Source organism: Carcharodon carcharias, chromosome 18, assembly GCF_017639515.1.
Source record: "Carcharodon carcharias isolate sCarCar2 chromosome 18, sCarCar2.pri, whole genome shotgun sequence".
In the NCBI taxonomy this organism is placed as follows: Eukaryota; Metazoa; Chordata; class Chondrichthyes; order Lamniformes; family Lamnidae; genus Carcharodon; species Carcharodon carcharias.
This window is the reverse complement of record NC_054484.1, coordinates 96,811,100-96,924,969: the sequence shown is the minus strand read 5'-3', so window position 1 is coordinate 96,924,969 and position 113,870 is coordinate 96,811,100. Positions and strand designations below refer to the sequence as shown.

The 113,870-nt window shown below is 41.9% G+C and overlaps 3 protein-coding genes across 7 annotated transcripts; 1 reads left to right on the top strand and 2 right to left on the bottom strand.

Moving 5' to 3' along the window:
* Window positions 1–5,163: 5,163 nt before the first annotated feature.
* On the bottom strand, window positions 5,164–43,036 carry cdadc1 (cytidine and dCMP deaminase domain containing 1). 3 transcript variants are annotated; one of them, XM_041211735.1, is made up of 11 exons: window positions 42,826–43,036; window positions 40,874–41,009; window positions 38,078–38,169; window positions 32,133–32,310; window positions 30,904–31,485; window positions 26,036–26,085; window positions 23,160–23,332; window positions 21,705–21,894; window positions 10,051–10,105; window positions 8,852–8,926; window positions 5,164–8,664 (listed from the first exon to the last, which is right to left on the bottom strand). In XM_041211735.1, the coding sequence occupies exons 3-11, from the start codon at window positions 38,114–38,116 to the stop codon at window positions 7,832–7,834; spliced, it is 2,175 nt and encodes a 724-aa protein (XP_041067669.1). In that variant the 5' UTR covers window positions 38,117–38,169; window positions 40,874–41,009; window positions 42,826–43,036; the 3' UTR covers window positions 5,164–7,831. The 3 variants fall into 3 exon arrangements, with proteins under 3 accessions (XP_041067669.1, XP_041067664.1, XP_041067668.1); XM_041211730.1 differs by lacking the exon at window positions 40,874–41,009; XM_041211734.1 differs by lacking the exons at window positions 8,852–8,926; window positions 40,874–41,009.
* A 1,268-nt stretch (window positions 43,037–44,304) lies between these two features.
* Window positions 44,305–69,541, top strand: dnajc15 (DnaJ (Hsp40) homolog, subfamily C, member 15). 3 transcript variants are annotated; one of them, XM_041211822.1, is made up of 6 exons: window positions 44,305–44,394; window positions 50,009–50,060; window positions 56,267–56,340; window positions 60,483–60,559; window positions 64,002–64,072; window positions 69,310–69,539. In XM_041211822.1, exons 1-6 carry the CDS (start codon window positions 44,362–44,364, stop codon window positions 69,378–69,380), a joined length of 378 nt encoding a protein of 125 aa, XP_041067756.1. In that variant the 5' UTR covers window positions 44,305–44,361; the 3' UTR covers window positions 69,381–69,539. The 3 variants fall into 3 exon arrangements, with proteins under 3 accessions (XP_041067756.1, XP_041067757.1, XP_041067758.1); XM_041211823.1 differs by lacking the exon at window positions 44,305–44,394 and adding an exon at window positions 44,815–44,909; XM_041211824.1 differs by lacking the exons at window positions 44,305–44,394; window positions 50,009–50,060 and adding an exon at window positions 45,062–45,235 and having other exon boundaries at window positions 69,310–69,541.
* Window positions 69,542–81,529: 11,988 nt separating this feature from the next.
* Window positions 81,530–85,397, bottom strand: LOC121290485 (motilin receptor-like). The gene is made up of 2 exons (XM_041210923.1): window positions 84,653–85,397; window positions 81,530–81,840 (listed from the first exon to the last, which is right to left on the bottom strand). The coding sequence occupies exons 1-2, from the start codon at window positions 85,395–85,397 to the stop codon at window positions 81,530–81,532; spliced, it is 1,056 nt and encodes a 351-aa protein (XP_041066857.1).
* Window positions 85,398–113,870: the final 28,473 nt, after the last annotated feature.

Below are 113,870 nucleotides of genomic sequence, written 5' to 3'. Positions count from 1 at the left end.
AACCCATCACAAAGTTTAAATTGTCTATGATTACAACAGTGAAACATAGCGGACTGGCCATTAAAGTCTTTAAATAGGAGATGTCAGACTGGTGCTTGGGTGCGCTCCGGCAGCACTACACCCCTGATTGTGTCACGTTCACAATGTGGAAAGCCCATTCACTTCCCAACTGAAGATTTCTTTAGAATTAAAAAAATAGTAAGAACTGGGAAATAAGAGTACTGGTCCGAACTGTATTTTCCTTCAGTCTGAATCCTTACCCTGTCTTACCATTAATCTCATACATAGGCTTGCGCTTATGTGGGTGTCTGGTGCACTCCCTGTTGCAGCCAGTATGCTACACATACTTTTTGTTTGGTTGTACCCTATTGTAACCTCTGGTCACACCTTGGAACCAGATTTCCTACATAGGCGAGCCCCATGTCCTTATACACTACATACCTTGCAAAGATATTGGAATGGAGGGCAGCTTCGTGGTGGCTGCAGTAAACCACAATTAGCACATGACTTGCTTACTTTCCGCATCCTGACTACCCGCGCCAAGCTTTTAGCAGCGTGTCAACAGCGTGACCCTGCTTTCTCTACAAAAGGTCTTTTTGGAATCGGCATTGAAGCTATAACCAGCTCCATTATCCGTTCAGACGGCTCAGCTTCCAAAAAATTGCAGATTTTTGATCAGTTGATTCTTGTGGCTGCTGCTGGTAGGACATCAGCTCCAAACGGTGAATCCTGAAGTTCTCTTATACACAAAATTGATCCTCCAGCATGTTCCATAGTTTAACAGGATCTTTCTGAGTTCTGTTGAAGGGTCATGAGGACTCGAAACGTCAACTCTTTTCTTCTCCACCGATGCTGCCAGACCTGCTGAGTTTTTCCAGGTAATTCTGTTTTTGTTTTGGATTTCCAGCATCCGCAGTTTTTTGGTTTTATATCTTTCTGGTCCTCCTAGACAGGCCCGAAGTGTTGACTCTATGCAACGCCTTGTTTCCAATGGCTGTCTTTATTTTCACTATTTGGTTATCCAGTTCTGTGATGGAATAATCTAAAAAGTATACTTCCATCCTTTGTTTAAAAAGCCTAAATTCAGATAGGATATATGCTTTCCATTTCATGCTGAGGAATTTGGTGATGTTCTTCCTTTAAGTTCCCAGTCTTTTACAGATGCTTCTGATGTGTAGGGGATTTATAACCTCACCACCCTGTGGTGAGATTCACCAATGCAGCTGCTGTTTTTTTCTCTCTGTTCTCTTCCCTCCTTTTTTTCTTGTGGCTACAGTTCAGGTTTTTCCATTTCATGCACTTTTGTCTTGCATGGGAATGGCACCTGAGGTCATCTTGATGGCCTTGCGGCTTTTACTGCCCGGTTAAAAACCAACTTGTTGCACCCATTAACCACAATTATTCCACAAATCAAGTACTCACTGTTCTGCAAAGCACCATCCATAGAGGGAATCTGCCTTCTGGGGTTTCAATGTACCTGCAGCCTCTTGTCCTCAACGTCTCTTTTAACTCAATTTTTCCAAAATATAAAAATCTTTCATGTTTTCCTATTGCCTCTGCTTTTGGGTCAAATAAAATTCAATAGCCTTCCCTTGTTTACTTATGAAACATTCGTAAGTGGTAGAAGTCCCTTGAACTCCCCTTTGAAATGTAAAGCTGAAAAGCCAAGTCTGCACCTATCTCCTAATGCAAATGTTTAAAACCCAACCTATTTACTTGTAAACCCAACTTCACCATAGCCTCTCATTACAAATGCATACATTTAGCTCCTTTACCCTCTAATTGCACCAATATTGCCTATGTCTTGTCTTGCGGGCTTCAAAAGCCCACTGCTGCCACCATGTTGTGTTTCTATGTTTGCTTCACACAAACTCACCAATCTCAAACCAGGACTGGTAAACTATAACTAGGTTTGGATTATTTGGAGAAACAGTACAGGACAGCTCAGCAGACATATGTAGTTTATGGATTTAGCAACTATTACTCACAGATATGCTGCTTTACATCCTGGTAACTTGCATGTTCCCTTAAACTGATATCACAACAATGTGAAGCTCACCTATATTCTGGCTTCACAGAACAATCCACTATGGGTTGTGAAGATGGATTTTTAAAAATATTTTGGAAATATGGTGGCATTTTGTAAAAAAGGCCATGAGTCTGTGATTAATTAAACTGGGGTAAGGTTAATAGAGACAGCTTGTCTGTGAGAGTTGAGATAAGAGGGTAAAGGAGCTAAATGTATGCATTTGTAATGAGAGGCTATGGTGAAGTTGGATTTACAAGTAAATAGGCTGGGCTTTAAACATTTGCATTAGGAGATAGGTGCAGACTTGGCTTTTCAGCTGATAAATTTCAAAGGGGAGTTCAAGGACTCCTACTACTTATGAATGTTTCATAAGTAAACAAGGGAAGGTATTGAATTTTATTTGACCCAAAAGCAGAGGCAATAGGAAAACATGAAAGATTTTTATATTTTGGAAAAATTGAGTTAAAAGAGACGCTGAGGACAATGGAATCTGAGATGAAAGGGGAAAAGGATAAGGCAAGATGTCAAGCTGCTTTGTGTGGCTCTGTGGGGGAGATGTCATGAGACCAGGTCTGTGCTGGGAGGTGGTGTGAATTATCAAACAGCCATCCAGTCAAGCCAGAAAGGTCTTTGTTTCCAGAAAGCAGTTTGTTTCCGAACTTTCTTGGATTTCTGCAGCAGTGTGAAGTGTTTGAGGATTTGTGTGGTATACCTTTACTCCAGTAACAGCAGTTTTGCCTTTTGGTAATGTTACTGGATTTTTATAGTTAAAAAGCTATAAGGGAGTTGTTGCCAATTTGTTTACTTGTGTGTTCTGATGTTAGGGGGATGTTTTGTAAGGCTGTTTCAACTGTGTAACTTTAATCTTATGTGTTTAAGTATTTTTCTTCTTGTTAATACATTTTTTAACATTTTAAAATCCTATAGGTGTTACTTGTAGTTCAGGGCTCAGTGGCTTTTCCTCCTTGTTTTCAAAATATGAAAAAAATGTTATGATCCGCAAATAACATTAGTTGCGGTTGTTAATAAGGTGAGTAGTATAGTAGCTATGTCTCTGGACTAGAAATCACTGGTAAGCAGGAGAACAGGAGTTCCTCATCCCACTTCAGCAGTTTGAGAAATTTAATTTGGTTCTAAGAATTTGAAAGTAAAAAGTTGATACCAATTAAAACCACAATGAAACTGCTAAATTGTTGTAAAAACCCTGACTGGTTTCCTAATGTCCTTTAGGGAAGGTAACCTGGTGTGCTCACCTGGTCTGGCTTATATGTGACTCCAGTCCAACACCAATGGGGTTGACTCTTAAATGCCTGCTGAAGGGGCCTAGCAAGCCACTCAATTGTGGTGGTAGATGGGTAATAAATGCTGATCTTACTATTGGTGTCCAAAACCTGAGAAAGGAAGCCATTGGCTTCAGTAAATGTACTGGCTAGGAGAATCATGAAAAATAGAAGAGAATGACTTTCCAGCAGTTACCAGTAATCGGAGTGGTTTGACATTTTTATATGGGAAAATAATGATAGTTAGATGGGATATTTCCAGTGACATAAGGTCAGAAGTTGTCTTGTGGAAATACATCCAAGTTTTTATTAAAATCAGCTGCTTTTCTATTTCCATGTGACACTAACTCCTCTGCAATTCAGTCAGTTGGATAATACTTTTGCAATTATTTAAACTGACAAATCAAAAGAAACATACCCTTAACTGATTATTAGAGTCTGAGCTTTTTCCCCAGTTTATTTTTCATGCTTATGGTGGCTCTTAAACAAGTTGAATTTTTTATTAGCTGAAAACTATGTATGGTCTGCACTCTAGACCTGGCCTACCCTAACTAATAATAATTAATAACTGAACCTCATGCGTTGCTTACTGGAGAATATATTGGTTTCTCCCTAAGGTCAGTTCCAGAATGTGGGAAATTCTACACCTCTGAATTAAGACACACAAGTCCCATTTGTATCCTCTGGTTGATGTTAACACCATCTTTTGTTGTGCCCGTCCCATTTTGGATTGAAAACTTCCCTGCAGAAGTCACACCAGGTTTTCCACCTTCCCTGCCTGAGGTACGCCTGGAAATTTGTGTTATTTCATAGGAAAATCTTCTCAGCTGTGTCCATTCATACACAAAATACCCTCACAAGAGGCACGCCTGCCCTATTTCTGATCTATTTTCCGCTCTGAGGGTTACGCGTACATTCCTGCTAACTTTCTGCGCCTGTGTTGGAGCATTGCTGCTACAGGAACTCCCTCTAGTGGCTTGTCTAAGAACTAGAAAAATTCTGTATTGAATGGTGAATTATTGTAAGATTAGCTGCACCAAGATGTTCTTTCAATTTACTATACCAAAGAAAGGATTTGCATTTAAATACTACTTTCACCACCTCAAGATGTCCTACCATTTTCACAGTCAATGAAGTACCTGTTATAGTCACTGTCATAATGTAGTAAATGTGGCAGTGAAGTCGCAAACAGTAAGGTCCCACGGACAGGACTGTGATAATGCCCAGATAATCTATTTTAGTAGTGTTTGTTGAGGGATAAATAGTGGCCAGAATAACAGAGCAATCTCTCCCATGCTACTTCAAATGTGTGGCATGGGAATTTTTACGTCCACCTGAGAGGGAAGATGGGTTCTTAATTTAGCATCTCAACCAACCTCCGACAATGCAACACTCCCTCAATATTGCACAGCCTAGATTATGTGCTTAAGTCTCTGGAGTGGAACTCGTGGGTGAGAATGATACCATTCGATTACTATTAAGTAATTATATTGCAGTTGCATGTCTTTTGCATTCCACTCCCCTTCCCTGGAGGGAATGATTAATGCTGTAAACTATTTATCAGCACCCCCAGATCTTGCCAAAGAGATAATTTCTTATAAGGGAGTTTAGACTGTAAATGCTATCAGGGACTTAAAGGAAAAGCACCAAGCTTTACCCTGTCCTCGCTCAATATCCATAGGCACAGCTTCCACCAGGAAGTGGATAGTTCAGATGCACCGAGGCCTATTTTACTGTTTTGCTACCCTGTCTCCCCTTCATGGAGATCAGCAAAGACCATGAATAAAGTAGACCTGCATTTATATATCAATTTCACCACTCCAAGGCATCCCAAAGCACTTTACAGCCAATGAATTCCATTGAAGTGTCATCTTTATTGTAATGTAGGATGCGTGGCAGCCAATATATGCACAGCAAGGCACCACAACAGCATTGAGGTAATGACAAGACACAAATTGACTGTTGCATTTCCTATATTACAGCAATGCAGTTGCTTCACAGTAATGATGGTGTTGGTAAGATTAGTAAAGGAAACACTTAAAACAATGATGTTGAATAGCTGTACATATCTTTTTATTACCAATAGCTTCATTGCCTTGAAGAACCTAAATAGATCTCTTGCTGCTTTAGCCTTAACCTATCCTTGGTCTTCATCTCCAGTGAGATTTCTCCTTTATCTGCATTCAGCAAATACCACACGCTTGGGATTGAAAGAATGAAATGTACTTTATGCAGATTTCTGGAAGGCCTTCCTACACAAGGATCAATGCGTGAGCTGTCTGGTCCTTTTTAATCTGATTTATTAAAGGTCTGGTGCCTCTGGGTTGCAGTAGAAACCACATTCTACAGGAGTGGCTTGGTGTTGTAAATAGGTTATTTCTATAGATGACTTTGCTATAGCTTCATGAAATGTAAATATTTGGTTTGAATAGATTCTTATCTTCCAGTTACATATCCATCAGTGCTCATCATAAACACTTCCTGTTAAGTATGTGTTGTTCTGCTTATGAAATTATTAATTAAATTGCTAGTCACTTTTCCATTTAAGTTTCTTACGTTCTACTGTCATATTAATTTATTAACTTATTGATTCTTTAGAAATTTCTTAATTCTATAGTGTCTGCTGCTTCATTAATTCACTATTGTCTATATAGCTGTGCAGGTGTTCATCAGTATCTCTTTCCTGTCCCCAACTATGTGTGGTTTAAGTTTCCTAGTGTATTGTATATAAAAAAAACTGAAGAATATTTGAAACAAACTCCCTCGTTTATTACTTTTTAAATCTTCACAATAGTGCTGTCTGCTGGATATAGTCATCACATTCTTTGGGAACATTCATACATATCTTTCATTATTGTTCAAGTGTTGACTGCTTTCATCCTCTATTGCAATATCACATGAGATCATAGATACTGAACACTTTGGTATGTTATGACAAAGCCAAAGAAACTTCAGCAGAATATAAAGCATTTAGGAGGAAAAGGTGATTCGGTCTAATTTGCACAGGATAAATTAAAGAAACTAAAGCAGAGCTTGAAAGTGCAGCCCAATTTGTAGTGGAGAACATAACTTTTTTTTTTTCATAGCACAGATCCAGGAATTGTAACAAAGATAAAACAATTCTACACAAATCGGTCATATTGCTGGAAATGTTAGAGGCCCAAAATAATTTGATAACAGGAAAGGTTTGTTGTGCAATGTTTTATGTCCTGACATTGATCAACACAGAGGCGCGGCACTGAAACTGCCAATAAACTTTGGAAAATAGGAACAGAAAGAGGTCATTCGGCCTCTTGAACCAGGTCCGCACCATTCAATTAGATCAAGGCTGATCTGTACCTCAACTTCGTAGCACCATATCCTTTAATTACCATGCAAAGCAGAATCTATCAAACATAATTTAAAAATTTTCAACTGACTGAGCTTTTCTTTGGGGTTGGTTTGGGGGGGAGGAATAAGGAGTTCTAAATTTCCACTACTGTGTGTGAAGAAACCCAGAATGACATCACCCCTGAATGACCTAACTCTAATTTTAAGGTTATGCCCCCTTGCTCTGGATTCTGAGGAAATACTTTTTCTCTCTCTACCATATCAACTCATTTAACCAACTTATTCACCTCAGTTAGGTCTCCTATTCTTCAGAGAAAACATGTTTACAGGGATGTTTTAACTGGAAGTCATGAGGGAATGTGATATCAACAAAACTGCCCATTTTATGCTGGTTAACTACCCAATGTAGTAGTCAAAATACTGAAGCACAGCGATAATGTATGAAAGACACCAGAGAATCTTTTTGCCCTAAATAAAATTGGTGAAAGGTAGAAGACTCATGATCAATCCCCAGTTATCCTTTAGTTGAGTCAAACATGCATAGAAATGGCAACCTTTTTTTAAAAACACTCTTGCAGAAAGCTTCAAAAGGCTGCAGTTGATTGCTGCTTGGAAATTATCAGTAGAAGTAAAAGAAGCCAAGCACAGTTTGATATTCCAGTCATCCCATTCAAGGCCCACCATCAATATCCAGGTACAGAAGTGCTGCAGCAAAGAAGAACGTAAATCTTGTGGACAGATGTGATTGTTACGAAAGCTTGCAATGAGTGGCTAAAGAATCTGGCTGAGTACATTGCCAAGCCTGAACGTGCTTTTAGATTGGCGAAATGTGGAAGGGTCAAGTTATAGAAAAGGTTTCTTGTTCCACAAAAAAATCTCTGTGAAGGCTCAAAGTAACACAGTAGCTGGGAAAGCTAATGTTCTTGTTACATTACAATAATGAACTATAGTGTGAGCTTAGTCAATCATTTGAGCAGAAGTAAAATGTTGTTTTTGTTGGAACAGTGATGCCCCATGTAACTGGTGTGTAGCCTTTACCACAGAGTAGGGTAGTTTTCATCAGCATTACATGTCAGCTGCCTCATGCCCACATTATTTAGTTCAATAACATTCTCAGGTAGTTTATTCTGTACCTCACTTAGCCTTCACATAAAGGAAGTATTTTTAGACTTTTCTCCTTACTCTAACCTCCTTAGGTTTTTGTGTCTCCAGGTATTTGAGTCACCACAGAGGGAGTCCTGCTTTCCAGTGAGGAGCCAGGTGAAAGCTGGCCTGGGTGGTGCAATAAATGGGACAGGCTGGTGTTGAGAGTTCCAACCTCTTGTGATGAGTTATTCAGGCCCCCAGTGGTTGAGGCTCCTTCATTTCTGTTGCATAGGTTTTGGCAAGAAGTATATTCATTTATTAGACTGGCAAAACCCTCTCTCATGGTTGACTGTAGTTTTTCCCCAAGGCTTTCAAATCCCACTTGCAGGCTTTCTTGTACTTTCGAGCCCACATCAGATACAGCACCAGTCAGGGCATTTTGAAGTGATGCTCCCATGTTGCTCAGTCCCTGGGTAAAAGAGCTTTCCACCACAGATACTGTGTGAGATGACGCTCCCTCCCTGCTAGATTGCACAGCAGTGAATTGTTGGTCTAGCACACTTTGGACATCAGATATGGAGGTATTCAGCCTTGACATGGTCACCTTCATCCTATCCACCATATCATTCATCACAGCGTGCATTGAAGTCACAAGACTTTGCAGATAGCACTGTTGCTCCAACACCCTCTTTTTGAAAGCTGGTTCACTGATCCCCAAATTTAGCAGCTCTTCCCTTTGGGATTCAGATCTAGAAATCTCAAGTGGTCTTTTCAAATCACCTTTGGCCAAAGGAGACTGGGGGTCCTCCATACTTTCCATGCACCCCAGTAACAATGATTCACAAGATGGTGCAGATTCTGTGGTGGAGCCTTTTGCACACATGATTCCTGTGGACAGGGTGCTCTGGAGTGTGGAAGGTTTGTTTAGCCCTCGCTTTCCTGTGGAGAGAACACATGTCAAGATACAGTGTACTGGAAATTATTAGATGAGAGTCCACAGTATTGCACCAAGTGCCATGAGGCAGATAAACGTCCTCCAAGGAACAGCCACTAACACTTTCATTGGAGGCATCACATCCTATTCAGTGAGGTACATGGAAGACGACATAACATTTGACGTACTTACCAGAGTTGGTGACAATGTTGACAGCTTGGCTTGTATTCTCTTGAATTTGACAAAGGTGTGATCTGATCAAGTTGTCTAAAATAGGGTAGAAAGGGAGAAACTATTTCCTCTGAAGGGGAAATCAAAAACAAGGAGGGCATAACCTTAAAAATGAGAGCTAGGCCATTCAGGAGTGAAAGCAGGAATCAGACAAAGGGTAATAAAAATCAGGAATTCTCACTCTCAAAAGGCTGTGGTTTCTGGGGGTCAATTGGAGCCTTCAACAGTGAGATTGGTAGAATTTTATAAGGTAAGGATTTCAAGGGAAATGGAACAGAGAAAAGGTAAATGGAGCTGTGGCTGATCAGCCATGATGTAATTGAGTGGAGTTGACTCGGGGGGCTGAATAGCCTACTCCTATTCCTAAAGTTCCTACCAGGGGTTGAGGCATGAAAGAAATTATGTGCCAAAGCTCGGTATTGTTTCTGTTGTTCGGTATCCATGTCCTGTGCTCTTCTTGTAGATTCCACAGTAAAAACTGAGGAATCAGGTCAGCACAACAGTTGTGTTGAACATCTCTTTTCCCAAACTTGAACCCAAAAAATTATGCTGTTGAACGATAGCTTTCAGAGATTGTTAGACCTTTGGAAAAGAGTGGTAACTACAGCGCTGTTATGAGGAAACTGTAGGACTTGTGAATTCTTCACATTATAACCAATTGATCCAAAAGTAAGCTTAAGTTGCTAGCATATACTCCCCAGGAGTCACTAGATAGACTTTTGAAAAACCAAGAGATCCGAATTGGAATCCCAATTCTGACAGGTATACTTAACTTTCAACTACAGATGGCTTCTTTACCTGACTGAGACAGCTCTTTGATCGCTCCAAATCTACAAATGGAAGAATGGGAGGAGGGCCTGAAACAATATTCCACAAAGATTCTTTTTCGAGTCAGTGTTTTGTGGCCTCTTGAACAGCAGAAGCCAGAAAGATCAAATAAACAAACTGAGGATGGGGTACCAAAATGGGCAGGACAACACTCTTCCACAAAAAGTTATAAGAAGCAATGTAATTGTATCTTGGAAACAGCACACATAATCCACAACTGTTGTCTTGTTTGTCAATACACTGAGCCCTCTTAAAAGCGCAACCTTCTATCTAAACTACAGGTTTATTCAGTACAGAAAGTTTGTGGTTAACAGCAGTGATCAGATACTCACTGTGAGCAGCTCGGACGCTTGACGTTACAATATTGTTGGCTGGAGCTTTCTGCCACTGTTTAAAAAAAAGTCAAATTAGAAGCTTTATGTGAATAACTTGAGATAAATTTTTGAATGAATTTCTTCTAATAGATGCTTATAATCAATCAGTCATTTGCTCATGTATCTCACCTCACCGACTGGAAGACAGTGTGATAAAATTGCTCACAGGTTTTAGGTTATTAAAACTCACTTATTCCAAATATTGGTATTAGTATATTTAAATAATAGCATTTGTTTTAACCCTTTAATTAGGTTCTATAGGGGTCTCTGTGATGCTTTATCCTATTGTTGGGGCTCACTATAAGTTATGGGTCGGAGTTAGAGGTGTAACGTTCTACAGCTGACTCCACGGGTGAGATTTTAACCCATTCAAAATCCATCCATTTAAACAGAGTTAAAATTGAGTCCATGTATGAATCTCATTCCTGTCTGTGCAGGTTCCACACTGGGACTATGCCCTGGCAAAATATGAGCCTACAGTCTGGTTGTGAATATTCAGGATTAAGACTAAGTTGAAGCTCCCAACATCATAAAACATCAGGCGGCAACATGATGCGGCACATTAGGGTCTCAGATCACTGTCCTACAATAGTAGGAAGTAGCCCTCACATGCTCACTCCTCCACATGGTAAGTTTCTGATCTCATCTGTAAAAGATAGAGGTTAGGCACTTCTGCATGACGACTGAGCAGAAAGTCAGAACTCTAGGGACCCAAGCTGTTTTCATACACTTTCTAATGCCTGGTTTGACAGAAATTGACAGACGCACCTTACAGGGCTTTTGTTTCAAGAGTAAAATAGATCAAATAACAACTAGTATGAGCTATTACACTTACCAGTGGAATAAAAATTGTATTGAATATAATGATACTTTTACCTGTATTACCTGAATATTTTGTTTTTAAACGATCTTCCTTTTTTGGTTAGGGGTGTGTGTGTGGGGGAAACAAGTGTTAATGATATGGCAATGTGATTCTCTCTTCTAAATGAAGAGTAGGTTGGGTGTTATTACCAGGCCTACATAGACAAGAACATTATATTAACAGCATTGGGAAAACAAACTGCTTCCACTTGCACTGAATCAAAATAAGATAGTGTGCATACAGTGTAATAGAATGAGGAATGCTTTGTTTTGAGATCTTGTGATAGATAAATCTCCAATAAGTTGCAAGCTACATTAAGAATGGATTTTTTTCATAATATACTCCCTCATGCAATATTTTATTTAAACGATTAGCTATTACGACTGGGATGAAGGACTTATCCTATGAAGAAAGGTTGAGCAGGTTGAGCCATTACCCATTGGAGTTTAGAAGAATGAATGAAAGGTGATCTTATTGACACACAAGATCCTGAGGGGAATGACAGGGTGGATACCAGGAGGATGTTTCCACTTGTGGGAGAGGCTGGAACTAGCACTGTTTAAAAATAAGACATCTCCCTTTTAAGACTGAGAATAGGAGAATTTTTTTCTCTGAGGGTTGTTAGCCTGTGGAATTCTTTTCCCCAGCCATGAGCTTATTGAAAGGCGGAGTAGGCTCGAAGGGCCAAATGGCCTGCTCCTCTTACGTCCTATGTTCCTACTACTTAACTATTATTTAGCTAAAAATGTGGGGACAAAATATATTTTTTATATAACTAGGATATATAGCCAGCACTCAGGAAGAACGCAACATAATACAAGATATTAGGAAATTTGCAATCTTGGGCAACCGAGTGGCAAATGAACTTTAACATGGATAAATATGAGGTGATGCACTTTGTAGGAAAAGTACCTCATCTACACCTTAGAAAATTGTACCATCCATGGCTAACAAAGGAAGTTAAAGGTAGTATCAAATTGAGAGAAAAAGCGAATAATTCCACAAAGGTGATTGGCAGGTCAGAAGATTGGGCAGAATATAAAGAACAGCAAAGGCTAACTAAAAGATTAATAAGCAGGGAGAAATTAGAGTACGAGAGAAATCTAGCTAAAAATATAAAAACATGGTAAGAGTTTCTACAGGCACTTGAAAAGGAAAAGAGCGGGGTAAATTGAGTGTTAGTCCTCTAGAGTGAGAATGGGGAATTAATAATGGAAAATAAGGAAATGGCAGATGAATTGAACAGATATGTTGCGTCTATCTTCACTGTTGAGGATATAAATAAAATCCCAGAAATAACTGAATCAGGAGGTGAAAGGGAGGGAGAACTTAAACAATTACAATCACCAGGGAAAGGGTACTGAGAAAATTATTAAAACTAAAAGCTGACAAGTCCCCAGGTCCGGCTAGACTTCATTCCAGTCTTAAAAGAAATGGTTACTGAGATAGTAGATGCAATGATTTTACTTTTCCAAAATTCCCTAAACTCTGAAAAGTTCCCATCAGATTAGAAAATAGCTAATGTGACTCCTCCATTCAAAAAGGAGGGAGACAGAAAGCGGAAGATTCAGGTCCGTTAGCTTAACATCTGTCATATGAAAATGCTGGAATCTATTATTAAGGAGGTTATGGGGGCACTTTGAAAATCTCAATGCAATCAGGCAGAGTCAACATGGCTTTGCGAAAGGGAAATCACGTTTGCCTAATTTATTGGAGTTCTTTCAGGACGTAACAAACAACTTGGATAAAAGGAACCTGTGAATGTACTTGGATGTCTAGAAGGCATTTGACAAGGTGCCACATCAAATGCAAAACAAGAGCTCATGGTTTAGCGGGTAACAGGTTAGCATGGATAGAGGATTGGTTAACTAACATGAACAGAGAATAGGCATAAATGGGTCACTTTCAGGTTGGCAAGATATGACAAGGGATCAGTGCTGGGTCCACAACTATTTACAATTTATATCAATGACTTGGACGAAGGGACCGAAGGTATAGTTGCTAAATTTGCTGACGACACAAAGATAGGTAGGAAAGTAAGTTGTGAAGAGGACAGGAGGAGTCTGCAATAGGATATAGATAGACCAAGTGAGTGGGCAAAAATTGGAGTATAAGGTAGGTAAATGTGAACTTGTTCACTTTGGCAGGAAGAATAGAAAAGCAGCATATTATTTAAATGGAGAGAGAATTCTGTGCTACAGAGGGGGTGTGTGTGTCCTGATACATGAATCACACAAAGTCAGTATGCAGGTACAGCAAGTGATTAGGAAGGCAAATGGCATGTTTATTGCAAGGGGAATGGAATATGAAAGTAGAGAGGTTTTGCTACAGTTGTACAGGGTATTGGTGAGACCATATCTGGAGTACTGTGTACAGTTTTGGTCTCCTTATTTAAGGATATAAATGCGTTAGAAGCAGTTCAGAAAAGGTTCACTTGACTGATACCTGGGATGGGATGGGGTTCTTTTAAGAGAAAAGTTGGACAGGGACAGACTGGGTCTGTATCCATTGGAGCTTAGAAGAATGAGAGGTGATCTTAAAATACAAGATCCTAAAGGGACTTGAGAGAGTGGATGTTGGAAGGATGTTTCCCTTTGTGGAAGAGACTAGAACTAGGGGACAGAGTTTAAAAGTAAGGGGTCTCCCATTTAAGACGGAGATGGGGAGACATTTTCTTTCAGAGGGTTGTGAGTCTTTGGAATACTCTTCCCCAGAGAGCAGTGGACGCAGGGTCATTGAATATTTTTAAGGCAGATAGATTCTTGGCTAAGGGGAATGAAAGATTATCAGGAATAGGCGAATCAGCCATGATCTTATTAAATGGCAGAGCAGGCTTGAAGGGCCATATGGTCTACTCCTGCTCCTAATTTGTGTGCTTGTATGTAGATGGGGAAGATCCTCATAATTCCAATAACTTTATAAAACATTTCTCATTATTATAGATACTTACACATAGTGAAAGCCAATAATCTACAATATAAACAAGGTCATGTTTAGGGCAAGATTAGAATCAGTCAACAGATATTAATGGATCAATAATCCACAAGTACAAATAAGGACGTGGTCTAGGCACTGAGCCAGGCATACAATTACAGCAGACTAATAGAAAAAAGGCATTAAAAGATACAATAGGAATTAATAGGCTCTGATAAAGCAGAGTGTCAAGTGGATACTGTAAAGAGGTATAAGGTGATTTCATAGGTTATATTACATATTAAAGCTAATTAAAAATCATCAGAACTTTTTGTCATGTTATCATCACGCTTGCACGACATTACAACACACAAGTTCAGTGGAACTTGACCTTCCACCATTGACCAATATAAGCAGATTAGAACTCTGGGCTTTCATTCTCCCTCATGGGTCCCTACCACGATTATCTCTCTTTACCAATAACCTCATGGAGTAGGTTGGGTGTTAGCATTAAAATGCATTACAACATCATTTCATTGTTTCCTAGTTTTGAGCTGGTGTAAAGGGGATCTATACATGGATCATCCTTTAAAACCCAATAACCTCAAATTTCAATCCTGTAGCGCCCATTTTCTTGGTGCTAGGGATGTGGATTTGGGTACTTCTGTTGCAGCATGCACTGTACCCCATTTTGGTGATGGTGTAGCGGAGGCATAAGGAACATGTGCTGGAAGTATGCAGAGTAGGCAGATCATGGCAATGCTGATTTGACTCTAACGGTTCCATTTTTGACCACATCTCTCCAGCTAATGCGCTCTCTTAACCTCATATGTTCAAAACTCACCAAGGTTCCTTAGGCAGCACCTTCCAAAGCCATCTAGAAGGACAAGGGCAACAGATACATGGGAACACCACCACCTGGAAGTTCCCCTCCAAACCACTCACCATCCTGACTTGGAAATATATCGCCGTTCTTTCACTGTCGCTGGGTCAAAATCCTGGAACTCCCCCTTCCTTCACTAACATGTAATTTACTGTCCCTTGCTGCATAAGGCACTGACACTCTGCGTACCATGAGGTAGGAGGAGTACATTGCATTCTCTCTTGCCAAAGGGAAGCTGGCAGAGTCTGCACATGGCTTCACCAGGATAGCAAATTTCCCCATGGGGCAGGGTGCCATTGACAGCACACATGCTTTGCAGGCTAATCTAAATGCAGAGATGTACTTCCATTGTAAAGGGATCCACTCCCCGAATGTGCATGTGGCGTATACCCAGTACCTTGGCAGCAGCCAAGATGTCTTGAGTCATCAGTATCTGAGCCACCAGGTCAAACTATAAGATGGCTACAGGGTGACAAATGCTACCACTGACCACTTGAATCATGACCAATGTTCCATCTTTAATGACAGCCATGATGCCCCACAAAATATCGAGCAGACCACTGCGGGTGCTTACCAACACTTATGCTGCCTGGACTGCTTTGGAGTAGCCGATTTTACAGTTCACTCGGAGTCCTAGCTGCTGTGGCAACTTGCACTTTTACATGCATGTTGTAGTTTGAAGCTATGGATAGTAATGGTAGAGGAGGAGCCCTAGGACTCAGTAGAACGTGTGTCACAATTAGTTGTGGTTTGTTGCATCGTGCACAACTTTGCCTTCACGAGAGCATTGCCTTTACCACCTGGTATTCAGCAGCAGCTAAAAAAGGAACAGGAGGCGGCAATCAACGCATCTCCTGATCAGCAGGGTTACCCATGACTGACTCATTTGGCTGTGGTACCACTGAGCACAACCTCTATTCCCCATTCAACTAGTCTCAACTTTACAATCCCTATTGTCACTGACCATCACAGATTAGAGCACTGCGCTTTCATTCATCCTCTTGGCCCCAATGTAGAATTGAAAGGTACCAGAAAACAATCATTCTAACCATCTTTAGCAAACAAACCATCATTATCCCATACAAAAGTCAAATAGTCACCCCTATGTAATCCCTTAGTGCCTGTCTTCCATGTGCCTTTGCCTGGACAGAGCTCCTATTTCACATGCTGCAGAATTTCTGGTGGAAGGAAGGATGTTGACGTTCAGCAGGGGAGGCTGCAGATGGCCTTGCAGGATAACCTCGAATGGTTCTGGGCCCAGAAGATCCAGCTTTGGACTGCAGCACCTTGCCATGGCAGTAGCATTCTAGGCTGGCTAGCTGACAGGCAACAGTAGGGGCACTGATGGTGTGGAAGTGATGGGAGGACGAATATGGTCATCCTGAGGGTGCACAGCAGATTCGTGCTCCATGGAGGAAATGCCACCTCCCAGCATGGTGCCTCAGCAATCCTCACAAATCAACTGGAGGGCAGATTCCTGTACTGAGGTGGGACCCCACAAGTCCTTTTGAACACGGACATCCACGGCTATGAAGGCAGCAAACCGTGCTGACAACTTCAGTCTGAGCTTGCACAGCAGCACTCGAAGACATTAGTTGGTTTCTGCTTGTAGTCAAATGGAAACTGAGACATTGGCCGTCAGAAGCTACATCATGGTTGGTTCCAGAAGTGCTCATAAAGATGTCCACCACTTCCATTTTAGAAAGATGGGCTCAAAGCTCTGAGCAAAGTCCTGTCTCAATTTGGTGCCAGGCTCCTCCAGGCTGCTTGAAAGTTGCCACTGATTTACTTGCAAGCCTGCCAATGTGCTAAGAATTTCGTTGCTCATATCCATCAGCCTTTTCCAGTACGCCGGCTCATTGAAGTTCTCATCAGAGTGCCCTATAGCAGAACCTGTGTGTGACCTTGCCCTCCAGTGAGCTGGTACCTTTTCCTCCTGCCTGGAGGCAGGACACATGCCTGATCAATCGTCACTTGCAGATCCTGCCTCTATGCCACCCTCTAAAGTATGCACAGTGCCAGTACCTGATCTGTTGTCTGCAAGTGTGAGATTGAATGTGTCATTATCATCAGTCCCTTCTTTCTCCCGCACTACTACCAGGCCAGGTGGCAGTTCTTGTGTATCTGAAAGGAGAAAGACACCAAATGAGACTGATAATACTTTTGGCTAACAAAAATCTAAAGGGAAAAGGAGTAAAGGCAGTAAATGGAATTAGGTCACAGGTCAGCCATGATCTCATTGAATGGCAGAAAAGCCTAGAGGGGCTAAATGGTCTCCTCCTGTTCCTATGTTTTTATGAGTAGGTTCAGTGAGTGGAGTGGGGATGAAGCAAGATGCATGCTTACACAATGTACAGTGAGAGGGAACTGGGATTTGAGAAGGATCGTTAGGTATAAAAGTACTGCAATCTTTGACCCCTTCAGCCCCATCATTGATCATGGTCTGTCATGGCCGCTCTGAGGATGGCAACAAATATTTCCTCCATGGGGAAAGGACATGAAGCCATGTCTGGTCCCTGCTGGTTAGCTCCTAAAGCCTTCAGTTATGTGCCGCCTTCTGCAACAGAGAGGGAAGTGTGTCAGTGAGAGTGGTGCAATGTGCTTGGGTGATGTAATTGTCATGGTTGAACAGGTGACAGTGCCTGTAAGCTGTGAAATGTGGATGTGAGGCTTGCATCAGTGCTAACAGAGGGTGAGATTAAGCAATAGGAACATAGGACTTAGGAGCAGGAGTAAAACATTCAGCCCTTCGGACCTTCTCTGCCATTCAGTAAGATCATGGTTGATCTGGTTGTCGCCTCAACTCCAGTTTGCTGTCTGCCTCCCATAATCCTTATCTATCAAAATCTGTCTAACTCTGCCTTGAATAAATTCAATGATCCAGCCTCTGCTGCTTTCTGGGGAAGAGAATTCCACATACTAATAACCCTTTGCAAGAAAATATTTCTCCTCAATTCCGTCTTAAGCGGTAGACCTCTTATTCTTAAACTGTGTCCTTGGTTCTAATTTCTCTGGTGAATGGAAACATGGTCCTAGGATCTACCCCATCAAATCCCCTTAGGATCTTTTATGTTTCAATAAGATCACCTCTCATTCTTCTAATGACCAATGGGCTTAGGCCCAAATTGTTCAATCTTGCTTCATAGGATAAGCCCCTCATCCCAGAAATGAGTTGAGTGAACCTTCTCTGAACTGTTTCTAATGCAATTATATCTTTTTTCAAAACTGTACACAGTACTCCAGATGTGGTCTCATCAATGTCCTATATAGCTGCAGTAAAAACTTCCCTCCTTTTATATTTCAGTCCTCTTGCAATAAATGCCAACATTCCATTTGCCTTCCTAATCACTTGCTGTATCTGCATACTAACTTTTTGGGATTCATGTACCAGGACACCCAGCTCCCTCTGTACTACCGAGTTCTGCAATCTCTCTCCATTTAAACAGTATGCTGTTTTTCTATTCTTCCTGACAAAGTGGACAACTTCACATTTTCTCACGTTATAAGCCATCTGCCAACATTTTGCCCATTCACTTAACCTGTCCACATCCCTTTGCAGATTCTCTACCTCCTCTTGACAACGTATTTTCCTATTTTTGTGCTGTCAGCAAATTTAGTTGCCATATATTTGGTCCCTTCATCCAAGTCATTGAAATAAATTGTAAATAGTTGAGGCCCCAGCATTGATCCCTGCAGCACTCCACTTGATACAAGTTATCAACCCAAAACAGACCTATGCATCGCTACTCTCTACTTCCTGTTAGCTAACCAATTCTTTATCCATGCTAATATGTTACTCCTTACACAATGTAACCTTGTGTTGTAACCTTTGATGTGGCACAATATCAAATGCCTTCTGGAAATCCAACTACACCACATCTACAGGTTCCCCTTTATCCACATTGCTTGTTACTTCTTCAAAAAACTCTAATAAGTTAGTTAAATGTGATTTCCCTTTCACAAACCCATATTGACCCTGCCTGATCAAATTATGATTTTCTAAATATCCTTCTATAACCTCCTTGATAATGGAATCTAGCAATTTCCCTATGACAGATGTTAGGCTAACTGGCCTGTAGTTTTCTGCTTTCTAGAATAAAGATGTTACATTAGCCAGTTTCCATATGAATGGAAATTAGGTAGGAGATTGTTAGTAGGATTTTTAATTCTTTCACAGGGTTTGGGCATCACTGTCTATTCCTAATTGCTCGAGAAGGTGGTGGTGAGCAATTGAATGTCGTGCATTGATCAGTGTCTGACATTAGTGGTTCAGGAGTAAGAATGTGACATTCGAAGATGCATTCTCTAACTTCGATCATTAAGGCGAAATCAGTGAACTTCTTTCGGCACCGCACACAGATCCTCAGGTTAGAATACTGGCACTGAGTTGTAAGGTCAGCTCTCAGAGTTTGTCTGGAAGTTCTGGGCACATGTGAAGAACGATTCTTGCTTCTCGTTGACTTCCTGCATCAAGACCTCCAGGGATGCGACAGAGAAATTTGAAGCCCGCTCTCTGCCATATTGTACCATTCCTGTCTCTTTCCCCAAGGTCAAGGTGACTTGTGCAATAAATTCTGGCATCTGCTCCAGCCATAATGCACCTCTCCTTGACTAGATGGAGCTTGACCTAACATAAAAGGAAGATATTTGCAGTTGTTGGAGGCCAACCATCTCAGCCACAGCAGGAGTTCCTCAGAGTAGTATTGCAAACTCAACCATCCTCAGTTTCTTAATCAATGATTTTCCCTCCATTATCAGGTCAGAAGTGGGAATGTTTGCTGATTGCACAGTATTCAGTACCATTCACAACTCCTCAAATACTGAAGCAGATAGTATTCACATTCAGCAAGACAACAAACAAACAACATTCAGGCTTGAGCTGGCAAGTGACAAGTAACATTCGCACCACAAGTGCCAGCAATTGCCGTCTCCAACAAGACTGTATCTAACCATCGTCCCTTAACATTCAATTGCATTAACATCGATGAATCTCCAATCATTAACATCCTGGGGATTACCATTGACCAGAAACTGAACTGAACCAGCCATATAAATGCTGCGGCTTCACGAGCCAGTCAGAGGCTAGGAATTATGCGGCAAAGTGACTCACCTCCTGACTCCCCAAAGCCTGTTCACCATCTACAAGGGACATGTAAGGTTGGGGATGGGATGCTCTCTACTTGTGTGGATGAGTGCAGCTCCAGCAACACTCAAGATGATTGACATCATCCGGGACAAAACTGCCCACTTGATTGTTTAAGGTGGTGTATGGAGTGCCATTAACTCCCTCCACCACAGTAGCAGCAGTGTGTACCATCTACAAGATGAACTGCAGCAACTCACCCAGGATCTTTGACAGCAGCTGAGAAGAACAAGGGCTGCGGATACATGGGAACCTGTAAGTTCTCCTCCAAGTTAAATATCCCATGGCACTATTAGAAGCTGTTTTTGACGCCTAATAGGCTACATATACATTTGGCACAAAATTGGATAAGGCCTGAAAATGGGTGCGGGGATCATGAAGTGCAATTAACCCATGCCTGTGCGTTCCAATGCAGGCAGCACACAAACTTCATTCTGCTGCTCCATTCTGTCATTGCAATGTGCAGCCAGGGCAAAGAGCACTGAGTGCCTGAACGTCTTAGTAAGGGGTGAAAAATCAGGAGAGTTTCACATAAGCTCAAGGTAACTCGCACTACTTAAATCAGTCTTGCACCTTTTTTTTTTATATATATGCTCATGGGATGTGGGCATCGCTGGCAAGGCCAGCATTTATTGCCCAAACCTAACTTCCCTTGAGAAGGTGGTGGTGAGCTGCCTTCTTGAACTGCTGCATTCCCTGTGGTGTAGATACACCCACAGTGCAGACTTGGAAATATATCGCCATTCCTTCGCTGTCACTGGGTCAAAATCCTGGAACTCCCTCCCTAAGTTTGTGTGCTGCCTACATTGGAATGCACAGGCGTGGGTTAATTGAGTTTCTTGATCCCCACACCCATTTTCAGGCCTTATCCAATTTTGTGCCAAATGTACATGCAGCCTGTTAGGGGACAAAAACAACTTCCAATAGTGCCATGGGATCTTTTACAACCACCTGAGAGAGCAGACAGGGCCTCAGTTTAACTTCTCATTTGAACGACACTGCAGCATTCCTTCAGTAATGCATAGGTGCCTCAGCTTGGACTGTGTGCTTATGTCTCTGGATTAGGACTTGAATCCATAACCTTCTGACTTGGGGGCTATCAGTGAACAATAGTTAACATCTGCCCCAAAAGGCGATTGGCCAGCAGGTTAATCTCCCCTTATTAGCAAATAGCATTGTCCAATCTCATAATGTGAGTGTTATTGTCAGGACTGGCATTTATTCCCATCCTCAACAACAGAGCACCTTGCTAGGCTACTTCAGAGGGGAGGTTAAGAGTCAGTATTGGTTGGGATTCCTGTCACATATCAGACAGCCTGGGCAAGGACAGCAGGTTTCCTTTCCTAATGGACATAAGTAAAACAGTTGGGTTTTTAAGATAATCTGACTGCTTCACGGCCATTTACATTTCTAATTTCCAGATTTTTTAATCAATTCAAATGGTCATGCTTGAATTTGAAGTCATGCTCTCCATTTTAACAGTCTAGTAACAATGCATACTGTAGTTCAGTGGTACAACACAGTTCACTCATCCAAAGCAGAAGTGTAAAGATGTATGAATTGTTTAAGAAGCTGGCAAAAACACAAGGCGTTGGAAGGTAAAGGATTCCAAACTTGCGATCTCATAAACCAGGCTTGCAGTACCAAATTAGTGTCTCTGCAGCTGAAATAAATGCTGGAAAACATTGTGGTTACTCAAACTATGATTAGCTGCCATGATATAATAGTTGTGTCCATGGGATAAGGATCGATGGACCTTTCATGATCAAGGATTTTTCTCGTGCCCTTATGATTTGTAACGTTGTACTTACTGTAAATTTCCTCACTCCTTGTAGACCAGAGAATTTCCGATAGGATATGTCCGCTTTTACTTTGCCAGCATCAAGGTCACCTGTGTATATCTGTTTGATACCGGCATTGTTTATGAGAGGTACGCATTCATCACATGGACATTTGGTAACAAAAATCATTGTTTTTTCATCATCTTTAATATCCTGACACCTGCAAAAGAAACACATTGAACACCTATTAAATGAAGGTTGCACAAAGGATGGCCCATTCTATGCCCTGATAATTCACTAGGCATTGCCATCTATTGTCAAGTACATCCTTAGGGCTCAATTAAATTGTGCCCCATTGTGTTTCATTTATTCACATTATGAGAACATTTTTAAAAAAAAAATTAATTATTTTATTTTACAAATTTTGCATCTGGATCAGAAGAACTGATCACAAAGTTTTGAATTGCACTTGCCTGATAAGGCTGTTTGGCATCTTTATCTCAAAAACAGTCACGTCTTAATATCATAATAAAATTATGTAGCGTGTTTAACACCATTTTCAGGTATTTTAGTCCTGGTTGATTCTTATTTGAGCCCACTGAATATAGGTTAATCCCTACAGTATAATGCAAATAGGCATGAGCCAAGAGGATGCTTTGCATCATATGACACATATGATGTGTCCCCAGAAGTGTGTGCCCATTATCTCAAATCTTGCAAGACAGCAAAGTAGTATTAAAGTAATACAAATGGAAAATTCTGGAAACTCTCAGCAAGTTAGATTTAGCATTGCCTGAAATGTTGACTTCTTGCTTTTCTCCATAGATGCTGAGTCTGTTTTGCTGAGGGTTTCTGGCATTTGCTGCTTTTGTTTCATGTTTCCAGTAGCTACAGTACTTTTTTCCTGTTTTACAGAAACACAGCTTTAATGGAAACATGTGGAGATTTACCCTGCATAATTGTTGAAATGTTAGTTATAATTTTTTTTATTAGTTCATGGGATGTGAGCAACGCTAGCAAGGCCAGCATTTATTGCCCAACTCCAGTCATCCTTCAGAAGGTAGTGGTGATTCACCTTCTTGAAGTGCTGCCGCCCACATGGTATAGGTGCTATCTTTCAGATGAGACGTTAAACTGAGGCCCTGTTTTCTCAGGTGGATGCAAAAGGTTCCATAGCTCTATGAAGAAGAGCAAGGGAGTTCTTCTGCAGTCCTGACCAATACCTATTCCTCAACCAACATCACCAATAACAGACTATCTGGTTGGTCATTGTTGTTGGCAGTACCTTGCAGTTACCCTGTTTCACATGTTACAACAGTGACTGTACTTCAAAAAGTACTTCATTGGCTGAAAGCACTTTGGGTCATTGGAGGAAATGAAAGACACCATAGAAACATGCCTCTTTTCTTCTTCTTTTATGCATAGGCAATTTCAGAGAGATAAAGCCGGTAATGTGAATTGTTCCAAAGTGTTTACAGTACCTACCGGAAGGTTAAGGCATTCTGCTCAGCGTGTACAATATACCGAAACTTCCTTGCTTCTCTGTCTTTCTGCTGCTTCTCGTCCATCTGAGGGTAGTCTGCATATTCTGACCCCGTTGGGTAAGCATTATAACCACATCCAATCAAATACCTGGCTCCTGTTCCATCACAATTACTCTATAAATAAAGAGACTGATCATTTCAACAGAATTAAAAAATGACAACATCCTTCATGACTTCTGTGGGCTGTGCCTGATCCAATAATTCATGCCAAAGCTCTGACTGAATTCAGGTAGGTGTCCTCAGTGGGATTTAAATCTTATGGCACTTGGCTTCATAATCTGTTCTGCTTCAATGCATATTAAAAATCTATCAGCTGGTGATGGATGGAACATTTCATTATGCTCCTTTCCCAGAGAGAATTGGGTGGGTCGGGGGGCGGGGGGGGGGGGGGGGGGGGGGTGGGTGGGTGGGTGGTGGTGGTTTAGTCTCTTGTGTGATGGGGCCACAACTTTTCACTTTATACATTAATGATCTAGATGAAGGAACTGAGGCCATCCTGGCTAAGTTTGCAGATGATACAAAGATAGATGGAGGGACAGGTAGTATTGAGGAGGCGGGGAGGCTGCAGAAGGATTTGGACAGGTTAGGAGAATGGGCAAAGAAGTGGCAGATGGAATACAACGTGGGGAAATGTGAGGTCATGCACTTTGGTAGGAAGAATAGAGGCATAGACTATTTTCTAAATGGAGAGAGAATTCAGAAATCTGGAGTGCAAAGGGACTTGGGAGTCCTAGTCCAGGATTCTCTTAAGGTTAACTTAGAGGTTGAGTCGGTAGTTAGGAAGGCAAATGCAATGTTGGCATTTATTTCGAGAGGACTAGAATATAAAAGCAGGGATATGCTGCTGAGGCTTTATAAGGCTCTGGTCAGACCACATTTAGAATATTGTGAGCAATTTTGGGCCCCGTATCTCAGGAAGGATGTGCTGGCCCTGGAGAGGGTCCAGAGGAGGTTCACGAGAATGATCCCAAGAATGAAAGGCTTAACATATGAGGAACGTTTGAGGACTCTGGGTCTATACTCAATGGAATTTGAGGGGGGATTTGATTGAAACTTACAGAATACTGAAAGACCTGGATAGAGTGGACGTGGGGAGGATGTTTCCATTCGTAGGAGAGACGAGGACCCGAGGGCACAGCCTCAGAGTAAAGGGAAGACCTTTTAGAACAGAGATGAGGAGGAGCTTCTTTAGCCAGAGAGTGGTGAATCTATGGAATTCATTGCCACAGAAGGCTGTGGAGGCCAGGTCATTGAGTGTATTTAAGACCGAGATAGATAGGTTCTTGATTGGTAAGGGGATCAAAGGTTACGGGGAGAAGGCGGGAGAATGGGGTTGAGAAACTTATCAGCCATGATTGAATGGTGGAGCAGACTCGATGGGCCGAATAGCCTAATTTCTGCTCCTATGTCTTATGGTCTAACTGTTGCATTCTAAATAAAATACATTTACGAAAAGCATTCGTACACACACAAGGGAAGGTGGTGGCGGTGTGGCATTGTGACTGGACTGGTAATCCAGAGACCCAGGGCAATGCTCTGGGGTCTGGGATTCAAATCCCACCATGACATGGTGGAATTTGAATTCAACAAAAATCTGGAATTAAAAGTCTAATGGTAACCATGAAACCACTGTCGATTGTCAGAAAAACCTATCTGGTTCACTAAGGCCCTTAGGGGATCTGCTGTCCTCACTAGGCCTACATGTGACTCTTAAATGCCCCTTAAACAAGGATTGCCCACATGCTTGTTGTCATGGGCTTGAGTGGCTGAGCTAGCCTTAAATGTAAATGTCCTGCAACAAGAAAGGGCAGATGGCAGAGACAAATTCTTAAAATATCGCTTATCCTGTACAAAATATCTAAAAAAAAAACAAAGTATTGGTTGAATTTCAGTAGCATTTAGAGAGTACACATGCTAAAGTTTATCCATTGCTGTAATATAGGAAATTTACTGTAACATAGAAAATTTACAAGAAGCTATTGCATTATTTGAAGGTAATCAGGGAAGTTCTCCCTGGTGACCTGGCCAATATTTGTGATGTTGGTTGCAAGATAAAAACAGCTTATCTGGTCATTATCACAAAGCAGTTTGTGGGATCATGCTGCGTGCAACTTACTGCCCATTTCCTACAAGTGAGGACACTTCAAAAGTACTTCACAGGCTGTAAAGTGCTTTGTTTTCCTTCTTTTGCCCTACAGTCCTCATTAAAAAATTTAGCCAATCCTTAATTGAAAGAGTTAATGAATCACATTGGGTTCTTTTGCTGCCTCCTTCATTAGTTGGGAAGAAATATTTCATCTGCGGGATTCATTTTATGGGCAACTACATAATTAATTTAAATTCCAATATGCCATTAGTTGTTTTAAACTATAAAATTATCTTCATCCAATGGCTTAATTTATACTCAGCCACAAAAGATTTATGTGGTTAGAAGATTTTCTGTGTACAATTTTCAGTGGTTGACATTTATCAAATTCTTGTATGCACTATTTTAATAAAGCCTGAGCCCCTTTTCTCATTTAATGGGAGAGTTGAGGGGTGGGGAGGTGCAGGGTGGATAAGATGCTACAATTGGCTGAAAGATGGGGAAAAACAAAAATCAAAGTTTCCATGGATTTGCCAGTCATTAAGGGCAGAATTGATCTCTGCCCTGCCCACTTGAATACCTTTCTGGTGTTCACTGCTTAGACCTGCCCACAGATAGTTGCCGTCAAATGAAATGGTGACATCTGCTGTGGTGTCAAGCAAAGGGTCAAATGGCTTCAGCAGAAAACTAGTAGAATTTCCTTTTCAAAAAATAATGAAAAAAAAACTTACCATCTTTCCTTCCGCCCAGATTACTGCCCCAACACCAATTTTCTGATCCTCTGAAATATATTAATGCAAGATGTCGTGTAATGCAAAATCAGCTATGTAAGTATTTCAATCCACTCTTATGATTCAGTCAAAGGAATTCTTGCCAACCGCAGGCATGTATTAATTTTAAGAATCAAATAGAAAACAAAACAGGAAGTCTACAAGTTAAAATAAAAACAGGAAGCTCTGGAAAACCTCAGCAGGTATGGCAGCATCTGTGGGGTGTGGAGAGTGAAACAGAGTTAATGTTTTAAGTCCAATATGACTCTTTTTTAGAATCGAGAGTCTACAATTTAAAACCTTGAGCGCGGCACATCAAATAAAAGGTGGATGGGTGTACATTAGATGCGTTTGCTGCAGAAAAAATGTCAAGTGTTGGAGTCTTCCCAGATAAAAGTACCTCACCCTATCAAAAGTCTCTCAGATAATCAATTTAAATGCCCCAACTTGAATCAACCACAATTTTTCAGTGATTCCCGCAATCATCTGGATTATATTGCCATATAAAAACACACAAAAATTAAATAATACTCACCACAACTTGCATTTACATAATTGTCTTTAACATGGAAAAACATCCCAAGGTGCTTCACAGAGGTGTAATCAAATAAATGACAAAACAAAGGAGGAGATAGTAGGAAAGTTGACCAACATCTTGATTAAAGAAATGGGTTTTATAGAGAGTCTTAAAAGAGGCTGAAGATGATGTAAGCATGGTTGAGCGTTTCAGCAGATGAGTTAAGGCAGATTGGAGGCAAACCATGTTACCAAAGTAGGATGTGGTCTTTATGCTGGTGAGAGTATGGGGTCAGAAGGTCACCTCAGGGTTGAATGGACACACAGGTACAAACTGTCTGCTTCAGCCTGAGACACTGACCCAGTTGGGGAATGGAATCTGCTGCAAGGATTCAGAGTTTGTGGTGGAGGCCAAAGATAATGGCTTTAAGGTCTTCCAAACATTTAACTGGAATAAACTGGGACTCAACTGACCTGACACCGGATGTTATATAAGCAACCTGACAACATGGAGGCAGAGTGTCGGTGCAGACTTGAAGGGCTGAAGGACCTCTTCTGCACTGTGATTCTGTGAGGAGAGGTTGAGAGATTTAGCAGAGAAGTAGAGCTGAGTGTGTCAGCATACATGTGGAGACTGACTCCATGTCAGGGGTTAATTATTAAAATTTCTAGGAATCAATTAAAAAAAAAACTTATCAACAGAATGAGACATTTCATGTTTGATAACCCTGCAGAAGCTTAGTTATCTCTCTGTGGATTTGGTCCGCTGTTCTGCTTCATTTCCAAGATTTGGAAAATTTTACCTGAGGTTTGGATATATGGAACATGTCCAGCATCTGTGGCCAAATGCATTGTGGGGGTATTAGTTTTCACCTTTTTCTTCAAACCTACAATCCCCAGAATGCTGTGCAACTGAGGTAGAAAACGTACAGATGGTTGGTCACGTGGAGGTGTGCAGCATTGGCTGGGAAGACAGGGATGAGGCAGAAACAGACAGATAATAACAAAGAAATCATTTTAGTGGTTTATGCATTCAATGGTTAAGTCATTCAAAAAAAACGTTTTTGCTGTTATTTTGGGCAACCATGTTTCCATGTTGCTGAGGGAGACTGGAGGTTAGGCTGGGTCAGAGGGGATGTTATGGAGCACCTGTTACAAAGGTTAATTGCTGGACTACAAAACTAGTTCTTCAAAAATACGTTGACAGGATTATAGGCAGCTATTTCCTTCCCATTATAAAATTACACAAGACTCTTAATAGTCCGGGATTTAATTTCTTTGGGTATGTGAGCAACATGTCAAGACAAAATTTATTGCCTATCCCTAGTTTCTCTGAGGACATGAAGGGTCACTTAATGTGATAATGTGTAAATCACTTAATGAGTCACATGTAGGCCAGACAGGTTCCCTTCCCTGAAGAGTTAACAGTGAACTAAATGGTATTTTCAATGACAACCCAGCCACTTTCATAGTTATTTCTTTTTCTTGCCGTTAGCCCACATATTACCAGCTTTATTGAATTCAATTTCATTACCTTTCATGGCAAATTGTTGAGGGATTCAAACATATAACCTCAGATTATTTGCCTAGTACTACAACCACTACCACATAGTTCCCTGACGCTTACCATAATCTCACAGCCTATAACAATGGCTATTTGCCCATCATGGCAGTGCAGCAAACTTGCTGAAGCAATATTAAGACATGACTGACCCAAGCTAAAAATGTAGTATGTTATTGGTACTGAAAAATATAGGCTTCAGGAGGTACAGTTAAATAGAATTAGCTTTTACCTTTAAAAAAAAACTTATCAAATAACTACGCTCTCCCCTTGCCAAAACTAATTTACATATAATTTATTTTGCTAAACCACTGAAGCATTTAGTTAAAGTGTAATGACTTTTAGTTGATGTGTCCTTCTCCAGAATTATCCTCTCCATTCTTCAAAGGTATTTTCCCCTTCAGCTTTGCCTCTCACAATGGAGTTATAGTTCCTGCAGTAAACAAAGCAGTGTCCAGTGATGTTTGCCCACCATCAAGCCTCTAATGTCGAGAACCTGCAACACGTTCAACATGGTCTGGGCCCAACTTTGGTTGCAATCTTTGAGCTCAAAGCAACTCAAACATTTCCATCCAGCCCTAACAAAGATCAGTCTCTCTCAGTAACAAAAATCTAAACAGCACTTTACCTCAGAAATGTTACATTGCAACTCAAACTGTATAATTGCCAAAAATAAGTGCACATTTTTGATTTTCTTTCCCCTTGTTGCTTATGCGTCTGGATTATTTGCAAATTTTCCTTTCGACTGTAAGCAATGTATTACGAAACACTCTGGGTACTGAATTCTGCAGGATCTCTCCCATTTACAGAATTTAAGAGCTAGAGCTTACAATTTTTGGATCCTTTTCTGTCTGGTTGATGCGCAATGTGAGTTATCACAGTACACTCTAGACACGGTAGTTTCACAAGGGAGGGTGAACAACGTTACTCCCACAATTTTCTGCCTGGCTGCCAGGTTCTCTGGGAATTACAAGTCCACCACAGGATACCACTGAAAACAAAACTTCCTTAAGCATCCTAATACAGAATTTATAACTTTGCACTCAATTGCAGAATCCAAGCTTGAGGGACTAAGTAGAACTCCAGGTATCCAGGTGGAAAAAAAGGGTGAGAAGGGTGGAAGTTGAGTGGGACAAGAAAGAAAGGGTGGGAGTGAAAGGGATCAGAAATGAGATGGACAGAGGTGAGAGAAGGGATAAAGGGATAAGTCTGGGGGAGGAGCAGAAGATGGGTGGGAGAAAAGAATGCTGATAAAAATAAGTTCAGATCAGGGGGAGTGGGGAGCAGTGGTGGTGGTAATAGGTGAATTGAGGCATAGAAAAGCTCATCTGAAGGAGAGATACAGCCAGTAGGGTGTGGTGCTATGATGAGAAATGCTGGGGATGTGGATGTGGTGGTAGTGGGGGAGAATCTTAAAAAGGAAAAGGAACTGGACTGGAACAGTGCAGAGGAGATTCATCAGGATGTTGCCTGGGATGAAACATTTAAGTTATGAAGAGAGGCTGGATAAACTTGGGTTGTTTTCGTTGGAGCAGAGAAGACTAAGGGGCGACCTGATTGAGGTGTACAAGATTATGAGGGGCATAGACAGGGTGGATAGGGAGCAGCTGTTCCACTTAGTTGAAGGGTCAGTCACAAGGGGACATAAGTTCAAGGTGAGGGGCAGGAGGTTTAGGGCATAATGTGAGGAAAAACTTTTTTTACCCAGAGGGTGGTGAAGGTCTGGAATGCACTGCCTGGGCGGGTGATGGAGGGGGGTTGCCTCACATCCTTTAAAAAGTACCTGGATGAGCACTTGGCACATCATAACATTCAAGGCTATGGGCCAAGTGCTGGTAAATGGGATTAGGTAGGTGGGTCAGGTGTTTCGCATATGTCAGTGCAGACTCGATGGGCCGAAGGGCCTCTTCTGCTCCATGATTCAGTGGGGAGAAGAGGTCACAGTCTTGTTCAGTGAGAGGCAGAAGGCCTGGACAGTTGGTCAGTTTCAAATGTGAGCCAAGAAGGAACCTGGAGATATAGCCAGTGTTGCTATCCAGGATAACTGGTTTTATACAAGTCAGAAAATTTGGGGAACAAAAGCATCAGATAGTGATTGCTACCCTGTGAGGACAGAATTTATCAGCATAAAAGTTGTACCACTATTTTACCATTCACTTAATTATAACAACTAAAAAGAAAACAAAAATGACTTGCATTCATATAGCACCTTTCATGACCTCAGGGCATCCTAAAGTGCTCTACAACCACTGAAGCTTGTAGTTTCAAGCTCTACTGCAGAGATTGGATGGAGCACAAAATCCAGGCTGATACTTCAGTGCAGTACTGCACTGAAGAATATTGGATGTGCCATCATTTGAATGAGTCGTTAATCCAAGGCCACCCTCTCAGGTCGACCTTAAAGATCTGAGCACAATTTTTTTTTAAGAAAAACAGGGGAATTCTGCCTGGAGCCTTGATCAATATTTATCCCTCAGCCAACATCACTAAACAGAATATCTGATCATTATCACATTGCTGTTTATGGAACTTTGCTATGCATTAATTCACTGCTGTGCTTCCTGCTTTGGGGACAATTTAGAAGTACACCATTGCCTGTAAAGCACTTTGAGATGTCCCGACATTCTGCATGACACTTCTTAAATGCAAGTTCTTCATTAGCTAATGGATGTTAAAGATGACACTCGTTTGTGTACCAAAACACTAGGATCAGACCTACTTTCAGTATAAAAGACAAGATCGATCCTCTCACCTGTCCGATATGCCAATAACCTGGCTTGAACCATGCAGTGTCTTGCAAAGTCTTGGAATTCATCGTTTGTGTGCTCATCACATGCTCTGTCTGAATCATCACAATAAAATCTGAATGTACCGTACTTTGGAACACTACAGTCAATGGTTGCTAATAAAAAGACAAGGTCCTCCATTTTATGCCTCAAGTTAGTGAAATGAACATCGTCACACACATTTTCTAAGCCAACAGTTTTTAAAATTTCTTTGTGTGCTTCGCTGTTGGAAATCAAGAACAATTTCTCAAATTCCTGGAATCGATTTCTTCTGCACTCAGTAAAAAAGTCCTCAAGTCTAAAATCTGGGTCCAGAGCGACTATGCTTTGCAAAAACTCGCACTTTTTTGAGGTTTCTTCTACAAACTGAAGCATGTTGTAAGCCAGAGGCTGAAGCAAGGTGCAGACACGGGCACGACTATTGGACTTGAGTCTTTCCACAGCTTTAGCGTCAAGCTTTGCATCCGAGCAGCAATTATTCAGTACCATTTCCTCAGCTAGACTTATCTCGGGGTCACCAGGCCAATATGATATTCGATTGACTCCAGCTATTACAAAAAGAATGGTGAGTAGAAACAAAAAGAAGTGGACATTTGCTTGATGGCAATTATACAATTTTATTTCGTAGAATCACAACACACAAAGAAGCTATTCAGCACAATGCACCTGTACTGTCGCTTTGAAAGATATCCAATCAGTCCCAATCCCCTGCTCTTTAACAACAGCCCTGCAAACTGTGTTAAAATATAAATCCAATTCCCTTTTGAAAATTTACATCCACTCACTTTTGCTTCCAAAATGCATCACTTCACACTCCTCTACATTAAATTTAATCTATCATTGATCTGCCCATTTCATCAGTCTATGTCCTCCTGAAGTCTGCAACTATCCTCCTCACTATTTTAGACTTCCAAGATTTGTGTAATCTGAAAACCTTGAAATTATGCCCCCACGCCCAATTCAGGACTGTTAATATGTATCAAAAAAAAAAGGCAGTAGTACCAACACTGACCACAGGAAACAACACTATATTTACCTCCTATCCAAAATAGGACCGTTGATCATTACTCTCTGCTTTCTGTCTCTTAGCCAATTTCATGTCCACACTGCCATTGTTCCATGAATCCCCACGATGGTGCAATTTTGCTAATAATTCTATTGTGCGGTACTTTATCAAACATTTAACTATACTTACCATTCAAAACCATCTTTAAACAGGTTGAGCATGGTTTCCTTGAGAAATAGAGATCACAATCTTTCAGCTTGGACCCATGTTTGACAACAGCAATTTGGCCTGCGTGCAGCTCTGTGCTTGAACAGTGTAGGCCAATAATCTTTGAACTGTGCACAACAACCAGGCCACTTCTTCGCCGCTAAAAATGAAAAATACCCAGTGAATAGGAACTAAAAACAGCAAGTGTTGGAAATAAGGAAACCTAGATATCCAAATTGAAAGTTCAAAAACAATCAATAGCTAGGATTTAACAAACTGGACCAGCCACATAAGCGCCACGGGTACTACAGCAGGCAGAAGCTGAGCATCCTGTGGCGAGTAGCTCACCTTCTGACTCCCCAAAGCCTATCAACCACCTATAAGAATGTGATGGAATACTGTCCATGTATGAATGGATGCAGCTGCAACACCACCCAAGAACCTCAACACCATTTAGGACAAAGCAGCCCAAACTCAAGACCTCCACCACAAGGGCAGTATGTGCATCATCACTTCCAAGTGCCCCTCCAAGTCACGCACCATCCTGATTTGGACATATACTGCCGTTCCTTCATTGCCACTGGACTAAAATAATGGAGAGGAACTCCCTCTCCCTAACAACACTGAGTCTACCTACACTACATAGACTACAGCAGTTCAAGAAGCTCACCACCTTCTCAGAGCAACTAGGGACGGGCAACAAATACTAGTCTTGCCTATTATGCCAATATCTGAGAATTAATTTTTTTAAAAACTGAGGTACCAACTAATAATATTTGCATTTTTCCCTTATGCTACATTAATCTTCAATGCTGAGATACACCATTAATAAGATGCAGAAAAATAATAATTGTAGCAATCATCTGAAAATTGGATGTAGGTGATGGTGAGAGACAATGATTTTGAAAGGATATCTCACCCACTCACTTGGAGATGCATGCTGAGGATGTGCAGCTTACATTATTTCAATTTTTGCAAAGTCATGTGTAGATACTTAATACGGAATGATTCATTCCTTATTGCAATCCTGTCATTTTTTTTACCTGCTTCTTTATTATTAAAAAGATGGCTACACCAAATGGATGGTTAATGCTGTAGTTGAATTTGATTGAAACGTAGTGCTGCTTCTTCAAGAGGCTGTGGCAATTTTGTGTGGGTACAAAAATAATGGGGCTGAATTTATTGGAGGTAGGCATCTCACTGCATGCCGAGTTAATCTTTTTCCTCACACTTCAGCTCAAAATATTTTTTGCCCATAAAGTTGCTGAAAGTGTAAACTGATAACAGCATAGCGAAAGCAACAGGGCACCTGAGACCTGAGTGAACAATGGGACAAACAATATATCTCCTTAACCAATGAGATTTATGGATTGAGAAATAAACAGAGGAAGGGCGGAAAAGGAGGGTGAACTAAAGTGGATGAGTTCAATGTCAAATCAGACACAGGAAGAGGAATGGAGGAAAAGATTGGATCAAAGGGAGCAGAAAGGAAAAAAAAGTAAAAAATAAATTTTAATTATAATTTGGCATTTTAAAATCTCTCCAGCAACTCACTACCTGAAGGAATGAGACTCCACATTTTTATTTGTAGGAGAGGTTGACTGAAACTCATTCACAATGATCACATTGCTAAAAGGGTACTTGTGCTGTTAATTACTAGGCTGAACTTTCTGTAGTAAACTTAATGCCAACTAACATGAAAGTGAGCAACTTCATGAAAATCATGGGGAGGTTAAAGGCATTTTTGTGAAGCTGACACTGAGTGATGGAGCTCAGCCAGCACTGGTAATGATTCACAATTCACAGGGTGTCTCTTCCTTGCCAGAAGTTGCTGGTCAATTTTCACATTAATAACAGTGTGTGTCAACCTGATGCCATTATTTTTCCAGCAAATTACACCCCAATATATTTTCCTTCACAGGAGTAAGAAAGAAGGTGCATTTATATATCTCATGACTTCAGGAAGTTTCAAAGTCAATTAAGTAAGTGCTTTTGAAGTCCAGTCACTGTTGCAACATAGGAAACATAGTAACTAATTTGTGCACAGCAAAGATCTGGCAACCAGCAACGTGATAGCGATCCAATAATTTGCTTTAGAAATGTTGGTTGAAGGACAAGTACTGTCGAGGACAATGGGGATAACTCCCCTGCTTTTCTTTGAATAGTGTCATGGAACTTCTACATTCACCTGGGCCGGCAGTTGGAGTCTTGGTTTAACACTCATCTGAAAGATGGCACCTCAGACAATGCAGCACTACCTCAGTATTGCGTCATCTGGAATTTGTGCTCAAGTCCCTGGTGTGGAACTTGAACCTTCTGAGTCAGAGGCAAGGGTGTGTTATTGAAATGGTGAAAATACATTTTGTAGAGGTTTATGTTTCACTAAAATAACATATCATGCATCCACAAAGTTGATTTGCACAACATCAGCTTCGACATGGACTACTACAATGTAAGTTAAATAGAAGACTATCATTTAATTATCTGAGCTGCAGGTACACCAAAAGCTCTAGATTACAAAGCTGTAGGTTTAGGATCCACATCAGCTAACTCCCCAGGGCTGTACTAAGAGAATACTGGACTGTGGCCCGTCAGATAAGATTACAAGCAAGTTTGCTTACTTTGGGGGTTCACCAGAGTCTTAAAGAGCCCAGGGTTATATTTCCAGAACAGACCTTTCTCCTGGTGTCTTAATAACATTCCAACCTCAACTGGCAGTATTAACAGATTAATTGATCATTCAGCCCAGTGCTGATTCTGAGATCATCCTATGTATTAAACGCTAAGCATTCTCTCCCCACCGTGTTCCCCCAACTCCTCCCGACTAAACTACTGCACTTGCAAAGTAATTGAACATGAGTGTACAGAGAATAATGGGTGTTTAGGGACAATTATAAAAGGGGAAAACAAATAGCTCAGATAAACACAATTTCACAAAAAGGTTTGAAATCATTAAAATGCCATTTAGTTTACTCTGAATGGGTCAACAAAATCTTGGGATATTTAGAGTGCACCTTTGCAAATGTGGTTGTTTCATTTTTAAGCGTGCCATTGTTTAATTATTGTACAAATAAAAGTTATTAGGACCTTTTCTTCATCCCTCCCAGATTCAGGCTAGTAATGAATTTGACCCTTTGCCCCAACAGACCCATTCACCTCACATTCCCCCCCGCAATCAAATTTCTACCCTCTCGCCTGAAGACACCAACTCCCTAGAGAATGGCAATGCCAGCATTGGTTGTCCTCTCTACTGGATTCCAAGTGCTTTTAATCACTTGAGAGCACCAGCGAATTTCTGAAACATTGTAGCCCAGCCCAATTCTATCCATGTGTACATTTTCAGGAGAGGTTACTGTATAACTATCAGGAGCCAGAACCTTCCTGATTTCCCTACTCTTCCATTGAGACACTGTGGCATTGAAGCACCCAGCTCCTGGCTCAGCTGAGACCACCCAATTCAGCACAGACTAGCAGCAAATCTGGGATTTCTTCATCTATAGGGAACACAGATTCTAAACTATCATGGAGACAACATTCTTACTTAATTCTTGATCCACTTCCAAAGTTAAGTCAATATACAAAGTATTGGAAATGTTTATTTTTAATTCTGACAATATTAAATCAACAGTTGGGGGGTGATGTGGAAAGTGTGTACACCCAGGTTGTTTTTTTGCTATAACGTTTCATTCCTTTCCCTGCTCCACTGATCTCTGTAGTATTTAACTGTTTTCACTGAGCTATCTTAGCCTTCCCCAGGTTGTTTCAAGTTCTATTGTAAAACTTTTAAGCACCAGTTCCACTTACTTTGAAGTAAATGGGTCCAACACCATTGTGGTTTGATTCCTCTATATTCCATCAGGATAAGAAAAAGTAAAACAAAACAATTCAGCACGAGTTGAAAACAAAATATTATTTGGGCAAAACAGTAGGAGGGAAAAATCAGAGTGGTTTATCCAAGGCTTCTGATGCAAATATCACGAATAGTTAAAGAACATAAACAAAGAACAAGTCCTTTACCACTGGGTATCCACTGAAAAATCATTGAGGAAACAACTAAGGGGTGAATTTCCTCTTCACACAAGTTAAACGCCCTTTATTTAGAACTGTCACACCTTTGCAGGTATGTACATGTACTAACTTGAGCTAGGCATTTCCTGCAAGATTGATGTTACACGAACATATATACGACTGTAAGCTAATCAGAATAAACATGTAATAATGTAATTAAATCACTACCAACTGTAAGTATTATTACAATAGTGATATCATTCAGCAATGTGGCCAAGGAAACAACAGTGAAGACTTTGCTTTCAGTAAAGAGGTTTCAAATTGCAAACACCTTTATGGCCAGAGCTTAATGCAACCATAGATGGTAACAATAGAGACTTGATGAGGTGTTACTTATTCATTGGGTGTGGCAGAAAGTGTGTAAATAGCTGTCAGGTATCAACAGAAGTGAAAAGGAGAGCAACATTCCAGTTTAGTATGGTCTACTCCACACTGGCTTAATAGGAAATTCCAAATATATTGATCTATTCAGCAAGTTAATTAGGAATGTGGTCCAAGTGAAGCACAAATATAAGCAATGTACATAAGTGTGCAGTAGCAGAACAGGTTAGATACACATGGGCATGATCAAATATTGCAAATAATAGATAAATGCCTAAATGTCAGTATGCATACCAGTAACAATATTAATTTAGGCACTAACATATTAGTGCACTAGCAAAGTTACAAATTATACTGTAGTACTGTATTCACAACCTCAGACTCTCACATGGATCATATACAAGACTTTAAGGAAGAAACTGGTCAAAGAGAGGCTGATGCAAAACTCTCTGTACACCACTGAGCCGTTTGTGGTCCCTGCGTACTAGTGTTCTCCTGGTCTTGCAAGGCTCCTTACTGTTCCTCAGGAATTTCATTGGTAAGGTTTCTGCCTGAAGCAGCATTGTGCAGTATGTAATGCAGTACTGTAATTCTGGAAGCCTTCTCCAGGTTATATTGTAAAACCAAAGCAGTCAAAAACATCAGAGGCATTGTCACCCCAAACCTTTGGTCTATAAGTCTCAGTTCACTCAATTACCTTTACAGCTCTGCCAGAATACAGAGATTAGGACAGAAATGTAATCAGCAATGTTATTGTGGGATATTAAAGCTCTCTCAGAAACTAAGTTGGTTTCCTTTGGAAGAGCTGGAATAAGCATATTTGTTTGACAGCAAAGGAGTTGCGAGTGCTTCCCAGGGACTAATCATACTATGCATGGTTTTCTGGAACCCGTCTTATGCAATTTGCACACACACTAATATAACTTCCTGTGAAAAAGTATCCTAAATTGTATCTAGTTAGTTGGTAGTTGTTCCACTGCTTTGTAACTCAGTGTATCACCAGCTTTTATTGTGTATAATATATGTAATACATTCAAAAATCTAACGTTATGAAAATTTACACATGGTTCTCTTAATTGCCCTTTAACAAAGTATTAGCTCAACAGGCAAAAAGCAATTCATTCACAATGTTTACACCAGCTAATGCAAAATAGGAATTTTAGGAAAAGTACCTTAAGTGGAGAAGGCCCCTGTTAGGACAAAGTCCATGAATTCATCTGCATTAATGCCCAATTACTTACAATGCAATTACCTGCAGAATTTCGCCATACCCAGCCTATGACTGTACATATTCAATGTACGAAAATTGCTCAAGCACATAAAAGTATACAGCAGTTAATCTGACTGAAATTATACATAAAATGATTGATAACGCAAGAGCTGTCTTAATCATGACTGAAATAATGAGAAAAAGATGATAGAACTCAATGCGTCAGCGATAAGCGATATAATGTAAATTGCCCGACATATAATCAATCCATGCATCTTTTCACATTATTAAGCTGTCTTCAGTATGATCAGTTTGGCAAATACTATACCTGAATTGTCTTTTGTTCATTGTTTGGAAAAAGTTCCATCCACAAACTAAGGAGAGTGAAAAGATTTACTTTCGAAAGTCTAGGGCTGAGTCCTAGGAAATAAAGAAGTAATTGTTAATTTGCATATTATTAAATTAAGTCTCTATGTAAAGGCATTGCTAATGTATTAATTTATCAAAAAATGTATCCAGTAGTGAAATAACCAGATGCATTAAAATACCATGACCTGGTACAATACAGAAACAGCAGCTTGTATTTATACAAGCACCTTTAACATTGAAAAAATGACAAAAGGTGCTTCACAGATGTGTAAACATTCAAAAATGAATGCTGAGTCAAAGGAGAAATATTAGGCCAAGTCAAATATGCAGGTTTAAAGGAAGATCCCAGAAGAGAATAGAAAAGTGGAGAGGCAGAGAGAATTAAGAAGGGAATTTTGGAGCATGGAGCCTACACTGCTAAAGGAACAGCTACCAATGGTTGGGTAAAACAAGAATAGGTTTCACAAGATGTGACAAAAGAAGATTTCTGAGGCAAGGCAGTGGTGTTGAAGGAAGTTAGAAATTAGGGGGGTGGGGGAAGCAAGGACATGAAAGGATTTGAACACAACGGTGCGAATTTTAACTTGAACGTAGGAGCCTGGGGACCAATGTAGGTCAGCGAGGACAGAAGTGATGGGTGAATGGGACTTTTGGATGAGCTCAAGTTTGCAACCCACAGAAGATCGGTGGATGGTCATAAAAACATTGGATTGGTCCTGTCTGGACGTAACAATCACATGGATGAGGATCAGCATTTGATGACCAAAGTGTTTTTTTAAAATTCTTTCATGGAACCAGAGTGTCGCTGGAAAAGCCAGCATTTATTGCCCATCCCTAATTCCCCTTAAGGTGGTGATGCTGAGCCCCTTCTTGAACTGCTGCAGTCTATCTGGTACTTTTAGTAAGGTAGTTCCAGGTTTTTGACCCAGCAACGGTGAAGGAATAGCAATATAGTTCCTAGACAGGATGGTGTGTGGCTTTCTGGGATACTTATATATGGTGGTGTTCCCATGCACCTTTTAGCCTTGTCTTTCTAGGTGGTGGGGGTTGCAGGTTTGGAAAGTGCTGTTGAAGACGGCTTGGTGAGTTGCTGCAGCTTGTAGATAACACACACTGTTCCCACTGTGCATCGGTAGCGGATGAAGTGAATGTTTAAAGGTGGCGGATGAGGTGCCAAGCAAACGGGCTGCTTTGTACTGGATAGTATTGAGCTTCTGGAGTGTTGTTGGAGGTGCACTCATCCAAGCAAGTGGAAAGTGTTCCATCACACTCCTGACTTGCACCTTGTAGATGGTGGACAGGTTTTAGGGAGTCAGGAGGTGAGTAACTCACCACAGAATACCCAGCCTCTGATCTGCTCTTATAGCCTAGGCCAATTAAGTTTCTGGTCAATGGTAACTCCCAGGATTTGATGGTGGGGGATTTAGTGATGGCAATGTCATTGACTATCAAGGGGAGATGGTTAGATTCTCTCTTTTTGGAGCTGGTCACTTCCTGGTTCTTGTGTGGTACAAATGTTTCTTACCACTTAGCAGCCAAGCCAGAAAGTTGTCCAGGTCTTGCTACATATGGACAAGGGCCGCTTCAGTACCTGAGGGTTGTGTAATTATCAATGAACTCATCTGATCTTATGATGGAAGGAAGGTCATTGATGAAGCAGCTGAAGATGGTTGGGCCTAGGACACTACTCTGAGGAACTCCAGCAGCAATATCCTGAAGCTGAGGTGATTGGCCTCCAACAACCACAACCATCTTCCTTTGCGTTAGGGATGACTCAACCTGTGGGGATTCTTTCCCCTATCCCTATTGACTTCAGTTTTGCTAGGGCTCCTTGATGCAGCAGGTTCAAATGCTGCCTTGATATCAATGGCAGTCACTTTCACCTCACCTCTTGAATTCAATTCTTTTGTCCATGTTTGAACTAAGTCTGTAATGAGATCAACAGTCAACTGGCCCTGGAAGGACCAAAATTGTACATCGATGAGCAGGTAATTGCTGTGTGACAGCACAGTCAGTGACACCTTCGGGCAAGAGTGAGGTCAAGTAGGCTTTTCTGTTTTGTTGGGTCCCTCACCACCTGTGCAGGCCCAGTCTGAAGGATATGCCCTTTCAGGGCTTGGCCAGTTCAGTCAGTAGTGGTGCTACAGAGTGACTCTTAGTGATAGGTATTGAAGTCCTTCACCCAGAGTACATTCTGTGCCCTTGCTATCCTCACTGCTTCTTCTGAGTGGTGTTCAACATGAAGGAAGTAGGTAATAATCAGCAGGAGGTTTCCTTGCTCATGTTTCACCTGATGCCATGAGACCTCAAGAGGTCTGGAGTCAATGTTGAGGACTCCCAGGACAACTCCCTACTGTGCAGCTATCACTGGTGGGTCTAGACATATCCAGGAATGGTGATGGGGGAGTCTGGATCATTGGTTACACAGTATGATTTGATGAGTATGACCATGTTAAGTTTGTTGCTGGACTGTGGGACAGCTCACCCAATTTTAGCACAAACCTCCAGATGTTAGCAAAGAGAACTTTGCAGGGTCAAATGGACAAGGTGTGTTGTCATTTCTGGTGCCTGGTTCGATGCTGGGTGGTACACCTGGTTTTATCCTTTTTCAACTGTTCTGTAGCAATTTGGTACAACTGGATGGTTTGCTAGGTCATTTCTGAGGGCAGTAAAAAGTCAAGGTAGGGCCAAAGTTATGAAAGTGAAAAGAGAAAGACTTTGTGGGAGATGAAATGAAGTTGGATGCTCAGCTCACCTCCTTAAGTCCCTTCTCTTCATCTTTACTTTCACCATCATCCTTATTTATTTGCCTTTCCCTTCCCGTTTGGTGTCTACACTTTGTCCTGTAAGTCTTTGGCTCACATCAGGCACAGAGGGATGTTACCCATCAGCTGCAATGAATTTGCAAATATAGATGCAGATATTTAGCCTGACTCCTACTGTAAAATTACTACCACTAAACTTAGGATAGAGTGACAAAACACCTTAAAATTTTCAGCTGATCAGAGAAAACCATTATGGAGGGTAGGTCATGCCTGATGAATTTGATTGAATTTTTTTTGAAGAGGTGACTGATGTGGTAAACAGAGGAATGCCTATGGATGTTATTTCTATGCATGCCCAGAAGGCTGTTAGCTAAAGCTGAAGCTCATGGAATTGAAAGCAAATCATTGATCTGGTTAGGAGATTGGCTTAGCAGCAGGAGACAGAGTATGGATAATGGACAGGTACTCTAATCAGCAAGATGTGTCTCAACAATGTTGGGGCCTGAACTAGTCATTGCATTTATTCATGACTTAGATCTTGGGATAGAAAGCCACATATCCAAGTTTGTTGATGACATAAAAATTGGTGGTGTTGTAAGCTGCGTGAACGGAAGCATAAAATTACAAAGAGATATTAACATATTAAGTGAATGAGTAAAACTGTGACAATATATTGATTTCAATATAAGGAAGTGTGAGGTCCTTAAATGGACTACAGGCCCTGCAAGGGAAAATTCACCAGGATGAATACAAGATTGTGCAGAAACACGTTTTAAGGGTGTTCAATAAGGCAAATAGAGACCAGTAAAAACTGCAAAAGAGCTCAGAGAAAAGGTGAGAACCATTTAAAAATGCAAAGAGACTCAAAAGATCTTAACAAAGGATAAGCACAAGATATTCTGACTGATTCTGTCCCCCACGTATTCACAAAAGAACATAAGAGCAATAAGTCTTTCCCAGACAGACTTATTGACTTTGATACAGAAGAGGGGTTAAGGTTCAAAAACAATGCACCTCAGGGGTGGATGGTATTTAACTGAGGATGCTAAAGGTAACAAAGATATCTGAGAGTCACTGATATTCATTATGAGAGTCATTGCCAGCATGTCCCTCCTGTAAACTACTGACATTCTGGAGCATGCTAGTTGTTCACATTCCTAAGCCTCTCCACCTCACCTCCTTCAAGATCCTCCTTTAAAAACTCTCTCTTTGACTAACCTGCCCCCCAGTGTCCCCCTCCTTTGGCTTGGTGTCAATTTGTGTCTGATTACACTTCTATGAAGCACCTTGGGGATGTTCTGCTACATTTGCTTAACTCAGGATCAAATAGGGCACCAAGGTTGTAAACAGTTCTGTTCAGCCTAAAGGCAGCAGGAGGGTGGAATCAGTAAAGGAATAGAGTTTGAGATTTAGGGGCTAAAAAAGATGGCTTTGGTTTTCTCAATATTTAATTAGAAGACATTTTAGCTCATCAAGTACTGGGTATTGGACGAATGGATTGATAACAGAAGTGATTCTTTTAAGCCATTCCCTTTAACAACTCCTCATTCCCAGGTGCTACACCCAAATGGTTTGTGGGATTGTGAACACAGTTAGTTAAGATCATGGTGGATGTTAACACTAGCAACTAGTTAAAACTATTAACGTTGACTGGCACCGCAATAGAAAACACTTGGGATACTATGCCCTAGTCCCCTCAACCCTGGCACCAATCCGTGGACTTGGCCCCAGTCTCCCGTTCCTGGCACTTGGTCCAGTACCCTGGCCATGGCAGCAGTCCCTGGCTCCAGTCCTCTGCCCTCAGTCCACTTACCCAGTCCCCGGGCCGCGACCCTGGCCCAATCACCAGCCCTGGTCCACTGACCCTGGCATTTGGTCCCCTAAACCCTGACACTGACAGGTGTCCACGGCAGTTACTTACTGCCCTCTCCTCCCCGCTCACCTCTGGCGTTACACTCCGTCTGTGTGCCTGTCTCCTTCTGCCCTCCATCCCGATTCTTGTGTGGCAGCTCCTGGAAGTGATGCATGGTCCCAATGCGGCTGCCACTGGGAAAGGGGAAAGACATGGCCTAACCCGGGGACACTGACCGAGAGAACAGGAAAAGGGACTGAGCCAAAATAGACCAGCAAACGTCGCAACTTTCCCCCTAGCAACCAGCAGCGTCAGAGCGTAATACGTCATGACATCTTATGCACTGCGAATGTGACGATAGAAGGCGGGGCAAAGGACTGGGGAGGGGGAAAATGGGCAGGGGAGGGGCCAAGGAGAGCCTGGGGCGGGGTAAAGGAGAACAGGGGTCGTGACCAAGGAGAACAGGGAGCGGGCTAAGGGGTGCAGGGACGGGGCCAATGAGAGCAGGGGGCGGGGCTAAGGATGACGCGGCAAAAGAGAACAGGGGCGGGGCTAAGGAGAGCAGGGGCTGTTTCAACCAGACACAGGTTCATAGCTTGTTCCGGCCATTTTCAATAAATTGTAAGCTGGCTGTTAACAGTTTGTCCAGCCGACTTTCAGGGATTCTGCAGTCAGCACACAAAATTAGTCCCTCTTTTCTTCAACAGGAACATGCATAAAACGGAGGTGTGGAAGTACGCCATTCGGCCCATTGAGTCTGTTCCGCCATTCAATGAGGTCATGGCTGATCTGATAATCATCAATTCCACTTTCCTGCCTTTTCCCCATAACTCTCGATTCCTTTACTGATTAAAAATCTGTCTATCTCAGCCTTGTATATACTTAACGACCCAGCCCCTACTGCCCTCTGTGGTAAAAAAAATTCCACAGATAGACTACCCTCTGAGAGAAGAAATTCCTCCTCATCTCTGTTTTAAATGGGCAACCCCTTACTCTGAGATGGTGCCCTCTAGTCTCTCCTGCAAGGGGCAACAACCTCTCAGCATCCACCCTGTACAGCCCCCTGAGAATCTTATATGCTTCAATAAGGTCGCCTCTCATTCTTCTAAACTCCAATGAGTACAATCCAACCTACTCAACCTCCCCGCATAAGAAAATCTCTCCATACCCAGGGATCAACCTAGTGAACCTTCTCTGTACTGCCTCCAATGCCAGTTTATCTTTCCTTAGATAAGAGACCAAAACTTCACAGTTTTCTAGGTGTGGTCTAACTAGCATCTTGTATAGTTTTAGCAAGACTTCCCTATTTTTATATTCCATTCCCTTTGAAATTAAGGCCAACATTCCATTTGCCTTCCCTATTACCTGCTGAACTTTTGCAACAGAGGTGATAAAAATTCTCTGCAACTTGACAGCAAGGATAGTGCAGGGGAATTTGCAGTTGGTGATCTTCCCATGCCCTTGTACTTCTAGGCGAGAGGAGGCGGTTTTGGAGGATGTTATCGAAGGAGGTTTGGTGACCTGCTGCAGCGCATCTTTTAGATTGTATACACTGTTGTCAGTGTGAGTCATTGATGGAGGGTAACTGAGCTTCTAAAATATTATATCGACTGAACTACTTTTGGGATGTCCTGCCATTGTGAAAGGTGTTCTGTAAATGTAAGCTGTTTCTGTTTAACCTATTGCGTTGTGTGATGGGAAGAAAGAAGCATTCCATGATCCATCACATAATTTTTATTTCAGTAACTAGTTTATTTCTGTGGCTATTACAGGCCAACTCCCAAATCCCTCCGGCATTTTGACTACAGATAAAGTCGGTGCAGAGTAGAAGATAGTCACATCATGTGTAATTGGCAGAACAAAACTAATCCAAACCGTTTATTGGTGATTGACTACACAGAATTCCGTGGCAGCGCTTTTGATCACAGCTTTCAATATACGCTGTGCATTTGGGATGTATTCCCACACGATCAAAAGGAGAGGTTGTCAACCAGTGAGAACAACAGAGAAAAAGTGGGGCCGTCTACACACGGTTGGCAGCGGTTTTGAATTTCGCGCCCGCTATTTTTGATGGCACGCGGACACCATAGTGTGGTGGAAAGGAACCCAGAGCCGTTGGAGCGTGCGGCGCGAGCTGCGGGAGAGCGATGAGCGGGCGCGTGGACAGCGACGCGGTGAGCGGGAGCGGGCGCGCGGACTGCGGCGAGGCGAGCAGGGGGCGGGGATCGAATGCGCGCCCACCCCTCCATCCCCCCCCGCGTGGCGGTGGGCGGGTCGCTTGGCCTAATGCCCGGGGAGCCTGTGCGCGGGTTCCGCAGCAAAGCAACCGCCTCGGATGATTCCCGATGAGACCCAGGCGATCATTCTCAATCGGTTGTCAAGTGTTACAGCTCTCCCGAGGAGCAGCCGCTTTCTTGAACCCTGATGTCGGAGATAATCTCAGCTCAATCCTTCGCGCTCCCCATCATCGCTGAAATGTTAACCCTGTATCTCTCCACAGGTACCATCTGTCCTACTGAGTATTTCCAGCATTTTCTGTTTTTATGTTAGGATTCGGTGTCAGTGATGTCCCCGAATCTTGGCTCTGAGTCAGAAGGTTTTAGGTTGAAGCCCTACTCGTGAGACCAGCACAGGTAAAAGTAAAAAAACTGCAGATGCTGGAAATCCAAAACAAAAATACCTGGAAAAACTCAGCAGGTCTGGCAGCATCTGCAGAGAGGGACACAGTCAACGTTTCGAGTCCGTGTGACTCTTCAACAGAACTAAGGAAAAATAGAAAAGAGGTGAAATATAAGCTGGTGAGACCAAACCAAAACTGGGCGACCGCTTTGCAGAACACCTGCGGTCTGTCCGCAAGAATGACCCAGACCTCCCTGTCGCTTGCCACTTTAACACTCCACCCTGCTCTCTTGCCCACATGTCTGCCCTTGGCTTGCTGCATTGTTCCAGTGAAGCCCAACGTAAACTGGAGGAACAGCACCTCATCTTCCGACTAGGGACTTTACAGCCTTCCGGACTGAATATTGAATTCAACAACTTTAGATCTTGAACTCCCTCCTCCATCCCCACCCCCTTTCTGTTTCTTCCCCCTTCCTTTTGTTTTTTCCAATAAATTATATAGATTTTTCTTTTCCCACCTATTTCCATTATTTTTAAATATTTTTAAATCTTTTATGCTCCCCCCACCCCCACTAGAGCTATACCTTGAGTGCCCTGCCATTCATTCTTAATTAGCACATTTGTTTAGATAATATCACTATCTTCAACACCTCTGTGTTCTTTTGTCTGTGACATCTTTTGATTATCTGCTTGCTTGTCCCTACAACCACACCACCCCCCTCCACTGTTCTCCCCCCACCCAACCCCGCCACCCCCCCCCCCCAAACCTTAAACCAGCTTATATTTCACCCCTCTCCTTATATTCGCTCAGTTCTGTGGAAGGGTCATGAGAACTCGAAATGTCAACTCTTTTCTTCTCCACCGATGCTGCCAGACCTGCTGAATTTTTCCAGGTAATTCTGTTTTTGAGCTGGATAGAGGGCCAGTGATAGGTGGAGATAACCAAAATATGTCACAGACAAAAGGACAAAGAGGTGTTGAAGGTGGTGATAGGCTTGAATCTAACCTGACACAATACTGAGGGACTGTACTATCGGAGTTGCAGACTTTCAAATGAGATGTTAAACTGAGGCCACAACTACCCCCTCAGGTGGATGTAAAAGATCCGTTGGCACAATTTAGAAGATGAGCAGAGGAATTATATCTGGTGTCCGAGTCAATATTGTGTTTCATTGTCTGTAAAATGGTTTGGGAGGTCTTGAGGTCATGTTAGGCACTCCTTTTAGTGTAGCAACTGCTATTTACCATGTGATCTTGAGTTAGATCTAGGGTTTGGATTAGGACTATTGGTTAGGGTTAGGGATGAGGGTTAGTGGTTGGGGCTATGGTGTTAGAATTGCGCCATTAGAGGCTAGGGTTAGTGGCATCACCCTTATTGACACTGCCATTGTCACCTGATTTGTCCAAATTTTAGTATGTAGAGACCTGCTCATTCTAGTGACTTCTGTTGGGATACTGGAGCAGCACTCCTTCTGGTGTTACTAATCACTAAGGCCCCCATGTAAAATTAACCAAAGCTAGCCATACCTTCAAGTTACTGAGAGCCTGAAGCTGCAAGACCATAAGGCCATTGTCAGCCTTTCAACATATAACCACTGAATTAGGACAGCTGGATTCAAATCCAGAAGTTTTGTGAAGTGAGTCCAGAGGTGCCTACCTCTTGGCTACTTATAAATCCATGCCTCCATTAATTTGCATATAATCTAAAATTGCCAACACAGAATACATCTGTAAATGAGGCAGCCACCTTTTCTTGACATTTAGTGGCACTACTATTGCCCAGTCCCCCACTATCAACATCCTGGATGTCGTCACTGATAAGTAATTCAACTGGACAGGTCGTGTACATGCAGTGGCTACTAAAGCAGGTCAAAGTCTGGGTATTCTGTTTTAAATGACCCACTCCCTGACATTCCTAGTTCTCACCACCACCTATAGGGCACACCAAGAGTATGAGGTAATAACATCCAAGTGTTTGGTTAGGTGTAGCTGCAAAAACACTCAAAGCTCAGTGCCATATCAGGGACAAAGCAGTCTGCGTGATTGGCAGCTCATTCACCACTTTAAGCATTAATTCCTGCCACCACAACCAGCGTACTGTGGTTGCAGTGTGTACCATCCAAAAGATACTCTGCAGCAACTCACCAAGTGTTCTTTGACAGCATACCCCAAACTCATAATCATAACCACCTAGAAGGACGAGGACAGCAGAAGTATGGGAACACTGCCACTGCCAAGTTCCCCTCCAAGTCACAAAATATCCTGACCTGGAAGTGTATCACTGTTCCTTAATTGTTGCTGAGTCAAAATTCTGGAACTCCCTACCTAACAGCACTGGGGGAGCACATTCAGCCAATGGATGTGGTTTATTTGGACTTTCAGAAGTCTTTCGACAAAGTCCCACGTAAGAGATTAGTGTGTAAAATTAAAGCGCGTGGGATTGGGGGTAGTGTATAGAGATGGATAGAAAACTAGTTGGCAGACAGGAAACAAAGAGTAGGAATAAACGGGTCTTTTTCCGAATGGCAGGCACTCACTAGTGAGGTACCGGATTTACATGCGGGAACTAAATGTAATATCTCCAACTTTGCAGATGACACAAAGCTGGGTGGGAGGGTGAGCTGTGAGGAGAATGCAGAGAAGCTTCAGTGTGATTTGGACAAGCTGAATGAGTGGGCAAATGCATGGCAGATGGAGTATAATGTGGATAAGTGTGAGATTATCCACTTTGGTAGCAAAAACAGGAAGGCAGATTATTATCAGAATGGTTACAAATTGAGAGAGGGGAATGTGCAACGAGACTTGGGTGTCCTCGTACACCAGTCGCTGAAGGTAAGCATGCAGGTGCAGCAGACGGTAAAGAAGGCAAATGGTATGTTGGCCTTCATAGTGAGAGGCTTCGAGCACAGGAGCAGGGATGTCTTCCTGCAATTACATAGGGCCTTGGTGAGACCACACCTGGAATATTGTGTGCAGTTTTGGTCTCCTTATCTGAGCAAGGATGTTCTTGCTATGGAGGGAGTGCAGCGAAGGTTTACCAGACTGACTCCTGGGATAGCGGGACTGACATATGAGGAGAGATTGAGTCGTTTAGGATTATATTCGCTGGAGTTCAGAAGAATGAGGGGGGATCTCATAGAAACCTATAAAATTCTAATAGGACTAGACAGGGTAGATGCAGGAAGGATGTTTCCGATGGTGGGGGAGTCCAGAACCAGGGGTCACAGTCTGAGGATACAGGGTAGACCATTTAGGACTGAGATGAGAAATTTCTTCACCCAGACAGACAGTGCTATCACAGAAAGTAGTTGAGGCCAAAACATTGTATGTTTTCAAGAAGGAGTTAGATATAGCTCTTGGGGCGAAAGGGATCAAAGGATATGGGGAGAAAGCGGGAGCAGGCTAATGAGTTGGATGATCAGCCACGATCATGATGAATGGCCGAGCGGGCTCAGAGGGCTGAATAGCCTAATCCTGCTCCAAATGTCTATGTTTCTATTACACACTGCAGTGTTCAAGAAGAAGGATCACCACCTTTTCAGTCCAACTAGTGATGGACAATAAATGCCAGCCTTGCTAACGACACCCATATTCTCAGAATTAATAAAAGAAAAATGACCTTGATGCTCTCCTGCCCTGCAACCTAAACAAACTGTCCCTTTTTTGCCTCATCTTTTTAAGGACATTCTCCACCCTTATGGTTCCATTTGTCTTCCCGCCGTACAAGGTTTTCCATCCATTCCCCAGTGTAAAAAAAATCACTGGTGACTCCACTGTATTTGCTCAACTACATTCAATGGAGCTGACCACCAATAATCTATAGGGGAATTGATGAGTGAGGGAGGGGTCATGAGAACACATATAGGTGGAGTAGAACTCCATTTATATTGCACCTCTGCCAATGTAATGGCTGCTTGCAGAATTCAGGCAACAGTGTCTTGTTATTTTGAGGCTGGGTCTTTTTCAAAATTTTGGCACGAAGTCTAGAAGAGCTTGATTTTGCGGTTTCATTTAACACATTGTTAGAATATTTATATAGCCAGCATTGAATCTTATGTTGAGCAGGCATGACAATGCATTAACATGATTAAGTCTTCAAAGCAAAATGGTAAGAAGTCCACAAAAGTAGTTTACATTGACCTGATATGCTGTGCGATCTCAATGTCAGCAATGAAACTTTCCTGCATAGTCTGAAAGAGATTATGAAAACTGGAACAATCTGCAAACTTGCCTCTCATTTAGGCCCTCTGTGTTACAGACACTGCCTTTTGTATTTACCCTTAACTGTTCAGCTGATTCAGCTGGGACATCGCAGCGAGACACCCCACTTACCCAAGACCAGAGAGCTTAGGGCAGATTGGTCAGAACCAAAGCTTGGAGATGTCAAGCACACAGTTTACCGATGCCTAGCACCAATAATTATCCGGTTAGGACTGTTATTAGTTTCAGTTGTATCATTTATCTACGGGGAAATCTGATGTACGTGAAGCAGTGAGATCTAACACCCACTTCTCCCTAATATGTGATTGTACATTCCTGTTTTGCAAAATGAAGATGGTTTCAAGAGGGTAGAATGAGTATGCCGTTCTGTTATTTATACCTGCCTATTTTAAATTGCCTTTTCCCGAACAAAGTCTTTTCATTCCATTCCCAGGGTAGAACGCTGATAACAGTTGGACTTGGTGTCGCAGCAGCAGTATTTGTAGGTAAGCCAATGGTTCACTTCGCACCTCTGCAGTTCTTAAAAAACTAGTGTAGTCCTTATCTGTTCTAAAATAAACAAAGATTTGCATTTATATAGCACTTCAAGGCTTCCTAAAATGCTGTATAGTTTTTGAAGTGTAGTCTGTATTGTAATATATAGGATGCAGCCTATTTGCACACAGCAAGCTTCCACAAACAGGAATTAGAAAACGACCAGATAATCTGTTTTAGTTGTTGACAAATGTTAGACAGGGTACTGAGGAGAACTCCCCTAATTTCTTCAAATAATGCCACACAATCTTTTACGTTCAGGTGCAGATGAGGCCTTGGTTTCACATCTCATCCTGAAATCCATACCTCTGACAGTGTAACATTCCCTTAGTATGGTACTGGGGTGTTAGTGTAGATTACGTGCTGAAGTCTCTGGAGTGGGCCAATCAGGGCAACTTGGTCTGCCAAATATCCATCAATTTAAATAAAGGCTTGGGTTGTTTCTTTCCTTACCATCTAAGAATTGGTTGAATATATTGCACTGGCTCAAAACATACAAGAAGAAAGGTGAGAGGAGAGCATTTAGTTATTGGTGCTCCTTTATGCATGCGGTGTAATCTTATGCACTAATATCCTTGATCAGTAGTAATTCCAAAATCCTAATGAAGGAGAAAAATAATGCCTGTGGCCAATTTTAGAAACTAACCGATGAAATTTCTTCCTCAAATCCAGCACACTCCAGGAAAGTATGGTTACCTGTGACACACCACTAAACATACTGCGTTACAGACATCTTACCTCACTTGTCCTCTGCTTGATACCTTCTGTCATAATTTTATCCAACGTGCCTTAAATTTATCACACTCTGTGCTTACCACTACATTTTTGGATAAATTTAAAATTTAACTGTGCATTCAACCTACATGTTTTAGTTTTACTGGTCTTTTTTATTTGCATCATTTTATACACTGAAGTCTAACCATGTTCTTCAGTAAGAAAGTTTTTAAGTTGACAGTAAAATTTAAAAATTACTTTGAAAGACCTTTTCTGTAAGCAAATGAGAAAAAGTCTCAATTTGAGTTAATGTGCCTCGACCATCCCCTGGTGGTTAGATTCCATCTGTACAACGCTGGTACACTTTCCTTGCTTTTTCATTATCTACTATTTTCCAGTTGAATGTTTTATGAGTTAGTCTATTTCTTATTGTGTATTTATTTTTCCCTTCCTCCTTCCTTTTGCTTTGTTCCTTTTTAAATGCATCTGTAACGTCTTCCAGTTTGCCAATTTATAAATTGTTTGGTCTTTGCACAGATGCTACCTGACCTGTTGAGTGTTCCCAGCTTGTTTCTGTTTTTGTTTACGTTTTCCCTGAATTGATCTCCATTTTTTCCTTTGTGACATTTCCGGCGTGACTACTCTGCCATCTGTGGCTGCTCATTGAACGTGCTATTTTCTAACTGACCATTTAGTAATCTTCCATTCTTACTTAACCAATTGTGTGTTTTCCTTCTCAATATAAATGGCAAACACTGGATGCCGAACAAGTTAATGTTCCAATAAAACTATCACCTTATCCACGTAATCAGTTCAGCATTCTATATGTAAACTCAAAGGCAAAATGTCATACTCTTTCTTAATTGTTTTGGATCAGTGGTTCAGGTCCAATAATACAGCAGACCAGATGAACCCAGCCTGATGGCTAACATGCGTGATGTAATTACTCTAATTGAGTGGAAGGGGTTAATGTTCTGTACACTTGACATAATCTCTCATTTAGATCATTTAGTTTTCACTCCATTTTTATATCTGTGGAAAAGTATGGGGGATCTAATTCAGGAGAATATTTGCTTTTGGGAGAAATTTAACCTTCCTTACCCAATTTTTTTGACTGACTGGATAAATGTTTCTATTGAGAAGTGAAAAAACTGCTGCTAGGTATATCTATCAAATATATGTTTGAAAAGAAATTGCTGTTTTGCGTGTACATGCAAAGTGTGAAAGAAATGCTTGGAATAATTTTTAAATTGCTCCAATTGTAAGTCTCCCTTCCTGTCCAGAGGGGGCTTTTAGGCATTGGGCGAGGAGAAAGAGTTTCTATTACAATTATGAGGATTTATTGCCATGACCCCATTTGGAAAAAAAGTAGCAATTCGTTCTCCATCATGTGTACATTTCTTGACCTCAAGAGCTGGCGTATGCTTGTCTGTGCTGCTCTTGTATGCTGCAATGCATAAAATGTTCTGGGGTAATTTAACTGCTGTGTCTCTGGCACTGTGGATTATTCACGTGCCCTTTGGTATGGGCAGAATCAATCCTCAGGTGAAGTCCTCTGGCTGTAAGTGCTTTATGTGTGATGTGTTTGGCCAGTATCAACCCAGTGCCTAGTTCCCTTATTTGGTACCCTCACTCAGAAAGGCCACTGGATGGCTGGTATGGAAAGAATTGTCATGCTTGCATAACTAAGGCATGCTTTTCTGGGATTGGAGTTGAGTCACATTGCAGAACTTTACTCTGTGCAACACTTGATCAAACGTGGGAATGCTTGATGCTAACATTGGGTACCTAAAATGGAAAGAGTTCAGTTTTTCAGCAATAACACCCTTCAGCCTGGTGCGCGCGCACACACACACACACACACACACATGCTAAAAAAAAACCTAGATACTCTTCAATGTCTTTGCCTGAAGACATGACCTAGGGCAGAAAATTGTTGTGTTGGGTGTTATGTTTTGGTATAACTTGTTGGATAGGTAGCAAAGCGCTCTTTATATGGATGAGTACAAAAAGGAAATAACGAAAATTGTGTAAAGGAATGTCCCCTCCATTATTTTGATGTAGAATCAATGTCGTTGATTTGAGGTGAAATAATACAAGGTGCTAAAACAGCCAGTTTATTTTATAACAAAAACAGAATTACCTGGAAAAACTCAGCAGGTCTGGCAGCATCGGTGGAGAAGAAAAGAGTTGATGTTTCGAGTCCTCATGACCCTTCGACAGAACTTGAGTTCGATTCCAAGAAAGAGTTGAAATATAAGCTAGTTTAAGGTGTGTGGGGGGAGCGGAGAGAGAGAGAGAGAGAGAAGTGGAGGGGGTTGTGGTTGTAGGGACAAACAAGCAGTGATAGAAGCAGATCATCAAAAGATGTCAACAACAATAGAACAAAAGAACACATAGGTGTTAAAGTTGGTGATATTATCTAAACAAATGTGCTAATTAAGAATGGATGGTAGGGCACTCAAGGTATAGCTCTAGTGGGGGTGGGGAGAGCATAAAAGATTTTAAGATATTTAAAAATAATGGAAATAGGTGGGAAAAGAAAAATCTATATAATTTATTGGAAAAAAAAGGAAGGAGGAAACAGAAAGGGGGTGGGGATGGGGGAGGGAGCTCACGACCTAAAGTTGTTGAATTCAATATTCAGTCCGGAAGGCTGTAAAGTGCCTAGTCGGAAGATGAGGTGTTGTTCCTCCAGTTTGTGTTGGGCTTCACTGGAACAATGCAGCAAGCCAAGGACAGACATGTGGGCAAGAGAGCAGGTTGGAGTGTTAAAATGGCAAGCGACAGGGAGGTTTGGGTCATTCTTGTGGACAGACCGCAGGTGTTCTGCAAAGCGGTCGCCCAGTTTACGTTTGGTCTCTCCAATGAGGAGACCACATTGGGAGCAACGAATGCAGTAGACTAAGTTGGGGGAAATGCAAGTGAAATGCTGCTTCACTTGAAAGGAGTGTTTGGGTCCTTGGACGGTGAGGAGAGAGGAAGTGAAGGGGCAGGTGTTGCATCTTTTGCGTGGGCATGGGGTGGTGCCATAGGAGGGGGTTGAGGAGTAGGGGGTGATGGAGGAGTGGACCAGGGTGTACCGGAGGGAGCGATCCCTACGGAATGCCGATAGGGGGGGTGAAGGGAAGATGTGTTTGGTAGTGGCATCATGCTGGAGTTGGCGGAAATGGCGGAGGATGATCCTTTGAATGCGGATGCTGGTGGGGTGATAAGTGAGGACAAGGGGGACCCTATCATGTTTCTGTAAGGGAGGAGAAGGCGTGAGGGCGGATGCGCAGGAGATGGGCCGGACACGGTTGAGGGCCCTGTCAACGACCATGGGTGGAAAACCTCGGTTAAGGAAGAAGGAGGACATGTCAGAGGAACTGTTTTTGAAGGTGGCATCATCGGAACAGATGCGACGGAGGCGAAGGAACTGAGAGAATGGGATGGAGTCCTTACAGGAAGCGGGGTGTGAGGAGCTGTAGTCGAGGTAGCTGTGGAAGTCGGTGGGTTTGTAATGGATATTGGTGGACAGTCTATCACCAGAGATTGAGACAGAGAGGTCAAGGAAGGGAAGGGAAGTGTCAGAGATGGACCACGTGAAAATGATGGAGGGGTGGAGATTGGAAGCAAAATTAATAAATTTTTCCAAGTCCCGACGAGAGCATGAAGCGGCACCGAAGTAATCATCGATGTACCGGAGAAAGAGTTGTGGAAGGGGCCCGGAGTAGGACTGGAACAAGGAATGTTCCACATACCCCATAAAGAGACAGGCATAGCTGGGGCCCATGCGGGTACCCATAGCCACACCTTTTATTTGGAGGAAGTGAGAGGAGTTGAAGGAGAAATTGTTCAGCATGAGAACAAGTTCAGCCAGACGGAGGAGAGTAGTGGTGGATGTGGATTGTTCGGGCCTCTGTTCGAGGAAGAAGCTAAGGGCCCTCAGACCATCCTGGTGGGGGATGGAGGTGTAGAGGGATTGGACGTCCATGGTGAAGAGGAAGCGGTTGGGGCCAGGGAACTGGAAATTGTTGATGTGACGTAAGGTGTCAGAGGAATCACGGATGTAGGTGCGAAGGGACTGGACAAGGGGAGAGAGAAGGGAGTCAAGATAACGAGAAATGAGTTCTGTGGGGCAGTTCTGTTTGTGGATTTTGGGTAGGAGATAGAAGGTGGCCGTCCGAGGTTGGGCGACTATCAGGTTGGAAGCTGTGAGAGGAAGATCCCCAGAGGAGATGAGGTCAGTGACAGTCCTGGAAACAATGGCTTGATGTTCAGTGGTGGGGTCATGGTCCCGGGAGAGGTAGGAGGAAGTGTCTGCGAGTTGACGCTCAGCCTCCGCTTTCTGTCGAAGGGTCATGAGGACTCGAAACGTCAACTCTTTTCTTCTCCGCCGATGCTGCCAGACCTGCTGAGTTTTTCCAGGTAATTCTGTTTTTGTTTTGGATTTCCAGCATCCGCAGTTTTTTTGTTTTTATTTCTCAGTTTATTTTATAGTTTTGTTTAACATGACTGCTGAATAGAGAGAGTCGTCTGTATTGTAGATCTTGGCATAAAATTACAAAAACATTAATAGATTAAGTAATTGGGCGAAACAAGGCAGATAAATTGCAATGTAGATAAGTGTGAGGTCATCCATCTTGGACTAAAAAAAGATAGATCTGAGTATTTTTTTAAATGGTGAAAAACTAGGAACAGTGGAGGTCCAAAGTGATTGAGGGATCTGCATATACCGATCACTAGTCGGATCCAGAAAATAAAAGTTAATAGAATGTTAGCTTTTATAACTTAAATTATAGCTTGAAAATAAAGGGATGAATGTTTTGCCTCAGCTATACAAAGCTCTGGTTAGACCACATCTGGAGTACTGTATACAATTCTGGGCGTCACAGCTTAGGATATATTGGCTTTAGAAGGAGTGCAAGAGAATGTTACTAAAGCTCCAATGGTTAGATTACGAGGAGAGATTATATTATAGTATTCCATAAAATTGTATTCCCTTTGACGATTAAGGGGTAATTATATTTAAGTTTTTAGGATTTTGAAAGGAACCAATGGGGTAAATGGAGGTAAACGTTTTCCACTGGCAGGGGTGTCTAAGATAATGGGACATAAATCAAAGCCAAGCCATTTCAGAGAGGGTTTAGGAAACATTTCTTCGTGCAAAGGGTGGTAGAAGTGTGGAATTTTCTCCCTCAAAAAGCAGTAGATGCTAATTCAATTAATAATTTTAAATCTGAGATTGATAGTACATTTAATTGTCAGAAAGCTAAGGGATAAGATGCTAAGGTGGGTGGACTGGGTCAAGATATAGTTTATCCATGATCTCACTGAATGGCAGGGAAGGCTCGAGGGGTTGATTGATCTCTTGTTTTATTTAGTATAGACCATTAAAGAGCGCTATTTTGCCTTTAATACTGCAAGCACCATAAGAAATATACCTGATTTTTTTTTTCAGGTCGCCATGCATTTCGAGTATGGAAGCCTTTTCAACAAATGATTATGGAAACTGCAAGAATTATCCCTAGTCCTGTAAGTGCGTTAACAACAGAACTTGGCTTTTCAAAAATTGCACTTGGTTATTATACCTATTCCAATTTGTACTTGACTCAAATATTTTGGGGTGTTCTAAATTTATGTATATAATGAACATGCTAATTTGTGCAATGATTTCTGAGAGGGTTTTCTGTTATAAACTTAGCTTAGTGGTAGCACTTTTACTTTAGAGTCCGATGTCCATGGATTCATGCTGCTGTCAAGGGCTTCTTTAAAAATTCATTTACGGGATGTGGGTGTCGCTGATTAGGCCAGCGTTTGTTGCCCATCCCTAATTGCCCTTGAGAAGGTGATGGTAAGCTGCCTTCTTGAACTGCTGCAGTCCATGTGCTATAGGTACAACCATAGTGCTGTTAGGCAGGGAGTTCCAGGATTTTGAGCCAGCGACAGTCAAGGAATGGTGATATAGTTCCAAGTCAGGATGGTGAGTGGCTTGGAGGAGACCTTTCAGGTGGTGGTGATCCCATGTATCTGCAGCCCTTGTCCTTTTAGGTGGTAGCGGTCATGGGCTTGGAAGGTGCTGCCTCAGGAGCCTTGGTGAGTTTCTGCAGTGCATCTTGTAGATGGTACACACTGCTGCCACTGTTCGTTGGTGGTGGAGGGAGTGAATGTTGGTGGAAGGGGCGCTAATCAAGCGGGTTGCTTTGTCCCGGATGGTGGCAAGCTCCTTGAGTGTTGTTGCACTCATCCAGACAAGTGGAGAGTATTGCATCACAATCTTGACTTGTAGATGGTGGATAAGCTTTGGGGAGGCAGAAGGTGAATTAGTTGCCATGGGATTCCTAGCCTCTGTCCTGCTCTTGTAGCCGCAGCATTTATATGGTTAGCCCAGTTCAGTTTCTGGTCAGTGGTAGTCCCCAAGATGTTGATACTGAGGGATTCAGCGATGGTAATGCCATTGATTGTCAAGGGGTGATAGTTAGATTCTCTCTTGTTGGAGATGCTCATTGCCTGGCACTTGTGTGGCTCGAATGTTACTTGCTACTTGTCAGCCCAAGCCTGGATATTGTCCATGTTGCATTTGGACATGGACTGCTTCGGTATCTGAGGAGTTGTGAATTGTGATGAACATTGTGCAATCATCAGCGAACATTCCCACTTCTGACCTTATGATGGAAGGAAGGTCATTGATGAAGCAACTGAAGGTGGTTGGGCCTAGCACACTATGCTGAGGAACTCCTACAGTGATGTCCTGGGACTGAGATGAATCACCTCCAACAACCACAACCACTTTCCTTTGTGCTAGGTATGATTCCAACCAATGGAGAGCTTTCTCTCTGATTCCCATTGACTCCAGTTTTGCTAGGGCTCCTGGATGCCACATTCGGTCAAATGCTGCCTTTATATCAAGGGCATTCACTCTCACCTCATGGTGCACATGTCCTAAGCTGACAGTTAAATCACGATTGAGGGAGTGCTGAAATGTCAGAGGTGCCAACTTTTAGTTGAGACGTTAAGCTCTCTCCGATTTCTACATAACATCAAGGAATAGCTGTAGAAATTTCCAGGTGTCCGAGGCAACAATTGTTCCTCAGCCAATCCCGTGAAGAACAAACCTGTTGTTTATCTTGCTTTTTGGACCTTTCTATGTGCAAATTTGCTGGCGCATTTGTCTTCATTGCAGACAGTGGCTATATTTCAAGTGTTAATTCATTGGCTGGGAAACACTTTGCAATGACCTGGGAATGTGAAAGGCACCATGTTTGTGCAAGTTATTTCACTTACAAATCTGTAATAGTCACAAATAGTGTCCTCCCAAGTCTAAAATAAAAGCAAAATACTACGGATGCTGGAAATCGGAAACATAAACAAAAATAGCTGGAAAAACTCAGCAGGTCTGACAGCATCTGCGGAGAGGAATACAGTTAACGTTTCAAGCCTGTGTGACTCTTCATCAGAGCTAAGAAATATAGAAATTAGGTGAAATATAAGCTGTTTGAGGGGGGTGGGACAGGTAGAGCTGGATCCTTCCAAGTCTGTTGTTCCACGTTTGTTGTCCATACATACTTTGAATCTGAATCATTTTATGCAGTAATTATGTGGAAATGAAATGACTTTTATTAGATAATCTGTAATTTGAAATTTGTACAATAACCTTTGATATTATAATTGTTTCTTTATTACCACAAATAAACTATGAAGTAATTGCCCTAATTGAATGGAAGAGGTTAATGTTCTGTGCACGTAAATTATATACATTTAGATTCCATTTTCCCCATGTTTTTCACCTGTTATAGGCTGAAATTTAATCTTTCCCACTATGGTTTGCATTTTTTCAAATGACTTGCAATAAAACATGGATTTGCTGCGTGACAATATGTGTGTGTTGTACAGGCACCCATTTAAAACACTTGTGGGTTCCTTCAGAAAATGTCAGAGAGAAGCAGAAGTGTTCATCATTTCTGTACGTCATGGAAAAAGTGGATTTAGAATGAAGACGAGGCCAGCATGATTTATTTTATTTCCAGAGTTGCTTGTTTCTTCATTCAGATTCAAGTTTTGCTTCCCTCCATCATCTACTGTGATTCCAATTAGATATTTAGTGACTGGTTCGCACATAACAATATTAATGACAGTGAAGTTCTGTGGTTAAAAAGCCTTTTTAAAGAAACTTATTATCTAATTTTCATCCTTGAGGGCAATTTTTGGAGGATACAAATAACTCACACTGTTTGTTCCTGACTGTCACTGCTTCCTTTGAAATTTGAAGGTTGTAAAATTTCTGCTGCATCAGCTAAGCTAGGCATCAGTTGTTGGCAATAGTACTCTTGGATACTGGTGTAGCAATTATGTTATTGAATTTGTGCTGCAGGGTCCTAGACTAATAATGCAGAGAATGTGGGTTCAAATCCCATCATGGACGTTTGCGAATTTAAACTCAGCAGCTTTTTACTTCCAGATTCTTCTTAATCTATCAGTAAAAAGGACCATGAAGCTAGCAGATTGTCATAAAAATCCAAGTGGTTCATTAATGTCCTCTAAGGTGGCCTAGCAAACCACCCAGTTATTCCAAACTTTCAAACTTTAGCTTGAGCAATAAATGCTGACCTTGTCAGCATACCCACATCGCAAGAATGATTTTTTTTAAGGAAATGTACATCTGAGGACTTTCCTGAATTTACATGGGGCAAAGTTGAACTATTTTTGTCTCTGGTGAGTTGTACTATTGTCTCTCTTGTTACGGGATTAAAATCTCATTTAGAGGAAATGGCACAGTGAACACCCAACAGCTCAGGGCATAAAAGCAAAATATTGTGGATTCTGGCAATCTGAAATAAAATTTCTATGGAACTGAAACAAAGAAGAGTCACATTGGACTCAAAATGTTAACTCTGTTTCTCTCTCCACAAATGCTTCCATACCTGCTGAGCTTTTACAGCACTTTCTGTTTTTAGCCCTGGACAAAGCTGGATTGCTTGTATGAGCATTGATGGAATATTTCTAAAAGACATTTGAAAAGTTGCCTGATCAGAGGCTTGTTATTAAAAATTCAACAACAACCAACACAGAATCACAGACTCGCATTTATGTAGTACCTTTAACATCAAATATTTTAGGCGTTTAGAAGTACAAGAGGAAATGTAACAACATACGTAGGAAGTTGATGGACAGGAAACAAATAATTAGGTATAATGGCTATCACTTAGACTCAAGAACAGTTGAAAATTGTGTGCCCTGTTTCTGAAAATGGCTGCATTTCCATACAAATAATGTAGAATGTTCTGCTCCTGGTATGATGCAGTTTTGGACTGGGGAGAGATATTTAAAGTATTGGGAAAAGGCAAATTTTCATTATACAACATTAGTAAAATGCACTGTGCTTGGAGGTGCAGTAAGAACTTAAACCTACTCTTGAATAAAACTTTTTTTCTTGGAAGGTGTTGATGACATTATTTTCTTCTTTCTTGACCACCAAATTACTCTGATGCTTAATTTGTGCATGTATATATGTAATGATCAAATAATGATTCAAAATGGCAACTAGAACCATAATTAAAGAGGATTTTGTAGAAACCTGAAATGTGGAATTGCAGAAGTAAGCTCAGCAAATGTTAATCTAGTAGGGTATTTTGTATCATGGACAGATGGGTTTTTACAGGGATTGTTTTATTTTACAGAGCTTTTCAGCATATTACAAAGGGGGATTTGAAGCAAAAATGAGTAAGCGTGAGGCCAGCCTTGTATTAGGTATCAGGTAAGTGTCTTCACACATCCTTATCTAGATGTTGTTCTGGGAATCTCTCATTGACTAAGGAATTACAATTTCTGAGGGGTGTCTCCTGATCTACTGCTGTAATATTGGCAAAAAGTCAACAGGAACCTTGGAGAAATGGGATATATGGTTGTTTCCCTGTAGTCCATGATGATTTTGCAGGAAAACAGAAGAATCACTGCAGGAATTCTACTGCTATGGGCCCTAATTCCTTTGCCCTCATGTACGATAATCAGTTACATTAAATTAGTCGTGACCAGCCTTTCGAAATCTCCAATGCAAAGCCATACGTTCACAAACATTGGCCTGTTTCTATCGGTAGAGTAAAAAGTACTTAACTGCTTGAGAAGTTTGATAACATTAATCTTTTGTTAAACTCCAGATTCTGAATGACCTTCTGAATGTCTTTACGACCCCTAAACAGCCAACGTGCTGTCAAAGTTGGATTTGTTATCTATGATCACCTCTAACAGAATACCAAGCAGTCCACATATATGTGGCATAATTTGCAAGAGAATCCCTGGATAGGTTCACAACAGTAAATCTTCAAAGATGGGTAATATATATCCCAAGAATGCAAAGTGATGCTGGGAACAAAATGGACAAAAAACTGATGGTCATCATGAAACAGCAACTGAATACAGTTTTCAGACAAATTAACATGGCACCCATTTTAAAGAAAAAGATGACAAAACAGAACCTGGGTAGCTACAGAACCATTTGTCATGCAACAATAGTTCCAAATAGTGAAATTACTAAGATTGCTTTAATGACAATTTAATGAATAGGAGCATACATCATTCCAGAAAGGGGTAATGTATCCTGACCAGTTTCCACAGCTCTTTTTTGAGGTAATGACTGATACTTGAATACATAGTCTAGGCTGACACTTCAGTATTGAGGGAGGCCTACACTTTCATGGGTATCATCTTCTGGATGAGATGTTAAGCTGAGGCCCTGCCTGCCCTCGCAGATGGACGTAAAAGAACTCGGGCACTATTTCGAAGAATAGGTGGGTTCTTCCTGGTCTACAGACCAATGTCAGTCTCTCAACCTACTTCACTTATGCTGGCTATCTGGTCATTATGCTGTTTGTCTGACCTTGTTGTGCATAAATTGGCTGCTGTGTTTCTCACATTACAACAGTGGCTACAGTTAAAAAGAACTCCTTTAACTGTAATGCTTTGGGATATCCTGAGGTCACGAAAGGTGCTATACAGGACCGTAACTTCCAACCTCCAGGACATTGTATTTGGGGGGCGCCCCAAAGATGCACTGGGGAATCGCACCCCCTTCCGGAAAGTCCCAGGTAAGAATTGCTTGGCAATTGCCTGGGAAGTTCAACCTTCCTTTGGGAGATTGCCCTGCAGTAGGAACCATCCAAAAATGCGATTTTTGCATTGCAAACTTCTGGCGGTTCCAACTGTCTTACATCAGTAATTACCCAGAAAAAATTAGAAGAATTAAAACCACTTCTAGCTTCTGGGTAACTACATTCTACAGACTCACACCCCCCACCAACCCCCCAATGGTTCTCTCCCTAACCCTCCTCTACCCCCCTCTCCCCATCACGGGTGTTCCCTACCCCCAGGGGACTCCGCCCCCACCCCAACCGCCCACACCCCACCAGCATGGGACCCCTCCCCCAACTACACTGCCCATCCCCCCCACCAACCCATCAAATTCTAACCACTTACCGGACAAACCTACCTTCTCCCTGGCTTGAAAGTGGCTGGATCTTTAAACCTACCTGATTTACAGCAGCCAGTGCTGTAAAAAAGGGGGCCAGGCCTCCATGTATCTGACTCTGCAGCCCTCAACAGAAGGATCTGGGAATGCTGTGCCCTGCACAGGTCTCGCCCTGCCTGAGTTGGAAGGTTGGGTGAGAAGGGTTCGGAAGAATTTGAAGGTATGAAAGTAGGAGCAGAGTGGCAATCCGACTCTGATTGCCACTCTGCAGAAATTCAGGCCCGTAAATGCAAATGCTTTCTTGGTGTTTCAGAATATTGGCTTTTTTGTCTCTCATGTTACACAAGGAACGTAGCCCCATGAGCTGTTCCACCATTCAATGGGATCGTAGGTGACCTTCAGTTTAACTCCACATTTTGCTTTTACTCTGAAGGGTTAAAAATCAGCTCTGCTCACGGAGGGTAGCACAGATTTTCATAATTTTGTCTTGATGTCTAAGGGGCAACTTTCTGAGAGAAAAATACAATCCTTGTTGGATTTTTTTTTCAGATATACTATGACAATTCGTAGTTATATAGTACAATTTATGCAATAAAAGTCCCAAGGTGCTTCACTGGAGCATTATAAATCAAAATTTGACTCTCAGCCACATGAGCAGACATTAGGGCCAATGGTCAAAATCTTGGTCAAAGAGGAAGGTTTTGAGATGTGTCTTAAAGGAGGAAGAGAGGTGGAGTGGTTTAAGGAGAGAATTCTAGGGCTTAGGACCTAGGTAACTGAAGGTAAAAATGAAGGTAAAAATTAAAATATGTCTGGTTGGCAGGTTTTTTACGATCCGACTTATTTTGGTTGGGTCACTTTCTGGTAAGTATTTCACATTCTGCCATCAAATTGGAGCACTGTTTATACATAGACAACCAGGCCATATTGTTTCCTTGGATGATGAGAAAAATTAACTGGCAACTCACATTTCAGTGTGGCTTGGTCTAACAATCATTTTTAATTCCTTGGAGGTTAACTCCAGCGAACACCTCATTGTGAGAAAGCAAAAAACAATGACCACCACAGGACGTTCCAAAACATCTTACAGCCAAGTACTTTTGAATTGTAGGCATTCTTGGTAAGAAAAGTAGCAGCCAATTTGAGCACAGCAGGCCCTCACAAACAGCAGTGAAATTAATGATTTGATAATCTGTTTTAGTCATGTTGATGGAGGGTTAAGTATTAACCCGGACATCCTGGAGAACACACTTACTCTTCTTTTGAATAGTTCCATGGAATCTTTTACGTCCACTTGAGGGACCAAATGGGACCTCCATTCATCTGAAAGGTGGCCCCTCTAACAATATAGCTCTCTCTCAGCACTGCACTGAAGTGTCAGCGTAAATTTTATGCTGTGGGACTCGAACCCACAGCCTTCTAACTCAGAACATAGGTGTTATCAATCCCAGCCAGTTCACAAAGCAAAGTGGGAGCAAAGTTCATAGGCCCACGTTTCAGCTGACTGCCCACAAAATTAATGACTGGACATTTTAGTGACAAATAAGGCAGTGTTGAATGAGAGAGTTGGGCCTTTAAGATAAACTAGTGTAAACACACTGGTCAGTTTGATGAATAGATCATGGTGGTTAGATTCTAACTTCACAGAGTTTTGCAGTTGTGGGAACATTTCTTAATCCTTGAGAGATTTTCTGAGTGAGCAATGAATATGAATTGATGATATTTCTCTCTTTAGTCCATCAGCCAGCCGAACAAAAATTGGAGAAGCCCACAAGAGAATTATGCTACTGAATCATCCTGACAAAGGTAAGAATAATATTTAGTGGAACTTTAAATAAGTGGGCCATTTGAATTCCTTGGCAATTAACTCCAGCTATTGTAGCTTCACTGGAAACCGTCATATAACTTTTGAATGTTTATTTCGGGTATGGGTTTTGCTTACAACATTTAGAGAGCACCTGTCAGCCACATCAAGGAGTTAATATGCAATGATGAATCCGAAGTCTTATAGATCATAAAAATAGTCATTTGGTAGTACAGAACTTGAGTATTGCTGAAAAAAAACATTTTGTCAAAGTTTTTTGTCTTGCACTCTTCAGGATAATTGCAGCAGTATCAATGTCAGGTGAAGAAAGCAACAACTTTATACTGCATGAGAAGAGAGCGCTGATTGATTGGCAAGTGGACTCAGATTGGTAGAAGTGATGCCATGGAGAATGCACCAGCTAATGGTGACTGACAATTAACTGTCAAATATTGTTTGAAATTTAAACGAGGCAGCTTGACTCTGGCCAAGGCATTGCCATGAGGAATGAACCAGTGGATAGCTATCACTTGTTTAGCTGAAACAGGCACAGTGTGTGTACATTTTCTTTCTGTTCACAGAGAACAGGTCCCTGCGTATTAATATATATAGCTTCCAGTACATGCAAATGCACCACACTACAAGCCTGACTGGCAACCAATTTAAAATTGCCAATGTAATTTTTAGCACACAGGATTATTTAGTAAATGTTGTCCAATCGCGGAATCACATCTAATGTTGGACACTGTGTTTTGAGTTTTGCAAGCACAGGCTGGTTGGGTACAATCTGTACCTTGCCCATTGCGAACAGAGGCTGGGACATGCTGTTTAATATAATCTGTCAGTCTTTGGGATGTCCGGCCTACATATCTAGCATAACACTGATACAGAAATGCACATACCACATTATTCATTTGTGAACTACTTTTTGGCAAGACAGCAGCATCTTATTAGTGGTGAACACCACTCACATAGTAGCAGCGCTAAACAGCTAGCTTCACCTGTTGCTCAATTTTTGAGATTCCTTGCCCTTCCAGGGTAATCTGAGGTAGACTAGGCATTTTTCAGGGCCAAAAGTGTTGGCCATAGGCCCGTTTATGAGTTTGTGCGATATACATCATGAAATGGTCTTATCAGGTTAGCTATTATCCTGCAGAGTGTCTTTGATGTGCCCTATTTTAGCCCTGAAAAGTGCCCAGTCTACCTCAGATTACCCTGGAAGAGCAAGGACTCTCAAAAATTTGAGCAACAGGTGAAGCTAGCTGTTTCATGCTCCTACTATGCAGTAACAACACGAGTGGTATTCGCCACTAACAGGATGCTGCTGTCAAATCATAAAGACATTCTGCCTATCTCACAAATGAGTAATGTGGTATATGAATTTCAATGGCAGTATGATGCTAGGTATGTAGACCGTACATCCCAAAGACTGGCAGATTGTATCAAACAGCATGTTCCTTCAGCTGTTTGCAACGGGCAAGGTATGGACTACCCAATCAGCCTGTGCTTGCAAAACTCAAAACACTGCCCAACAATTGATGTGATTCCGCAATTGGACAACATTTGCTAAATAATTCTCAGTGTGCTAAAAATTACGTTGATAACCTATTGTCAGCCGGGCTTGTAGTGTGGCGCATTTGCGTGTACTGGAAGTTACATATTAATATGAAAGGCCCTGTTTTTTGCAGACAGAAAAAGCATCTGCACACATTGTGCCTGTTTCAGCTAAACAAAATACGTGAAAGCCATTCGCTGGTTCATTCCTCAGGGCTATACCTTGACCTAACAGAGGCAAGCTACCTGGTTTAAATTTCACACAATGCTTGGCACAATGCTTAACTGTCAGTTACCATTAATTGGTGCATTCTCCATGGCAACGCCTCTACCAATCACAGTCCACTTGCAAACCAATCAACACTTTTCTCATACAGTATAAAGTTGTTGCTTCCCCTGACATTGGTATTCTTGTGATTGTCCTGAATAGTGCAAGATGAAAATCTTTGACAAAATGTCTTTTTTCAGCAATACTCAAGGTCATAAAAAATTAATATTTGAAGTGCATCCTGTGGTAAATGGGAGCTGATAAGCAATTCTGAAGAACTGTTTTTAATTTCTCAATGGTTTAGATATGCAGTGTTAAAGTCTATTGCCAGCATGATAATGAAAAGTGGCTGATGATTCTTCACATTACAGTTTATTAATTGGAGGTGGGGTGGGGAGTAGGGTTTGCAGCCACTGAGATTCTCTACCTTGTACTTGTTGACCTACATCAGCTCCTGGTCACTGAGCGCTTGTATTTTAAATATGTTATCTTTGTGTTAAAGTCCCATGGTCTCACCCCTCCCCATGTTCAATAACGCCCTACAGGCCAACTGCATTTTCCAACTCAGTTGCTGTCTATCCAACCCACCACACCATCTCTAAATCTCTCCGCCTCCCTCTCTTCCTTTTAAGGCCCTCTTTAAAGCATACTTGGTCAAGTGTCCTAATTTCTCTGCCTTTGTCTTGGGCCAGGACCTTTGAAGCCTATTGGGGTCAGGACCTGAGGTGGACAGGCGTGAAATTTCCCGCTGCTGGCTGGTGTACCAATTTACCAGCAACTTCCTGTTCCAAGCCATTTTTGAGAATGCCATGTTGGGGATAGAATAATTACCCACCTACAAATGGCTGATAGCCAATTAGAGGTAATTAAGGGCTCAGCTTTGGCTGCTGTGACTAAAGTATCACAGATCTGCAGAAGCAGAGCAATAAATCACAGGAACGTGCTGTTGGAAAGACCAGCTGAAGTGAAGCTGAGAATTTTGGTAGATTGGGGTTTGGTAATAGCCCTCATCTTTTATGAGGGGCATGAATTTTCTTTGGTATTTTGGGGGGTTGGCTTGTACACATGCCGCCTTGAAACGATTACCATGTATACTTGCAGATGGAGTAGACAGCTGTCCATTTTACTTCAGGGAATTAATAGCTGATGCAGCCTGGCCATTTAAATTCAAAAACAGAATTAGCTCGAAAAACTCAGCAGGTCTGGCAGCATCGGTGGAGAAGAAAAGAGTTGACGTTTCGAGTCCTCATGACCCTTCAACAGAACTGAGTGAATATTAGGAGAGGGGTGAAATATAAGCTGGTTTAAGGTGGGGGGGGGTGGGTGTGGGGGGAGAGAAGTGGGGTGAGGGGTGTGATTGTAGGGACAAGCAAGCAGTGATAGGAGCAGATAATCAAAAGATGTCACAGGCAGAAGAACAAAGATGTATTGAAGGTGGTGATATTATCTAAACAAATGTGCTAATTAAGAATGGATGGCAACACACTCAAGGTACAGCTCTAGTGGGGGTGGGGTGGAAAGACTAACGGCATAAAAGACAGATTTAAAAATAATGGAAATAGGTGGGAATAGTACTCCCCCCTCCATCCCCACCCCCTTTCCGTTTCTTCACCCTTCCTTTTGTTTTTCCAATAATTTATATAGATTTTTCTTTTCCCAACTATTTCCATTATTTTTAAATCTATGTCTTTTATGCCCTCTTAGTCTTTCCACCCCACCCCCACTAGAGCTGTTTGTTCTTCTGTCTGTGACATCTTTTGATTATCTGCTCCTATCACTGCTTGCTTGTCCCTACAACCACAGCCCCCACCCCACTTCTCTCCCCCACCACCACCCCCTCAACCTTAAACCAGCTTATATTTCACCCCTCTCCTGATATTCACTCAGTTCTGTTGAAGGGTCATGAGGACTCGAAACGTCAACTCTTTTCTTCTCTGCTGATGCTGCCAGACCTGCTGAGTTTTTCGAGCTAATTCTGTTTTTGTTTTGGATTTCCAGTATTCGCAGTTTTTTGTTTTTATATTATGGCCATTTAAATTACTTGGTTACTCTTAATTCAAATTAATTACGTATTCCTCATATGCCACAGGAGTGTAGAAACATGGCAAGGATATATCCCTCCTTTTCTCCTCACACTGAACTTTCTGCCTCAGATACTGAGTGATAGCCTGGTAATGCTTGTCTTCACCAGTATCTGTCACAATTTCCAGGTCTTCACTGGGCAATTTCCTGTATACTCACTATTATCTGTAAACTGTACTCTTGCTGAACTCATTTCTTCCCTGTACTTGAACCTGGATTTTACGTATTGGTACTTGAGTAAAAATTATCAATGGTTAGTGCTCAGTCTAGTTACTATTTAAATAATGACCTTTTGTATAGCCTTAAATGCTTCCTATACCCTTGAACATAAAAAAGCTAGATTATAAAATGAAAAGATAGCTGTTAAACTTTGAGCTTTAAAAATAGTCTGTTTAGAGGATGATGAAGAATAACCAGATTTTGCAACGTAATCATTTGGGACAGTCATATTTCCACACACGGCAATTCCTATACATTTTAACATTGAGTCCTGTATGAAAAGGCTTTTAAAGATATTCCAGTGTTAAGGTTTTTAATATAAGTGTAATCAAAACCAGAAAACCAGAAAAAGAATACCTGAATATTCTACTAAACAGGGTCTGTTTTGAGGCAAATATTCAAAACTGATCTGCGGAGAATCATACTTTGCTTCAGATAATTTTGACTCATTTTCTAATTAATCAACTAAAACTGTAACTGAAATCACTTCTAACCAAGCTACAAGAAAGTGATTTTCAAAGTAATTTTGGTATGTGAAGCTGTGTTCACACTAAACTTCAACATTGTTGGTGAAGTAGTTTTCACTTGTCAGATTAGTCAGAGTTTGGTCAGAAAGAGCGCTGCCATGAGATCCAAACCAGATGCTCTGATTGGACATAATTTAGATGTAAATGTGCACTTTAATTTTTTTTTTTATGCAGCGAGCTTTGATGATATAGAATACATTGTTTGAAAGGATGGTGGAAGAAGGTTTAATAGTAACTTTAAAAAAAGGGAATTGGATATATACTAGGAAAGGAAAAAGTATCCAGGGCTATGGAGAAAGAGCAGGGGTGTGGGACTAATTGGACAGCTTACAAAAAGCTAGTACAATAATGATGGGTTGAATGGCCTCCTGTTCTGTAAAATTCTATGATTCTGTAAGTAGAAACTTTTCTTTAAGTGTACACTGATTGAGATCATAAAGAAGGTTATTTTGTGAAATTGTATTATTTATTTATTGTTGATCATTTTTGCAAATAGAACTGAAATCAGTAATGGAAAATCATTAATGAGAGGACAGGCAACCTTCCAGTCAAAATTTAAAACAGAGCATTTGTTTCCATGTAATTTTAGGAGGATCACCATTCCTTGCTGCAAAGATCAATGAAGCAAAAGACCTATTGGATTCTTCCAGCAAAAAATGATTCCTCATGTTTGTGTTATTTATTATACATAATTTAGTAGTAAAATACTATGCACTTACTGAATAAGTGCTGTTAAAATTAAGATTGACATACACTGTCATATAACATTATTGAAATGTACAGTTAAAATGTGTTTGTGATAAAATCGGGCTTGGAACCAAAAAACATGTCATTTTATTTTACACAAGACATGAATTAAATTCTGTTAAAGTCCTCATTTCGAAGAATGAAAGTACATCTAGCGTGTACACTATCAGGCGAGTGTGAGATCTGCATTCTAACCCTAATTCTGTGGTAGTCACAACGATGAGTGAATTTGATTGCACGATGGAACCAAACCGTATGTGATGACTTCATTTTGATTCCTTGTACATAATCTACATTTATTTATTTATTACTTGATTAGCTGCAGAAATAAAGATGGTGACTATTGTGTCTGTTGAGGGACAAATGGAAAAACATTTGTGAAAAGCAGCGGGGCCATTTACAGCAAGAGATTGAGAGAGAAGCAGCGAGGCCATTTACAGAGATAGCTCTTGTGAAAAGCAGCGGGGCCATTTACAGAGATAGCTCTTGTGAAAAGCGGCGGGGCCATTTACAGAGATAGCGCTTGTGAAAAGCAGCAGGGCCATTTACAGAGATAGCGCTTGTGAAAAGCAGCGGGGACATTTACAGTGAGAGAGAAGCAGCGGGGCCATTTACAGAGATAGTGCTTGTGAAAAGCAGCGGGGACATTTACAGTGAGAGAGAAGCAGCGGGGCCATTTACAGAGATAGCGCTTGTGAAAAGCAGCAGGGCCATTTACAGAGATAGCGCTTGTGAAAAGCAGCAGGGCCATTTACAGAGATAGCGCTTGTGAAAAGCAGCGGGGACATTTACAGTGAGAGAGAAGCAGCGGGGCCATTTACAGAGATAGCGCTTGTGAAAAGCCGCGGGGACATTTACAGAAAGAGAGTGAGAGAGAAGCAGCGGGGCCACTTACAACCAGAGCGCTTAAGAAAAGCAGCAGGGCCATCATTTACAGCAAGGGAGTGTGAGAGAAGTAGCAGGGCCTTTAATAGTGAGAGAAAGAGAGTGGCCTTTAACAGTGAGAGAGTGAGAGTGAGTGTGGCCTTTAATATTGAGAAAGTGCGAGGGGAGAGTGGCCTTTAACAGTGAGAGAGTGAGAACAGCAACGGGACCATTTACAGTGAGAGAGTGAGAGGAGTGTGGCTTTTAACAGCGAGAGAGTGCAAGAAGAGAGTAGCCTTTAACAGTGAGAGAACAAGAGAAGTGTGACCTTTAACAGAGAGAATGAGAGGAACATGGCGTTTAACAGTGAGTGCGAGGGGAGTGAGACATTTAACAGTGGGAGAGTGCGAGACGAGTGTGACATTTAACAGCAAGGAATGAGAGACCATTAAAGAGCGCGAGAGGGAAAAGAGCATGGAGAGCAGCTGATTGCTGAGTAGGATTGGTGAGTATTTCTGGTCTTTAAAGTAAAACTAAGTTCTTTAGTTTGTGTTTAGGTCTCTAGTCTTTTTTTCTCTTTTTCTTATCGGTAGCTTGTTAAGTGTAAGATCGATACTGGTGTGTATTAAAAAAATTTATAATAAACTGTAAAGAGCGGGGATTCAATTAATAATTTGAATAAAATACAATAGCGATGGCAGGATGGGTGATGTGTTGCAGCTGCAACATGTGGGGGCTGCTGGACACCAAGGTGATCCAGTGCAAACAAACCTGGACCAGGCGTTTGCAGCTCAAGGAACTTCGGGTCCGAGTTAAGGAGCTGGAGTCTGAGCTGCAGACGTTGTGCCACATCAGGGAGGGGGAAAATTACCTGGACGCTTTGCTCCAGGAGGTGGTCACACCCCCTCAGATTATTTCATTCAAATTGGGTCTGTGATCAGGGACAGGAGGATATGACTGCAGGTGAAGCAGGTATGGGGGCCCAGGGGGTAGCGTTAGATGAGCTTCAGCCCTTGCATCTGTCCAACAGTTACAAGGTTCTTGCAAACTGTGTGGATGAGAACGGGGACTGCAGGGAGTATGAGTGAACTGACCACAGCACTGTGGTACAGGGAGTCATTCAAGTGGAGGGAGGAAATAGGAACGTAGTAATAGAAGGGGACAGTGTAATTAGAGGGGATAGGTACTGTTCTTTGCTGCCGTGAGTGAGTCCTGAAGGTTGTGTTGCCTGCCCAGTGCCAGGGTCAGGGACATCTCCTCAGGGCTGGAAAGGAACTTGGATTGGGAGGGGAGGGATCCAGTTGCCTTCATCCACATTGGTACCAACAACATTGATAGGATTAGAAAGGAGGTTCTATTGAAAGATCTTGAACAGTTAGGAGCTAAATTAAAAAGCAGAACCTCCAAGGTAATAATCTCGGGATTACTACCTGAGCCAAGAGCAAACTGGCATAGGGTAAATAAATTCAAGGAGTTAGATGCCTGGCTCAGAGATTGGTATGGGAGGAATGGGTTTCCATTCATGGGTTACTGGCATCAGTACTGGGGTAGAAGGGAGCTGTTCTGGTGGGACAGGCTTTACTTGAACCATTTTGGGACCAGTGTCCTGGCAAACCGAATAACAAGGGCTGTAGAGAGGGCTTTAAACTAAATAGAGGGGGGAGGGTTCTAAATAGGGGGTATGTAGGCTTACAAAGCAAAAGTATATGGCAGCCTTTCAGGGCAGCTATTTAAGTAATGATACCCTGAGTGTGACAAGAAGGGACAGAGTGTACAAACAAAAAAACAGCAGCAAGTAGGGTCAAAGGTTATGCACTTTGGCAACAAGAATGGAGGAACTGAATATTATTTAAATGGAGAAAGACTGCAGAAGGCTGCAGCACAGAGATTTGGGAGTCCTTGTGCATAAATCCTAAAAAGCTAACATACAAGTTCAGCAGGTAATAGGTAAGGCAAATGGAATGTTCGCCTTTATTTCAAAGGGAATGGAGTATAAAAATAGGGAAGTTTTGTTAAAACTATACAATGCACTAGTTAGACCACACATAGAATAATGTGAACAGTTTTGGCCCCCTTATCTAAGGAAAGATATACTGGCATTGGAGGCAGGCCAGAGAAGATTCACTAGGTTGATTCCGGGTGTAGAGGGATTTTCCTTTGAGGAGAGTTGAGTAGGTTGGACCTGTACTCATTGGAGTTTAGAAGAATGAGAGGTGACCTTATTAAAACATCTAAGATTCTTCAGGGGCTTGACCGGGTAGCTACTGAAAGGTTGATACCCCTTGCAGGAGAGCTTAGAACCAGATGGCATAATCTGAGTGAGGCGTCGCTCATTTAAAACAGAGATGAGAAGGAATTTCTCCTCTCAGAGGGTAGTTAATCTGTGGAATTCTTTACCGCAGAGGGCTGTAGAAGCTGGGTCATTAAGTATATTCAAAACGGAGATAGATTTTTAATCAGGAAGGGTTAAGGGGAAAAGGCAGGAAAGTGGAGTTGAGGGTTATCAGCCATGATCTCATTGAATGGCAGACCAGACACGATGGGCCGAATGGCCTGCTTCTGCCCCTATGACTTATGGTCTATTTGATGCAGAGGAATTTGCAGGACTATAGGGAGAGAAGAGAATAGTGGAGCCACTGATTTAGGGGGTCCATGTTATAATCAAATTTGAGCTTGTCAGTTGTCTAATCATCAACTAGTGATCATCTGCAAAAGGGGAGAGATAAGTGGATCTCTTCAGAGGTGAAGTGCCTCTAAGCTGATGTGCCAGGCAATGAAAGTTCAGAACCAAGTTAGTTCTGTGGTATAATTTCAAAACGATAGCTCAGCACCCAAGGCCAGTTAGAAATATGCCATAAATGCAGGCCTTGTCACTAATCCTTCCATATCTGAAGAATGAGTAGGAAAGGTACAGAGACAATGATAAACATGTACAGAACAAGGCAATGGATAGGGCTCATTAGATTATGTGTAAGGTTTCGACATCACCTTATAGAAAAGTATCATGAAAAGCAGACAACAATCATGACTTACAGGCATATTGAACATTTTAAGGAAGACCTGTGTTTTTTTCAAAGAAATACAAGCAAAGACACTGATCAAAAGATGGCTGATAATGTAAAGTGCCCACTTTCTGGAAAAAACCTACGTGGATTACAGTTGACTAACTGGTCCTGAGACAACATGGATGTCGCACCTGAAAAGGTGTATGGCCTTCTTCAAGCCGAGACATTTTAAAAGGAGATAAGAAACTTGCAAAAGACTGAACTTTAATCTCCTGTGGTTGCAGAGACAAAAGACTGATTTGCCCATATCAGCACTCATCCAAAAATTTATCTTCCGTTGATTTATATTTCAGAATTTGTGAAATGCAGGACATGGGCCTAAATCTTACGTTCGTCGGGCACGGGTATGCGATCGGTGGACCCGGATGCAAAATGTGCTTCGGCCCTTGAATGCAATTTCACGCTGGCTGGGCAGTCAGCATGAAATCAGTGCTGCCAGGGGTTGGAGGAACGGGTTGTGGGCAGGAGGTGCCAGAAGGGGGATGGCGGGTGCCAACAAAAGTGAAGGTGTGAGTGGGTGCTTCTAGCAAGCTCCCTGAAGGCATACAGCTGGACAGATTAAATGGCAAAAAAAAAATGCAGCAAATTGTGTCTATTCAGCACGTTGGATCACCTGACAGCAAAAAAAAATCAGCCCTCAGGAATTTTGTATTTCACACCAGACGTTTCTTCCTGCCCTGGATCGAGTTTTCAGCGAAATTGTAAAGGCTGCCTAAATAGATTTGGAGTGGGAAATTATATCCACAGGGAAAGGATTTTTAAATTAATCTTGTTGTGACTAACTGAGAGGGTTGAATAAAGAAGGGGAGCCTGCTCATTCCTCCTCACCCAGGGCCATAACAAAATTGGGGTCCCATTTCGGAATTCACCAAATTGGGGGACCTCATCCAGGGACTGGTCATGACAAAGGACATTACAGGCACATAGAGCGTGCGATATAGTTCAACAGAGTGACTAAATGTATGAGGAGACACGAGATACTGGGCTAAATTCCATTGGAGTAGAGAAGGCTAAGATTCAATGAACTATTTTATTTCAAATTGTGAAGGGTTTTAATGGGGCAAATAAGGAAAGACTATTTACTTTGGTTACCGAATCAGTTGTCAATTTAAAATTGTTGCTCCAAGAGAGAGAGGGGTTGAATTAAAAGCCTTTCTTGTTCTGATAGAGTGGCGTTAATGGAGGTGATGAATAAACGTGGCCACTTTGTGAGAGGTTAGTCCTGTAGGCAATGCTTGCCATTATAGAGGAGAACACATTAGGCAGTGATAAATAATATTTCACATGTTGCTTGTATCTCAAAATATGTACAAAATCGATAATTCCACACTTGCAGTTGAGAATCTATGCTACAAGTGAAAATTTCTTCCAAATTTTAATCATATTTTAAGATAAGTGATGTGAACATCAATATTATGAAAATATTATTAGTCAAAGTTTATTACCAGGCGTGAAGGCCTTTGGAAGGGCTACAGAAGCTGTGATTGTTCTCCTTGGAGCAGAGATTAAGAAAAGATCTAACAGAGGAGTTCAAAATTATGATGGGTTTGAATAGAACAAATGGACTGTTTCCACTGGCAGGTGACCAGTAACCAGAGGATACAGATTTAAGATAATTGGCAAAAGAGCCAGAGGTTTTTGAGAGATTTCTGAAATTTTGGCTTGAATATAAACTTGTCTAATCCTGTCTTTGGGAGCAAAGGAGGAGGCCACAAATGGGCCTGAAATTCTGTTGGGGTAGCAGATTACCTGCCTTTTATACACCTCGTCCGATTTCCATTTTTACTAAAGTTGATGGAGCAGAGATCCAGTATGGCCAATTTTGTGCACCTGCGAAGTTGAGTTTCACCCACCAAGAGGGGGTACAACTGGTGATCAGGTCATAAAGAATCAGAACCCTCCTGTCTATAACCATTTTCCCTGTCATTTGGCAGTTTAAATATTTAATTTCACTTAACCTTTTCATATTTTTGCACTCGAAGAAAGTCCATTTAGGCCCCAGGTCAGCAGCTGTTATCTATTTTCAGATTTGTAAGTAAATAGATTCATATAATTTTTATTCCATAAGCATCATTAGTTTCCTGAAGCAGTGTCACGATAGAATTGAAAATGACTGCAGTCACTTTGTAGCATGTTTACAGTAAAATTAGGTTACAGTCCACCAACTAATTTCATTCTGTCTTTTATCAAACGAAGAAATCAATTTTTATGTAACAACATTCCTGATTGTGTTATAAAACTAATGAACTGAGCATTAGAAATCTATTCTAATACAGCACTTATTAGCTGACGATCTAATTAAATTAATAGACGTATAATTCATCCCAATTTGGGAACCAGCGGATAAAAATGGAAGATGGCCAAAGTATTACATTACATAAAGCTTGCAGTACCAAAACAGGTCATTAGGCCCAGTTGGTCTGTGATGGTTTTAAGTCCACATAAGGCTTCTCCCACATCACTTCAACTAATCATATCTGAATATACTATTCTTTTCTCCCTTGTGTACTTAACTAGCTTCTCCTTAAATGCAATTTACCTAAATTATTTAATGTGATAGCAAGTTCCACATTCTAATCATTCTCTTGGTTAAAAAATAATATAATAAAAATATCCTTTTTTACATTTGTGACTATCTTATATTTATGGTCCCTAGTTCTGAAGTCTCCCACAAGCAAAGATATCTTTTCTATATCTACAATATCAAACTTCTTCATATTTAAGATCTCTACTATCCTTCTGTTTTTATTTTCAGAGCAAAAATTCCCAGTCGTTCCTGATATTTATAACCTCTTAGATCTGACATCATCCTTGTAAATCTTTTTACACCTTCTCAACTGTCTCTGTTTCCTTTTTGTAACATGGGAATCAGAACAGTGTACAATCCTCTAAAGGCGGAATTTTCCATACTAGAGACTAATCCCAGTGTCATTCCCACTGGGCGACGGGGCGGGTAAACACGTGATTTTCTGCTTTTCAGCTGATTAATTATGCATCTGCGAGGAGTGACAGGGCAGGCAGGAAGTTGCCTGGCCCACCATCAACTCATGGGGTCAAAGGTCCTGGCACCATTTTTAAGGAGCAGCCGGACAGCCATTCACTCACTGCAGGCCAGGAGCTCTGCACAACTCCTCCAGAGACCTTGTGGCTGCAGCTCAGACTAGAGAAGCTTGCACATGTGAGCAGTCACATTCCAGGACATATGAGGATGCTGCTGGCATTGCCTTTTGCTCATCTCTAGATAAGAGCATCGCCAGCAATATATCCAAGGTTAGGCCAATGCTTACTGTTACAGTTTCCATGTTGGCCAGCCTCCTGAACTTATAGAGACCCTGCTGCTTCTTGATCCTCAGAGCCCTGTGCCAAACAGCGATGGGCCCTCCTCCTTGTCTGGATGAGAACCATTACCAAGGCAGGGTTGCCTGCAGTCTTCATCATCGATGCCTCAGTGGATGTGTGAACAAATTTAAGTGATACATTGTTACCAGGTCCTTTACAAGTTTCCCTCTACCTCAAGCCAGCAGGCAAGTGCTAAGCCCTTCACCTGCCCTCAGTCTAGACAAGGCATCCCCACCCCACCCCTTTCCTGGTAAAGGACATCCTGGAGGACCAGAGATTGGTGCTCATACATATATGAATGCACATCGAGACATTGCTCTTTGCCCAGGGTGGTAAGAGCCATCTGCCGCTTGTCTCCACTAACCTTGAGTCTCTATAGAGACACCGCATTGCCTTGGCAGCATAGAAAGACTAACCACATGATCACTTGTCAGCCATGACCATTCAGCCAGGAGGATGGAGGTTTGGAGTTGCGAGTTGGCAGCCGTGCCCCTTGGAGGATCCACTTCCCTCCCTCCCTTCATCCCTGCCTCTAACTGCAGCTGATGGTAAATGGCCCAGAATAAACGGCAGCTTCAGACCTTGCTGGGATCTCCATGTTGTGAGACTGATGATTCGGGAACAAACCTGCTCCAAACAGGCTTCACCATAGGGAGGAGAACACACTGAACATGTTTGACATCCAGTTGCCGAATAATTATTAGGATGTCCCTTTAGTCTGCAGACCCTGAATTCCACCCACCTGAAAAGACCCTCCTCTCACTTTGAGCCATCTCACTGACTAACTGTGTGTTCAAGATCAGTTTGGAAAAATGGTGTGCGTCACCTCTCAAACTTGCTCCATCACCATCTACCTGTCACCCACCAACTTCCTCCATCAGCATATACCCACCCAATATCACCATTCCTCACCCCTCTGTCACCCTGGAAACCCCTCCCCCCCCCAATTACCCTAGACTCTATCCCTCTCCACATGCCTTTTCTCCCCTCAGAGTCGACACCCGTTACCACTCCCCTGCCCCCTCCCAATATCCGAGTCACCTGTCTTGTCTCCCTCTGTGATACCACCCAATGATAATTTTACCTGTCAGACTCTCTCGCTGAGTATGCCACTCTACTGCATCCCACTTGCCCCTCTGACTGTGACTGTTCTCTTCTATCACCAGTACCCTGAGTTCTCATTCCCCCAGGACCCCACTGTTGACAGCACAGACCATACCCTCCTCCTGTAAGCCTGCGTCCCTTGTCCAGCATTTGATCCACCCTTCCACCCTACTCCCCCCACCCCCTCACCCTTAGCCTTCATCTGCCTCCCTTGGTGCAGTGTTTGCTAACAACATTCAGGTGAAGTAATGTGAGGTCCCTGAGGTGAAAGCAACATCTATGGACCTCGAAGTCATTGAAGAAGTGAAGCTCACCAGGTCTATGCCACTTATATACAGTTTGGAAACAGACCATTCTAAATTCTTACTTAATTTGGAGGGGAATGTAATTTTGGCGAGTTGGCCTTTTAATGAGCATTCATGAAATGCAAATGAATGCACATATGGTTCCTGATATAGATCAGCAGGAAAGTAGACCCGCCTTTAACCTGCCATCGAAGTCAGGAAAACAAAATTCAAACTAATTTCCTGCTGGCAGCAAACTAACTTTTTCCATCACGCCAAATTTAATGCCCTCACCCACCATGATTCCCTCCACTGGCGGGTGCAGAAAATTCTGCCCTAAGTGTGGGCCTCACCAAGGTTCTGTACAAGTTCAACATAACTCCCCTGCTTATCAGTTTTTTCACTCTAGATATGAATCCCTGGGCTGTTTTTGCCATTTTTCACCACCTTGTTAACTTGTGTTGCTACTTTTAATGATTAGTTAATCTGTACCTGTAGATCCCTTTCTTCCTCTACCCCATCTGACTCTCAGGTGGGAGTGCAATTAACTGAGCCACAGCTAACAACTGATGAATAACACAATGCAAGAAAAGCACAAGGGTCATTATTTAGCTGGATTCCAGAATGACACAATAATGCAGTGGGTCATGAAACAACAGATGAGAAATAAATTTGAGGTAGTATCTTAGTGTAGGGGTGAGGGATTTGATTTCTTTGACCCCCAGATCTTTGGAGGGATAAAGTTTGGGCCTTGGAAGTGTGAAGCTAGATGAATGTTGCCATCATGGGCATTAATTTTTATTGACTGTTATAGAACTGCCTAGAGGCTTCCAGAGATCTGATATATACACAATACCAGATGACTAGAGAATGCACAGTTCAGCAACTCTCATTTTGCTTCCTTAGATATGTCCGCTGACTCTTAAGAGATGAAATCACATCTTTCCCATCATCATGATTAGCAAGGAGTTAATTGACATTTATTTAATAAGTTACTTATATTTAATTACTGCACCAATGAGAAATGGTCATCCAAAAAAAATCAAGACACCAAATACAGATGGACTCTATTCAAATTCCATGGGAACCAATCTCTTGTCTCACTGTTATCCACTAACTCAAATTTGCATTTATATTCTTTAGTAACCGATTTTAAACACTCCAGCATTTGCTGAAAGAAATAAAGGAACAAATAAACAAGAGGAGAGCAGTAAGTCTCTTGAGCCTCTTCTGCCATTCAGTTAGATCATGATCTGTATTTAATCTTCATTTGCTTGCCTTTGATTCATATCCCTTGATACACTGACCTAATAAAAATCTTTTGATGTCAATATTGCAAATGCAAATGGACTCAGCATCCAGAGCACTTTGGGATGAGAATGCCATTCTTGTTATTCTGGTGGCACAAAGCCAAACTGACACATAGAATACTGTACAAAGTATTCAGAACACTCTCCATTTTGGCCCTTTCCTTTCATATCTACTGTATAGATTAACATAAAGAGAGTGAGTAACCCAAGGACTCCCCTACAGTTGCATACAGTAGTGTGAAGTGAGATTGACAGAAAGTCACAGTTGATTTCATTTAATATTTAGCCAGCTAATGCATGTCAAAACCTAAGATAACTAGCTGGTGGTTGCCACAAATGGCTGGAACACAGCAGCTCAGCAACAACCAATCACCAGGAGATCAGCCGCATCCTCACATATAATTGCAACATACTAGTAGATGAGCATTTGCCACATTATTTCCTTCTGCCTATTTCAACTGTGAACAGGAATTTTATGGGATGACTTGGCAACAGCAGTGTGCAAGTAGTGAGCGATAATATTTATTGAATGGCATTCCTGATAAGCCTGGAATGCTTCTTGAGACATAATGACTATCTTTAATTTGTTTGATCTTCCTTTAAGTGCACTGGTATCTTTAAGTGATAACCTGATGAAAATATGTTATGTTCTATATTATGTTTTCATTTTTGTCACCATTTAGAAGTTATTTTAACTTTTGAGTAGCTATTGAGATTATCAAATTTAAATGATGTTACCAGTTTTAATTATTACACGGCTGCAATTATTACAATAAGTGTCATTGAATACACATCATTACAGAGCAGAAAATGGGTACAGCCAGATGGCAACTTTTTTGGAGGATGGTTACATTTTCCTCACATTTTACTTCTTACTCTGAATCAGCTTCTAAATCACATACTCCTGGCTGATGATGTGTGACAGACATCTTCCTTGATGCATTATTCAATTGACAGCATATCCCCAGGAAAGTGTTATGTTACATCATCTCTAGACAACAAAGAGATCCTTTTTACAAGTTCTTTTGCAGGATGTGGGCGTCTCTGAGAAGGTGGTGGTAGGTCTTTTTCTTGAACAACTGCAGTCCAAGTGGTGAAGGTCATCGCAGTGCTGTTGGGTAGGTAATTCCAGAATTTTGACCAGGCAACAATGAAGGTTCAGCAAAAAATGTCTAGGATGGTGTGTATCTTGGCTGGGGCCATGGAGGTGTTCCCATGCAGCTGCTACTTTTTTCCTTCTAGGTGGTGGTGATCATGGATTTGGGAGGTGCTGCCAAAGAAGCCTTGGTGAGTTGCTGTAGCGCATCTTGTAGATGGTACACACTGTAACCACTGTGTTCTGGTGATGCAAAAAGTTTAAGCCAATGGATGAGGTGCTGTTCAAGGGGGTTGCTCTATCTAGGATGATGTTGAGTTTCTTGAGTGTTGTTGGAGCTGCATCCATCCAGGCAAGTGGAGAGTATTATTCACACTCCTAGCTTGGAGGTAGTAGAGAGGCTTTGGGAAGTAAGAGTATCCAGCATCTGACCTGCTCTTGTAGCCACTGCATTTATGTGGCTGGTCCATGGTAGTTTCTGGTAAAGGCTGGTCCCTTAGAATGTTGATTGTGTGGAATTTGACGATTCAGATTGATTGAATGTCAAGGGGAGGTGATAAGGCTCTGTTTTGTTGGAGATGATCATCGCCTGACACTCGTCTTCCAGTGAATATTTAACCGGAGTTACTTTATATACATCTTTATATGGAGCTGGTTGCAAACTACTGCATACAATGGTTTTTTTTTAACTACTTTGTTTTCTATTTTGATTTTATAATCGGTTAACGTCCCTTCTGACATTCCTATTGACTAACACAACCCAATTTATGCCAATTAGCAATTGTTCAAAAGTTGGAAAATCCACAGCTCAGTAGGTACAGAGCAAATTTGCACGATACTGATAGAACGAACTATTTCGTCAAACAAGACACAATATAAACATTTACACAGGAGAACTCAGAAAAGCACATTGCCTGTTTTTTCTTAGAGATGTAACCTTTGTTGACTTTCTGTTTCTCCCTTTTATTCCATTTATCCAGCATTGACTCCTTGGGCTGTTTCAGACGCTAGTGCTTGTATCCGTACAGCCTAAAGTGTCATCCCTAGTATCCCTGGTGCTGGAGAAGAACCACGGCCGGGCCTGGCGAGCGAACAGCAGCTTGCGGGCTGCCGTTCTATATTTTTTGGACATGACATTGTAGAGGACGGGGTTGATGGAGGCGCTGAGATAGAAGAGCAGCATGCAGACGACGTTGAAGTACTGGCTGAAAATGTACATATCGACGCTCCCGCTCGTCGAGTTGTTGGTAAAGAGATTTCGGCCAATGTGGAAAGGCAGCCAACAGAGAGCAAACGCCAGGACAACCACAGCTGAAAAGACAGAATGGAAACACGGTCATTATCCCAACATAATGTTATTTATTGTGGAATCACTATTTTAAAATCGGTCCAGAAATATGACACCACATCTACAGAGGGACGTGGGGATTATTGACAACAAACAAAAGCTGCAGTAGCTCGTAATGTGTATATAAGAGTTTCAACACCAGCCCTATTATGTCCAATGCACGCATGTTTTTGATTTATTCAATAGCTCGACAATCTAAATGTGTTTTTTTAGAAACATCTGTTGCAACACAGTGCAGACCAGGGAACAAAACAAATACTCGTAGGAAAAAAACCTGAACACATTTCTGATAATAGGTGCAAATTAAACTTTTCAATAGTTCTATCCCTAATACACAGAAAGCTAAACGATTAGGTGAAAAATGTTTCTCATGAGGGAAAAAAATCATAATGAATAATCCGCTCGCTATCGGAATAAAAGTGACACATCCACAGTGCATCGTTAACAGTCGCTGGAATTCTGTTCATTACAAACAGGATTTTCACACGGATTTTTTTCTGTTCCTAGCCCAGTTACAATGCAACCTCATAGCCTTGTTCTGGAGAAAGGTCCTTGGCCTGAAACGCTAACTCCATTTCTCTCTGCACAGATGCTGCCAGGCCTGTTGAGTATTTCCAGCACTTTATGTTTAACGCACAGCTTTGTGTTTCCTGTCCTGTTTCCAACAGGTTATTTTCTTGGAACCAAGTCCAAAGATTTTGAAATAAATTAATAGGGTTCAGCAGGGGCTGGACTATTTCATCTGCTGGGAGTGTCACTTAAAGGATGAGAAAAAAAAACGAATCCAGAAAATAACCAGCTTCACATCTTAATTTGGTTGTCAGGTCGATGTGAAACGTAATTTTTAAAAAATTCATTCATGGGATATGGGCTTCACTGGCTAGGCCAGCATTTATTGCCCATCCTTGATTGCCCTTGAGAAGGTGGTGATGAGCTGTCTTCTTGAACCGCTGCAGTCTATGTGGTGTAGGTACACCCACAGTGCTGTTAGAGAGGCAGTTCCAGGATTTTGACCCAGCGACAGTGAAGGAACAGTGATATATTTCCAAGTCAGGATGGTGAGTGACTTGCATAGGAACTTCCAGGTGGTGATGTTCTCATCTATCTGCTGCCCTTGTCCTTCTAGATAGTAGCAGTCATGGGTTTGGAAGGTGCTGTCAAAGAAGCCTGGGTGAATTCCTGCAATGCATCTTGTAGATGATACACACTTCTGCTACTGTGCATCAGTGGTGGAGTGAGTGAATGTTTGTGGATGTGGTGCCAATCAAGCAGGCTGCTTTGTTCTGGATGGTGTCAAGCTTCTTAAGTGTTGTTGGAGCTGCACTCATCCAGGCAAGTGGAGAGTATTCCATCACACTCCTGACTTGTGTCTTGTAGATGGTGGACAGGCTTTGGGGAGTCAGGAGGTGGGTTACTTGTTGCACTATTCCTAACCTCTGACCTGCTCTTGTAACCATAGTATTTATATGGCTAGTCCAGTTCATTTTCTGGTCAATGGTAACCCCAGGATATTGATAGTGGGGGATTCAGTGATGGTAATGCCATTGAATGTCAAGGGGAGACAGTTAAATTCTCTCTTGTTGGAGATTGTCATTGCCTGGTACTTGTGTGGCTTGAATGTTACTTGCCATTTGTCAGCCCAAGCCTGGATATTGTCCAGGTCTTGCTGCATTTGGACATGGGCTGCTTCAGTATCTGAGGAGTCATGAATGGTACTGAACATTGTGCAATCATCAGCGAACATACCCATTTCTGACCTTATAATGGAAGGGAGGTCACTGATGAAGCAGCTGAAGATGATTGGGCTGAGGACACTACCCTAAGGAACTCCTGCAGATGTTCTGGAGCTGAGATGACTGACCTCCAACAACCACTACTATCTTCCTTTGTGCTAGGTATGACTCTAACCAGCAGAGAGTTTTCCCCTGATTCCCATTGACTCCAGTTTTGCTAGGGCTCCTTGATGACACACTTGGTCAAATGCAGCCTTGATGTCAAGGGCAGTCACTCTCACCTCACCTTGGGAGTTCAGCTCTTTTGTCCATGTTTGAACCAAGGCTGTAATGAGATCAGGAGCTGAATTGAACTGTATTTATAAGCACTTTTGAGAAGCTTTGCAGCCAATTTAGTTTTGAAGTGTTGTCACTTGTGACGTAGGAAACAGGACAGCCAATTTGCACACAGCAAAGTCCCACTAACAGCAATGTGATAGTGGCCAGGTAATCTGTTTTATGTTGTTGATTAAGTGGTAAATATTGGTCAGGCTACCAGGGATAAATTCTCTACTCTTCTTCGAAATAGTGCCATGTGAGCCTTTACATTCACCCTAGCAGCGGGAAGGAGCCTCCATTGAAAGACCCTGTCTCAGACAATGCTGCATGACTTCAGTATGGCACTGAAATCGGCCTTTGTGTGTTAAAGCCCTGGAGTACCAAGTACTTATACCTGGAACCTCGTGACTCAGCTGTGAGATTGCCACCAACTGAGCCACAGTGGACACTCCATTATTATTTATTACACACAAAATACTATGATTTGTAAGTGGAGGTGCCTTGACTTAATTTGAAACTTGGACAGTTTAAATCTCCTGTGAATGTTTTAATTTTGCACTCCTAGGCCACGGAGTGAAAGTGGAAAGTGGAGTGGAAACCAGACTGTACCTGATTTGAAGGGGAGATGGAATAATAACCATTCTTCTCATCTGAATCCACATTGTGGGTAAACTCTAAACATGCTATTACTTCTTACCCAAACATTGGGCATAACTGGACTTACCCAAGATTTTGACTGTCTGCTTGTGATATTTCTCCCTGTTTGCTGCATTCGGACCCTTGATCTCATCCTTGCTGTTCCACAGTTTCCTTCCTATGAACCCATAGAGGAAAGTGAGGCAGAACATGGGGAAGAAGAAATAGACGGTGGAAACCCAGATCATGATGTGCAGGATCCCCGAGCTGACGGCGTATTCGGTGTGTTTGCACATGTCATGTTCCACTCCAAGCAGGAAAAAGAAGGGTGCAGCAGATAACAAGGCTAGAGTCCACAGCAAAGCAATAACAGATCTTACTCTTTGCTTGGTGATGAAGACCTTGGCTTTGAGGGGGAAGCAGATGGCCAGGTACCTCTCGATGCTCAGGGCTGTGATGTGCAGTATGGTAGCGTAGGTGCAGCCTTCGTTGATGTACTGGTAAAACTTGCACAAGAAGTCCCCCAAGAGCCAGGGCTTGTACTTCCACAGGCGATACAGGTCAAAAGGCAAGCAGAGGAAGATCAGCAGGTCCGACACCGCCATGCTGGACAGGTAAAGGTTGGTGGTAGTCTTCATCTCCTTGTATCTTCTGATAATCAGGACAGTTAAGGTGTTGCCAGTGACCCCAGTGATGAACAGGACGATAGAGACGATTGTCACTGGGATCAAGGTGGAGATGGGGAAGAGAGGACAGGACTCGTTGTCACAAGGAAAGGGCGGTGGCAAAGTTTCATTATTATCATATATATCATCATTGGTTAAATTCTCCATTCAGCTGGGGATATCGGTCCATTCAGATGTGCAGACCGTATGGACCTGCTTGGACAATTCAGATGTCTTGCAGCACTGCCCCAGCTCCTCAGATTGACGATGGTTACAGATATTTCCGGAGTCCCTGGGGTCACACTAAGGAGTTGCTGGTATTGAAGTTAAACTTTACCAACCTTTCATTGGGAGTTACTCTTGCTCCGACGGTGCTTTAAGCTCACTGGTGAGGTATCTAGTCCCCAGTCGGAAAGGACGCGACCTAATTCCTTTTCCGTGCCTGACTTGCACTGCTGCATTGAACCCAAAGTAAAGTTTCGCCCCGTTTCCATCTGGCTCGGAGCTGAAGCCAGAGCAAAATGATGCTGCACCTCCAGAGATCGTCGTACAGGTTTCCTGGCGTGGCTGGTGGAGAGGGAGGGATCATAGCGTCGGCACAATTCAAAATGAGCATCTTCCTCCTGATAATTTACTAAATACACCAGAGCCCCGGTGTTAAGACACACAATGAAAGGGAAGGTGGAACTCAACAGTTATTTGGCTGCAATTCCACAGAGGAACAAATCAGCAACTGACTCAGTCTCTCAGCTCTCTCCACGCAAACGGAAATGGCATCCTTCAAAGTATCAGATTTATCCATCATCGGCTCTGGATCAAACTGAATGAATAATAAAAAGACAATTGGAGCGTTACTTTGTGCTACTGATGTCAGATTGAAGGCAAAGGACAAGGATTCTGACAGGAGTCGAGACTTTGAAAGGTCCTAGAAATAAAACACTGGAATTTCGGTGTAACAAAGTCCAGAGTTTGAACTCAGGGATCCTCAGACATTAAACAAAAACTGGAAGGATGTTCTTCCCTCCGTGCAGAGTTGACCGAGTGCCATTTTATGTTGAAACACAACTGCAAACTTAGCAGTTGTCCTGAAACTCCCAGACAACTCTTCGAAAGCCACGATTTAAAGGTTGGCTATGGGTCCAGCTCAATTTAAAAAAGATAGAAATAAAATTAAAAGTACTTTAAACTGACACAAAGGCAAAAAAAAACAGATGCTGGGAATCTGGGGGTGGGGGGTGGGAAAGAATCTGTTAAAAGTGACAATGTGCTGATCACTAAGGTGGTTGTTACTGCCATGAAGCTATTAATGTATGTAATATTTTGGAAAATATTTTTCTTTTAAAATAGAGGATTAGTCTGTGGGCGTATCTTAGCTGGATTAAAGCCAGCTAGTCCAGGTGCTTTGATGGGTACTAGTTTTGATATGTAAGAGAGATGGTGTGTATTTGCATTTTTTGAATAGATCATTCAAGAAGTGGGGTGAAAACTGACGCCTTTCTAGCAGCTACAAGCCATATGTTTATATATTACTAATAAAGTTGGTGCTATGAAATAGGTTTTATTGTTAGAGAGGTTTAGTTCAGAGTTTGTTGATTCAACAAGAATTAACATTCAGTGGGGCTGGTATGTATAACTTCAGTAGTTTTCAGGAGTGCAGAGCAGAGGCAAATAAACAGAACTGGATTACATTAGTACAAAACCAAAAGGGTTGTATAGTTGAAGAATAAGGTACAGGATACCAGTTAGGCTCTATCTGCAGTAATGTGTGGAGTCCTAGTAAACTAGTGACAGGAATAATGATCCCCTTCAAGGTGGCTCAGAAACAAACAACAAAGATCACTTCGAAATAAAAACAGAAAATACTGAAAATACTCAGCAGGTTGGACAGCACCTGTGGAGAGAAACAGGCTTAATGTTTCAGATCAAAGACGTTTCATTAGACCCATTCCAAATATCAGGGATTATGATTATTGGAATCATTAATTTGCATTTAAATAGCACCTTTTACATCCTCAGGATGTTCCAAAGTGACTCACAGCCAACAAAGTAATACAGGAAAATGTAGCAGCAAATTATGGACAACAAATAATCAGATAATTTCTATCAGTAGTGATACTGGCTGGGTGATGGCTGTGGGTGACCATTGAATGAAACTTGGTATGAGTTAGGATAAGGGCAGCAGAGTTTTGGATGACTTCACACTTACAGAGGGTAGAACATGGGATGCAGGCCAGTAGGGCATTGGAATTGCCAAGTATTGAGGTAACAATGCCATAGATGAGGTTTTCAACAGCAGATGAGCTGAGGAGCAAAGTCAAATGATACTGTGGATTTGGAAATCGGTGAATCTAGTGATGGTGTGGATATGTGATCATACGTTCATCTCAGGATCAAATATCATACCAAAGTTGTGGCCAGTTGTCAAGGAGTAGTTGGTGGATAGGGAACCAAAAACAATGGTTTCAGTCTACTCAATATTGAACTGGAGGGAATTTCTTCTTATCCAAAGCTGGATGCCGGGCAAGCTATCTGATAATTCAGAAACAGTGAAGGGTCAGGAGAGGTGGTGGTGAAGTAGAACTGGTGTCATCAGCAAGTCAGACTTGGAGGATGGTAGATTTATCGATGATATCAAATTTGGAGGTGTGGCAGCCAGTGAAGATAATACCAATGAACTGCAACAGACGTTGGATAGGTCAGCAGAATGGGCAGACAATTAGAGGATGGAATTTAATATAGAGAATTGTGAGGTGATGCATTTTGGCAGAAAGGATACAGAGAGGCAAGACAGACTTACTGGCACAGTTCTAAAGGGTGTGCAGGATCAAAAGATCCTGGGAGTACATGCACAGAGATCCCTGAAGGTGGTAGGACATTCTGAGAGAGTAGTTGGCAAAGCATCCTTGGCTTCAAAAATAGAGGTATTGAGCACAAAAATAAGGAGGTTTTGCTGCACCTTTATAATGACTTAGGTAATCAGTACCAACAACATAGGTAAAAAGAGGGATGATGCTCTGCAAGCAGACCATAGGGAGCTAGGAAATACATTTAAAAAGCAGGACCTCAAAGATCGTAATCTCAGGATTACTCCCAGTGCCACGTGCTATTGAGATCAGGAATAGGAGAATAAACCAGATGAATGCATGGCTGGAGAGATGGTGTAGGAGGAAGGAATTTAGATTCCTGAGGCATTGGGGCTGATTCTGAGGAAGATGGGACCTGTACAAGCTGGACAGGGACCTATATCCTCACAAGGGTATTCACTAGTTATGTCGGAGAGGGTTTAAACTAGAGTGTCAGGGGGGTGGGAACCTGAGCAGGGAGACACAAGAGAGGGAAAGAAAGATAGAATGAAAGATAGAAAAGTAAAAAGCAATGCCAGAGGAAATGAGGGCTAGCAGCAAATAGTACAAACAAGATGTGTAAAAATATTAAAAAGACAAGTCTAAAGGCACTGTAACAAAAACAGAATTACCTGGAAAAACTCAGCAGGTCTGGCAGCATCGGCGGAGAAGAAAAGAGTTGACGTTTCGAGTCATGAGGACTCGAAACGTCAACTCTTTTCTTCTCCGCCGATGCTGCCAGACCTGCTGAGTTTTTCCAGGTAATTCTGTTTTTGTTTTGGATTTCCAGCATCCGCAGTTTTTTTGTTTTTATCTAAAGGCACTGTATCTGAATGCATGGAGCATTCGCAATAAGGTTGATGAATTAACAATGCAAATAGATGTAAATGGGTGTGATATGATTGCAATTATGGAGACATGGCTGCAGGGTGACCAAGACTGGGAACTGAATATCCAAGGGTACTTGATATTTAGGACTGACAGGCAAAAAAGAAAAGGATAAAAACAAAAAAACTGCGGATGCTGGAAATCCAAAACAAAAACAGAATTACCTGGAAAAACTCAGCAGGTCTGGCAGCATCGGCGGAGAAGAAAAGAGTTGACGTTTCGAGTCCTCATGACCCTTCGACAGAACTTGAGTTCGAGTCCAGGAAAGAGCTGAAATATAAGTTGGTTTAAGGTGTGTGTGTGGGGGGCGGAGAGATAGAGAGACAGAGAGGTGGAGGGGGTTGGTGTGGTTGTAGCGACAAACAAGCAGTGATAGAAGCAGATCATCAAAAGATGTCAACAACAATAGTACAATAGAACACATAGGTGTTAAAGTTAAAGTTGGTGATATTATCTAAACGAATGTGCTAATTAAGAATGGATGGTAGGGCACTCAAGGTATAGCTCCAGTGGGTTTTTTTTTTATATAATGGAAATAGGTGGGAAAAGGAAAATCTTTATAATTTATTGGGAAAAAAAAAAGAAGGGGGAAACAGAAAGGGGGTGGGGATGGGGGAGGGGACTCACGACCTAAAGTTGTTGAATTCAATATTCAGTCCGGAAGGCTGTAAAGTCCCTAGTCGGAAGATGAGGTGTTGTTCCTCCAGTTTGCGTTGGGCTTCACTGGAACAATGCAGCAAGCCAAGGACAGACATGTGGGCAAGAGAGCAGGGTGGAGTGTTAAAATGGCAAGCGACAGGGAGGTTTGGGTCATTCTTGCGGACAGACCGCAGGTGTTCTGCAAAGCGGTCGCCCAGTTTACGTTTGGTCTCTCCAATGTAGAGGAGACCACATTGGAGACCGATCGTCTCAGCTTGCTCCTGCCCCACAGAACTCATTTCTCGTTATCTTGACTCCCTTCTCTCTCCCCTTGTCCAGTCCCTTCCCACCTACATCCGTGATTCCTCTGACACCTTACGTCACATCAACAATTTCCAGTTCCCCGGCCCCTACCGCTTCCTCTTCACCATGGACGTCCAATCCCTCTACACCTCCATCCCCCACCAGGATGGTCTGAGGGCCCTTAGCTTCTTCCTCGAACAGAGGCCCGAACAATCCCCATCCACCACTACTCTCCTCCGTCTGGCTGAACTTGTTCTCACGCTGAACAATTTCTCCTTCAACTCCTCTCACTTCCTCCAAATAAAAGGTGTGGCTATGGGTACCCGCATGGGCCCCAGCTATGCCTGTCTCTTTATGGGGTATGTGGAACATTCCTTGTTGCAGTCCTACTCCGGCCCCCTTCCACAACTCTTTCTCCGGTACATCGATGATTATTTCGGTGCTGCTTCATGCTCTCGTCAGGACTTGGAAAAATTTATTAATTTTGCTTCCAATCTCCACCCCTCCATCATTTTCACGTGGTCCATCTCTGACACTTCCCTTCCCTTCCTTGACCTCTCTGTCTCAATCTCTGGTGATAGACTGTCCACCAATATCCATTACAAACCCACCGACACCCACAGCTATCTCGACTACAGCTCCTCACACCCCACTTCCTGTAAGGACTCCATCCCATTCTCTCAGTTCCTTCGCCTCCGTCGCATCTGTTCCGATGATGCTACATTCAAAAACAGTTCCTCTGACATGTCCTCCTTCTTCCTTAACCGAGGTTTTCCACCCACGGTCGTTGACAGGGCCCTCAACCGTGTCCGGCCCATCTCCCGCGCATCCGCCCTCACTCCTTCTCCTCCCTCCCAGAAACATGATAGGGTCCCCCTTGTCCTCACTTATCACCCCACCAGCCTCCGCATTCAAAGGATCATCCTCCGCCATTTCCGCCAACTCCAGCATGATGCCACTACCAAACACATCTTCCCTTCACCCCCCTTATCGGCATTCCGTAGGGATCGCTCCCTCCGGGACACCCTGGTCCACTCCTCCATCACCCCCTACTCCTCAACCCCCTCCTATGGCACAACCCCTTGCCCACGCAAAAGATGCAACACCTGCCCCTTCACTTCCTCTCTCCTCACCGTCCAAGGACCCAAACACTCCTTTCAAGTGAAGCAGCATTTCACTTGCATTTCCCCCAACTTAGTCTACTGCATTCGTTGCTCCCAATGTGGTCTCCTCTACATTGGAGAGACCAAACGTAAACTGGGCGACCGCTTTGCAGAACACCTGCGGTCTGTCCGCAAGAATGACCCAAACCTCCCTGTCGCTTGCCATTTTAACACTCCACCCTGCTCTCTTGCCCACATGTCTGTCCTTGGCTTGCTGCATTGTTCCAGTGAAGCCCAACGCAAACTGGAGGAACAACACCTCATCTTCCGACTAGGGACTTTACAGCCTTCCGGACTGAATATTGAATTCAACAACTTTAGGTCGTGAGTCCCCTCCCCCATCCCCACCCCCTTTCTGTTTCCCCCTTCTTTTTTTTTCCCAATAAATTATAAAGATTTTCCTTTTCCCACCTATTTCCATTATATAAAAAAAAAACCCACTGGAGCTATACCTTGAGTGCCCTACCATCCATTCTTAATTAGCACATTCGTTTAGATAATATCACCAACTTTAACTTTAACACCTATGTGTTCTATTGTACTATTGTTGTTGACATCTTTTGATGATCTGCTTCTATCACTGCTTGTTTGTCGCTACAACCACACCAACCCCCTCCACCTCTCTGTCTCTCTATCTCTCCGCCCCCCACACACACACCTTAAACCAACTTATATTTCAGCTCTTTCCTGGACTCGAACTCAAGTTCTGTCGAAGGGTCATGAGGACTCGAAACGTCAAAAAAGAAAAGGAGGTGGGGTGGCTTTGTTAATTATAAATAAAATCAGTGCAATAGTGAGAGAAAATATTGGCTCAGAAAATCTAAATGTAGAATCAGTCTGGGTGGAGTGAAGAAGCAAGAAGAGATGGAACACATTAGCGGGAGTTGTCTATAGTCCTTCAGTAGTAGTGATAACGTAGGGGACAGCATTAAACAGGAAATTAGAGATGCACATAACAAGGGTGCTGCAGTGACTTTAATCTACATGTAGACTGGGCAAACCAAATTAGCAAGAACACTGTGGTGGATGAATTCCTGGAGTGTGTAGAGACGAATTTTAGACCAGTACATCGACGAACTGATTAAGGAACAGACTATCCTAGATTTGGTATTGTGCAATGAGAAGGAGTTAATTAATAATTTTCTTGTGTGGTGCCCTTTAGGGAAGAGTGACCATAACGAGATGGAATTCTTCATTAGGATGGAAAGTGAAGTAGTCCAATCTGAAACTAGGGTCCTAAATCTAAACAAAGGAAACTGCGAAGGTATGAGAGGTGGGTTGGCTACGAAAGGTTGGGGAGCTTCATTAAAAGGTGGTGGATAGGCAATTGCTAATATTTAAGGAACAAATGTATGCATTGCAAAAGTTATATATTCCTTTCTGGTGCAAAAACACAAAAGGAAAAGCGACCCATCCATGGCTAACAAAAGAAATTAAGGATAGTATTAGATTCAAAGAGGAGTCATGTAAAGTTGCTAGAAAAAGTAGCAAGCTAGAGGATTGGGAGCAGTTTAGAATTCAGCAAAGGAGGACCAAGAGTTTAATTAAGAGGGGAAAAATAAAGTATGAGAGTAAACTTGCAAGGAACATAAAAGTGGACTGTAAAAGCTTCTATAAGTATTTAAAAAGAAAAAGATTAGTGAAGACAAATGTAGGTCCCTTACAGTCTGAAACGGGAGAATTTATAATAGAGAACAAGGAAATGGCAGAGCAATTAAACAAACACTTTAGTTCTGTCTTCACAGAGGAAGACACTAATAACTTCCCAGAAATACTAGGGAACCAAAGGTTGAGTGAGAAGGAGGAATTGAAGGGAATTAGTATTACTAAAACAATAGTGCTAGAGAAATTAATGGGACTGAAAGCCAATAAATTCCCGGGACCTAATAATTTACAAACCAGGGCAGTATAATATCGATAAGTGTGAAGTTATCCACTTCGGTAGGAAAAGCAGAATGGCAAAGTATTTAAAAAAAATTAAAAGTGGCGTCATGGTAAATCTGTGACCTGATTGGCTGGTAGAGAATCTACACTGATTTTGAAATTAAAACATTGTTAAGATAATTAAACCAAATACATTAATCACTTAATTAATAAGTAGAGGGTACCTAGACCAGAATCAGGGGATTACTGTTCTTAGAATTTAGCATTTACAGTAGAAATCTAGCCCTAGGGAATGTATAGTTAATAAGGAATCAATAAGCAGTTATTAGATTTAAATTAATTTATTAAATTGTTCTAGAAATGGCAGTTGCTGGGGTGAAGTGCTTCACATGTGGGATGTGGGAAATCTGTGATGCTTCAAGCGTCCCGGACAACTACATCTGCAGGAAGTGTACCCAACTGCAGCTCCTCACAGACCGCATGGATCGGTTGGAGCAGCAGTTGGATGCACTTAGGAGCATTCAGGTGGCGGAAAGCGTCATTGATAGGAGTTTTGGTGACGTGGTCACACCCAAGGTACAGACAGATAGATGGGTGACCGCTAGAAGGGGCAGGCAGTCAGTGCAGAAATCCTCTGTGGCTGTCCCCCTCTCTAACAGGTATACCATTTTGGATACTGTTGAGGGGATAGCCTATCAGGGGAAAACAACAGCAGTAGCCAGAGCAGTGGCACCATGGCTGTCTCTGTTATTCAGCAGGGGGGGGTCAAAGCACAGAAGAGCAATTGCCATAGGGGACTCTATAGTCAGGGGCTCAGATAGGCGCTTCTGTGGTCATGAAAGAGACACCAGGATGGTTTGTTCCCTCCCTGGTGCCAGGGTCCAGGATGTCTCTGATCAGGTATGGGACATTCTGAAGGGGAAGGGAGAACAGCCAGAGGTCATGGTACAGATTGGTACTAACGACATAGGCAGGAAGAGTGACGAGGTCCTGCAGCGGGAGTTCAGGGAGTTAGGCAGAAAGTTAAAAAACAGGACCTCTAGGGTTGTAATCTCAGGATTACTCCCTGTGCCACGTGCCAGTGAGGCTAGAAATAGGAAGATAGTGCAGCTAAACACGTGGCTGAACAGATGGTGTAGGAGGGAGGGTTTCCAATATCTGGATCAGTGGGATCTCTTCCGGGGCAGGTGGGACCTGTACAAGAAGGACGGGTTGCATCTAAACTGGAGGGGCACCAATATCCTGGCTGCGAGGTTTGCTAGTGTCACTCGGGAGGGTTTAAACTAGTATGGCAGGGGGGTGGGAACCACAGCAATAGGTCAGCAGGTGAAATAAATGACTGGGAACCAGTGAATATGGCCAGTAGGAATAAGAGGAAGGGCAGACAGGGAGAAATTACTGAACACAGTGGGACTGGGAGTCTGAAATGCATTTGTTTCAATGCGAGAAGTATAACAGGCAAGGCAGATGAGCTTAGAGCTTGGATTAGTATTTGGGACTATGACGTTATTGCTGTTACAGAGACTTGGTTGAAGGATGGACAGGATTGGCAGATAAACATTCCAGGATTTAGATGTTTCAGGCAGGATGGAGAGGGATGTAGAAGAGGTGGGGGAGTTGCACTGCTGGTTAAGGAGAATACCACAGCTGTACGACAGGAGGACACCTCGGTGGGCTCATGCAGTGAGGCAATATGGGTAGAGCTCCGGAATAGGAAGAGTGCAGTCACAATGTTGGGGGTTTACTATAGGCCTCCCAATTGTTGGCGGGAGATTGAAGAACAGTTATGTAGGCGGATTTTGGAAAGATGTAAAAGCAATAGGGTTGTTGTGGTGGGTGATTTTAACTTTCCCTATATTGACTGGGAATCACTTAGTGCTAGGGGTTTGGATGGTGCAGAATTTGTAAGGTGCATTCAGGAGGGCTTCCTGAGACAATATGTAGATAGTCCAACGAGGGAAGGGGCAATACTGGACCTGGTATTAGGGAATGAACCCGGCCAGGTGGTCAAAGTTTCAGTAGGAGAGCATTTCGGAAAAAGTGACCATAATTCAGGAAGTTTCAAGGTACTGGTGGATAAGGATAACAGGAGTCCTTGGGTTAAGGTGCTTAATTGGGAGAAGGCTAATTATAACAAAATTAGGCAGGAACTGAGGAATCTAGACTGGAGGCGGATGTTTGAGGGCAAATCAACAACTGACATGTGGGGGTCTTTCAAACATCAGTTGATAAGAATTCAGGACTGGCATGTTCCTGCTAGGATGAAGGATAAACATGGCAAGTTTCAGGAACCTTGGACACCGAAGGATATTGTGAGATTAGTCAAAAAGAAAAGGGAAGCATTTGTAAGGGCTAGAAGGCTGGCAACAGATGAAGCCCATGGAGAATATAAAAAAAGTAGGAAGAAACTTAAACAAGGAGTCAAGTGGGCTAAAAGGAGTCATGAAAAGTCACTGGCAACCAGGATTAAGGAAAATCCCAAGGCCTTTTATACATATGTAAAAAGCAAGAGGGTAGGCAGGGAAATGATAGGCCCACTCAGGGACAGAGGTGGGAATCTCTGTGTGGAGCCAGAAGAAATGGGAGAGATACTAAATGAACACTTCTCATCAGTATTCACCAAAGAGAAGGACTTAGTGGTCGATTTGTCTAGGGAAGAGTTTGTAGATAGCCTGGATCATGTTGAGATCAAAAAAGAGGAGGTGTTAGGCATCTTGAAGAATATTAAGGTGGATAAGTCCCCAGGGCCAGATGGGATCTACACCAGAGTACTGAGGGAGGCAAGGGAGGAGATTGCTGGGGCCTTGACAGAAATCTTTGTATCCTCACTGGCTACGGGTGAGGTCCCAGAGGACTGGAGAATGGCCAATGTTGTTCCATTATTTAAGAAGGGTAGCAGGAATAATCCAGGAAATTACAGGCCGGTGAGCCTTACATCAGTGGTAGGGAAATTATTAGAGAAGATTCTTTGTGACAGGATTTACTACCATTTGGAAGCAAATGGGCGTATTAGTGAGAGGCAGCATGGTTTTGTGAAGGGGAGGTCGTGTCTCACTAACTTGATCGAGTTTTTCGAGGAAGTGACAAAGATGATCGACGATGGAAGGGCAGTGGATGTTATATACATGGATTTCACTAAGGCCTTTGACAAGGTCCCTCATGGCAGACTGGTACAGAAGGTTAAGTTGCATGGGATCGGAGGTGAGCTGACAAGACGGATACAGAATTGGCTTGGTCATAGAAGACAGAGGGTAGCAGTGGAAGGGAGCTTTTCTGAATGGAAAGCTGTGACTAGTGGTGTTCCGCAGGGATCAGTGCTGGAACCTTTGCTGTTTGTAGTATACATAAATGATTTGGAGGAAAATGTAACTGGGCTAATTAGTAAGTTTGTAGATGACACTAAGGTTGGAGGAGTTGCAGATAGTGAAGAGGATTGTCAAAGGATACAACAGGATCGGATGGAGACTTGGGCAGAGAAATAGCAGATGGAGTTTAATCCAGACAAATGCGAGGTAATGCATTTTGGAAGGTCTAATACAGGCAGGAATTATACAGTAAATGACAGAACCCTTAAGTGCATTGATGGGCAGAGGGATTTGGGTGTACAAGTCCACAGGTCACTGAAAGTGGCAACGCAGGCGGATAAGGTAGTCAGGAAGGCATATGGCATGCTTGCCTTCATCGGCAGGGGTATTGAGTATAAAAGCTGGGAAGTCATGCTGCAGCTGTATAGAACCTTGGTTAGGCCACACTTGGAATATTGCGTGCAATTCTGCCATATTACCAGAAGGATATGGAGACGTTGGAGAGGGTGCAGAGGAGGTTTACCAGGATGCTGCCTGGTCTGGAGGTTATTAGCTATGAGGAGAGGTTGGAGAAACTCAGATTATTCTCACTAGAGCGACGAAGATTGAGGGGTGACTTGATAGAAGTTTACAAAATTATGAGTGGCTTGGACAGAGTAGATAGTCAGAAGCTTTTTCCCAGGGTGGAAGAGTCAATTACTAGGGGACATAGATTTAAGGTGAGAGGAGAAAACTATAGAGGAGATGTGCGGGACAAGTTTTTTATGCAGAGGGCAGTGAGTGTCTGGAATTCGCTGCCAGAGGAGGTGGTAGAAGCAGGTACGATAGTGGTGTTTAAGAGGCAGCTTGACAAATACATGAATAGGATGGGAATAGAGAGATACGGACCCCAGAAGTGCAAAATGTTTTAGGTTGCCAGGCAATATGATCGGCGCAGGCTTGGAGGGCTGAAGGGCCTGTTCCTGTTCTGTACTTTTCTTTGTTCTCTTTGTTCTCTTTGTATTTAAATAGTAATAGATTGGGAAATGTTGATGTACAAAGAGACCTGGGTGTCCTTGTACACCAATCACTGAAAGCAAGCATGCAGGTACAGCAAGCAGTTAAGAAGGCAAATGGTATGTTGGCCTTCATTGCGAGAGGATTTGAGTACAGGAGCAAGGAAGTCTTCCTGCAGTTGTACAGTTGTGCAGTTTTGGTCTCCTTACCTAAGAAAGGATATACTTGCCATAGACAGAGTGCAGCAAAGGTTCACTAGACTGATTCCTGGGATGGCAGGATTGTGGTATGGGGAGAGGTTGGGTCGACCAGGCCTGTATTCACTGGAGTTTAGAAGAATGAGAGGGGATCTCATTGAATCATATAGGGGTGAATCTTCTCCCCGTCGGGGTTGGGGAGGGTTGGGTGGGAGCGGGCGCGCAGCCGATTGCCGCCCAGGATTGTCTGCACGCCGCCATTTTACATGGGTGGGCCAATTAAGGCACAGAGCTGCCTCAGGGAGATTAGTTTAAGTGCAAATTACTTTAATAAAGGAAAAAAAATTAAGACATGTCCCCTTATGTGAAACTGTCACATGAGCTGGGACATGTCTATGAATTTTATTAAAAATTTTTACAACACTTTAAAAATTTCATGAAACCTCATTCCGCCGGTGGATGAGATTGCATGAAAAAAGCGAAGGCCGCTTGGGCTCTTCGCCTGCCCCCCAACCTTAAGGTTGGACGGGTAGCTCAGTTTATTGATTTAATTGAGAGTTAACTGGCCTTAATAGGCTTTTGACAGTCCGGCGGAAGTGCACCCAAGTCGGGTGCATGCCCACCACACTGAAAGTCTGAATGACGCGTGGTGACGTGGGATGCATGACCGATGTCACCGCGCATCATTTGATGCATCGGCGAGCGGGCTCCAGCTTCGCTCGCCGAGCCGAAGATTCTGCCCATAAAATTCTGACAGAGCTGAACAAACTGGATGCCACAGTCTCAGGATACGGGGTAGACCATTTAGGATTGAGAAGAGATGAAAGTTCTTCACTCAGAGGGTGGTGAACCTGTAGAATTCTCCACCACAGGAGGCTGTGGAGGCCAAGTCACTGAATATATTTAAGAAGGAAATAGATAGATTTCTAGAACTAAAGGCGTCAATGGGCATGGGGAGAGCATGGGAGTATGGTGTTGAGATAGAGGATCAGCCTTGATCATATTGATTGGCAGAGCAGGCTCAAAGGGCCGAATGGATGACTCTTTCTCCTATTTTCTATGTTTCTGGTTAGGAATCAAGCAGAATATTGCATCCAGTTCTGGGCACTACACTTGAGAATCCTTGAGAAGGTGCAGAGGAGATTACCAGTTTCAGGGAGAAGAATTTTAGCTACCATGTTAGATTGGAGAAGCTGGGGTTGTCTCCTTCAAACAAAACAGACTCAGGGCAGGTTTGGCAGAGGTGTTCAAGATTATGATAGATTTAGATAAGGTATCCCATTAGCTGATGCTATGAGAACTAAGGGACAGAAATGTAAGGTTTTGGGCAATATAGGCAGGTGGGATGTGAGGGAGAACATTTTATACATTGAGTGGCCTGGAACTTGTTGCCTACTGAGGGTGTTGAAAGCAGAGATGATCAATTATTGCAAAAGGAAATTAAATAGCCACTTAAGGGAAATAAACTTACAAAGCTGCGGGCATAGAACAGGGGAGTGGGACTGCTCTACAGAAAGCCGGAATGGGCTAGATGGGCTGAATGGCCACATTCTGTGCCTCTTTGACATGTGAAATCTGACATGGTTTCAGCTGATGGCGCCAAGGGGCAGCTTTTAGATGAGAAATAGAATGGGCCAAGGGTAAATCCTTAGGGATCACCAGAGTTAACTGTGTGGGAGTAGGAAGAGAGACCATTGCAGGTGATTCTCTGGCTGCGATTAGACATCTAAGAATGGAACCAGTCCCACGTAGTTGGACGATGGTTAACAACTGTGTCAAAGGCTACAGATAAATCAAGAAGGACAAGCATTACAAGGATGTGTTTTTTTTAAGGTACAATTTCTAATTTTTCTTTTTCTGACTGGATGTTTTGCTAAACACTGAAACCCTGTAAAGACAATGGAGACTGTCCAGATGGCGACAATACATCTTGCATTCCACTGAGTGGGATGGAAAAAATAAAGACGCTTAACCCCCTGGGGAATGTATGGCTATCCTGTTGGCTATTCACGGTCCTGAAACTTTTCAAATGTTTCTGAGATGAGACATCAACATGTTCTAAAATAATGACTGCAGCAGACATGGACAAATAGAATTTCTCTGGAATATACAGCCAGCAGGTGACCTTAAGGGACTGATTATCAAGCTGGAGTGAGATCAAGACTGTGCTGCACTGAAATAGGCAGCTGAAGCTGTTTGATCTCTGTCTCTTTCTTTCTCTCTCTTGGAAGTATTGTGCTTGGATTTGCAAAGGAACCATCCTGAGAAAAGCAATCTAGTGCAAACTGAGATCCTTTGGCAACAAAATGTGGAAATCTGCTCCATACAACTACACCCAGGAAGACAACTGAACTAAAACGGCCACAATGTGGAATCACTGCATTGAGACCAGCCAAAGGACAGTTAACCGTATATTCCTTTGTTTGTTTATCTTCTTCACAAACTGTAAAAAACCTTTAAATCTATCCTTGTGTGTGTGTGTGTGTGTGTGTGTGTGTGTCATATGAATGGTGTTTGTTTTTAATTCAAGAAATAGTTTCAATAAACTTATCCCGTTCTTTGTTTAACCTAAGAAAACCTGTCTGGCTAATTCTTTACAACCTGAAAGCGTAAATAATGGGACTCCTGCAGCATTGGCAAAGCATATCCCTTCTAAATTCACGAAAAAAATCCCAAATGGGGGGAAAAATTTTCCCCCTGTTACGGTGAGACCTGGAGTGAGCGAATAGGGGAATCATTCACCCCTCCTCATGTGGTCATAACACAAGGACAAATAGCTTACCTTTGCACAGAGTCACATACCAGAGAGCACAGGTTAAAAATGAGGCACTTAGGAATAGGAAGGGAATCCAAAGTTTTCCCTGAGAAAAGTCATTAAATCAGAGAATAGAACTGGATTCCAAGGCAATAGATACTTTTCTGGGCAAAAGTTATTGAACTATTAGGTGAAAAGGCTAATAGATCTGCTTGATTGTTGAAAAAATGGATGGTGTTATTTTGATCTTTTCTTTAAAAAATGTACTCTAATTCATAGGAACATTCAGGCATGACTCAATCTATTAGTATCCTAAATTCCCTTCTCATGGGCAGTTAGGGATGAGCAACAAATGCTGGCCTTGCCAGCGATGGTCACATCCTATGAATGAAAAAAAACATATGGCTAAGGTACAAAGCGTGCTTTCTAATTTTATGCAGCTGTTTCAAGTCAATAGTGGCTTGATGGGATCAATCTAAATAAGGTCTGGTTTGCCAATTTCAGTACGAATTGTATTTTTCTTTATTCTTTCCTCATAATAATGTATTTACCTCATGCCAGGAAGTCTCTCATTACAACCCATAAATTACTTTCAAAGAATATTAAATGTGATACACCATAATCAATAGAAAGGTTTTGAGGTTTATGGAAATTTGCTGATTCAAAAGCAATGCAGTAAGGTTTAATATGATGGATGCAGTGACAAGGAGCATGCAATAACTTTCAATTATCATTACGATATACACTACAACAGCCTGGGAGATGTCATCTCTACTAGGCATAACTGCAGCAGCATCTGGACAACTGTCATGTGGTACCAAATCCCTGCAAATTTATGGTAAATATCACTGCACAATTCTTTCATTGGGATCATTGCTGCATATGATATCTTAATTTGTGATTACTTAGGTAAAGAATTTTATCCAAAGTACTCCTCCAAACTAATTAATATTTGGCATGTTACATAGTCCCCACATCTGCTAACAGGCTCTACAGGATGTTGTGCTCACCTCTGTTATTCTGGTACAGTCTTCATTACAATGGGGACCCTGCAGTGGATCTGAATATATGTAAAGCTGTACATAATTCCACAAATGGACAAATGGATTTCATGGGCAGAATTGTCTGCCTGCCGGGCGGGTGGGGAGCTGATCCCCGCCAGCAAAGCGGGCCCCACCGTTTTATGTGGGTGGGCCAATTAAGGCCAGCCCAGCGTGACATCCGGCGGGAAGCGCTATGTGCTCCCTGTGCGGGAGGGGGGGATTCCCCAAAAGCGAGAGTGCATTCTTTTGCACATGCGCATGAAAGAGCGCACATCTCCCTGAGGCTAAGTGCTACTTCAGGGAGATCGCTGACACTTTTAAAAAGATTAAAAATAGAAAAAAAATTTCCCTAACATGTCCCCCTCATGTGGTAATGTCACATGAGATGGGACATGTTAATAAATTACAGTAAAACTTTATTAAACTTTTTAGAACTCTGCATGAAACCTCATCCCGCCGGTGGATGAGGTTTCATGTTTTTTCTATTTACCGCCGGGGCTTCTGGCTGATCCACCAACCTTAAGGTTGGATGGGCAGGTCCTTTAATTGTTTAAATTATCCTGTCAATGGCCTTAATTGGCCATTGACAGGTTGGTGGGCGCACAGCTGACTTTGCTGCGCCCCCGCCTTCCTGAAAATTTAAGTGGGGTGGGGTGACGTCGGGTGTTCTGCCCAATGATATCCTGTGTCATTTTAAGCATCGGCGAGCAGGCTCCACCCCCCTGCTCGCCAACAACAAAATTCTGTCCCAGATTTTATTTAGAAAACAGCTATGCTGACTGGGTGAGCAAGGAAGGGAAGGACATGTTAAAGTGCATTTACAGCAAATTGGGGGCCTGTTCTGTCATGGGGTTTATGAGTGGCTACAGCTGCTTTGTAACCTTGTTAGATAAAAATGCCAACTAATATCACACTCCAGGTGTACATTGCAAACATTGATGAGAATGAGTTAACAGCTAATTTATGTTTGTTTGCCTGGATTTATCTCAATATGTCAGACATAAATATCTCAGGCAAATTTCAATCTTCCCAGTCAAACATTAATAATTGGACAGATGTAACATGAGAATTCTGATGGTAACTGATCTATGTCATGGAATCTGTGGTTGCCAAAGCTTGTGTGTGTTTTTTGAGGCGAGGCCCTAACTGAAAATAGAAACCGAGAATATAAAGTGAAAAGGGAAACCGAGAAAGGAAAGAGAGAAAAGGAACTGACCCTCCCAGTTTCTGAGGAAACCAAAACTGAAACTGAAATTTGGGAAACCAAAACTTCTGGGCAGACTGAAACTATAAAGGGATGCAGAGCCATCCATGCTGGATTGTAGAAGTTGATGTGTCCACTGGTGCAGCATAGGCAAGCTGAAGAAGATGGTGTCCAGATTCAGAAACTGAGAATAAGTTGCTGCAGCTGTTTCTGACACTTGAAGATAACATTGGTGGAACTATGCCATCCAGACTGAATTTAGGAGGTCTGCAGACTTGTGCCATTCATAGTGAAGACCATGCTCATGGAACTTGGGTTGGTTGGGCGCTACTCTTCAGCTGGGGGTCAGAATACATCCTATGAGGCGAGGAGCTGAAATTCTTCATGAGGAAGACAGAGTTTTGAAGGACTGTGTGTGACTGAATTTGATGACCCGTATGCTATGTGAACTGCCTAATCAATTCATAAGATCTGTCTTAGTTGTTTCTGTCATTTAGTGTGCAATTTACAGTTTATAATCAACCACTACTTGCCTGTTTTTTTGTGTTTAACTTATATTCATTCTGGAGGAGGTGATGTAAGATAGTACAGTATTTAGTGTTTTGCTTTATTTTGCTCTTGCATAGTCATTTTTTTTCTGTTTTAAACAATGGAATCTTGTGGCTTCATTCTTTTGGTAAATTACTGAGATTTCGAATTTTTTTTAGAAAAGTTACTGGTCTCCACTGAGATCATAACATCTGCAAATCTCACTAATGAACTGCAGAGAAATCTGGTCATCAATTCCACTTTTTAAAATTGATTAGTAAATGAAGGTTGAATTCAATGAGCTAAAATAAATATTGTTTTATTCAATTTACGGCCTAAATATTTTACTTTGGAAGATATTTATGAAGCTATATGTATGTTCCAATAAATGCCTCTTCCCATTTTTAATATCGAAGTATTGATTTCACATTGCTATGATGCAATTATAGTTCCTCAATTGAAATCAGATTCACTTTTATCACGAACAAAAGACAGTTCATAATGTGTCTTACTTCAATTTGGCTTCTGTAGCTAGTTCTCTGCAGGTTTTATATTAGGGATATTTTATACACAGTCATTGCTACTAATATTAAATTAAAAAGTGTGTGAACAGACTCATCAATGTTCACTCGATCCATTAGATGGCCCACCTGCTCCAATCGCTGGTGTTGCTAACACGTGGTGTAGATAAAATAAAGAGGTAAAGAAATTGTGGCCAATTTCAGGGAAAATTCTCGGAATTTCAGCCAAGTTCCTGGGAACCACAATGGACCTCCAAACAGCTTCCTTATGAACAGAGGACTTGACAGAATCAGAAATGACCACCATCATCCATTGAGCCAATACCAAAGGTTGTGGATTTTATACTTCACATGATCTCTTGTGACATTCAACAATTCTCTCTACCAAAAAAATGTCCATTATCTCTGAAATATTATAATATCTTCACATTCATTGTCTCCCAGCGTTGGGATTCTCAGCACGAAAGGAAGTTATTTTATAATCTTTTCTTATCGTTACTTGTATCCACATGGCTCAGAGTTTGGTTAATACTGATTGTTCTTGGGTCCAGTTTATTTAATCTGGATCAGCCTTGGCAATCTTGATCATAATCTTGAAAAGTTCAAAGCCATTTTTTTTTACATTTGTGATATTTACGGATCTTAAAGTGAATTGTGTGTTCTAGAATGAACACACAACTAAAGTCAGATCAGTCAATACAAAAAATTGGCAGTAATGTTTTCATCACTCAGAGTGTCCAATTCAAACAAAGGTCATGCACAGGTTCATTACACACACGTTATTTTGAAAGCAAAATTGTTAAAACAACAGTGTGAGAACTGGGTTGTATAGTGGGTCAAACACTGTCCTTTCATCTCTGTGGCCCAGGTTCAAATCCAACCAAGAGTGATGGTGAGAAAGTCTCTGTCGGCTGCTTGTGAGGGTCTTACATTAAATGAATTTGGACAATCTCAATCCAATCCCTGGTAGGCATGGGGCACAGACCTCTAGTGCAAAACTAATCAGCAATCTTAATCAGACAGGCGTCAGAGCCAGAACAAGTCGGGGCCAAGTGGAGGGAACTGGCATTACCCCTTACGCTTGCTTTTTGAATGAGGCTGGCAGCAAGCAAAAGAAAATCAACAAAATGATAATTTTAAGAAATAAATGTATTTGCACACAATGATTGAACTATTTCCAAAAACAAATGCTAATACAAGAATATTAAATGTGTTTTTCTTTTAATGGGAAACCCTCAAACTCTCAGTACCATGAGCAGAAGTGATGAAAAGAGCAAAGATAATGTACAGCTTGAGAAACAGAGCTCAATAAAGATAATTAGTTAGTGTAAAGCAATGGTCGCCCCATCTGTGTACAGTCCTGGGCATTGTACTACAGCATGAAGACCTAGACAAAAGGGTTGTGATTATACACCTGAACAGTGAGGAAAGATTAAGGGTTCTGGTGATGACTACATTAAAAACAAGATAGCATCAGGTGACTCTACTGGGATATTTAAGATCTTCAAGCGAATTCCAATCCAATTAAAAATAGGAAGTTAGGAGCAAAGAGGGGGACTTCTTCACCCAAAAAATAATAGAGTTGTAGAATACCAAAGGGAAAAGTATGAAGGGATTCAAGGAGCAACTTGATGGGAATCTTTTAGAGAGAAATAATTGAGGGATATGATGAGAAGCCAATAATGAGATTGACCCAAGAACAGGCTACCTGGGTACAATAGTCTTTTGCTATTCTTAAAAAAGTTTATATTCTAATTTTCAGAACCATTCTCTTAAGTCGGTGAGGGATGTTTAAGCTGGGGAATAGTAAACACTGTTCTACAAAAAGCATTGTGTTTTGGGATTTTAGAATTGCTGTAGACGATTCTTCAAATCATTAGCATTTATTATATACAATAAATGTGGTTTTAAGGAGAAAATTGAACACTTTTCCATTCTAGAACACAAACCTGTATTCAATCATTGGGATTAAGCTCATTCGCAAATTGTTACTGCACTGGAATCAGCCCCAAACAAAACATTGAATTAAAGAACAGCCTTGTTCTGTTACCATGCTAGATGTAACAGGGTTGATTAATGATCAAAAGTCATTATTTCACACTGGAACCAAAGACTCAAGTAGTTATTTTCCATATTAAAAACCTTGTACTGCAAAAATTACAGACCCAAAATTATACAACATCAAGTAAAGATTGTATGTGCAATGAATGGCACAAATAAAAGTAAAAAGGGAGAATTATGAATATTGGAATCGCATAGATTAAATGTACATAGCTAACATTGTAAAAAAAAAAGACATGTTTGGTACAACCCTATCTGAAACTTTAACTTAACATTTCTCTTTATGACTGCTGACTGATTTGCTATGTATATTTCTAGCTTTTACTGCTTTTGTTTTTAATGAGAGGTCTTGTTTAACTAGCTGTTCTAATAAATCTGGACACTAGGGGATGTTCCCCTAATTAAACACATTCTCAATCGGGAGGTGTGCAAACAGCAACTGCTCAACATACCCTAACTGAACCAGATTACAGACTTTGTAAATGTTTGAGAAATTAGATAACTGCCAATCGTGTCATCCTAATGCAAATCTTTGCCTCCTAGTACAAAATGTTTCTGTTCAAAATACTACAAAATCTATCAATGAAGACAGAAACTACTATGTTCTTGGAACGAAGCCTTCTTTCAATATCCTTTATGTGTTAAAAACGGCCATTTATCTCAGATATACTGTGGCTGTAATGCTAATCAAATGGGGATTTGAGGGTAAACCAGTACTCTCCAAATTTTGCATCATCAGATATCCTTGGTTCCCTATTGGATCTTTGCTGATACGTGCCAAGAGTTCACCATTAGAAAGCTATACATGAAGAGGAATTACTGGTATATTTTTGTGCAGATATGCTCTTACAACTCAACTGGTCTGGTAACACACACTGAAAATTTCTGCTTGGTATTGAGTGAATAATTCTGTTTATGAAACCTGAACCATGAAAGAAAGGACTTGCATTAATATTAGTGACCTCAGGATGTCCAGGGTACTACGCAGTCAATGAAATACTGTGTAGTTGCTTTTGTAAGGTAGGAAATGTGGCAGCCAGTTTGCACACAGTGAGAAAATGACCAGATCATCTATTTTTAAATGATATTCATTGAGGGGTATATTTTGGTCAGAACACCAGGGAGAATTCTTCTGCTCTTCTTCAAATAGTGCCAAGGGATTTTTTACATTATTCCAAAAGCCAACACCCCTGAAGAACTATTGAAAACCATACTTTCTATCTGCGACACTTTGCCCACACGTCCCAGATAAGACCTCATGACATATCTGTTCCTAAATCCTTTGAAGATCCTTTTTTTTTAAACCCCAAAGCTATATCCTTTAAACAAGACCTCCTGAACTGTTTTTAGCAATGTTTGAAGAACAGATTTTATTAACCTTTACCTTTTTATACTACGTTAATGGAATCCTCTACCTATGTACCCATAGTCAGTAAAGTTACATCTTAATCACTCATGCCTGATGTCATTAATGTTGTTTATTTCCTTTCACAAGGAGTGCTTCTATGGAACACTCAATTTCTAAAAGCAGATGACAAGCTATGCTTCCACTGCATAACACTTCAAAATCACACCTACCCACATTGAAAAGTCTGATGCTCTGAGATACAAAAAAGTTTTATGATTAACCCTGAACTCTCTGAGATAGCCTACATACAACGCCCCATGATGTCCAACAACCCCCCTCATTGACCTCAGTTTTGTCAGGTGTCATTGGTGATATCTTCTAAGTAGATACTCTCCAATGGCATTCTACTCATGACCATATCAAGATTGAGGCTGTGCTAACTCTGGAACCAAGTGGTCTGGGCGATGCAAACTGTAGTGAGCAAGTTGGTGATATATAGATAACACTGGCTGGCATTACTGATGACTTTTTCCATCACTTCACTGATGATTATGAGGCTGGTACTAATAGTTGGCTGTGTTAGATTTATATTGCTTTTTTGGTGAGATAAGACATGGCAGTCAAAGCTGCACTGGAACAGCTTGTCCAAGGGGACAGCCAGTTCAAGTGCAAAGATCTTCAGCCCTTAGCCCATCCATCTTCAACTGGTTCTGTAATAAGATTCCATTTATTATGGGGTGATTCAGCACCATTCACAACTCTTCCAATAATGAAGCAGCCAATGCCAGCCTCCAGGATACCATCTAGAATATGGCTGATATGGCACAAATGTTAAGGCCTGTAGCTTTTTCTGTAATTTATGCATGCATCTGCTTCTTAACAGCGTGTGAAGTGAACCAAACTGGCTGGACATTGGCATTAATGAAAGTGAAGATTTCTGGAGGAAGCCATGTAGGATCTTTCATTCAACATTTTCAGCTGAAGATACTTGCAAACACTTCAGACAGTCTCTTGCATTCACAAGATGGACTCCAAAGTGGTTGAAAGTGGGGATACTCATGAAGCCCCCCCCCTCCTCCTACTTACCTTTGCCTGTTGTCTGTCACCATTCTCGACTGGTTGTGGTTGATTGTGAAACTTTTGGGTATTGGAAACCACTAGTGCACAAGATTCGATTGTGAAGGTCTCAATATTACTCAGCAATAACCTGCTCACTGATGTTCAGTTTGTGTTCTGCCAGGGCCACTCAGCTCCTGACCTCATTAGAGCCTTGGTCCAAACATGGACGAAAGAGCTGAACTCCAGAGGTGAGGTGAGAATGACTGCCCTTGACATCAAGGCAGCATTGGACAGTCTGTGACATCAAGGAGCCCTAGCAAAACTGAAATAAATGGGAATCAGGGGAAAACTTTCCTCTGGTTGGAGTCATACCTAGCACAAAAGAAGATGGTTGTTGTTGTTGGAGGTCAGTCATCTCAGCTCCAGGACATCATTGCAGGAGTTCCTCAGGGTAATGTCCTCTGCCCAACCATCTTCAGCTGCTTCATCAATGACCTTCCTTCTATCATAAGGTCAGAAGTGGGGATGTTCGCTGATGTTTGCACAACATTCAGCACCTTACGCAATGCCTCAGGTACTGAAGCAGTCAGTGTCCATATGCAGCAAGACCTGGACAACATTCAGGGTTGAGCTGATAAGTAGTAAGTAACATTCACACCTCACAAGTGTCATGCAATGACTATCTTCAACAAGAGAGAATCCAACCATCTCCCCTTTACATTCAATGGCATTACCATCACTGAATCCCCCACTTTCAACATCCTGGGGTTACCATTGACCAGAAACTGAATGGCTAGCCATGTAAATACTGTGGCTACACGAGCAGGTCAGAGGCTTGGAATCCTGTAGTGAGTAACTCAACTCTTGACTCCTTAATGGCCTGTCCACCATCTGCAAGGCACTAGTCAGGAGTGTGATGGAATACTCTCCACTTGCCTGGATGAACACAGCTCCATCAACAGTCAAGCAGTTAACACCCACCAAGACAAAGCTCCTGCCTGATTGGCATTCCGTCTACCTACTTAAACATTCACCCCCTACATCACCGACAGAGCGGCAGCAGTGCGCACCATTTACAAGATGCACTGCAGCAACTCACCAAGGCTCAGCCGACAGCACCTTCCGAACCTGTGATCTCTAGCTAGAAGGACAAGGGCAGCAGATGCATTTATGTAAAGAGAAAAAGATTAATGAAGACAAATGTAGGTCCCTTACAGACAGAAATGGGAGAATTTACAAGAGAGAGCAAGGAAATTGCAGAGCAATTAAGCAACTACTTTAGTTCTGTCTTCACAGAGGAAGACACAGATAACTTCCCAGAAATACTAGGGAACCAAGTGAGAAGGAGGAATAGAAGGAAATTAGTACTGCTAATAAAATAGTACTGGAGAAATTAATGGGACTGAAAGCCAATAAAACCCCAGGGCCTGATAATCTACATCCCAGGTTACTAGAGGAGGGACCATGGAAATAATGGATACATTGGTTGCCATCTTCCAAAATTCTGTAGGCTCTGGAACACTCCTGGCAGATTGGAGGGTGGCAAGTGTAACCCCACTATTTAAAAATGGAGGTAGGGAAAAAACAGTGAATTACAGACTGATTAGCCTAACATCAGTAGCAGGGAAAATGCTAGAGTCTATTATAAAGAATGTGATAACAGGACACTTAGAAAGTATCAGTGGGATTAGACAAAGTCAGCATGGATTTATGAAAGGGAAATCATGTTTGACAAACCTACTGGAGTTTTTTGAGGATGTGACTAGCAGAATAGATAAGGGAGAACCAATGGACGTGATGCATTTGGATTTTCAGAAAGCTATTGATAAAGTTCCACATAGAGGTTAGTGTGTAAAATTAAAGCACATGGGATTAGGGGTAAGATATTGGCATGGATTGAGAATTGGTTAGCAGACAGGAAATAGAATAGGAATAAAAGGGTCTTTTTCAGATTGGCAGATGGTGGGTGATTTGTGTGGTGCCGCAGGGATCAGTGCTTGGGCCTCAACTGTTCACAATACATATCAACAATTTGAATAAGGAAACCAAATGTAACATTTCCAAGTTTGCTCACGACATGAAACTTGGTGGGAATGTGAGTGGTGAGGAGGGTGTTAAGAGGCTTCAAGGTGATTTTGACAGGTTGAGTGAACGAACAAATACATGGCAGATGCAGTATAACGTGGATAAGTGTGAAGTTTTCCACTTCGGTAGGAAAAACAGAATGGTAGAACATTTTTTAATGGTGATATATTGGGAAACGTTGATGTACAAAGGGACCTGGGTGTCCTTGTACACCAGTCACTGAAAGCAAGCATGCAGGTGCAGCAAGCAGTTAAGATGGCAAATGGTATGTTGACATTCATTGTGAGAGAACTTGAGTACATGAGCAAGGATGCCTTACTGCAGCTATTCATGACCTTGGTGAGACCACACCTGGAGCATTGTGTGCAGTTTGTACTTGTTGACTTATTAGCATACTAGCAGAGACCTGCAAACCTCCTTACCTAAGAAAGGATATATTTGCCATAGAGAAAGTGCAGTGAAGGTTCACCAGTCTGATTTCTGTGATTAGCAGGATTGTTGTATGAGGAGAGATTAGTTCGACTAAGGCTGTATTCACTAGAGTTCAGAAGGAGAGAGCATATCTCATTGAAATGTATAAAACTCTGACAGGGACGGACAGACTGGATGATTTCATCCAGTTGTGGCGGGGGGGGGTCTAGAACAGTCTCAGGATACGGGGTGGGCCATTTAGGACTGAGATGAGGAGAAACCTCTTCACTCAGAGGGTGGTGAACCTGTGGAATTCTCTACCAGAGAAGGCTGTGGACGCCAAGTAACTGAATATATTTGAGGAAATAGATAGATTTCATTACTTTAAAGCCATCAAGGGATATGGGGAGAGCAGGAGCATGTCATTGAGATTGAGGATCAGCTATGATCATATTGAATGGTGGATCTGGCTCGAAGGGCTGAATGACCTACTCCTGCTCCTACTTTCTTCACAGTTGTAATATGCCTTTAAGGGATATCAGCATACTACTGGAAGGAAAATGTGTCAGGTGACCAGTCTTCGTTTCACTTTTGCTTTGAGTAGAACACACACAAAGCTCTGATATCTTCAAGCTTTATACCCATTTATAACTGTTGCCATGTGCCTAATCTTAATAAATGAACCCACGGCATGCTTACCCAATCCCTTGAGTGATCGGTGCCTTGTGTCTTGTACAATAAATAAGACCAATGCATTATATTATTATAACACACGGTGATCAGTGGAGGTCAAGTACAGGTACGACATGGTGAACAGCCTTACATCGTGCTACATGGCATGAGAAGACACTCAACATTTTGGTTAGATTGCAACAAAGTTGGAGAGTGTTGAAAACACAGTATTGTGATTGTGAAGAAAAGCTTGAAGACATCAGAGCTGTATGCATGTGTGTTTGAATGTTGTAATATGCCTTTAAGGGACATCAGCATGACATCACTAGTTGTGAAATGTGTCATGTGATCCAGTCTTCATTTCACCTTTGCTTTGAGTGCACACACAGCTGATGTCTTCATGCTTCATACCTATAACTGTTCTCATGTAACTGTTCTTTAAATGAACCTGCAATGTGTTTACACAATCCCTTATGATTGGTGTTTTGTGTCTCGTGGAGTAAATAAGTCCAAGGTATTATGTTATAATAACACAACCTCCACTTGCAAGTACCTCTCCAAAACCATCCTTATTTGGACTATATCACCGTTCCTTCATTTACCCTGGGTCAAAATCCTGGAACTCTCTTCTTAACAACACTGTCAGTGTTCCTAAACCACAAGGTCTGCAGCAGTTCAAGGCAGCTGCTCACCGCTACCTTCTCAAGGACATTAGGGTTAGACAATAAATGCTGGCCTAGCCAGCGACACCCACATCCTGTGAATGAAAAAAAATTGCAGTCTTCAGTTGAAATGAGGACTCATTGCTGAATGGTCCCAAGCTATGTAGTGGGAGAAATCTTGAGGCACTTAAAATTATCTAGGATTAATAATGTGAAAACTTTGATTAGATCCTTATCAAATACACCAAAATCTCAAATTTCTGAAGAGGGGCCAGGATTTGCCAAGACTGTAGAGGGGGTGCTCTAATGAACACGATTTGTGACCCAGTAACTTGACAATAGCAGACATGAAAGCACTTCACAGCCTCATAAAACATGCAATTAAACATTTGACAAACATCCTGTGAGTTTATCTCAGGATTAAGGGAGGAAATTTGCAGAAAAACTCTATTGTTTGACCCTGAACCTTAAGTACATTCAGTTTAACCTTTTCTGGTAATGTTAACACATGAATTTTTGGTGTCTGCAGCTGTTAACATCTGGAAGTGTTGCCATCTTGACTTTGCCCTTTCACAAGAAGTGTGTTTGGTTAAATCCAGAGTGGAGTTGAATCTTCTCTCCCTTTCAGGGAGCACAAAATAAATGGAATGATATGCTTTCATCACCTTACCCGAAGCAACCTGTTCTTTAGCTTGTCAATCCAATAAGGCATCTAATCTAAAAAAGCCTCCGGGTTAAAACTTTCCAACTGATCAGGAAAATATTCACCTTCTATATGGAGATATTCTTTTTGAAATGATGATAAATAACTCATGTTGTCTGTTGAATATAAGAATGGAGCTGTACATTGGAACATGAGAACAGAGGCATAATTGTTTTAGGCACTTTCCTCGCATTGTAATCCATACTTTTGCAGCATCAGGATTAGTATTCTGACTGCTTATCTCAGAACTAGTAAATGGGACAGCATGGCATATTTTCTTCCTGGCTATTTCCTTCTTCAGGTAATGGCATTGGAACCTAGGGATACAAGGTCCTTTTTTAAGGGAAAAACGAGGGCTTGTAATTGCCTAATCACATTTTAGCTAATCAAATTTTGGGATCAAACAGCGTGACTAGCTTGATCTGAAAGGCCTTATGTCGTCTAGAAAAATGGAACAGTCCTCAAGTTTTTACACTAAAATAAAAGCAAAATACTGCAGATGCTGGAAATCTGAAATAAAAACAGAAAATGCTGGAAAAACTCAGCAGGTCTGAAAGCATCTGTGGAGAGAGAAACTGAGTTAACGTTTTGAGTCCATATGACTCTTTAAAGCAAAAGAGATTTAGAAATGCGATGGATTTTATAGTGTTGAAGGTGGGAGGGGGGCTGTGGGTGGAGCAAAATAGAATGTCAGGGATAGGTGGGAGCTCAGGAGCGATTTGAAAAAGCTGTCACGGATAAAGGGAGTGTTAAAGACGAAAGGAGGTTGTGAAAGCAAAACTTAACAATAAAAAGATGGCCATTTCCATCCTTGGCCTGCTGCAATGTCCCAGTGAAGACAACGCAAACTGGAGGAAAAGCACCTCATCTTCCGATTAAGCACTTTACAGCCTTCTGGACTTAACATTGAGTTCAACAATTTCAGACCAGGAACTTTGTCCTTCATTTTGACCTTTTGAATTTTCTTCCCCAAACCTTTTCCCCACAGGGCCAAATGTAACTTGTTCTTACGTTTTGCTTTCACAGGGCGCCGACCCTTGTTCTGCTATTAACAATTCTGTTTTCTTACCTTTATGCCACTATTCGCACCTTCTTGAATCTTTAACACTCCCATTAACACTCTTTGTGTTGTGTCCATGATATCTTTGTCAAACATCTCCTGAGCTCCCACCTATCCCTGACCTTCTATGTTGCCCCACCTTCTCTACCCATCCCCTCTCAACAGTATAAAATCCATCATATTTCTACCTCTCTTCAGCTCTGAAGAGTCATATGGGCTTGAGACGTTAACTGTTTCTCTCTCCACAGATGTTGCCAGACCTGCTGAGTTTTTCCAGAATTAGCTATTTTTATCTCAAGTTTTTACACTTA

Coding starts and splice junctions, on each gene's coding strand:
- LOC121290485 (XM_041210923.1), bottom strand. CDS start 85,397: ATGGAGAATTTAACCAATGATGATATATATGATAATAATGAAACTTTG. Junction 81,841..84,652: donor GCAGACAGTCAAAATCTTGG/GTAAGTCCAGTT, acceptor CTGTCTTTTCAG/CTGTGGTTGTCCTGGCGTTT.
- cdadc1 (XM_041211730.1), bottom strand. CDS start 42,949: ATGTCTTTCCCCTTTCCCAGTGGCAGCCGCATTGGGACCATGCATCAC. Junction 38,170..42,825: donor GACGGAGTGTAACGCCAGAG/GTGAGCGGGGAG, acceptor TTTATTTCCTAG/GACTCAGCCCTAGACTTTCG. Junction 8,665..8,851: donor CAACATTGTCACCAACTCTG/GTAAGTACGTCA, acceptor TTCTCTCCACAG/GAAAGCGAGGGCTAAACAAA.
- dnajc15 (XM_041211822.1), top strand. CDS start 44,362: ATGTCCTGCCATTGTGAAAGGTGTTCTGTAAAT. Junction 56,341..60,482: donor CAAGAATTATCCCTAGTCCT/GTAAGTGCGTTA, acceptor TTTATTTTACAG/AGCTTTTCAGCATATTACAA. Junction 64,073..69,309: donor ACTGAATCATCCTGACAAAG/GTAAGAATAATA, acceptor ATGTAATTTTAG/GAGGATCACCATTCCTTGCT.